The sequence below is a fragment of the Haliotis rubra genome, unplaced genomic scaffold (genome assembly GCF_003918875.1).
Source record: "Haliotis rubra isolate DU_JTF1 unplaced genomic scaffold, ASM391887v1 Scf11, whole genome shotgun sequence".
In the NCBI taxonomy this organism is placed as follows: domain Eukaryota; kingdom Metazoa; phylum Mollusca; class Gastropoda; order Lepetellida; family Haliotidae; genus Haliotis; species Haliotis rubra.
Window position 1 is genome coordinate 2,072,758 of NW_025765003.1, and position 144,179 is coordinate 2,216,936.

Consider the following 144,179-nt stretch of genomic DNA (forward strand, 5'->3'; position numbering starts at 1 on the left):
ATTTTAGCAGCTTCCAGTTATATCATAGCTTCATGCAGGTGTCAGATGTTTACCAAATGGGACACTGATAATAAAAGTGATATGGTGCTGACAAACCTCAAAATATAATTGATGGGAACAGGATTTGAACCAACGGAAAGAGTTCCTTCCATTCCCCCAACCCTAAACCTAACTCTAAACCTAACCCTAAACCTAAGTTATGGACTTTTAGTCATTTTTGTGAGTTCTCTAGTAATTGTTGTGTTAAGTTTTGTTAATAATTTTAGCATATAGTAATTAATTTATAAATATTATTCGGGATGGGGGAACGGGAGGAACTCTTACCGAACCAACAATCATAGATTTCAGGTGTGACCAAGGAAGCACAGCAAATTGCGGCACCTTAATGGTCTTGAACACCAGTGTTGACTGTTCCTCAATGTATTTGGAATATAAACATGGGATCTCTTTTGACAGCTCAGTTGGAAGTATTGGAATACTTATTTGAGGAAATATGGTAACTTTGTAAGAGTGTGCTGGGGGCCTGCTCTAACCCATGAGTACATTGCTGTGGCCGGATGTTGTTTTGCTGTATCAATGCTACAAAATGAAGTGAGAATATCTGTTAAATATCTCATGCTACTTCTATCTGGCACAACTTCTCAGGAAAAAATTAAAAGGAAGTAATTACTTTGACTTGATACCACGTAAATGTACATGTGTGAAACATTGCAAGTTGTTTCGAAAATATGACCATATTTACGCATGGAAAGTGGGACAAAATGTTCATGTACACATTATAAAATAACAGTCTTAACGACTAACAGTATGGTACATGCCTACACCGTCTCTTAAAAAATATTGCACCATCTTGAGAAATAATGAAATTTACCTACTCACTTGAGACAATATATTTTCAAATCGTTCAAGCGAAACGTGGAACAGAAGTTTTGTACATGGAAATGAGCATTGTTAAGTGCAAATGTGTTAAGCATGAGCGTAAACATGTTTTCTTTCCTGTGTGAATTGGCCTAAGGTCAGGGGCATTGCATTGCAGTCCAGACAGACGACCCAAACTGGCTTCGACCCGAACGTGCCGGTACCTTCTCACTTCCATACACGTTGAGAACAATGTCATGGAGACGTGTAATCAGATGTCTAACAGATCATTCGTGTTGACGGTGTACGAATTGCATTGTTTACCTGATCTGATAACTCCATCTTGTTGAAAACATTTGCTCAATCATCCTATCAACTCATGCTTCGTCGCCATATTGGGGTCCTGTCACGCATGCGTCGGGGAGATAACTCTATCTGACTGTTCGTTCAACAAGCGCCATTAAAATATGTATTCAAAACAATCATGACGGAATGAAACCGTACTGAGGTGCGATTCATTTTCAAAAGAAACGTCTGATCATATGCATAATATTCTTATCAGCTTTGTTAGCCGAAATAAGACAACATTTGGGTAGCTCTTGATATTTATGTGGCGATAAAGTGAAATACCAATGAAATAGGCTGCCAGTGTAAAAACTATTTACCAATATTTATGTATCGTATATGTATTTTCCTCAGTTAAGGCTTTGGTCTCACCCAAAAATGCTTTGCTGTCACCAGAAGCAATATGAACACTAGATTTAATCAATACAGTTACTACATTAAATACCTAAATAATATTTTAGTTGTTACAGCTTTTTAGGTTTCTTGTCTAGGTCTATTTGGAGAAAAACATACTGTGTTTTGAGAGTGAAAAAAGAGGCTGAATTTGAAAGAGGTTTCAGTCGAATATGTAAACCCCTATTAACCAGGCAGAATCAAACATTCTTCAATGTCACGGTAGCGTTAAGATAGCATGGTCGAACAAAATTTGTTTTGACATATCACTTAATCTCCTTGATCTCTGTACATCCCAATCTTTAACTCCATCTCACTGGCCTCGTACGCACTATATATTTTGCTTGTAAATAATAAAGAAGTTGTAAATCCATACCATACGTTGTTACCATCCAACTTCTAAATGCCCACCAAGCATCTGATATAGCGTCAGTCCGAAAAGTCGGTATTTCTATCTCCGGCCACCATATGCGGTACTTTAATTTGGTCAAGGGCGTAGCCCGGCTTACACATGATTGTTGCTAAAAAGGCAGGACAAACCCTCAATACTATCTAAATATGAAGCTTTGCAACCTATCGGGCTTACACGAAAGAAACGGCTTGCTACGCGCCTGTTGGTCCTTGTTTACTCTGCCCGGTCCTCAAGGAACTAGGACTGGCTCTCTGGGAGTGTCTGTGTAGGGTATCCATTTCCAACTGCCGCATATCACAGTGGGGTAGCATTAGCAACCCGGCCTTAGTTCGGACTAGTGCCCCCAGCGCACATACATTGTAACTGCAATAATCTTGAACGCGAGTTTAAACCATATACGTCACCAGTATAAATGATCCGAAAGTAGCTATATTCAATTTAGCGAATATTATAATATCGATAACCTTGACACAATCTATTCCAAGTGATACTTCCGTGTATGAAAATAACAAACGATCCTACAGATAGAGGGTAGGACAAAATCCTACCCAGACAAAATCCATGTCTGCACACTGCGGACAAAATCCCAACAGTGTGAAAAATGACATACATATTGATCATAAGCACTATTAACATAACCTCATAGACCCACGACATTCTAATGCATTTTTCTTGAACATTCCCACCTAATACTACTCTTATTTGTAACCTTCTTAGTGTACAAAAATCCATCTAATGCTTTTTAACTCCTCTCTTATTGCTCTTCAGTACTTGCATTTTGGAACACTGATAAAAACTGTCATCAGACACATTTATACAATGTATCAATGCAGACAGTGGCCTCTGTTACGAAAACATGCTAATCGACTTATCTCACTGGCCTCTGTCATGAAAACATGCTAATTAAAACTGGTTTTAAAACTGGAAGGGTAGCAATAGCATATAAAAACCGGGATTTTGTCTTATATTGGTCATTTTGATGTGGGATTTTGTCCAAAGAAATTTTGTCCTATGGGATGTTATCTGGGTGGGATTTTGTCCGTCCCACTACAGGTAAAAACATACGGGTCACGAATGTAAATGTCATATATCTCCAGTGATTCATTATTGCAGGTTGCGCTGGGCACTGGCTATGGTTACTATGGTAACTATGGTTACATATTGAGGGTTGAGGTACATGTTGGGATAACCCTGACGTGTGTGTGTGTGTGTGTGTGTGTGTGTGTGTGTGTGTGTGTAATGAAGTTCCTCTACTTCCACCGCCCTAATTTCTCTGTATATAAAAAAGTAGGTACTTCATTTTTAATTTACGATTGAAAACATTGGGAAATATATCAATGTCAATCCATGTTATGAGAGTGCATCACATTTTGCACTTCCTTATGATCAAAGTTGTTTGTACAGTAATCGCTCCTGAAAAATAATTGGTATTTGACGTTAAATTTGCATGTGTGCGATTTTCAATAAAAAAACCCGGCTAGAAACAAACAATTGTGTGATGCAAGATGATTGTCAAAATGATGGTCTACAGTGATTTATCGACCTACTTGAAAACTGTCAAAATCAAGAATGTGCACGTGTATGGGGATACTATGTCGAGCACGTGCAGCCCATGCGTTGTGTGTAGGGGTGGTCATAAAGAGAAATGGTGTTGCGTTGATGAGATGTCTGTTTTACGCCGCTATACTATTCCTAATTGGCGGGGAACGTCAGGTTTTGAAGAGTTTATTTTAGACATTACTGTTGCCTTCGCGTCCATTGCAGGTGAGCTACAGAACCTGATTGTTTGGTCGAGACAATGAAGACAGAGTGTAGGTATTCAAAATGTTTTATATTCCAAATAAACACAATCAGTACATGTAAAGTAGAATGCACATTTGTAATGGATTCTATAAACATTGCCAGCACAACTTGTATTCAGTCTATTTTATTGTAGGTGAGAGTCAAGCGAATATATCCGGAAGACTTGGCTCATCCTTGATGTTCTCGAACGACACAGTGGAAAAGTCAGTTGGAAGTATGGCTTCGTGACTCACGGTAGACATCTGACTCGTTTCTGACATGAAGCTGATGGTAGAACAGTCGGACGGAGGGGCTGGCGGAGCGAGGGTGGGGAGCCGGAGAACTCCGGGATACTGGATGCCCTCACTCGTCTTCGGGGTCATAGGTGACACGGATTCATACTTTATGGGAAAGCAGGTGGAATCCGGTAGACTATTTGAACAAATTGTTGTCGTCTGTTGGCTGGGGAAGCTAAACGAGTCCGGCACAGTTGTCAAGTCGGCGAGGTAGTGCATGAACGGATCTGCGCTGTCGGGAGCTATATCAGGAGATGGGCTGTCCGTGACCCGAAGAGAGTGCTGTTCAGCTGTTAAAGACGTTGAAACTAACTCGTCGATCAGAGTTGCGTAGCTGAACAAATGTTGCGGGGAAGCTGATTCGCTAGTTCTCTGGTCTTCAAATGGCGTTCCGTATCGAGGTGAAGGACACAGGTTCCAAAGATTTTCCGCCGCTGCTGTAACGTCTGGGGACGTCGTGGTGTGGTAAAGGAGGGATGCAAATGGCGGGTATTTGCTCAGCGGGACATGAACTCCATCTGGTGTTTGTTCTCTCAGGTATCGGGTGTACTGAGCTTCTGTATAGGACAGACTGGGCGACGGTGTGTGTAGCGCAGCATCGGGATCTCGCGCTGAAGTCTCGTCTCGTGAATCTACACAATCATTGTCGTCTGTCGTCGGCTTTTTGGAACGTATCCGGAATACTTTCTTCGGAGGGGTGCGGGGAGGAGGAAGATGGATATCAGGGATGTTTAGCTGCTTTGTGAGGGTAGGTGCCCATAGGTCTTCCATTCCGTGAGGCACACGAGATCTCTTAAAAGCGTCAGCTGGCACGAGAGACAGGTCAACTGTCCAAAAACAACCATTGGAACTCTTCTTCTTGGTCTGTGTTCGACTGGACTTGTTGAAGCAGGGATTGTGGGAGAGATTGTGTCGGACCGAGTCCTTCCATCCCTTGTATTGACCTTGAAAGAAGGGGAACAAGGCCTCAAGGGCGTCCTGGATCCCAACTAGTGTCAGTCGCTTTTCCGATGTGGATTGGATGGCTGCAACCATCATGCCGAGGTATGTGTATGGGGGCTTGCCGTGGCGCTGGTATTTCACGTGGCGACGTTTTAAGGCAGGCATGGCGGAATCCGGGCGCTTCGACGACAGAACGTCGCCATCCGTTACATCTTCACGACATCGCTTCATTGACTGGCAGGGTCGATCACTGTCCATCCTGTGAATAACAAATGTCAGTTAATCAGTGTTTATTAATTCAAACTGTTAATTTCTACGATGTCAGCATCACTTTACATATCCTTTCTCCATATATATGTTGATCCATTCAACACGTTTCACATTTTCAATTTGAGAATATGCTCAGCCTCAGTTACGGCATCCCCACCGCCCTAAATCGCGCTAAAAAATCCACTGCCCTTATAGCATGTCGACATTTTACCCCCAGAACTGCCTACATTTGTGTTTTTGTTTCAAATCCATTGTAAATTCTTTCGAGATATCATTCACAATACCATATTACATTTCCAATCACCCAAAAGCTAAAGGAGTCGGTTTTGTGATTTTTAAACATTTTATTAAAAATTGAATTAAATTTTAAAAAATTCATCCGTTTCAGAGGTATGCATTGTGTTGTAGGTATATATGAAAAGGAATGCCAGGATTTGTATCTACCTCCATGGATGTTAGATACTGGCATCAATGACAAAGTTGGACAAATATAAAATAAAAATGATTTCGTACTTACATTGTATCTTTTTCTTGCTGTGATATCTAATAAGTTGACTCTATGACCTCCAGGAATACAATGACTGGCTCGTTGACTGATGTTGGCAGTAGTTCCACGTTGACCGTTATAAGCGACGTAGGTGTGAAATTGTGAATGGGCAAGTCTATTATCTTGCAAAAGTGGGTGGGGTGGGTGATAACATCGTCTGTTGAATTATTTTCTATTTTGAACTGTGCGTTTCACATTAAATCACATAGTTACTATAGCAGGTTTATATGTTTAAAAATGGTAGACGTGAAACTACTAAATGTGAACTTGCGATGCATTGTATCACAACAATAAACACATATTTTCCTATTCGACCCCCTTTTTCGAAGATGGACTCACCACGGTCACAGGCGCTTGCAGACAGAGCTCGGGTAAGCCAATTGTCTTCCGTCTAGACGGTGGGCATTAGGTAGTACGTGGTCGATGTAAGCGACAGACAATATGCGATGATTTAGAAAATAATAGCCCAATCATTTTAATCAAGCACTAAACTCAATCACGAATGTAATGGGAGATCAGCTTTGTGCTTGCGAACTTATGATTTTTTAAATATAAACTAAAACTTGGGTCTCCAAAACTTAAATCAAATGTATATTTTACATATTCGATAAGGACAAACTGTATGGATGAACAACTTCTACAAGAATCTGTATCAAAACATCGCATGATGCGACGTTTCGATACAAGAATCTGTATCGAAAAACATCGCATCATCATAAATGTGTATCATCGGAATAAAGAAGTTGTTCACCCATAAACATTGTCCTTATCTGATTCACCAACTTCTAAACATGACACTCTAAGAAATCTTACATATTTCCAGCCCGTATTGGGAACATACATTTTTTTAAAATATACATGCACGTCCTTGAAACATTATTGTTTTTTTCTAATTAATACAATATTCTTTTGAAATTTTCCAAAGTAAGAAAAAGAGATATTCTATGGCAATCCATGTATAATGTGTAGCATTGCCACTGTCAGTGAGTCGAGTGATATTCTGTAAAAAAAATAATCTAAATCGAAGGCGTATTGATGATGATTAAATATTCTCTTCAAATTAGTACTATATATAGCTTGAATGATGTATCATATCATGATGTTAATCATAGTGATCACACTTGCGTGCACCAAATATAGGAAAAAATATAGTGTTTGTAGGAAAAAATAGAACAACTTTTTTGTACTGTGCTCAAGTATGTCAGGTAACCTTTTGTCCAGAATTATATTATTACCAATCCAGTCCGGGAGCAATTCACGGAAATTATGTATGGTTATAAATGTATGTTTAACCGACCCCTTTTTCGAAGATGGACTTTCCTGTTTGAAAACAACAGCAACAACAACAACTTCAGCTATTTCAGACAAGTTCCTCGCACACATCGCCAATATACACTACGTGTAGGAGAGGCAGTCGTTTCGACTCGGCTGGGGCAAGTGATTGCCTTGACTGACGTAACACGCCGACAGTGAGGCGTTAACGTTGCGACAGGCGAGAACGAGCACCTGCAGCAGGAAGGGGGCAATACCCTAACGGTAAACACAACACAGGTTACTGGCGGTATACCTCCCGCCTTTGATGTGTGGGTAGCGCAGGAAGAAGGGCGGGGAGAGGAGCCGGGCAGTTTGACTGACTCTATATGCAGTTAAATATTTGAAAAATGCTAATGAGAAGAAACAACCAAACATACATATTTACTATGTAATAAAAACTACAAATTTACCTTAATCGCTGAGAATAATGAAAATATTAATGTAATATACACTTGGACAAAAATATGTAATCAAGCATCACAAACTACCTATTTCCACATAAAACAGCCATCGTATTTTTAATTTCAGAGTGATACTCAAATGACATGCATGCTCAGGTAAACAGAAATCGAAATCATATTTTTGAGTGCATGTTTTCACATCAAATATTACCCAATTCTTATTATCAGATATCTTAGAATCTTATATATCAAAATCATAGTTTATGTGCACATTGAGAAACATTTTCACATGTGTAAACATTACTTTATACTGTGAATCCTACCATGAGAAATCAAGCTACCACGCTACCAAGCTACAAATTTGCAGACTTTTAATGTAACAGACATTTAATAGACAGTCCGTGTTGCTCTTGTGGATATCAGATTGAAAACGCTCTACACTATTTTCTTACTTGGTTTAAACATATTTTTATTCATGAAAGAATCTGGTTTGGTAAACAAGCAAAGCTTTGCTTTTGTGAATACCTCACCAGTACAAATATAACAAACAGAACACACAAGAACTAGACAAAAAGATAGAATGAAGAAATAGTAAAATCGTAACATCGTATGTGCATTGAGAATTATAATTAACAACGCGCTTGCAGTTGCGTTTCATTACGTTTTGTTAAAATGATTGTTTTATTTATTATTTGGTTTAGACTGTTTTATCGAAACGTTTAGTCTTGCAAATGAATTGGTGGAGAGACTATAATATTCTTATTTTCTTTGCTGGTAGTTGGCGGTGTTCCGTATAACACAGTTTGGAGGCTGTGGCCATTTGCATAAAACTATGCATTATGAATCCAGGACAAAATCCACCCGGACAAAATCCACCCAAAAATTGCAACCTAGGACAAAATCCACCCGGACAAAATCCACCCCTAATAAATTCCACCCAAAGAAAAAAACCCTAATGACATGTTTAGTCACAGAAATGAATTTTATTCATATCAGTCATTCATAATCGATAACAAACACAACCAAAATACATATGTAAGCACATTTTTGCATAAATAAATATGACAATAGCACATTTTCACATTTAAGATTTATGAATTATTCATGCATATATAAATATGACAATAGCATATATTTCACACATAATGAAACATCATATTTCTTGTTATTATTCCTTATGAATCATTCATGCATCACATCTAGGAACAACAGCCAATTAGGAAAACGTAAATGCTATCAAAACAATGCTTTCAATGCTTGAGAAAACATCTTGATCAAAGATCAGGACACACTAAAACTTTTAACTACAGCAATTTGAGAAGGGTGGGGATTTTGTCCATTTTTCTGTTAAGAAGAGGTGGATTTTGTCCTGGGTGGAAATTTTGGGGTGGATTTTGTCCGGGTGGATTTTGTCCAGTTACCATGTCGATTACATATAATGGCAGTAAATAATTTGCATGCAAAGAGATAATGAATAACATTTTCATTGTGGTATCCACAAGCGCATTCAGCATTAGTTGATATATATCTGTTGACTTTATCCGCATTTAGATCACTGCAGCCGAGCTTGAGACGACTACCATAATTCAGGTCAAGATAAAAATTGGATTCATAATTTATTAACAGAGTTTTAAATTCATTGTATCAAATTTTATTAACTGGTAGCAATGGTTTTAAATATGTTTTTGTATCAGCACGAAAGCGTTTCGTCAAACCCGGTTTCCCCACATGGGTACAATGTGAAGCGGTCCCCGCCGCATGTTGGTATTTAAAAGCGGCGTAAAACTCAGTCAGTCAGTCAGTCATATGTTATTTTCTTACTTGCGGTAACTATACTCAGATAAGACTTAATATGTAATTTTACCCTTCTGGTTATAACCTGGTTCCATTTAGAGCGGAATTAAAGGACTTACTCACTGTGAAAACCCGAAAATAGTTGAATCCGTCCACGATTTTGTCATCAAAACACAAGCTTTAAGTTTTCACAGTGAATGATTATTTTAAATCAATAAAAATGTTCTCATGATTGATTTATATTTCTTTTAATAGCTTGTTAGACACACAAAACCGTAACTCTCTATTTATGTTCACTTAGAGAATAGGTGTATGTTGATGTAATATGCGGAGCATATATTATTCATATAACAGTCAATATCGATGACGATAAAGCTTGTTCACCAATCCCAATTCATTTTAATGAATAAAAATTCGTTTACACCACACAGATTTGGTGTGAGTGGCTTTTGATTTATATAAACGTAGTTTCTGTATTATGAGTGCAAACAAGGAAAAGTAATATTGGTGAGAATTCTATTATGTCCATTTCAAAGACGACAGGCTGGGAAACGTAAAACCATCCTGAAATATATCAAATAATTATAATTTTCACAGACACCACTGACTTCAAAATACTGAATTTATGTATTTCATTTGTGCAATTGTATATTATGTTTAGCACTATCTATATGTGTACTAACAAGCTGTTTCAACACATGCATTACATGAGCAAGTTTGGCTTTTTGACTGATGTAGATTACTTTGAAATAGAAATATGTTGAGACCAAATAGTAAACAAAAGAAAACGTTTGGAATTAATATTCAAACACAACATATATTTTCGATAAAAAATGAGATTCAACCATCAATACCGTTTAATAGTTTCACTTTTAGACTTTTAAAATATAAAATTGCATATGAGCTAGCTGATAAAAGTATGAGGTAAACATAATTTTTATAAATGTTTTCCTTTTTAAATTTGAAAACGGGTTTTTATTCTCAGTGCAACGTCTTTTTTCGACAATCAGGGAGGATTTGAAAGTGGGTTTGAATTGTATTAAATGGGCCATAGTGAGAAGCTTCCTGTGAACACGCCAGAAACACGACATCGCCGATTGTTGTATAAACATAATCAGGGCGTAAGGAGGACCAGGTTCCGTCTCCAGTCACGTGATCTACCCCTCTCATGTCAACCCCCCTCGACTCTCACCTTTCCTTGATTGGGTCATTCTATTTCCTAATTACTGCTATGAAGATTAGTCCATTTATAGAAAAGATGAGGGGTGCAGGGATATAGAAATATGAATTTATAACTTTGGTTTGATCATTAGAAATGTGTAAGTAAGCTAACATCCGTATAGAAATATATCCTACGTGGGTTATTTGTTTTTAAAACAGTTTTCCTTTGTTTTACTGAGTATAATACTATCGGACACCCTGCGATGTACCCCCTGTAATTATAATAGACGCGTCCACCCGTTGTCTCACCTAAATATAATATATACGGTGTTAACTTTTGCGGCATCAATCACGTTTTTACGTTGCAAGTGTGAGGACTACCCTATCTCGCAAGCTCCAAGGTAGGTTATAAAATGCAAAACTTGCTTATAACGTTATTTCAACTGTGTGCTTTGTGTTCCCCGTCGATTCCTGCATCTCCATCCTTTGATGTCTACTTTTCCCAACTTCTGGATCTAATTTGGTATACAGTTCTGTTTTACACTATTAATGTTCGCATTTCTAAGACCCGTGAAGATCCAGGTTAGAATTGATCTTCAGTAATCCATGCTTGTCATAAGAGGCGACTAACGGGATGGATGACCAGGCTCGCTGACTTGGCTGACACATGTCATGCCAATTGCGTAGATCGATGCTCATACTGTTGATCACTAGATCACTAGTCCACAGACTTGATTATTTACAGACCGCCGCCATATAGCTGGAATATTGCAATATGCGGCGTAAAATCAAACTCACTCATTTGTATATTTAAACAACGATACCTGTAACGTTTAGTGCCATACATTTCATAGCATGCTTTTATTGTCGCTCCAATCATTTATCCCAGCCAGTATCCGACTTTTAAATATTAATTTATTTTTAAATTGTTGAACTACTGTCTTACATTATTAGACGATGTTTTCCATATCATTTTAGTACAGTGTATACTCTCCTATATCCCAGTAATCGGGTATATCACAGTACGATGATAACTGTTAGACCATGATTCGCTGACTTGGTTGACACATCTCATCGTATCCCCAAAATGGGTAAATCTATGCACAATCACTGGATTGTGTGACTAGATCTCTGGGTCGCCGCCATATAGCTAGGGTAGCTGGGTCATATAGCTCGAACAACAACCACTGGAAAACAACACACTCTTTTAACGAACAACAGAATAATGTGAATGTTTAGTTTTAGTGACTTTATGATAAGCATACCAACATGAATTCATGCTACTTACCACTTATCAGATTTTGTTTTTAAAACAGTTTTCCTTTGTTTTACTGAGTATAATACCATCGGACACCTGCGGTGTACCCCCTGTAATTATAATAGACGCGTTCAAATCTTTGAAGCATGGATGAAGCGGAATGTATTTAAGGTCTCCAATTTATGTTTACAGTGTTCGTCAAGATGGATGGAAAGGATGCAGCAGAGCTTCTTGAATCAGCTGACAGACACCCAGGTTAGTTGCGAAACGTACTATTGTCACATAGTTTTGTGAGACTACTAGTCTATAATGTAGAACACCCGAGAAAAGTATATTCATAAATGAGCAGTTTCGGCTTCCCCAGATTCGGCGCTGTCCTTTCTCAATTAATAAATATATAAATAAATATAGTAAGGTTCAAATATGGATAAAGTGCTTAGCGGTCCATCAAAATTATTTCAGATAGTGCCTATGTCCGACCTAACCATCATATCATGTCACAGGGCGACACGGTAGCCTATTGGGTAAAGCGCATGTATGAAGTCCATTTCTGGCGTCTATATGTGATAATGCTGTAATATTGCTACAAACTCACTCACTCTTACGTCACGACTAACAACTCATACAGTATCACGAACACAATTCCAATTATTTTGCACCAAGTATATATATTTTTATTTTCATCTCTAGCAATCCTACCCAAGTTCTATCAACCACAAGTACTCAAGCGCCCCTTGGAGGAAGCTGAGGATGACCAGAAAGTGAAGCGACCCCGTGGAACAGTACGACGTCACCCAAAGTACAGACGTCATGGCAAGCCTCCATACACCTACGTCGGCATGATGGTGGTGGCTATCCACACCTCCAGCACCAAGAGACTAACCCTGGTCGGCATCCGCGACAGCCTTGCCGCCATGTTTCCATTCTTCCAAGGCGAATATCTGGGATGGCGTGACTCGGTCAGACACAATCTGTCCAGTAGCAAGTGCTTCACCCGCATACACAGGGGCGTCAGCAAAAACATTAAAGGATGCTTTTGGGAAGTTGACCTTACCCTTGTTCCTCCAACAGCATTCCTGAGAGCGACTATCAAGGACCCCGTGTTAAGGGAACAGTGGGCCCCAACTCTGACTGAGCAGCTTGGCATCCCGGACATCAATCTGGCTGTAGTACAGACGAACATAAAGTCAGAGAAGTCTGAGAACATTCAGCAGGTGACGCCAGAGGTTGACAAGGAACATCTGACTCAGAAAACTTCTTTCAGCATCGACAACATCTTGGGCAAAAACACCAAGCCGGATTTAATCTGTGAGCCGCCAGACAAGAAGTTCGACCATCCTTACAGTTTCCTTGGCCACCAGACCAGCATCACCTACATGCAGGGCAAGTTCGCCCAGCCGGCGTCAACCTACTCCCCATATGCAGCCATGTTGTACCAGGCTGTCAACTCCGAGCAGGGTTCTGATGCGGATTCCTATCTTCGTCCAGAACCCCGGTATTCCGAGAGTCATCCGTTCTCCACAATGACGTCTGCTTCTGATCTTCGGAAGTATCCGGGTCGGGAAGACCAGGTCGAAGGTCAAGTGTTTTCAAGATATCCTGGAAATAGACGTTACACTGTGGCAGCAGAAGAGTCCGCCACGTATTTAGACCACAGACAGATGTCTGAGCATGATTTGAATCAATTTCAGATGGAAGCTCTACATCACCAAGCATCTTCATCCATGAATTACAAACAGCCACCTCCATCCACGAGTTACCTTCCATCTTCATCGACGAGTTACCTTCCATCTTCATCCACGAGTTACCTTCCATCTTCATCCACGAGTTACCTCCCATCTCCATCCACGAGTTACCTCTCATCTCAACAGAGTAGCTACCCATCTTCATTGCAAGGTCACAGCAAGCCGACCTCGTCCATGAGCTACACCTTGCCTCCACCAGCAAGCTACCAACAGGCATTTCTATCCACGGACTACAACCAGGCACCACCTTCTCTCTGTGACGATTCAAATCGTGCCACAAGTTACGAGACGAAACCTCCTTCCATGAGCTACAACCCGCGTTCAACAAGCGATCACCAGACGTCTTCATCTGCGAGACACTATGACGAATCTTCATCCATGACTTACCACCAATGGAACACCGAATACCCAGTCCCGTCATCCCCAGCACAGAGCAACAGAAACTCCATAAGCATCCCCCCACCCAGGTCCTCCGCTCTCCCTCCCGTACCTACCTTTACCTGGGCGACCTACCTCAGCAGCACCAACAGCAACTGCACATCATCGCCTCAATCGCTGAAGACGGCGTTTGATGATCTCGCCATGTTTTCTGACGCCAGCAGTGAGGTCTCCGTCCGCCCGAACATTCCTATGTACGCCTTCATCGACGACTCCCAGAGTTTGCCAGACTCCGTCGTCCCCGAATCTGTCACCAGCGAACAGGGGAATCCAGCGTTCAGTCCATGCAACCCCGACGTCAGCAACAACTTTGAACACCTTTTCTCTGCACGAAATCTATATACCCAGTAAACGGCTGTGCTAATGTTTCTGTTTTGTGCTACTCTCAGTTACAGTGCTGCCCCCGAGATCTTGAATCCATGTGTTATGCACTGAGCGATCTTGTAGGAGACTTGTATACAATGTATATGAATATATAAACACATGTAATAAAGTGCATCGTAGTAAAAGTATGATCATGAGATGTCTCTTTGTTATTTCGACATACTCCGTGTATAATGGCTAGAACGTAGTTCGACCCTCTAAACGCATCATACCAAAGTACTTGTGTAGATGTTGTTACCTTGTCCCAGACCCAGTAGGGGCGGTGGGGTGTAGCCGAGTGGTTAAAGCGTTCGCTCATCACACCGAAGACCCGGGTTCGATTCCCCACATGGGTACAATGTGATGACATTTCTGGCATTCCCGCCGTTATGTTCTCGTATATTGCTAAAAGCGGCGTAAAACCAAACCCACTCACTCACTCACCCAAACCCATTATATAACAAATCCTAGTCAAGGGTCTAGATTACTAAACTAAGCATTGTATTGGGTTCTATAGATTTTTCAAAATTTGTGGCAATATATGTTTTGCTAAAATTTCTTGGACTGGCGTTTGCTAAACTATACTGTATCTCAAACGGCGGTATGTCCTCTTCTCACTCTAAAACACGTCCCGATAAGTAAAGCCAGACACAAACACGTGCACACGTTCACACGCACATCGCTATTTAGATTCAATATCTGACCATATCACATGTTATATTTGGGATTACACTTTCTTAGTGAAGTACAGATTCTTGTACTTTAGTTGGGCTGAGTCCCATCCGGGGTTCGAACCCACGCCCTCAGTCAGACACCTAATCACCAGCACACAATCTTGACCCTCCTCGTTATTGCTTTGCATTAGTCACCTAAACCGCACCATACATACCCCCAAAGCGGTTGGATAGCCTAGTGATTAAAGCACTCGCTCGTCACGGCGAAGACCCGGGTCCGAATCCCATCCTGAGTGCAATGTGTGAAGCCCATTTCGGGTGTTCCCCGCCGTGACATTGCTGGAACATTGCAAAACGCGGCGTAAAACCATACTCACTCACTTCTCTAGCGTAGGTTACACGCATGTAACCAACACAGGCATCGTCTCCGGGTTAGGACCGTTCATAAATGTTGGCTAGGGGGGTGATGATTTTTATGGAGAAGCATGTACAATGTGAATGACACCCCACCTCCTTCCCACATAAAATGTATGCACAAAGTAATTGAGCCCCTGCATGCCATGTACAAAATCAATGACACCCCCTCTTGTACATGTGTGAACACACCCACTCCCCACCCCAACCCCCACCAATCATCTTCACTCCCCAGACTTAGTGGAATATAAACTGATGCTGAATTAGTACACGTCATTACACTGAATGGGGCGGTGGGGTAGTCTAGTGGTTAAAGCGTTGGCTCGTCACGCCGAAGACCCGGGTTCGAATCCCCACATGGGTACAATGTGTGAAACCCATTTCCTGTGTTCCCCGCCGTGATGTTGCTGGAATATTGCTAAAAGCGGCGTAAAACCAAACTCAGTCAGTCAGTCAGTCATTGCACTGAACAGCCAGACCAACATTCGAGGGAAGTGGAAACATTTAGCGATCCAATCCAACCTACGAATATAAATAAAACAGAAACAAAAAGAGAAAACAACAACAACAATAAATATAATTATTACAACCTGGGGCCTACATGGTTAAAATCCAAAGAAAGTTGACACGCGCTGTAATACTGATATATTGAATAGCAACAGAATACCGTTCTAGGGTGACCTTTGCGAGGTCAAGGCTATCCAAGAAACATGTACGACAACACAGTGCAACGCGCAACGTAGGCTGATTTCCATAATCACAAACATAAACGTTCAATGATTGCGACCATTGTATGATCTGTTTGATGTGTAAACAGAAAGGTAAGATACTATGATACTTGATATGATATGATATATGATATGTTGCCATCCATAAAGTATCCTTTCTTTCTTCTTTGTCATGGGTTTATGAATACCCATTAAACGGCGATAACACCCGGTGTTCACCCAGAGATGAACGATCATGAGAGGGCTACAAGTCATAGTTGTATCCTTACTGTCAATAGGACTGCGTGTAGGGGAACTGTTCGACATAATGCTATTGTTTTCGAAAATCTGTTTTGGTGACAGAAACCTATTTAGGGACCGTTCATAATTTATGCCTAGGAGGGATGATGATGATTTTAAGGAGGGTCACCCATTTTGTTCTGGGGAGCTAGTGTGTGTGTGTGTGTGTGTGTGTGTGTGTGTGTGTGTGTGTGTGTGTGTGTGTGTGTGTGTGTGTGTGTGTGTGTGTGTGTGTGTGTGTGTCAGCAATTGTGTACACACGTACTAGGGGGGTCAGCAATTTTGTACGTAAAAATATGTTTAAAATTATGTTAGAAATTATGGGAATTTGATGCTTGCAAGAAATTTTGTACATGTTTAGGAATTCACATTGTGCATGCTTCTCCATAAAGAAATCATCACACACACACACACACACACACACACACACACACACACACACACACACACACACACACACACACACACACACACACACACACACACACACACACACACACACACACACACACACACACACACACACACACACACACACACTTAGCCATAAATTATGAACAGTCCCTTATACAAGTCAAAGTTGTATCCTTACTGTCAATAGGGCTGCGTGTAGGGGAACTGTTTGACATAATGCTATTGTTTTCAAAAATTTGTTTCCTGTACGGATATGTTGTGGAAAGAGACATTGTGAAAACTTTTTGATAGGTTCGCATTTGCAGCGTACTTAAAATATCTCGTCCGTTGCCATTTACGAATGAAGGGTACGTCATCAGTAATATAATCATCATTGTTCAAACTTGTTGGGAACAATATCTATTTCAATAGAATTTAACATCATGTTTCACAGTTAATATGATTGACAGGTACACATAGCGAGGACCCTTGTGTCCACATGATAGACACGTCATTTTGAAAAAAATATATACTGTATATTTAGAAAACAATGCAACAAAGAAAAAGCACAGCCAATGTAAGTGGTATTCCCATCGGAGACAACTCGTCACAAGACCCGGGTTCGATTTTCCACATGGGTACAATTTGTGACGCCCATTTCTGGAATCCCTCAATGTGATATTGCTGGAATATTGCTAAAAATGACGTAAAACGATGCATGATAACAACTGAAGCGTTCATAAAATGTTTTCTCTGTACAGGTCTAGTGATATAATTGCGTTTTACGGGGTAGCCTTGTTGTTAAAGCGTTCACTCGTCACACCGAAAGTGTTGGTTTGACTTCGCTACGTAGAGATGTAAGGAATTATAAGAAATCGAAACATGCACTTCAGCGAGTTTTTTTAAAGACATTCTGTTATTCTTTATTCTGTTACAAGAAGTCGTACCAATTCGCTAAATTAATCTCGAACAATCGGATAATCCGTCCAACTTTGAAGTTAAAATCGAATGATTGCGTTAATAATTTTACCTCGGATTTCCAAGTTTCCGCACATGAAAGAGCTACCCTGCACAGTTTGAACAGTCACAGAGATTACTGCAGCATTGCTGGCGTACTGTTTCAGAACGAAGGAACCCTTGGAAGATTCGTGTCGTCAGCAGCCATTGCTTGTCCTACGAGACGACTAATGCGATCAGGTCCCGGTTGTTCAATACTCGGTTATCTTAACCGCCGGTTAACTCCTAACAGCCGGTTAAATCCTTAACCGGCTGTTAGGTAACCGAACGTTAAATATGCGTTGTTCAAAACATGGTTAGTCATGCCGTTAGCTAACGTCGCCTTCAAAGTTTAATAGTGTGGTTAACGTCACTGGTTAGCTTTCATATATCCCACAATTCCGTTTTCTGTTTACTTCCGGATTACCAAAAATGGAATCGCGAAATGTCGCCTGCACCCCAAGGAAAGAGAGAAGTCGAAATTTCTCTGCTGACGATGAGAATGTAATCCAGTCAATGGTTGAGACCAACTCTATAGTTTATCATAGGCATGCGAATGTCGTAGCGCTACGGACGCTTGTATTGGAACATAAGGTTCCAGACGTTTGCATATATATTTCAAAGACATATGATCCCAGCTCTGTGTGGGACTTACTTCAATTCCGACAACAGAAAAGACATTTTAATGAGAAACTATAGCACAGCTATACATAAAATAATATGAATCCATGAAAATACATGTAATATTAATAGTAGAAGCATGTTTTCAGTGGATAGAATATTTACAAATATTACACACAGGAGTTATGCTTAGACGGCTACAGTCTTAATGAATCTTTGAATTCCCACAAGAGCTATCGCTCACTTTTCACTCCTTAAATTGTCATGACTGTATGGCCAAGTCATTAAGATGCTATCAATATCATTTAATAATTATTTGCCAAGTCTGTCAAAAATTGTAATGTCTGAACACACATTGCCAAATCTCTTTAACCATCAAACAATATAGATGTTGTGACAATAATACCATTAGCTTTTTATCTGAAATATGCATTCAATGCCAATAGAAACTTAATATGTTACTAGCACCACGTGAAAGTAATCAAACTGTAATTGTACTATAGGCCCCAGGGCCAACACTGCTGAATAAAATCGATCTATTATTCGACCTTACTGTTGACAGGAATCTCATGAATAAAACTGTGCAATATCGTCATTATCTGAACGCCTTCACAGACGCATATTCCGGATATATGTTCGACGAGATATATATAATTTATAACGATTGTTACATTTTTTTGTGGGTAGTTGCAGTTGTAGACTTTCTGTTAGGTGCTCCTTGTTGAACACTCAAGCCAGGTCCCCGTGAAGATCCGGGTTAGAACTGATCTTCAGTAACCCATGCTTGTGGTAAGATGCCACTAACGGGATGGGGTGGTCAGGCTCGCTGACTTGGTTGACACATGTCATCGTATCCTAATTGCGTTGATCGATGCTCATGCTGTTGATCACTTCATTATCTGGTCCAGACCCGATTATTTACAGACCGCCGCCACATGGCTGGAATATGGCTGAGTGCGGCGTTAAACAACAACCAAACCAAACGCAGGGTTTCGTTTCGGATGAGATGATGGTAACTACATTCCGACTTTTGTATTGCGTCGTAGAGATGGAGCCTGACCTCGAAGCTGAGACATGTGTAACATGTTGAATAACAATTAACGACGAAGACTTAACTTTGATGACCTTTCACTGTGCTTGGCGTTGATCACAATGACATGAAACTAAAGTAAACCCGTGTTGTGCGTTCATCGTTTCAATTACACCTACTGGAGAGTCATGTTTCGCTCAAATTTTACGATACGATTCTTAAGAAATAACAGATGTCATTTCAACGAAATGCTTTAGTGTCTGTTCATGACATACTCAATTTCTGTGCATGGCACAAATGGAAGTCATTTTGAATGGAACGCGCAACACGAACAATACCTTATTTATTAAGTCTTTATAAAGAGCTGCTTAGAGTTTGTGATTAAAGACATATCTTATTAGTTTTAAAAATTACACAAGTTACTCTAAAAATGTACTCTGATAAATGCGCTCCAAGGACTGACTAACTGACTGAGTTTGGTTTTACGCCGCTTTTAGCAATATTCCAGCAATATCACGGCGGGTGACACCAGAAATGGGCTTCACTCATTGTACCCATGTGGGGATTCGAACCCGGGTCTTCGGCGTGACGAGGCAAAGCTTTAACTACTAGGCTACCCCATCGCCCCGCACTCCAAGGAAGTAAATACTCATGATCATTTTTATTATGTTACAAAATCCCAGTGTCCGGTGTCATTTGACACTTTAAAAATGTCGGCGCCAGACTGCTCATTAAGGCCTGATTTTAAAGATGTGTTTCAGGGGGAACCTTTATTTTCTTACTCATTTATCCCTCATTTTGAATGCTTTTGAATCCCCCTGATTGGTTCAATTGTGAGAAATGGGTTGCTACAAGACGATCTAGTCTGTCATACAGACACTGAAACAACTATATCCAAGAAAGCGTTTTTTTCTGTAAAATATGTATTTTTCAGAGACTACATGTTAGTCTGCCGACAACCCAGTGACTGACATCATGAGCATCGTGCACAGTTGCGTAGATAGATGCTGATGATGTAAACCATGTGTTGTGTGATATGATTATTTACAAGTCATACTAATTTACATGTAGCTCGAACAGAGGAGGGGACGGTGGGGTAGCCTAGTGGTTAAAGCGTTCGCTCGTCACGCCGAAGACCCGGGTTCGATTCCCCACATGGGTATAATATGTGAAGCCCGTTTCTGGTGTCCCCAGCCGTCATATTGCTGAAATATTGCTAAAAGCGGCGTAAAACAAATAAATTCACAAACATACACCTGTACCTGACACTGAAGCACGAGGGTACAGACACTTAAACAACATGTATCACTGAAGCAAGAGGGTACAGACACTAAAACAACATGTATCACTGAATCACGTGGGTACAGACATTACAACAACATGTATCACTGAAGCACGTGGGTACAGACACTAAAACAACATGTATCACTGAAGCACGAGGGTACAGACACTAAAACAACATGTATCACTGAAGCACGAGGGTACAGACACTACAACAATATGTATCACTGAAGCACGAGGGTACAGACACTACAACAATATGTATCACTGAAGCACGAGGGTACAGACACTACAACACATGTATCATGTATCACTGTATCACTGAAGCACGAGGGTACAGACACTAAAACAGCATGTATCACTGAAGCACGAGGGTACAGACACTAAAACAGCATGTATCACTGAAGCACGTGGGTACAGACACTACAACAACATGTATCACTGAAGCACGAGGGTACAGACACTACAACAACATGTATCACTGAAGCACGAGGGTACAGACACTACAACAGCATGTATCACTGAAGCACGTGGGTACAGACACTAAAACAGCATGTATCACTGAAGCACGAGGGTACAGACACTACAACAACATGTACCACTGAAGCACGAGGGTACAGACACTAAAACAGCATGTACCACTGAAGCACGAGGGTACAGACACTAAAACAATATGTATCACTGAAGCACGAGGGTACAGACACTACAACAACATGTATCACTGAAGCACGAGGGTACAGACACTAAAACAGCATGTATCACTGAAGCACGAGGGTACAGACACTAAAACAGCATGTATCACTGAATCACGTGGGTACAGACACTACAACAACATGTATCCACTGAAGCACGAGGGTACAAACACTAAAACAGCATGTATCACTGAAGCACGAGGGTACAAACACTAAAACAGCATGTATCACTGAATCACGTGGATAAAGACACTACAACAACATGTACCACTGAAGCACGAGGGTACAGACACTAAAACAACATGTATCACTGAAGCACGTGGGTACAGACACTAAAACAGCATGTACCACTGAAGCACGAGGGTACAGACACTACAACTACATGTATCACTGAAGCACGAGGATACAGACACTAAAACAGCATGTACCACTGAATCACGAGGGTACAGACACTAAAACAGCATGTATCACTGAAGCACGAGGTTACAGAAACTAAAACAGCATGTATCACTGAAGCACATGGGTACAGACACTAATACAAGATGGTAGGGAGCTAGTAATATGGTAGGGAGCTAGTAATATGGTAGGGAGCTAGTAACATGGTAGAAAGCTAGTAATATGGTTGGGAGCTAGCAACATGGCAGAAAGCTAGTAATATGGTAGGGAGCTAGTAATATGGTAGGGAGCTAGTAACATATTAGAAAGCTAGTAATATGGTAGGGAGCTAGCAACATGGCAGAAAGCTAGTAATATGGTAGAAAGCTAGTAATATGGTAGAGAGCTAGCAACATGGCAGAAAGGTAATAACTTAGTTCAATGGTAGCATCGCAGTGGAAAGGTGGAAGGGTGAACGCCACTTGCCGTCAATAGTGAGTGAGCAAGAAGATTCACCCATACATTGAGTAGAACCATAGCTGCTATTATGGTGGTGGTGATGATGATGATGATGATGATGGCCTTGATCGATTTTCAAGAGGAGTGATTACAGCCGGAAGATAGGAAAGATAGGACAACCTGAAGGGAGCGTTAGTGTTGCATGCTGAATTTTTGTATGAATTTCTCCTTCGTCAAGATGTATATATTCACGCACTTTCCCTGGTGTCGGATCCTTGATGCCACGTTGAAGCTCTAAATGAAGCAAGTCTAGATATGGCGGCGGTCTGTAAATAAATGAGTCTGGACCAGACATTCCAGTGATCAACAGCACGAGCATCCATCTACTCAGAGACCTGGTACAGGTGAAACGCGTTAGTACAGGTGAAACGTACCACCCAGAGTGTGTAAGGGAGCCGTTCATAATTGATGGCTATGGGGGATGATTTTTATGGAGAAGCATGTACAAAGCAATGGGGAACAAAACACACACACACACACACACACACACACACACACACACACACACACACACACACACACACACACACACACACACACACACACACACACACACACACACACACACACACACACACACACACACACACACACACACACACACACCATGTCATGTACAAAATCAATGACCCCTTTCCCATAATTTTTAGTGCACACTTCATTTTTATCCGTTTTCTTGAGTCATTTTACAAACTTTCAGGACAACCCCCAACCCCCACCCCCACCCCCCACCCACGATCCGCACATGCTGTGTTATTAAGTATATTCTCTTAAAGCGTATCTATGATCAGAAGATGATCGCTTCAAGCCGCCGCCTTGTTGGCTGGAATATTGCAAAGCTGCGCAGCGTTAAGGAAACCAACAAACATTGCTTCAAAAATATAAAGCGACGATTTGGACGAACGAATAGCTGTCCTGTACTGGCCTATTCAATGGAGGCATATTGACATACGTGGGTTTGCATACTGAAATGGTGGTTAATAAGGCCAGGCGATGCCTAGACACTAATAATGGGCATAGTGTGTGTAATATGTCTTGACCTTAGTGCTTTTATGGGGTAGTAAGCTGACACACTGAGAACTCCTTATGGACGCTGACAGTTGACCGTTGATGTACCGAGTGAGTGAGGTTTTACGCCGCTTTTAGCAATATTCCAGCAAGATCACAGCAAGGGACACCAGAAATGGGCTTCGCACATTGTACCCATGTGGGCATCGAACCCGGGTCTTCAGCGTGACGAGCGAACGCTTTAACCACTTGGCTACCCCACTGCCCCTTTATGTACCAAACCCCTTACATACGGTGTATCATAGGTGAAACCAACAAACATAGTTTTGTTTACACAGTCATATCTACATACGATATATTGTTTCAGAAAAGCAATATTATGGATGTCATGCTTGCTCCTTCAAGATCACCACGTGGGTACAGTGTGTGAAGCCCATTTCTGGTGTTCCCCGCAGTGATACTGCTGGAATATTGCTAAAAGCGGCGTAAAACTAAACTCACTCACTCCTTCACAACCTGATTGAAGAGCGAGCATACACTCAGAAACGTCGTGTTATTCACAATAAAGAAGTTGACATCCATAAATCTTGCTTTTCTTATACATTCCACTTCTAAATGCCCTTCAAAGATTTAATACTGGTACATTTTGTGGTGGCAGTAATCATTTCACTTTCTTTCTACCCGTGAAGATCCAGGTTAGAATTGACATCAGTAACCCATGCTTGTAAGAGGCGATTAACGGGAGGGGGTCTTGCTGAGTGCGGCGTCATACAACAATCAAACCAAACCTCACTTTCTTTACACAACTCAGCTCCAACAACAAAACCCAAATACTTAAGTCGACTGACTGACTGACTGAGTTTGGTTTTGCGCCGCTTTTAGCAATATTCCAGCAACATCACGGCGGGGGACACCAGAAATGGGCTTCATACATTGTACCCATGTGGGGATTCGAACCCGGGTCTTCGGCGTGACGATCCAACGCATTAACCACTAGGTTACCCCACCGCCCCCTTTAAGTCGAACTTTAATGTGTCAAACGTACCGTTGTCTCCAAGCAATAACTTGGTGCCTGCATATTCCATACTTAACCACCATTTTGCGGCTACGTCGAACGTCGGAAATCTCGAAATATTTAGGTAGGTCACTCCGGCTTCGACATAACGATGTTTGACTGTAATGATACTCGACTTTGATACGCGAGAGTCCCTTTAAGTCTTAAACAAACCTCACCTCCCTTTCCACTCTGCGTTTAGTCCGTTAACAATGCCAGGCTGTCCAGCCTTCTCAATGGCTTGTGTAGCGGGTGTTAGCGCCAATCGGTGAGATCGTTAGACACTCGTAAGGCCGGCACAAGACGCTCGTTTACCTGTATTCCAAGGGAGGGTTTTACCTGATGAGTTACCTGTCGGGATTACCTGTCAGTTAAATCCAGGTAAGTTTCCTTTGCAAACAGTAGTTTATTGATAATGATTGTATATTATAATATTTGATTAAAAACAGCTTAAGAGAACAGAACTGCAGTTGTACTTGAAAGATACATTTACCTAACCAAGTGCAAACCACCATGTACTGGTTAGAAACATGTAATATTTTTAACTTTGAGTTTGATTACAAAGTATTAGTGATATATGCACTGAAAACAAAATTAATGTTATCGATGAATTACATTAAATACCACCAGTGTCTAACCTAAGATGAAAGCGGAATAGAAGTTAATTAATATTCACAATAAAACTATTCAGTACTTACGAATGAATATGTATTCAAAGGGGTTTCGTATTAAAACAGAATACTACGCATCGTATAAAACCGGAAAAAACATCGACAATCCATATATTTTGCAATAAACGCTAAAAACCTTCTTTTGTAGTAAAATCTGATTGATCCCAACAAGGTAATATATCATACATACAGGTCGGGCTTATTACTTTTGTCAGAATATTCTTGCAATTGTTTGAATCAAATCTGACTTAAACCTTAAAAGCAGTCTCTTTAAACAGTCTATTGTCCGGCGAAAGAGACAGTGTACCTAAACCCTATACCTTCCGACAGAATACAAGCCACATCAATTTCTAGGATCTCGTTTCACAGAGCTTCGGAGCCTTTGTTTCGGAAGTTGACACGTTAATGATCGGATTTCGAAAAGTAAAGTTTTTAGAGCGTGGCAAGCCTGAATATATTGTCTAAACTGACGTACAAAAGAAAGTATACACCTGGTACCCTCCCCGCCCCAAACACAACGCAAATATTTTGAAAAGTGTTTCGATCGAGTCCTATATTACAAATCACAAGGCTCGAGAAGATCGAGAAGATCCGGGTTGCACGATCTTCATGTTTAATGAACGATTGGAAAAATTGGGCTATATATCGGAGTCAATCAATGTTGATATGATAATAATTAACGTCTTGAGACTGCACTACTTTATGACCATAGTGGTTGTAAAGTAATCGCTCTTGACAGATGATTGGCGAATGTACGTCGTGGAATTTGCATGTGTACGATTTTCATTTTCAAACAAGCAAACAAACAAACAAACAAAAACAACAACAACAACAACAACAACAACAACAACAACAACAACCCGGGTTGAAACAAACACTAACAACTGTGTGATGCAAGATGATTGTCATGGTTCACAGTGATTTATCGACCTTCTTGAAAACCGCCAAAATTAAGAAAGACACCCCATGCACGTGTATTGGGCTACTGCGGTGTGCACGTGCATCCCATGCGCTGTGTTTAGGGGTTGTGACAAAGAGAAATGGTGGTGCGTTTATAAGATGTCTTTGAAAAGTTTGTTAACGCTTATACTTCCTATCCAAATTAAAATTTTATGTTCCCCTACTTTTTTTAAATAGTATAATTGGTCTTGAGCAACTTATGCTTGTAAGTTGTGACTGTGGCCAGGACTTGGATGACACATGTCATCGTATGGCAATTACGTAGATCGAAGTTCATATTGTTAATCACTGAATTGTCTGGCCCAGACTCGATTTTTTACAGACCGCCGCTGGGTCGGTGGGGTAGCCTGGTGGTTAAAGCGTCCGCTCGTCACGCTTAAGACCGGGTTCGATTCCCCACATGGGTACAATGTGCGAAGCCCATTTCTGGTGTCCCCCGCCAAGATATTGGGGGAATATTGCTAAAAGCGGCGTAAAACCATACATACTCACTCACTACTCAGCCATAAGAATTATGTATGTGTCTTAAACAATTATATATATAAAGTGGGTTACACACTGTAACATTTTTTATCGGATCGATGATCATGCTGTTGATCTCTGGATTGCCTGGTCCAGACTGGAATAGAAGCGAGTGCAGCCTTAAACAACAAACTAACCAACATCTTTTATCGAAATTCTTTCATCTGAAATAACCACTGGGCTACCCCACCGCCCCATGGCTGAATAATGCTCACATACAAGCAATACATGCATATGAAACTCATCTTCAACAAAAGATCTTCCCCTTAATATACAATATTTACAGTCATTCAGTGTATGGGACATTTGTGTATCTTCCAAAACCGACTGGAAGTTTAAACCTACTACATCTGAAAAGGTCATGGGTAGTCTTAGGTTACAGGGATAGGGAGTGTAAAATTCATTTCAACAGTTAACAGTGATTTAAAATAAACTGATAAACTGTTGATAGAACTACACCCTGATTGTTGTAGGTTGTCAAGTGATCTTCACATCTTGTGCTAACCGCACATATTCAAATCAAAATATTCTAAATATGAATGAGTCTAAACAGGATATTTTTAGTATCAGGAGGCCATGTGGTACGGCATTTGCGAGGCAGTTTGCGTTCATCCAAATACAGTAGCCTGCACCAATACCTTATAGGGCTTGTGGTGTGCACAAGTTGGAGAGGGGTTCTGCCACATTCTCCCCAAACCATAGCATTGTTTGCTGTTTTGAAAACCCGTTTACACATTTTATGCTGTATGTCTTCAATATTTTTACAATATGAGGTCCCCTATACTTCTGCAGCATTACACACTATAGGAACAATCATAACATTAAATATCATAATTAATCTTGACATGGTTTATTTTCAACTTTCTTTTGACATCTGTACAATGCCATAACAGCCTTTTTACTCTGTGCATCAAGAGTAGTTAGTGCTTTAGTCCAAACAAGTTTACAATATTGATTTAAAAAAAAAAAAAATCACAATAGTGGACTGGTACAGAGCAAATTACCCAAAATTCAAAAGCAAAATCACTGATGGTGTGTTGAATTATGTATGCATGCACTGCTGTAAAGTATAATAAAGTAAAGAAAAGAGTCCATAGCAGCATTTAACCAAACCAGTTAACTCATATCTGACTGAAAAATTGCTGACATCAGATGATTTGTATCAGATCTATTCTAATAACACCAGGGTTATCATGCTCAAAATAATCAATGTACAGCAAATGTATACTCTGATACTGGCTTAAGGCCATAAAAACTACAGTTCTCATGACAGGTTTCATTGGTAAAAATCACCCTTAATTCAATAGTTCATAAATAGTGGAATGTTTATCTGTCTAAAACGTTCTTTTTCACATATATGTTATACCAATGCTTTATCATACTGATCATACCATGTATTTTTATACATTCAGTTTAGTAATATAAAGTAACTAATTCATTGTTTTGAGCTGTATATGTGTGTGTATTTTTGTATATAGATCATTTGATTCACCATGTTTATTATAATCATAAACATTTCTGAATGATATTGGTATGTTTGTTAACTGTTTCATGTTGTTTTGTAGAGGCTAAATATCAGAATGACAAACCCTGTCATTAACATCATCCATCCTAAACACTTTACCTTGTAATTTCGCAAGGCGATCGAAAAATATATCGACCTAACCAACCCTGAAACGATGGAAGACACGGGACATAATCGGCGATATTTTCGTCATCACATTTGCTAAAATAAAGATGCTAACTATATTCAATCAATGTGGTCGTTCAGATCCATGTTTTATATGTACGATTTCGTGGCAATAGCGAGCTGACACGAAATATCAAAGCACATGTCGGTGATGAAAATAGGGTGTGTGTCATTGTTTACATATCGCCAATGTAACGACGATTTTCATGTCTCGAAACTGCTTAAATAACGTGTTTGTACACTGAAAGTAACGATGGCCGTTGTTCTGGTGACGTATATTTTCCCATAGTATCGATGAAAATGCTATGAAAAAATTCTAAGCACCCGTTCTCGGATTTTCCTATAGTAAATGTATGGCGCGTCTCCCTGCAGTGAAGGCCGCCATTCGGCAGTGGTTGCCTGGATCAGTGTCGGAGCGTAGCGCAGGCGCAACGGACCCAGGGAACCAGGCTGGTGTTTCATAGGGCCTGTAAGTCTCGCGAGGCGCTACTTCCGGTACTCAGCTGGTTCCCGACTCCCTTTGCGCGCGCCAACTGGCGATATGCGAGACGGGGCCCAGCTTACTTCCGGTACCAGATTTCCGGTGACAAAAGCATATTCAAGAACCAGTTCTGGTTCCAAATTGCGCGACCGCCAAATATGGCGGACCAAGTGTATAACAAAAATCCTTGGCTGTCACGGCTGTTAACAGTCGTAGTAATTGGCTAATCTGGGGATGGCTAGATTTGTGGTTCTTGCAAAGGTTATAGCTTCCTTATAGGACTGGGACGGGTAGCCCGGATACACGGGACGGGTGGGTAATGAGTTGACCCGGGTACCCGTCTCAATACCCGGACCCGTTATGATCATATGACTAATAGATTAAACAATGTAATGTGTTCTTTTATGATTAGAAGGTTGTCTTGTCTTTGAAGATTTAGACATAATTACAGTCACTTCTTTTGAATATAATATATGGCTAAGATATTGAAAAACTCGAAATTTTAGCCTCCGAGCTGAAGAATATATTGCCATTTCTGACAAATGTGAGGTCATGAATTAATATAACGGGTATCCGGGTAGGGTAGGGTAATAGAGGGTTGGGTACCGCGGGTAGAAAATTTTGACCCATCCCAGCTCTACTTCCTTACTGCCAACTGCCAACCATGCACATTAAATGAAACCCCCAGAACAAGACGGGTTGGTTTCTACGGTAGTCTAAGTTAACGCTCATCACGTACCGCACCTGCATTCGTTTCACTGTTCCAACTACTGCGCTTCACCCCGTGTAATACAAACCAATAATAGCAATTTGAAACTATAATCGTTTGTTAAACAACTTTCATCCTAAGTTGAATAAAATTCTGAGATTTAAATGTTCAACTGGCAAGGTAAAGTTATGAAGATTCGCAATCTTAATTTCACTTTATTTGATTTACTTTTTTGTTTAAAGTGAAATTCTTCGGTACGTTTTCACTGCAAACAGACTAAATATTACTACTCCCTTCCCGTGTATTGGTCTATTTGTACCGACAGCAGCATTACAACAAGCGGGAGGTTCGCATGTGTGGATTATTCAATGCATGATTCATGCATTCAGTGAATAACAGAAGATATGTGGAAATATTTAGGTTCGTAACCAGATAAAAGCTACATACACAAATAGGTGCCTAACCGCATTGGTCAATCTGTTTTGTTTTACAGTAAACAAATACATGGGCTAGCATAAGCTTTCCTTCATTCCTCTCTCTCTCTCTCATCATTTTATTTTATTAATAGATTCATAGGTGTTATGTAAGATATTTAGGGTGTGTTTATCATTGAAAATAATGTTTACCTTCCTCTCAGTCGCTGCCACAAGTTTGAAGTCCGGGGAACGCGAGAAATTGTAATAACAAGTCTTTATTAAGTCTTTTTATATTGCTAAAGGCAGCTAAATTGCTAAAGGCAGGGTGAAACTAAACTTACTCGCTGTTTATTCGGAGCTTCTGTAGCTTGCTATGACTTTTCTAAGGCCATTCAAACGGGTAGATTGTTCCATGCAAAACCCCCTTGTCCTTTGTACCATGTTTCCTCGTGATTGTTGTTTTGGGTATACTGTTGGCTTATGATCCAATAAGTTTGTTGCGTGTCCCACCGGTAGGGCTGGGTCACCCCAACCTCGCCGAACATGAAAAGCAGTCTGTCTGTTCGTCGTTTGTGGAAAGTGCTATAAACATTAGAAATAAATGAATGGAGACTATTGTGGCGAGGCTGTTCATTAGTTCAGCCTCATGAACCACAAGAAACACGACACAGACATCGGATTGCATTAAAACAGTTAGGATTGATGTTTACGAATTACATAATCTCGCATACATAAATAATTACCGAACTGCTGAGGCACAGGCCAAGGCTCTTATAAGGGTTTAAAATAAGATAGTCATTATGTAAGTATTATGTTTGCACGAAACACCCAAGCGTCTTTGAAGTCTTCATCAGACAGACAGATAGACAGACAGAAATAATATATTAAAGTGTCACAAGTTAAGAATACAATATAAAATCATGATTATAGCATAAGTAAAAATCTTAACAATCAGCCATGTTTTGACTTAGGAGACACTATCATAAAATTACAGAAATAATGGACGTCTAAACTACATGGTTCTAATTACAGTACAAATACATTTAATATTGAAATCAGTGGCCAGCGCTTGGTAGCGGCAGGTCATACTCTCACAGCTCTCCTGCAGATTGTTGTTTTTCTCTGGTTATGTCAACTTGGTCTGACAGAAAATTGATACATATGTCTTCTTCACAGTATACCATTTGAGTTCTGATTTAGAGTCTTGCAGCTCTAAAAATAATGACTTTATGGACATTTTTGTGCATTTTGAGTCTACGATTTCTCTCTTCAACAAAGTGTGATTCAATCAAACCTGAAGCTGTACCCACCCTGGCTGCAGCCAGACCTTTTGACAACACAATGGGGTACAATCATACTCCAAGCTGTAGCCACCCTGGCTGCAGCCAGACCTTTTGACAACACAATGGGGTACAATCATACTCCAAGCTGTAGCCACCCTGGCTGCAGCCAGACCTTTTGACAACACAATGGGGTACAATCATACCCCAAGCTGTAGCCACCCTGGCTGCAGCCAGACCTTTTGACAACATAATGGGGTACAATCATACTCCAAGCTGTACCCACCCTGGCTGCAGCCAGACCTTTTGACAACACAATGGGGTACAATCATACCCCAAGCTGTAGCCACCCTGGCTGCAGTGAGACCTTTTGACAACACAATGGGGTACAATCATACCCGCTGTAGCCACCCTGGCTGCAGCCAGACCTTTGACAACACAATGGGGTACAATCATACCCAAAGTTGTAGCCACCCTGGCTGCAGCCAGACCTTTTGACAACACAATGGGGTACAATCATACTCCAAGCTGTAGCCACCCTGGCTGCAGCCAGACCTTTTGACAACACAATGGGGTACAATCATACCCCAGGCTGTAGCCACCCTGGCTGCAGCCAGACCTTTTGACAACATAATGGGGTACAATCATACTCCAAGCTGTACCCACCCTGGCTGCAGCCAGACCTTTTGACAACACAATGGGGTACAATCATACCCCAAGCTAATCATCATCTTTTGATGGTCGGCGATTTTAACATCCATGTGAATGATACTGGAGGTTTGGTATCTGAAAACTTCACGGATATTCTGCTCGCTGCAGGACAGCTATCTTCACCCACACATAAGAGTGGCCATACACTTGATCTCGTCATCACCAAGGCAGATGACGTCATAGTTTCGTCAGTAGACGTCGTTGATCATGGCCTCTCTCTCTTTAGCGTGTTTACCTCCCTTCCTCTCAGTCGCTGCCACAAGTTTGAAGTCCGGGGAACGCGAGAAATTGTAATAACAAGTCTTTATTAAGTCTTTTTATATTGCTAAAGGCAGCTAAATTGCTAAAGGCAGGGTGAAACTAAACTTACTCGCTGTTTATTCGGAGCTTCTGTAGCTTGCTATGACTTTTCTAAGGCCATTCAAACGGGTAGATTGTTCCATGCAAAACCCCCTTGTCCTTTGTACCATGTTTCCTCGTGATTGTTGTTTTGGGTATACTGTTGGCTTATGATCCAATAAGTTTGTTGCGTGTCCCACCGGTAGGGCTGGGTCACCCCAACCTCGCCGAACATGAAAAGCAGTCTGTCTGTTCGTCGTTTGTGGAAAGTGCTATAAACATTAGAAATAAATGAATGGAGACTATTGTGGCGAGGCTGTTCATTAGTTCAGCCTCATGAACCACAAGAAACACGACACAGACATCGGATTGCATTAAAACAGTTAGGACTGATGTTTACGAATTACATAATCTCGCATACATAAATAATTACCGAACTGCTGAGGCACAGGCCAAGGCTCTTATAAGGGTTTAAAATAAGATAGTCATTATGTAAGTATTATGTTTGCACGAAACACCCAAGCGTCTTTGAAGTCTTCATCAGACAGACAGATAGACAGACAGAAATAATATATTAAAGTGTCACAAGTTAAGAATACAATATAAAATCATGATTATAGCATAAGTAAAAATCTTAACAATCAGCCATGTTTTGACTTAGGAGACACTATCATAAAATTACAGAAATAATGGACGTCTAAACTACATGGTTCTAATTACAGTACAAATACATTTAATATTGAAATCAGTGGCCAGCGCTTGGTAGCGGCAGGTCATACTCTCACAGCTCTCCTGCAGATTGTTGTTTTTCTCTGGTTATGTCAACTTGGTCTGACAGAAAATTGGATACATATGTCTTCTTCACAGTATACCATTTGAGTTCTGATTTAGAGTCTTGCAGCTCTAAAAATAATGACTTTATGGACATTTTTGTGCATTTTGAGTCTACGATTTCTCTCTTCAACAAAGTGTGATTCAATCAAACCTGAAGCTGTACCCACCCTGGCTGCAGCCAGACCTTTTGACAACACAATGGGGTACAATCATACTCCAAGCTGTAGCCACCCTGGCTGCAGCCAGACCTTTTGACAACACAATGGGGTACAATCATACTCCAAGCTGTAGCCACCCTGGCTGCAGCCAGACCTTTTGACAACACAATGGGGTACAATCATACCCCGTTGCTAGCCACCCTGGCTGCAGCCAGACTTTGACAACATAATGGGGTACAATCATACCCTGGTACCCGCCCTGCCAGACCTTTTGACAACACAATGGGGTACAATCATACCCCAAGCTGTAGCCACCCTGGCTGCAGTGAGACCTTTGACAACACAATGGGGTACAATCATACTCCAAGCTGTAGCCACCCTGGCTTCAGCCAGACCTTTGACAACACAATGGGGTACAATCATACCCAAGCTGCTGTAGCCACCTGGCTGCAGCCAGACCTTTGACAACACAATGAGGGTACAATCATACCCAAGCTGTAGCCACCCTGGCTGCAGCCAGACCTTTTGACAACACAATGGGGTACAATCATACCCCAGGCTGTAGCCACCCTGGCTGCAGCCAGACCTTTTGACAACATAATGGGGTACAATCATACTCCAAGCTGTACCCACCCTGGCTGCAGCCAGACCTTTTGACAACACAATGGGGTACAATCATACCCCAAGCTGTAGCCACCCTGGCTGCAGTGAGACCTTTTGACAACACAATGGGGTACAATCATACTCCAAGCTGTAGCCACCCTGGCTGCAGCCAGACCTTTTGACAACACAATGGGGTACAATCATACTCCAAGCTGTACCCACCCTGGCTGCAGCCAGACCTTTTGACAACACAATGGGGTACAATCATACTCCAAGCTGTAGCCACCCTGGCTGCAGCCAGACCGTTTGACAACACAATGGGGTACAATCATACCCCAAGTTGTAGCCACCCTGGCTGCAGCCAGACCTTTTGACAACATAATGGGGTACAATCATACTCCAAGCTGTACCCACCCTGGCTGCAGCCAGACCTTTTGACAACACAATGGGGTACAATCATACTCCAAGCTGTACCCACCCTGGCTGCAGCCAGACCTTTTGACAACACAATGGGGTACAATCATACCCCAAGCTACAGCAAGAAAGAGCTTCTCCTCATCGGGCAATCAATCAGCACATTCAGCTGGTGTGATAATCTTCCACTGATTGACTTTCATGTAACCATCAAGAAACAGAGAAAGAGATCCAAGAAGCGTGGTTGCAGAGCAGGGAGAAAGATACCAAGGTCAATCAATGTTATTACATCATCTTGTTTTCCTAAGCCAAAAACTGTACCAACAGTGAGTTGTATCAACTATAGCAACCTCAAACAAGTCCCCATAGCAACGAGTGCAACAAGAGAAAGTTCAAAGTTCCAATTATGCATGCTCGCTCGGTACGCAACAAATCCAGTGAACTTAATGAATACATGGTGGAGCATGATACTGACATTTGTGTAATAACAGAATCGTGGTTGAAGAAAGGCGATGTTACCATAATCAGAGATATGTTGCCTGATTGATACTCTTATGTTCTACAGAACAGGGAATACAGAAAAGGTTGTGGCATCATCGTTTTATACAAGACCCCTATCAGCGTCAAACCAACAAAAACAGACGCTAATAACTATGAATCTCTGGAGTTTTTGGATCTGCGTGTTAAAATAGGAAACACCCATATCAGGCTTGTACCAGTCTATAGGCCCCCTTCTTCACAGACACACAGAGTTTCTCAGTCAACAACATTGTCAGACCTGGCTGAATTAATTGAGGTTGTCTCCTCAACTAATCATCATCTTTTGATGGTCGGCGATTTTAACATCCATGTGAATGATACTGGAGGTTTGGTATCTGAAAACTTCACGGATATTCTGCTCGCTGCAGGACAGCTATCTTCACCCACACATAAGAGTGGCCATACACTTGATCTCGTCATCACCAAGGCAGATGACGTCATAGTTTCGTCAGTAGACGTCGTTGATCATGGCCTCTCTCACTTTAGCGTGTTTACCTCCCTTAATCTGCAGAAGTCTGGACCATTACGGATATGTGTTTCATACCGAAAGACACGTGACATTGATGTCGACAGATTTGTCAGTGATGTCAGTGAGTGTTTCTTGAGCAGACCAGTTTTAGATTCCACGTCAACATGTGCACACATTGTGTATAACAAGGTTACAGCATACAACGATGTATTGTCTGAAGTTCTTGATCTTCATGCTCCAAAGAAAAGTGCAAGAATTGTCATACGACCAAAATCGGTTTGGATTACTAACGATATTCTCAAAGCAAAACATGAACGGCGTCGGGCAGAAAAGACGAAGTACCAAACTGGAAGTTCACCAAATATTCCAGCATGCTCGTAATACAGTTAGAGCCCACATCAGAATCAACAAACAACTCTCAGGCCTAACACTTTGATGACTGCCGACCGAAGTGAGTCAGAATCCAAACTTCAGGCTAACACTTTGGTTGAGTTCTTTACCAACAAACTTGACAAGATAGTGTCGGACATTACCAGGCAACAGTCACATCAGGACCCTTTGATGTACGACAGTAAATTTCATGTTTTAGGACTTTATCATTTCTACCAAATCTGTGGATCAGATTACATTAAGCTTGTTCAGGAGGCCCCATGCAAATCGTGCTAACTTGATCCAGTGCCAACGTGGTTATTCCGTCAGTGCTTGCCGGTAGTGACGACAGCAGCATGTTCTGTGATCAACAGCTCTCTTGACTCTGGTATAGTACCTCACTTTTTCAAGCAGGCGCTCTTGATGCCTTTACTCAATAAACCTTCTCTGGATCCTCTGGAACTCAACAACTACAGACCCGTATCCAACCTTCCATTTCTTTCTAAAATAATGGAGAAAGTGGTCTTGAGGCAACTTAATAAACATGTATCCAAACATGGTATCCAGGAACCTTTTCAATCTGCCTACAGAAAATCCCATTCGACAGAAACTGCTTTATTGAGGGTGTACAACGACGTCCTCCTATCTTTGGACAAACAGGAAGTTGTTTTGCTTGTGCTGCTGGATCTGTCTGCGGCTTTTGACTCTGTGGACCATTGCATTTTGCTATCCCGCCTCAAGCACACCTTTGGCGTAGAAGGCACAGTTCTGGCGTGGTTGGAATCTTACCTTGACAAGAGATCTATGAGCATACAGATTGACGGAACCTGTTCTGATCCTACGGACCTGAAGCGTGGAGTTCCACAAGGATCTGTGCTGGGTCCTGTCCTCTTTCGATGTACATGCAGCCTCTAGGAAGCATACTTCGTCAGCATTCACTCAACCTCCACAGCTATGCAGATCATCAGCTGTTGGCTTATGATCCAATAAGTTTGTTGCGTGTCCTACCAGTAGGGCTTGGTCACCCCGACCTCGCTGAACATAAAAAGCGGTCTGTCTGTTCGTCGTTTTTGTTGAAGAACAAATAAACTTCGTTTTGTACTCTTTTATTTATTACACATGAAATATTTGTGGTTAGTCTTATGCGGAACACCAAATTCCTTCTTTAAAAACTTGTGGTTAATTAATACCGAGCGTTTAAAAGTTGCCAAAAAGTCGCCTGCTTCCCTCTCGCCCGCCAACGAAACCACAGACAGGTTACGTAACTCTGTCGTGTCGCCAGATCACTGCAGTGACGTCATATGAGGAAGGATTTTCAGTTAGTTGTATATAAAGTGTGTAGCACGCTCATCATTTTGATGATTTCTTGACATCAACGACGACATGCCGAATCGTGTCGTCAATTGCTCCTAGGGGTTGGGCGATGGTGTCACCATGCACAGATTTCCACAGGACCCTGCAGTTCGTGCTAAATGGGTTATGTTTGTGAGTGCGAAGCGAGCGTTGTGGAAGCCTGAAACGATATCTTACTTGTGTTCAGATCGCTTCACGGAAGTTAAAGAATCAAACCTACTTACTAGTTGTAGTAAAATATGTATATGATTGATGACCATAAAGATTTTCCATGACACAACTTGTAACATAACGATTTCTTCCTCGGAAGCGAGGTTGTGGTTGAAGTAACAATGATACTGTAAGTAGTATTATATCAGGGATACTCTACATATACCTTATATAGTATCCCTGGTCGGATATTCGTGACAGGGCGCCGCCATTTTTGAAATCGTAAAGTCACGGGCTAAAGTCTGTTAGAATTAATGAGATTATGGTTTGTTTTCATCAAGTTAGAAAATCAAAACTACTTTCTACTCGTAGTTAAATATGTATTTGAATCATAACCCAAAGCATTTTGCATGACACAACTTGTAACATAACGATTTCCTCCACGGAAGCGAGGTGGGGGTCGAAATGACAATACTGCGTGATAAATTTCTTGCTACATTCACGTGGTTGTCCACTCACCAGTATGTAGATACTAGTCAATGTACGTCTTTATATTTGGTCTTAAATTGATAATAAGTTTATTATCATACTTGTATGCATTTTGAAACTAAATAAAAAGCAGACGATCTGCTGATACTTATAGTGAACTTATAACAGGACTGTAATATCTAGACATTTTATAGTTTGCCAATGTGAATCATAATTCGCACACAAGTCCTAGTGTATGTTGTCTGTCTCATTACACTTCACGGCGAAAACAATGATTCTGTTGAATGCTACGACAAATAAATAAAAACAAAGTGCACATATTAAATAACATTAAAGTTATAGGAACAATATCAGGCTATTACCTTGTTCAAGGAATGTATCCATCAATATCCACAAAAAAGAGTGATATGCCATTCATCTGCAGCTGTTCCAAGTGATGTATCTCTTAACAGTCTAATATACGAAAAAGTGATAAATCTTTTCAGGTATTTCACTTTGGTGTATAGTCCCATTGGTCACCCAAGATAGTACACCTGGCAACTACTAGTAATTGCATGATGTCCGCCATTCTTTAAAAAAGAGTAATTTAGTTAGCCAATAATGAGCAATCAATCAATGTATTGGCGGATAATCCTTTGAAAGAAGGACGTTGTTTTACGCAGACACGACAGAGTGTATTCAGTATAGATGAGTAAATCTGCATACATAAACACTAACTTTTGACAAATCCGCTGTGTAAGAAAAAAGTAATTAATCAATCAGTGTGTTATCGGTTAATCCTTTGATCGATGTTTATAATGTTGAGTATATATAATCCAGACACAAGAAATGGCAAATGGGAACCTTTGTCGGGTAATCTAAGTGGTGTTACCACTAATTAAACCAGTTATAAATTCATTAACTGTCCATCAAGTGAATGATGACAAATAACATTTGTAGGTTTATACCACCTAACACCGGTTACAACAAGGGAGTATTAAGGGAGTAAATTTTCAGATTCTTCTAGCAATGGCAAAGTAGGGTTGTTTAGTTTAAGGATTCGAATAAATCAAATGTCAGTTTTTAATATCATACGTAATAGACGTAATACTTTTACATGACATGATTAAATTTCGAGGTAAAACAATACAGAAATGGGATCAATTTGGATCAGTCATTATACCATCGGGGCATTAGAAAACCTGAAAAGCCCACACTGCTTTGATACTTTATTACAATCAGACAAGAACTACTGGGGATATTTTCAAATAACTGCATCTGATGGGCATCCACCCTTCTTAATGTCGAACTGTTTAGGTTGAAGAAATTAACCGTAACCGTGATGAGCGAAGCTGATCATCGTTTTCGCTATCACTAGTGTTTGGCTCGAACAAATAAGGCCTAGCGACACCAAACGATTTTGACAGAATCGTCTATGAAAACAAGTTGTAACTCGGAAACTAGACAAAGCAGAGACAAAATTAAATGACAGTAGATTGTGAGAACATATAGCTTTCATTATTCACAACAGTTGTCACGATTTCAGGTTTATACAAACCTGTAAACAAGATAATTTACCCCCTGAAATGTACATGAATTCTGCATCGGCACTCATATCTATTCCTCATATGACGTCATAGAGAGGCGCCGCTCTGATTGGTTGAAATTTCATTCGCAGGTGCACTGTTGTCGATTTAAGTTAATTAAAGATGGACATGTGTAGTTTTCATGACGGGGTTTCATTTATGTCGATGCCAATTAGTGATTCATGTATTTGTACCCCCCTAGAGTATATGTGCCAAACATTAGATATAAATGGGTTTACACTTTGAATGGAGACTATTGTGGCGAGCCTGTCCATTACAGTTCAGCCTCATGAAACCACAAGAAACACGACGCAGACATCGGATTGCATTAAAACTCTTACGTTTGATGTTTACGAATTACATAAACTCGCATACATAAATAATTACCGAACTGCTGAGGCACAGGCCAAGGCTCTTATAAGGGTTTAAAATAAGATAGTCATTATGTAAGTATTAGGTTTGCAAGAAACACCCAAGCGTCTTTGAAGTCTTCATCAGACAGACAGATAGACAGACAGAAATAGTATATTAAAGTGTCACAAGTTAAGAATACAATATAAAATCATGATTATAGCATAAGTAAAAATCTTAACAATCAGCCATGTTTTGACTTAGGAGACACTATCATAAAATTACAGAAATAATGGACGTCTAAACTACATGGTTCTAATTACAGTACAAATACATGTAATATTTTTTTGGTTATTTTCAGTTAACAATTTGATAAAGAAATCTGTAGGCCCCTGTGCATGGTACAGGTAAAGTGAGTGAATGTGAGTTTTACGCCGCACTCAGCAATATTCCAGCTATATGGCGGCGGTCTGTAAATAATCGAGTCTGGACCAGACAATCCACTGATCAACAGCATGAGCATCGATCTGCGCAATTGGGTGTGGGGGTGTGGGTCTGGTGTGCCGGCCTGTTTCTATATCTAGGGGGAGGCTTCCATATCTTAATCTTGCAGTGTACTTTCTTAGCTGTCTGGACATAATCGTTTGAACATATAATTCAGGCACCAAATCGTTTTTAATCAAACGGTAGTGACGAAGTTTATTTCCATTTTGCGGGTTTCTTGTATCGTTCCACAGTTGGAACCAGCTAGATTCGTCCATTTCCTTCAGTTCTTTAACTAGCGTAGATCTAACCTGTTTGACTGTGCCTTGTGAAAACATGACATCATGTATGTTGAGAGATTTACATATCTATAAAACAGTGTTAAAAAGGACTTTTTTCTTCGTTTACTGTAGTTTAAAACGTCATGAAGAAGTCTGTCATGATCGATTCTGTTGAGCTTTATGAAGCAACGAAGGCATTCCAGTCTCTGTTTGGTTAAACATGAGTACCAGCCCATGTCACTTCTCGCTGCACAGTTAGACGTTGAACGTTGGACACCAAGGAAGAACTTACACGCTTTATTCTAGATAGTGTTGATTTCACTGTGGCCATACAGTCCCCATATTGGTGCTCCGTACAGTAAAATCGGTTGAACCATCGCTTCGTACAGTTTGGTAAATACGCTGAACGCCATGTCTCCACACTTGTAATACTTTGAGATAAGAAGAGATAAGGCGCGTACAGCACTCTTGGCGATTTCACGAATAGTGTATTTCATATTCAGATGTTCTTCAAACCATAAACCTAAGCACTTGTAAGCATTTGCATAGTCTAAATGTTTATTATCACACGAGAACGTTGATCTCTGCCTCGATGTATTCCTGAAGTGAACAACTTTAGTCTTCTTTTGCTTGATATCAAGGCGCCATTTCGCACACCTGTCTGATACTACGTTCAACATACGTTGTAACTTGTCCTCTGTCGGGGCTAGAAGTACCACGTCATCCGTGTTATAGAAACACTTGCATTGTTATGGAATCCTGGAAGGGACATTGTCGCGTTGTCGCATTGTCGCCCTCTCAAATACAAGCCAAAATAAACAAAACGCGACACGCGACATCGCGACAACGCGACATTTCGCCCATTTGTGGCATTGTCGCGATGTCGCGTTTTGAATAATATATTTTTTCATTCCTCCAAAGGGCGACACGCGACATAGCGACAATTTGCAAGGTCAAAATATGTCGCGTTGTCGCGCGTCGCCCTATGTAAGATGTGTAAAAAGAAGCCTAAAAATTTACTAAAACGCGACACGCATTTGATGAAATGTCGCGTTGTCGCATTGTCGCGTGTCGCGTTTTGTTAAAATATTAAGTATAGTATGTATTATAACGTATTTGACTAAAACGCGATCACGCGATATCGACAACGCGACATTTGATGAAATGTCGCGTTGTCGCATTGTCGCGTGTCGCGCTTTGTTAAAATATTGAGTATAGTATGTATTATAACATATGACTAAAACGCGACAATGCGACATATTATATGTCGCGTTGTCGCGTGTCGCGTTTTCGCCCTTTTCGATTACCGGTGCGCATGTGTAGAAAGTCAATTAGTCTACGCATGCGCAGACAATGTTATACTCTATTTCAGACTTCACTGGTCTTTTGTTACCTCAGAGACCATATCTATTATATGGTCTCTGGTTACCTCCAATGGTTTTTACAATGAAGTTGTGCTCGTAATGGCAATGGGGGCTGCTTTTCTTGAACTTAATGGAAATCTTCCATTGTTGCTTTATTATATTATATATTGTAATTGTGTTTAGCCAATCAAGTGTTTTTTAGCAGCAAGACAAATCATTAGCGCAACTATTCATTGTAATGACGGCACACGGTGGCCCTGTCATTCAAGGCGAGGCAATTTGCTATGCAGGGTTGTGTCTCTTAGTCACACTAGATAACTATGATCATAGGTTCTAATCCCAGCACCATACACATTCATCACTTTGAACATTTCACCCATATCAAGCTCACAGGTTGTGTAAAAACTCAAATATTGTTAAAATTCAGGCCACATCGGCATAAACATCAGGTGAAGTCCCCCAATGGGTCACTATGTTCGACAGTGTGGCTCCTGACAGAGTTTCTTGGTACAGTCCTGTCCGACGCTGATGAATTTGTCCGACATCTGCCTCTGTTCAACCAGCAGTGGATGGGTACCAGGTAGAATGAGATGGTAATATCACTTAATCATCCAGCACCTCAAAGACAGTTCATGTCGGCTTTGAACGTGATATTCTTCTTGGGAAAACGCCATACAAATGGACTGTTTTCATTATGATATTAGAAACGATGAAATCGTTTAGCAGAGTTGCGTACCCTTGGAGTGGCAGAAACCAACCCTCCCTCTCTCACTCCGCTCCGCTCCGATCCACTCCACTGCGCTCCGCTCCGCCCCACTCCGCTCTTCTCCACCACGCTCCTCTCCACTCCACTCCTCTCCTCTCTCTCTCTCCTCTCCTCTCCCTCCCTCCCTCCCTCTCCGCTCCTCTCCTCTCCTCTCCGCACCTCTCCTCTCCGCTCCGCTCCTCTCCTCTCCACTCCTCTCCTCTCCTCTCCGCTCCGCTCCTCTCCTCTCCGCTCCTCTCCTCTCCGCACCTCTCCTCTCCGCTCCGCTCCTTTCCACTCCTCCGCTCCTCCCCTCTACACTCCTCTCCTCTCCGCTCCACTGTCACTCCTCACTCACTCACTCACTCAAGGTTTAGGGAACTTGGTAAATTAGCAAGATATTTCATTACAATAATGTGTTTTGTCTGTTTTTCAATTCTATTTGAATCCTATATTATTTATAATAATAATAATATACCAAGCGATACACATGTACTTGTATCGTTTCAAACATACACCTACTCAATCATAATAATTTTCGGCAAAATGGCCAGTTTCAACACATCCATTCGATTAACCAAGAACTCTTAACCCACAGACTTCACGGCCACATTTATTATTACTCTGAGTTCGATCCCTGTGTATCTTATAGCCCTTTAAAAACATCTAAACATAATCATCCTTTTAATAGTTTTGAAATTCCGCGGTAACTAATAAAACGCGACACGCGACAATGCGACAACGCGACATTTTGATGAAATGTCGCGTTGTCGCGAGTCGCGTGTCGCGCTTTGTTAAAATATTGAGTACAGTATGTATTATAACGTATTTACTAAAACGCGACACGCGACAATGCGACAACACGACATTGATGAAATGTCGCATTGTCGCGTGTCGCGTTTTGTTAAAATATTGAGTACAGTATGTATTATAACGTATTTGACTAAAACGCGACACGCGACAATGCGACAACGCGACATTTTGATGAAATGTCGCGTTGTCGCATTGTCGCGTGTCGCGCTTTGTTAAAATATTGATTATAGTATGCATTATATAACCACAGGAGTTCGAATCACTGTTTGGACAATACAAATAAAAGTCTAGACTTTTGCAATCGTATATTGTTGTTTTTTATGTTATGATTAACCTATATTTCAAATTTGAACGGGATCGGTGAAGAAATTAATTTTTAAGAAAATTCTACCGCTACACTCATTACATACAATACTCAAAGGGTGACACTGGCGATGCTCAAAACCTTATCGAAAACCGGACAGCCCGACTATTTTAACGTGCGGTTCAATCAAAACTTACGTTTTTCACAAAACATTGTTTTGAGCTTGTATTCTTTTACCTTTCTGCTCATTGTATCCAATTTGTCTACCCGCTTTTGATTTTGAACACTGACCCTCGCATTAGCACTACCCTCTGCTTTGAACAAATGTCTGGCCTCTCTTCGGTAAACATCGACAGTTTCCGTAAATCAAAACTTACGTTTTTCACAAAACATTGTTTTGAGCTTGTATTCTTTTACCTTTCTGCTCATTGTATTCAATTTGTCTACCCGCTTTTGATTTTGAACACTGACCCTCGCATTAGCACTACCCTCTGCTTTGAACAAATGTCTGGCCTCTCTTCGGTAAACATCGACAGTTTCCGTAAATCTTTCCGTGTACGAAAACGTTATTTATGCAGGTTCGAGACACGAAAATCGTTACAATACCAAAGACCCCATTTTCAACACCGACATGTGCGTTGATATTTCCTGCCATCTCGCTATTGTGTCAAAATCGTACACATAAAACATGGTTCTGAACGACCACATTGATTGAATATAGTTAGCATCTTTATTTTAACATAGTTGATGACGTATAATTCGATGATTTGGTCCCATTTTCTCCTGTTGTATGCTGGAAATAAACTGAACACCCAGTAATAGTAACTAGAAATTTGTTGTTTACCACATTATGTAATCAATAATAAATAGATCTAATACATGTGTAACACATAACTGATTAATTCAACCATTTGTTTTTGACAATGTATGTGAAGAAGAATATATTTATTATTTTTACTCATTTTGCATATATCATTTCAAAATAACATCCATTTCTATTCTTCCATTTTGCATGAGGTTGATCATGGTGATGGAATAGACATAATGATCTTCAGTGACCATGGCATTACAACATCTGCGTGATGCCTGTCATTTTCTAGATATGTAAAATCACATGACTGTGATAAAACTAAAACTGAATGTACCCCATTACCCATCCCACTCCAGATACAGCTACAGTTGTTTTTATGTAATCGGAAACGGACACATCATGGAATATAAATAGAAGGAATCAGATAAACTGTTGATAGGACAACACTATGATAGTTGTAGGTTGTTAAATAATCATGGTTTTAAAAGGAGAATATATATCTTGACTTTTCCCACATCTTGTGTTAACCATACATATTCAAATCCAGGTCTAAACAGAATATCTTTAATATGAGTAGCCCATGTGGTACCGCCAGAGTCATCCATTAGGTAGCCTTGGCAGTCTGCATTCATCCAAATGCAGTAGCCTGCACCAATACTTAATAGCCCTTGTGGTGTTGACAAGTTGGAGAGGGTCTGTGCCACATTCTCGAGCTCCCCAAACCATACCATTGTTTTGAGAAACCATTTATACATTTTATACTGAACATCTTCAATAGTTCGATAAGAATGAGGTACCATATACCTCTGCACCATAACACACCATAGGAACAATCATAGCATGAAATATATACTGAGTCAAAAAAGAAACTTCACAAAACGTAATTTGAAAAATAATGAATAATGTTTCTCTGATGATACATCTATGTAACCGAAATGGGATCCCTATCTTTCGACTCTAGAAAAACGTTAGCAAAACCCACTCAAATCCATCCATTCGTCGTGCAAATGACGTTAGTGCCAAATCAGGTTTTGCACGTGCAGTCGATCACGTGATCTTCGCATCGAAGTTATCTTCATATGCACGTGTTTGCATTGGCCTCAAGAATTGAAAAAAAACACTTTTAAACCACAGCTCTAACGGTACTTGAAATGCCACGATTGTCAAATGTGCAACGTGAACGTGCCGTCGGCATGTTGCAAGCGGGAATTTCAGTTATTGACGTCGCATGAGCATTGGGATGCAGCCGTCGTACTGTGTATGACTTGCGAGGTCGTCTACAACAACCTGGCACCGCTTCTGATCGCCCAAGGTCGGGTCGTCCACGTGTGACGTCACGAGCAGAAGACCGTCAAATCGTCCTACGTCACCTACCACACTCCGGCACAGCGATGACTTAACATAACATCACTGCCACAGGCTAATTTACATATCACGTGATCGGACTTTTCTCTTGTTTGTAATCAAACGCGCATATTCATAATAAGAAGAGACTGGACTCACGAAAGCTTTTCGGCGCTATCTTCATAATGTTTTACATTGTTACATATATATCTTCCACAACTGCGACAGTAAGGTCTATGACAGTACATATTTAGATATCAAACTGGCTGCATCGTTTGCTCTCCATCAGCTTCGATGACAGCACGTGGAGCCGTACAACCTATGTAAACAAAGGATCGCTACGCAAATCGAAATAGTGTTACATGTTTTAGGATATTTTCTCAATGAAACTAAACAATTCTATCAAAGATGTTTACTTAGTTGTGTAGACTCGTCAAAAATAAATGAGTTGAGAAATATGTAAATTATATTGAATGGACGGTGCAAGATGTGACGAATCGTCACATTCTGCTGGCCTGTGGCAGAGATACTATGCTGGCTTGCCACATGGAACTCTGGGTAGGAGAGTGGTCACCTACGTGACAGATTTCTGCCGGCTACACGAACCAGGGCTGAGATGTTTAGAGTTCGACTGTCCTCACAGACCATTCGAAATCGGTTGCGGGCTGCCAATCTCCATTCTCGACGTCCATATCGTGGGCCAATATTGACGCCGTTTCATCAACGCCAACGTCTGCTGTGGGCCCAACGTCACCTCCGATGGACCCAGAGAGACTGGAATCGAGTCGTCTTTAGCGATGAATCCAGGTTAACCCTCAGATTCGCGGACGGCAGGCATAGAGTCTGGAGACGACGTCGTGAACGGTATACAGGAAGTCGACAGATTCGGGGGCGGAAGTTGCATGGTGTGGGGTGCTTTCTGTGGAAACAACCGTTCCCGACTTCTGGTCATCCGTGGAAACCTCACAGCTGCTGCTTACCGCGACCAGGTGCTCACCCCTGAACTCGTTCCTTTTAGGCGGCTCATGGCCCAGGTCTACAGTTCCAGCATGATAATGCTCGGCCGCATACCGCGATGTTGACACGAAATTTCCTTCAAAACGCTGGAATCAACGTCATGGACTGGCCATCGAGGTCCCCTGACCTTAATCCAATAGAGCACGTTTGGGATGCACTTGGGAGAAGGCTTGTGGTCTTAGGAACCAACCTCAGAATTTGCAGGAACTTGGCGCTGCCTTGCAAGAGCAATGGCGCAGAATCCCCAACCACGTGTTTCACAAGCATCAGGCAGTCGATGAGGAGACGGTGTTTGGCAGTGGTGAATGCGCGGAGCGGCCATACACGATATTGAACTGAGAAATTTCGCATTTTTATTTTTGTGACTTGACATTCTGTATACCCATGTTTTGGAACGGCGGTGTAGCCTAATGGAACTGATTATGGCACTGTCAGTGTATCGAGTACATCACACAGATCTCAGCAATGAAATAATAACAATTTAACCATCTTACCATCTTTTGTTCTTTTATAGTGGACCCGTGAAGATCCGGGGTAGAATAGGTCTTCAGCAACCCATGTGCTTGCCATAAAAAGGCGACTATCTTGTCGTAAGAGGCGACTAACGGGATCGGGTGGTCAGTTTTGCTGACTTGGTTGACACATGTCATCGGTTCCCAATTGCGCAGATCGATGCTCATGCTGTTGATCACTGGATTGTCTGGTCCAGACTCGATTATTTACAGACCGCCGCCATATAGCTGGAATATTGCTGAGTGCGGCGTAAAACTAAACTCACTCACTCACTCTTTTATAGTGCCCTGAAGAAAGAATGTGAAGTTTCTTTTTTGACTCAGTAGGCTCCTTGGCTTTAGTTCTATCTAGCCTATTGTGTCTGTCACATAACTGATGAAAGTAGTAATAGTTTTAGTTAATATGAATCATATCACTGCTAGTCGAATGCTCTTCGACTGGAAACACTGGAAGGTCTTTAAGTTTCGATAAATTCATCACCAAACCTTTTTTTCTTAGATTAGAAAATATCACTTGGGTATCATGAATCTCAAAACAGAAGAACCCTTTGTTCAAACATCTATCTTAATTACCTCTAACAATCATGAAGAAGATATGTACCAAACGGTGATACTTTTCACATGCACCGAAGAACAGAAACGTTTGAGATACATACGGCTAACTTTCATTGTGTTCTCTAGAGAGCCGATGAAGATAGCAACTAAAATGTGGAAAATATAATTTCACTTGTCCCTCTGTTGTCTTTGGAGATACATTACTGCAATCGTTAGTTATAATCCACACTAATAGCCCACATGTACAGGTACATTTTGGTCGATATCGGACGGTTAGTTTCCGAGTTACGGGTGTTTGAATTGTATTTGAGGGCTAGAAATCGCCCCAAACGCAGCCAGAACACGTTTTTGACACGGGAGCGAATCGTTGAAATGCAGCCGGTGTCGCGGGGGTCATGTTCCTTTTAAGAAGTTCTTAAGAAGAAATAGTTCCCTCTTTAAAAGTTGGTATCTCAGTTTTACGGTCAAAACAATTAGTGTTCTGGGTGCCGTTCCACTAACCGATCTTAGCCCTACGCCAATCGTAAAACCCTAAAATCCCAATCTTAGAGTGACGTTACGATCGGCTTACCGTTCCACTAACCAATCTTACCCAAGTCAATCGGAAAGTTAAGATCCAAAGTCTAAGTTGCTCATGACCAACTTAGGATCGCTAAAATCAATCGTAGAGAAACCAAAATGGTGGCTTTCATAGTCTATATGAAGAAGAAGAAGAGCGAGCATTTCACTGTGAGCGTCCCCTAAAATCCCCCATGAAATGAATTTGAATATTTCTGTGATGTAAACAAACACTGCACTGAAGCCTTACAAATGTCAGGCCAGTCTGACCACTGTCGTCATAGGAACACAACCGAGCGAGTCGGTGTAACACATTTGTAAACAATATTGCAACGTCATGGGACAGTTGTGAAGTGAACAATGTTCTGAAGCAAAAAGATACAAATATGTTTGATTTCACTGCGCATATTTGGTGGGGGATTCTAAAGGCAGGCCGCGTGTTATTAAAGACGTTATTATAGCCTCCTCACGGCTTGTTAATTCTGATTGACAAGGTTAAGGCACATATCAAAAGCTCTGACACAATTGACATTTTTAAAGTTCAGACTTAAAACCTGTTCTCAGTATATTACTTATAATCTCGGCTGTAAATACTCTCGTGTAAATTATCTGTACATAGCGCTTTGAGCATGCCCCAGGATGTGGAATAGGCGCACTATAAATATGCATTTATTATTATTATATTATGCCTGATACCCAGCGTTCACACGCACTTGCACCTGAAACCAAGGTGCTCACTACCCTAATATTTTAGATTATTTACAGACCGCCGCCATATAGCTGGACTATTGCTGAGTGCGGCGTAAATCTAAACTCACTCACTCACTCAGTTGGTTCGTAAACTACTTCCATCATTTGCTAGACTATGCAAAGGGAGATAACTCGTGCCTCGCATTCCTCTATCTCTCGCACGAAAGAGTCTCGATCTAAGCTTGGGATCGGATCGTAAGATCGGACCGGCTACGATCGGCCTAAGATCGGGTCGTGGAACGCGTGGAACTTTTAGCTAAGACGATTGTAAAATTGGCGTAACTTGCTAAGATTGATCTTAGATAAGATCGGTTAGTGGAACGGCACCCAGCTTAGGATAGCTAAAGTCGATCGTAGAGAAACCAAAATGGTGGCTTTCCTATTCTGTGTGCAAAATAAGAGCGAGCATTTCACCGTGAGCGTCCCCTAAAGTCCCCCATGAAATGAATTTGTATATTTCTGTGATGTAAACAAACACTGCACTGAAGCGTTACAAATGTCAGGCCAGTCTGACCACTGTCGTCATGGGAACACAACCGAGCGTGTCGGTATAACACATTTGTACAACAGTATTGCAACGTCATGGTTAAGAATAACGACAGCCGTGAAGTGAACAATGTTCTGAAGCAAAAAGATACAAATATGTTTGATTTCACTGCGCATATTTGGTAGGGGATTCTAAAGGCAGGCCGCGTGTTATTCAAGACCACTGACAGATTCTACATACGTTATAGCCTCGTCACGCCTTGTTTATTCTGATTGACAAGGTTAAGGCACATATTAAAAGCTCTGACACAATTGACATTTTTAAAGTCCACACTTAAAACCTGTTCTCTGTATATTACTTATAATCTCGGCTGTAAATATTCTCGTGTAAATTATCTGTACACAGCGCTTTGAGCATGCCCTAGGATGTGGAACAGGCGCACTATAAATATGCATTTATTATTATTATATTATGCTTGATACCCAGCTTCAGACGCACTTGCACCTGAAACCAAGGTGCTCACTACCCTAATATTTTGCTCTAGGTTTTTTCTCTTCGTTTACCCTTGGTTGGAAAAATACCCATGAAGGCCCGGGTTAGAATATTGAACTTCAATAACCCATGCTTGTCGTAAGAGGCCACCAACGGGATCGGGTGGTAAGGCTCGCTGACTTGGTTGACACATGTCTTCGGTTCCCATTTGCGCAGATCGATGCTCATGCTGTTGATCACTGGATTGTCTGGTCCAGACTCGATTATTTATAGCTAAGATACATAGCGCTCACTAACATGAACGCTCATGTTAGTGAACGTTATGCATCTTAGCTAGATTATTTACAGACCGCCGCCATATAGCTGGACTATTGCTGAGTGCGGCGTAAATCTAAACTCACTCACTCACTCAGTTGGTTCGTAAACTACTTTCTATCATTTGCTAGACTATGCAAAGGGAGATAACTCGTGCCTCGCATTCCTCTATCTCTCGCACGAAAGAGTCTCGATCTAAGCTTGGATCGGATCGTAAGATCGGGACCGGCTACAATCGGCCTAAGATCGGGTAGTGGAACGGGTGTAACTTTTAGCTGAGACGATTGTAAAATTGGCGTAACTTGCTAAGATTGATCTTAGGTAAGATCGGTTAGTGGAACGGCAACCTGGCACTTTTTGTGCAGAATTTGCACAATCGTACTGGACATCAGTTATACAAATATAACTGCCAAACGGTACATTTTAGCAACTTGACCCGTCCAAGCAAAATTGTAGGCATTTTGATTGCGCATCTGCTCAAGAACTTTGGCACGTATTAGATCAGTAGTTTTGCACATACTTGCTTTTGAAATTTAGTTTTTAAAATAATTTTGAATTATCTGCCCTTTGCTATTGGGCCTAGAGCATTGAGTGTTTAATGGGGAATATCTACACCTCGATGGGCATCTAGGTGACCTTTCTCAAGCGATTCTGACCACTGGTGCTCTTTGTAGGGCTGGTACAAAATACGGCGGAATAATAAATAATAATAATAATAAAAACATTAACGATTACAATAGGTCTCCTGCCTAGAGGCAAGGAGCCCTAAATATCTTAAATAAATCTGGACATGGTATATTTCCAACTTTCTTTTAATATCTGTACAATGTCATAATAGCCTTTTCAATCTCTACACCAAGAGTAGTTAGTGCTTTAGTCCAAATAAGGATAGGTGTTAACACAATACCCAGATTTCTATATACAAACAATACAATTTCAATTTAAAACAAATATCAATAGTGAACTGGCTAACAAATTCAGAGCACTGTCATTCTCCAAAATTCAATGTAAAATCACTGATTATGTGTTGAAATATGTTTGTATGCACAGCCCTAAAGTATAATAAATAAACGCAAAAAGACTCCATTGTAGCATTTAATCAAACTTGTTAACTGCTGAATAATTGCTGATATCAAATTATATGATTATTAACATGTATCAGTTCTATTCTAATATCACCAGTGTTATCATGCTCAAAATAATCAAGATATACTCTCCAAAAAAAGAAACGCATCGTGAAAATAGCAATTTCATGTAGCAATGAATGAAAACGTGATTCATTTTACAAAAGGTTTTGCTCTGTTTATGAGTTCTATGGTGTTTATGTTTTGAAACATCACAACAAAACGCACCATCCGTAAAATACCCGTATTTAACTGCATGATTTCGGCGTGTAGTGTCACAGAATACACAATTCACATGCAATGCACGTGAAAGTTGGGGATCAGATAGTCTCAATGATTGGTATAAAAGGTTGATCGTTGCCTGTCGATTATTCACTGTATTTGGAATATTGTTGACGAACGCAAAATGCCACGTCTAAGTGAAGCCATCCGTCATATCGCCATTGGTTTGCTTGAAGCTGGCGTCTCAACGTGCAGTTGCCCGACGCATAAATGATCACCAAAGCACCATTTCACGGCTCTGGGAGAGATAGCGCCGGCAGAATGCGGGTACATCCGGGTACATCACCTGCGTCATCAAACAGCTACGGCGACCAGTACCGCTCCACAAATACCCGGATTGAGGAGGCTTTCTGCACAGACTGTCAGGAACAGGTTGAGAGAGGCTGATTTACGTGCCAGAAGACCTAATTTTGGCCCTGTGCTTCGACAACAACATCGTCGACATCGAGTTCAATGGTGCACCAACGTTCAGGCCTGGAACCTACCGAATTGGCGTAGAATCTGGTTCAGTGATGAATCACGATTTCTATTGGAACGACGCGATGGAAGAATGCGGGTGTACAGACGTCGACGTGAACGTTTCGCCCACGCTTGCGTTCCCCAGGTGGACAGATTCGGCCGACAAGATCACCGGACTTAAACCCGATCGAACATCTGTGGGATGCCCAGGACAGACGGTCGCGACGCCGTAACCCTCAGCCCCAGACACTTCAGCAACTCGCACAGGCACTGCAGGCAGAGTGGGCTGCGATTGGGCAACACGAGATACTGAGACTTATTCGTTCGATGCCGAGGCGATGCCGTGCAGTTCTGGATGCCCACGGTGGTCACACGAGGTATTGACTTCAGCGCCACCACACGTCTCCATGTGACTCTCAAACTGACTTTCCTCGAGTTGGTGCCAAAGACGGATAAGTCTGCATTCCCAGTGTGCAATTTCGCTATATTTCATTCACTCATAAAGCCTACAAGATGTTTCAAAATAAACATAAAAATACAGTTTAAATTCATATATGCGTTTCTTTTTGGGCGAGTATACATGTACACCAAATGCATACACTGATACTGGCTTCAAGCCATAAAAACTACAGTACTCAGGACAAGTTTCAGTGGTAAAAAGCTCAAATAGCGGAATGTACATCTGTATTAAATGTTAATCTTCAAATATATGTACTTTTAAGGCAATGTATGTATTTTTATGGTAGTGTATTAGCATACTGATCATACTGTGTATTATTATATATTCAATTTAGTAAAATAGTGGGTCAAATTCATTGTATTCAGCAGTATAATTGTGTGTGTTTTCTGTACAGATCATTTGATTCCCCATGTTTATTTTAATCATAAACATTTCTGAATAATATTGGTAAAACCTTTTCATGTTGTCTTACAAACCGATTCAGACAACATTCTTCGAAAAAGTGTGTACATGGATGGATCTGTTTAATTTTATTACAAATTATATGTACCAAAGTAACTCAAGATAAGGAATATATTTTTCTGTATTATGTTACTGAGAGCCGATAATTTTACAAGCACACCCGCAGTTAAAAACAATGGTTTGAACTTTATCAATTATTTCCTCATAATACATAAGAAAAGAATTAGATAATAAATGGCTTTTTCAGTGTGGAAGCGTTAGGGCAGCAGACCCTGGGAACCAGGCTGAGCCGTTTTCTGTTTCCGAGTCATTAAAATATCCACGGAAACTGTCGATGTTTATCGAAGAGAGGCCAAACAGTGATTCGAACCCCTGTGGTTATAATACATACTATAGTCAATATTTTAACAAAGCGCGACACGCGACACAGTGACAACGCGACATTTCATCAAAATGTCGCGTTGTCGCATTGTCGCGTGTCGCGTTTTAGTCAAATACGTTATAATACATACTATACTCAATATTTTAACAAAGCGCGACACGCGACAATGCGACAACGCGACATTTCATCAAAATGTCGCGTTGTCGCATTGTCGCGTGTCGCGTTTTAGTCAAATACGTTATAATACATACTATACTCAATATTTTAACAAAAGCGACACGCGACAATGCGACAACGCAACATTTCATCAAATGTCACGTTGTCGCATTGTCGCGTGTCGCGTTTTATTAGTTACGGCGGATTTTATAAACTATCACAAGCATGATTACTTTTCGATGTTTGGATTGGATTGGATTGGAGTGGTGGAGGGAGGAGAGGAGGGAGGGAGTGAGGGAGTGGAGGGAGTGGAGTGCAGTGGAGTGGAATGAGTGCATGAGTGGAAGCGGAGTGGAGGAATGAGTGAGTGAGTGGAGCGGGGAGCGGAATGAGTGAGCGGAGTGGGAATGAGTGAGCGGAGTGAGGAGTGAGTGAGGTGAGTGGAGGGGAGGGGTGAGTGGAGTGGAGTGGAGTGGAGCGGAGGAGGGAGCGGAGTGAGAGAGTGAGAGAGTGAGTCAGTGAGTGGAGTGGAGTGGAGGAGTGAGAGGGAGTGAGTGGAATGAGTGAGTGAGAGGAGTGAGTGAGTGAGGGAGCAGTGGAGTTGAGTGAGTGAGTGGAGGTGGAGTGAGTGGAGGAGGGAGTGGAGTGAGGGAGTGGAGGAGTGAGCGGAGCGGAGTGAGTGAGTGAGAGAGTGAGTGAGTGGAGTGGGGAGTGGAGTGGAGTGGAGTGGAGTGGAGTGAGTGGAGCGGAGCGGATTGGTGAGTGAAGAGGGGAGTGGAATGAGTGAGCGGGAGTGGAGTGGAGCGGAGTGGAGCGGAGTGAGTGAGTGGAGTGGAGCGAAGTGGTGTGGAGTAGAGTAGAGATGAGTGGAGGGAGGGAGGGAGGGAGGGAGGAGGGAGCGAGCGAGCGAGGGTTGATTTCTGGCACTCCAAGGGTACGCAACTCTGCCAAGCGATTTGACCGCTTTTAAAATCATAATCATAACATTCCATTTGTATGGCGTTTTCCCAAGAAGAATATCACGTTCAAAGTCGACCAAAACTGTATTTGAGGTGCTGGATGATTAAATGATATTACCATCTCATTCTACCTGGTATCCATCCACTGCTGGCTGAACAAGTTCATCAGCGTCGGACAGGACTGTACCAAGAACTCTGAGGAGCCACACTGTGGAACATAGTGACCCATTCGTGGACATCACTTGATGTTTCTGCCTACGTGGCCTGAATTTTAACAATATTTTAGTTTTTCACAACCTGTGAGCTTGATATAGGTGAAATGTCCAAAGTAATGAGTGTGTATGGTACTGGGATTAGAACCTATGATCATAGTTTTCTGGTGTGACTAAGAGACACAACTCTGCACAGCAAATTGCCCCGCCTTGAATGACAGAGCCACCGTGTGCCGTGATTACGATGAATAGTAGCGCTAATAACATGTCTTGCTGCTAAAACACACTTGATTGGCCAAATACATTTACAATATATACAATAATTTTCAAAGCAACAATGAAAGATTTCCATTAAGTTCAAGAAAAGCAGCCCCCATTATCATTACGCGTACTACTTCATTGTAAAACCATTGGAGGTAACAAAAGACCACTGAAGTGTGAAATAGAGTATAACATTTCCTGCGCATGCGTAGACTCATTGACTTTCTACGCATGCGCACCGGTAATCGAAAGGGCGAAAACGCGACACGCGACAATGCGACATATATATGTCGCATTGTCGCGTGTCGCGTTTTAGTGAATTTTTAGGCTTCTTTTTACACATCTTAGATAGGGCGACGCGCGACAACGCGACATATTTTGACCTTTAAAATTGTCGCTATGTCGCGTGTCGCCCTTTGGAAGAATAGAAAAATATTATTCAAAACGCGACACGCGACATCGCGACAATGCGACAAATGGGCGAAATGTCGCGTTGTCGCGATGTCGCGTGTCGCGTTTTGGTTTATTTTGCCTCACTTTACTTGTTTTTGACAACGCGACAATGCGACATAGCGACAATGTCCTTAACTCCCTCTGGCACGTCGAAAAACGGGGGTCATTAGGTCATTCACACGCGCGGCACTTTTCACATTGTCATACAACGACTGGATTGTCCTGAAGATTTTACCGTTAATGCCCGCTTTGCTCAGTTTAAGCCATTAACATGACCTGTCTACGTTATCGAAAGCTTTCTGAAAGTCTGTGAAGGATGTACACGTCTGTTGTTTTGCATCTAATCTGGCCTTGAGGAGTGAGTGTAAAAGTAAAGAGGTGATCCAAACAACTTCTTTTCTTCCGAAATCCGTTTTGTTCCTCTACAATATAGTTTTCTGTTTCAAGCCATGTTGATAATCTTTGGTTTAAAATGTCACAATACAATTTGCACGGTACAGATAAAATAATAATAATAATAATAATAATAATAATAATAATAATAATATTAACATGAAGTGTCGACTTTGCAATGAATTTACAGAGACTGTCCAGTACCATGTCAGTGGATGCCCGTCTTGGCACAAACATCATATCTTAAAAGACATAATGGCATGGCTCGTTGCTTCTACTATCGTCTCCGCCATGCCTGTGGCTTTGACTCCGAGGTCCATCCATGGTACGACCCTGAACATGTCCAGGGCGTCATGGAAAATGATGCTTTCAAACTTCTGTGGAATAGGCCAATATACAGCCTCAGAAGAATTCCAGCTAACAAACCTGATCTTGTCCTTTTTGATAACGCCAATGAATTTATTTATATCATTGAATTTTCTGTCCCTTTTGACACCAATGTGATTGGCAAGATTAAGGAAAAGCATGATAAATATGCGGACCTCGCCTTTGAAATGTCTCGCTTGCATCCCAAGTACACTGTCGTCAGGCTCCCCATTGTTCTCGGTGCCCTTGGTTTGGTACCTCCTGATCTCTTGGCGCAAATCAGGAGAGTGCCTGGGTTCTCCACCGGGAGTACAGCCCTTCTGACACTCTGGGTAATGCAGAAGGCTGCAGTGTTGGGGAGCCTTCATATTCTCCGGAAAGTTCTTGGTGGGTTCGACTAGGCAGCGTTTCCTGGGAGAAGTCCCATTCGCTGTCTGGGCTGCGTGTAGAGGGGGCAAGGGCCCTGAGCTGATGATGAGCCTTACCAGCCTGACTGTGCCAGGATCACCCGAACCCTCTCTGCTGCATACAATTTTTAATCTGTAAAACATAATAATAATAATAATAATAATATAGTTTATTATGGTTTCATGTGTACGGGTACATAAATTACATATACATTCATTTTTAATACACCGGGCCATTACTGGCCGAAAAGACACCTGAACGTAAAATTACAAACATTTAAAAAAAACACCCACATTCAAGACCGACAAACTCTGACACCCAACCCAACCACACTTCCATACCCTCACATCTTCATTATCTACACCCCCCTCCCCCCGAGTACAATCCCAGACCCACACACATCCCGACTGATAAACTTTACCACTCCACGCCTCACACCACATCCACCCACTCACCAACTTCCTCATGCACGCTCACACACACACACACACACACATGCACGCTCTGATATACTCTGCAGACCGTCCCCTCACGCACCAGCTGTCAGTGAATCCCTCTCTTCACCGATTTTCAACTACATTTTTCCAACAACGCTGTCTGAACCAATTATACTTCCCAAATCAATTAAACTCCTACATCCATTCATACACATATTTAATCCAGGCAATCCCACTCACTCAGCGTGCATCCAGTCATTCTTTCTTTACACCTACACAGCAGTTCCGTACACAAGCTTCACACACTTCAGTCTGTCATAATCTCATCATCCTCTCACTATCACATGTACTTTCCATTACATACTATCACAAATAATTGTCAAACATTAACTGTACATACAAGTCATATCATCAGAACAGATGATCACACAGGCTAAGACAGACTATCTCTCATCCATTACACTTGTAGAGGGTTACCAATGATATACAACATGTTGCAACCAAACAAATTAAAGAGTAAGGTTATTTTACAGTTTCATAGGATACAATAAAAACAGCATACTTCAAGTTGAGATAATGGTGGTTTAAAATATACACACACGTCTACTACTGTACAGAGAATATGAAGAATGAAAATATTTTTATTTTTTTCACTCATTACTCACGTATTAAATGTGAATATTAGCAGAACATAACCCCAGATTCAAAGACAGGTGAACAGTTAGTATTTTGTCAAGTCACCATGGGCAGCAATGCAGGCTTCAATGCGGCGGGGTATACTACTGATCAAAGAAGTTAGAAAGTCGTGGTCCATGCTGTCCCAATATCGGACCACCTCTTCTTTCATTTCAGCAATATTTGTCAGATTTTTCTTATTGACACTTTAATTCATAAGTCCCCAAACATTTTCTATTGGATTTAGGTCAGGGCTATAGCTTGGCCAATAACCAGGCCTGTGAATGCTTTGAACGATGTTTTGGGTCGTTGTCCTGCTGGAAAATCCAAAAATTTCCATAGAACACGTGAGCAGATGGAAGTAAATGTCCCTCGAGAATATCTGTGTACCGCTCACTGTTCATATTCCCTTCAAATACACAGAGGGGCGTTACCCCTAACACGGATATGCCACCCAACACGTTAATTTCGGACTGTACTTTGGGCGCTGATACAAAGGTTTTTCAGTTTGTTTGGTCCAGAATTTCAGTGTATTAGGAAACAGCCACACAGAACTTTCATCTGAGAAAATCACATTGTCCTAGTTAAAATGTCTATGCTGTAAGCACCAGTTCAACCTTCGCTCCTTTTGTTCAGGTTTCATGATCGGTGATGGAATTCCTCGACTTTTCTGCCAACCCATTGCATGCAGCTCAGTTCTAATTGTCTCCTTACAGACAACCACAGTTCCTCTATCAATCATATCCAGCCTTAAGTTTTGTAAACTCCTTCGTTTGTTTTTAGAAACAAGAATACCAAGCCGCCTCCTGTCACCGATAGTCAATTTTCTGGGCCTACCTGCGCCTCCCTGGTGCTCAATGCCATATCCATTTGCAATAGTTTTTAAAACACGATAAACAGTGGACAAAGGGATGCCTGTTCTACTCGAAATCACTTCAGGTGATCTGATGTCCTTGTTATAATACTCTAAAATCAACTTCCTCATCTCTAAATCATCCATACTGAGGATCACTGAAAATGTCGTCTTCTAGCAAGTAAACAAAGGGGGATAACTCTTCACAAACTAATGAAAAAGGATTAACGGAGTTGTCTCTCTTGAATGAAACCAATCACGTGATAGCTGGTCAAGGTTGTTTATACTAGAAATCCAATTAAACATATTCCTCAAATTCTCAATAATTTCTGGTCATACTATAAAAGACTTATTCCTCTGTATGATGACGCGATACGGGCGTTAGTGTCGCTTTCGTAATAGGCTGTATAACACTGGATTTCCATTTACCCGGAACAATGCCTTTCTCGAAACACACATTATAGAGTTTGTATAAAATATCGACACATTGTTAATTGTTTAGCAGTTCGTCCGGGATATTGTCAATTCCTGCTGTTTTCTTTAACTTGGCTCTCTGTAGGGCTTTCAATACTTCATGTTTAGTGATAGGCTCATTTAGTGTCGTATCTTCATGTGTAAGCGTGTTAGTTAAGTTTACCCTGTCCAACTAGGACTTGACCCGTTATTTTCACTGTATATATACATTCAAAGTCAGATTTCCACTTGTTCAACACTGTCGGCGTATCAGAGCGTAAGGTTCCGTCCTCAGTAATCACCTCCACTGGCACAAATGGTTTTCTTCCACTTCCTATACCTATTTTTCCGATTTCAATGCAGAAAAATTCCGATCGCTTGACTCAAGTGTATCAAGAAGATTCTGTTGCTTTGAGAGCTGATACTTCCTCTTGTATTTTCTGTTCAAACAGTCAAATCTCTTCCGGTGTTAGACCCGTGAAGATCCGGGCTAGAATAGGTCTTCAGCAACCCATGGGCTTTCCATAAAAGGCGACCATGCTTGTCGTAAGAGGCGACTAACGGGATCAGGTGGTCAGTTTCGCTGACTTGGTTGACACATGTCATCGGTTCCCAATTGCGCAGATCGATGCTCATGCTGTTGATTAGTGGATTGTCTGGTCCAGACTCGATTATTTACAGACCGCCGCCATATAGCTGGGATATTGCTGAGTGCGGCGTAAAACTAAACTCACACACTCACTCACTCTTCCGGTGTTCACTGTATACTTGTTTAAGACGACGTTTAATGCTGGGCCTAACCGTACAGTTCATCCAATCATGTTCACTCGATGAAACTTTATTCCAGTTTTGTTGAAGATCCTCGCACCAATATGGTTTACGGAAACTTTTCTTTCTTTTCTTAAAGTGTTGAGTATACGAAGTTAGCTTCAAGTAACAAAGATTCAGACTGTTCGTACGCACCATTGACATTGTCGTTGTCGTGTAGGGGATCTTCAATCCTGGCTATGGCTTCACGTCTACGTAAATACGTTAACGTATTCTCATCAGCAAGGAAATCAACAGGCACAGTACAAGCCCTTGTAGGTCCCGTTACGTCTAAGTCCATGCTTTGCCTTGAACACTTGCTTCATGTCACCCACGTTGTTGAGCGTGGCAATCACCACGCCATTCTTCCCTCCATATCCAAGCTTTCTGACTGCATGTTTAGCCCGGACACCGCGTAGTTTGAGGCCGTCACACAACAACTCATAAAATTTACTTTATGTATCGCAGGGGCGTAGGAACGGTTTCCGTGTGTGTGTGTGTGTGTGTGTGTGTGTGTGTGTGTGTGTGTGTGTGTGTGAATTTGAAAATCAAAATGAAATTGTAGTATATATGGTTTCGTCTTGGAAAAAGTGTGTGTGTGTGTGTGTGTGTGGGGGCTACTCCCCCAAGCCCCCCTGTTCCTACGCCCCTGTATCGTCACAGTGTTTTCGGTATCTTCGCTATGGGATTTAGGCAGATTTTTAATCACTATTGTAGCTTTCACTGTGTCCGTTTTCACTGCCTGGCTTTAGCTCTCCTTTAGATTATCACATTCTGTATTCAAAGAGTCTATTTGTGCATCTAACTTAGTCCATTTATCCTCGAATTCACTGCGCAGTTTTGACATTTCTTCTTTCACGACATTAGACGCTATCTCCTTGAATCTCTCCGCTATCTTAAACTCTAACGACGTTTCGAGATAGTTGATTCGTTTAGACAGTCTTAGTTCATATCTCGCAAGTTGAAACTGCATCAAACATTTTGTTCATAGTTACAGTCATTGTTTGCAGCATGAATCTCACCGATATTGTGTGATGGTGTATTACTTGGCGTTGTTGTAGAGTCCTCGATCGGCCGGCTGACCATGGCGGGCGCCATGACAGTGTCAACGTAGCAAGTTGGCTCTTCAAAACCTTCTTTTGACTTTTTGTTGATACATTGATCACAGCTTTCTTCGTTCTTTCTTTTTAGTGTGTCCAAAGAGTTCATATTAATGACCTTCGTATTAAAACAAATCAGTTAAAAACTTAAAATCGGTAAAAATTGTCACAACTGCGGAGAGCAGATTTCAAACGTCCTCACCAGTTGACGCATGCGCGCATGGCTTCAGAAGGGATGCTCACAAAGGTTTCAGAAGGGATGCTGAAAACATCTGAATGTTTACTACTGAGAGACAGATTGCAGTTTTGACTTTGCCATTGCATTTATGACAAGGCCACACCCATAAATCATGCTTCAACTATTATGACATCTGTTATATTTGCGATTATACTTTCTTTGTAAAGTACAGATTCTAGTACTTTTGTTGGATTGAGTCTCACCCGGGATTCGAACCCACATCCTTAGGTGCCGGACTCTGCGGGTGTGGGTTCGAATCCCGGATTGGAATCAATCCAACAAAAGTACTAGAATCTGTACTTTACAAAGAAAGTGTAATCCCAAAAATAACATATGTTACATTTGACTACTTTCTAAATGGCATTGTGTATTTTGAACTATTATGGCGAATGACTTTTTGATATTGCATGATTTGCAAACGCTTCTTAACTACATTAGTAATTTAAATGTGAGTGTTGATAAATTAAGGCGAAATGAGCCTATTATCGGAACGACACGCATTGACAATATAACATAGGTGTACATGTATATCATGGCAAAACGCTGACTGAAAATTGCATTCGTTTGGTAAGCTGATATTGGGCATTGATTGTTTGCTGGGACACGACTGGGAACCGCTAACTTGCTGTGGCATTGTGGCATTGTACAGTCATTGTTCTGTACTGTCTACCGCTAGCTAACCTAAAACAACGAATGCTTTGATACTGATAGCATCGTCGCTAGTCGTGCTACTGTTTAGTGACAGTTAGCCAACAATCTTTTCTCATTCCTTTTCCAAACATGTCTGTAACGAAACATGCGCTTACTCGAAGACGAGAGCATGAAGAAGAACAACGTTACCTACAGGCAGTTTGTGAAAATAAATGAAAGCTGCGGTCGTTTCATGGTTTCCAACTGCAAAACACGCGTCAAACGACTCAGTGCTGCAAACACCATGGCCGATAGTACCTTGGTACTCCAATGAAAGAATGCCGTGATAACGTATAACAATCTCACACCAGTGTACCACCAGGAGGCTTTCAAATGGTTGCTCCAGGTTACATGAGCATTAATGTCAACGGTTTCAGCGTCTGTGAAAATATTCTAATGCTCAAAAGAAAGTATACAGTGTGTTTGACCAAACTTGAAAGGAAAAGAAAAGAAAAACATATATAAATGAACATCTGTTTTATTGCAATAGAGTATTCAATTCTACAGCAAGTTTTATTTTATACAAAGTCCAAAGTGCCGTTTGATTGACACTGAAAGACATGTGATATCAAATAGTCTGAACTTTTCCACAAATCAACAAGGTGTTTTGTTTTGCAAAATGTCATCAAATGTTGAGTCAATAGAGAGAGAGCACCATTGGCTTCAATACACGCCAAAACACGTCGACGCATTGATGACATAAGACGACGAAAGACGTTAGGCGTGATCCGTTGCCATTCCTGTGGGAGACATGGTTCCAGTTGTTGAGCGGTGACAGGTGGCGCTGGTAGTCTTGTGAATTGTCGATCCAGTTAGTCCCATAAGTGTTCTATCGGATTCATGTCGGGAGAACATACTGGCCACGACAAAACAACGATGTTAGCGTTATGCAGAAAAAAGTTTGGCAGTCTTGCTGTATGAGGCCTAGAGTTATCGTGTTGACAATGCCACGTGGTTGTCGCTGGATAAATGGCAACACAACTGCTCGCAAAACTTCATCCCAGTATCTTCGAGCACACAGGTTGCCATGAATAATCACAAGTCTCGTTTTGAGATCGTCGCTGATCCCTTCCCACAACATCACGATACCGCCTCCAAACGGTTGGACTTGCACTTCGGCTCTGAACGTTCACCTACTCGTCTGTAAACACGAGCCCGACCGTCATTACTGTACAGGCAAACCTGCTCTCGTCGGCGAACATCATACGTCGCCAGTCACGCATCTGCCAACGTCGAACTCTCCTGACCCATGCCAAATGACGACGTCGGTTTTGAAGAATTTGATGCACTCCGCGGCAGGGTCGACGTGCTCGAATACCATGTTCTCTCGCCGGTACACTGTATGTCGACTGATATGGTGTCCTAGTGCCGTTGAAGTTGCAATTACAAAACAATTTCTTAGAGGAATTGTCCGGATGTGGCAATCATCACCGGACGTTGTTACACATGTACGACATATTTGCCTGTTTGTGTTAGTCGGTATTCGGGTACAGTGACGGCGTGGTTAGGTCCTTGTTAGGCCATTCCGACAGCTCTCTCTCTCTTTCGATTTGTCTCAAACGTGGGATATGTTTTGTGTTCATTTTACTACTGTGTTGCTCACGTGTCGCGTAAGCTGTTTTATCCCGCTACTATGCACGTGCACTTCGTGTTACATCAGAAAAAGTCGATTAAGAGTCGACGTATGGGCGATTCGTTAACTTGATTCGCCGTTTGATCCCGGAAAGGTTGGGTCTGTACACGTGTGACATGGGTCAGTATGGTTTTTATCACTCATTTATATTTTTGTGAATTTTCATGTAAAATTGTCCGGTGTATGGTTTCTTTTGCACTAATTGTGCACTAGTTCAACTAGAGAAGAAACACGATCCCTTCCTTCTTCCTCTAAAATTCGTCCAACTCAAAGACCGGATCTCTTCCTCCTTCCTCTATCATTTTTCCAACCCAGTAACCTGATCCCTTCCTTCTTCCTCTATCATTCGTTCAACCCAAAGACCCGATCCATTCCTTCTTCCTCTATCATTCGTCCCACCCAGAGACCTGATTCATTCCTTCTCCCTCTATCATTCGTTCAACCCAAAGACCTGATCTCTTCCTTCTTCCTCTATCATTCGTTCAACCTAGTGACCCGATGCTTCCTTCTTCCTCTATAATTCGTCCAACCCAGTGACCTGATCCCTTCCTTCTTCCTCTATCATTCGTTTGTAACGCTATTCCCCTTGCGAGTATTTGGGACTATCGAATTATTTACTTACTACTTTACATAATATTTGCCTTGATACTTGATCTGCCCGCGCCATACCCATGCCAATACACTGTCGACTTTGCCAAAGTAAGTCGAACATCGATGTGTCGCAGTAGAGGGATCTATGTAAATACTTATCTCAAGTTCGACACAACCGGAAAATGCTGCGTAAAGAAGGGATACCCTGGTACCAAGCTTTTATTTCGAGACAACCGTGTTCCACACATCCAAATTCGAGAAAACGGTGTTTTCCTGTATTGAGCTCCTAAGAACTGCAACAGTTGCTTCAGGTTTTGTCCAATTTTCAGGCCAGGTAGCGATGGTGGAATTACTGCTTGTGTCGAACACTAAGGATATGTGTTATAAACTCACATTTCTTCCGATTTAACGACTGGCTTAGGTTCTGGGACCCGTTTCACCAAGCTATCGTAGCGCTACGACGGCCGTACCTCCTATCCTAGCTCTCTTAGCGCTAAGATAGTCGAAAGTTAATGTTAGGGTATGGCACTTACGACTATCTTAGCGCTAAGAGAGCTTCGAAAATCTAGGCCCTGTAACATAGACTTACGACAGTCGTAGCGCTGCGATAGCTTTGTGAAACGGGGCCTTGGTATGTACAGGGTGTAAGTATAAAAAAATATATTCCCCGAAAATTAGATACATGCAAACTAGCAAATTCTCTGCTGAAACAGGACGGGAGAGACTACTATCTGACTGAGTGTTTTATACACACACTATAGCATTACAGAGCACACAAACACTCATGTCTACCAGAATATAAGTCGGCAGTTAGCATGCCCGGCGTCCACTTGGGACATGCTCACATTGGTCATACAGCGATAATCTCATAACAAGAAATGCAAAATAATAAACAAGGTAACGTATCATCCGGAAGTGTATGAAATTTCAGAATACTTGAGCGACATTGTACCTCGTTCTTCAATATTGACATAAGGGCTTTAAATCTAAGAGACACTGCTATATTATTCTTAAAGTACACACGAAGAGCTGGGTTTGAAGTGGCCTTCAGTAACCGGGGCTTGTTTGAGGAGATTGACGGTGATCAGGTTGGACTTGGTTGATATGTATCATCATATCCCAGGAGTTCGATGCTCATGATGTCAATCACTGGGCTTTTAGATCCATATTCGATTATTTACAGAGGGTCGCCAAACAGCTGGGATATTGGCGATATTGGCTAGTGCGGCGCTTAACAACATACAAAGATCGTACCTTCTTTGGAAGTGTGATACTTTGTGGATATTTCTGTCAAACTGAGCGTCAGAATCTAACACATCCTTGAACACGTATTGCTTTTGTATGCACATTTCCTTTATCATACAATTTTTCTGTGAAATGAATTTAGGATACATAAACGAAAGATAAATAGTATAAACTTGCATATGTGCTGTCCAGTGAAACAGACATGTATTTGGTTACCCACAATTACATGGCTTGAATACCGGCATTAAACTCTGCTCACTATCTCATTTGAAAATAGGTAGGTAGGTAAAAACCAGCATACTAATCCCCACAAGACGCACAAAAAGGTGATATCAAAAGGGCAAAAACGATCTGGTTGTTGTGTTCGTGACAATCCTGCCAGTAACATATCGGATTATCATTAGTTTGAAAAAAACCCACACAATGCCCGATTGTTTTCAACTCAATTTAATTGTTTCCCGTGGTCGCTGCGCTGAAGAATCGAGTTGCACAACATGATCTCCAAACATTTCCCTGGTGCTTTGAGTAACCGGCTCTAGTCCACCTCACCTCGCATGAAGTGCAGACCTGTATCATCTGCTACCTGAGCTTGGTGACTGTCACAACGCTGTACAGTGTAACTGTCACTCATGTTACATACGTTGTGCTTATCCTTACGTCTCTACCTGATCTTGGTGACTGTCACAACGCTGTACAGTGTTACCAGCTCATACGTTATGCGTTATCCTTACGTCTCTACCTGAGCTTGGTGACTGTCACAACGCTGTACAGTGTAACCAGCTCATACGTTATGCGTTATCCTTACGTCTCTACCTGAGCTTGGTGACTGTCACAACGCTGTACAGTGTAACCAGCTCATACGTTATGTGTTATCCTTACGTCTCTACCTGATCTTGGTGACTGTCACAACGCTGTACAGTGTTACCAGCTCATACGTTGTGCGTTATCCTTACGTTTCTAGCTCAATAGTAGTTTGAACAGGATTCCAGTATTCAAAGTCACTGAGATTGAACGATGAACGACAGCGGGGACGATCTTAACGCGCATTTAAATTGCTAATATTACATATTTGCCAAGGCTATATGGTCTCTTTACAGAGGCACGGGGCTTTGTGATGTGAATTAAACTTTCCAGTAGTCAGCTTTTCCTGTCGTGATGTATTCCTGCAGCCTTTTGAGGTACAATCATACATGCGTCTTTTACCGAGATCTCAAAGAGTGCCATACGACTTTGGTAAACATGTGGTAGCACAATTCAAAACTTGACTAAGTGACAAGAATGATGTCTGATGCAATTCCCGACTTCCACTTGTACCATGTGGTCTATTTTGTAAGGTACAAAGTTGTTTTGCCTTTGCATGTGTTTGTGATGGGTAATACCGGCGAAATGGATACGCTCACCTTTTCGGGAACACTTTGTGTTATCACCACTTCTAATGATTCATAGGGCCTGTAAGTCTTGCGCTACTTCCGGTACTAAGCTGTTTCCCGTCTCCCTTTGCGATATGCGAGACCGGGCCCAGTTTACTTCCGGTACCAGATTTCCGCTGACAAGAACTATTCAAGAACTAGTTCTGGTTCCAAATATGACTTTACTAGATCTGACCAAGAGTACAACCATGCTTGGCTGTCACAGCTAATGACAGTCGCAATAGTTGGCTAATTTGGGGATAGTTAGATCCAAAATTTGTTATTTCTGCAAGTATTATCTGTTCCTTACGGTCAACTGACAACCATGAGACCATTCGAAAAGGTATGAAACGTTGTTTGACACCGGAAGTGCCGTGACCTACTATTAATCGGGATCGTAGAGCCAACTACGCTTTATCTCAGAGCTTTCCTATTGAATGGGTTCTGTCGTGTGTGTAATGCTCAGCATTTGATCCTTTTGTTCGCACCTCAAACAACCTTAAATGTCGTTTAACACGGGTAGCACTGGAATACTCAATGAACCAAATTGAAACCAATAAAATAGGCCATATCTCTTCGTATACCACTGAATAGTGCAGAGAGGCGCAACAAGTATGCTAGCATAAACAGTCTTGTACTACTTTCAGCATGATTTGTTTGAGTGGCATTCTAAAAGTTGCTGGTATAGAGATGACACAACTTTATGGATGATCAACTTCTTTATTTTAACAATAGCGACGTTTCGGTATAGGTTCTTATATCGTTTTCAAGCATATGTATGTATGTATGTATGTGTGTGTGTGTGTGTGTGTGTGTGTGTGTGTGTGTGTGTGTGTGTGTGTGTGTGTGTGTGTGTGTGTGTGTGTGTGTGTGTGTGTGTGTGTGTGTGTGTGTATGTTGTAAAAGTTTGTTAGGAATTCGCCAGTTTCATCATTTATTGAACTCATGAAAATACTATTTTCAATGTTACGAATTGGTTTACATTACACCAGTTCATGTGTTAACAGTACCTTTAAACAGTATGGATTATTTTGCAAAATCTAGTTTAGAACAGTTGACTGAAGTAGGTGGCTACATTTACACTAGTGAGTCTAAACTTTTGATGGGTAGTATATATCGTACAATTATTGGCGATATCATCACATATCGACTAATTTGACACATTAGATTGCAGATATAAAATAGATGAGTGATATCAAGTTAATCAGTGAGATTGTATTGTATTGTATGAAAGCGATTCTAGTTGGAGTAAAAGGCAATATTGGAATGAAAATGATATGAATGGATACCTGAAAACCAGATCAAAACACATCAAAGAAGGGGTTTGGGAGAAGCTCCTTGCTGAAATCCTACAGGGGGCGGTTGGGTAGCCTAGTGGTTAAAGCGTTCGCTCGTGACGCCAAAGACCCGGAATCGATTCCCCACATGGGTGTAATGTGTGAAGCCCATTTGCTGGAATATTGCTAAAAGCGGCGTAAAACTAAACTCACTCACTGACTGAAATGCCACGACAGCATCCCCCACCCTTTTTACGTTCATTTTCCCCTAAATGCTGTGTAACTATATGAACATGACAGCAGGCTGTTTACACATTGTCTATCTGAAGAAGGAGATTTATGTTCGTTCTGTATATCATTACGAACGCTGACGGAGATTTCACGGGGAATTAACCTGTGGAAGATATATTCCTTTATTGTCCTACTTTCGAGCTTGTTTAAAAACGATGTGCACTGGTATATATAACTTGCAATTTCAAAACTTCTTTACATTATTGATTTATTGTGAAATTATCGAAGCTCATCTACTTCTTATGACAAAATAAATGTAAAAATCTTGCCAGTCTGTTAAACTTACGGGCAAAAGAAAGACGATATAAACTTCGATATAATATATGAATGAGTGTTACGTTTGCTGTGTTGCGGCGATTGCATTCAGCCCGGCAAGGTTCTGATGTCTTGGTTAAATCCAATTTACAAGAGGGGCGGTAGGATAGCCTAGTGGTTAAGGCGTTCGCTCGTCACGCCGAAGACCCGGGTTCGATTCCCCACATGGGTACAATGTGTGAAGCTCATTTCTGGTGTCCCCCGCCGTGATATTGCTGGAATATTGCTTAAGCGGCGTTAACCTATTTCCCTCACTCACTCCAAGTGTATACCAAGTCAGTTTGTGTCTGTCTTCGTGTATATGATGAACTATTTTGGTTTGGGTCCACATATTTGTTTAGGATGACCAGATAATTGAAATCGACCTGGGAATATCCGGCTTGGAACTGGTCTCCAGGAATGACGTTATCTCGGAGCGACTGATAGGATCGGGTGGTGAGGGTCCTTCACCTGGTGGATGAATGTCCTCGTGTTATAATTGTGTAGATTGATGCTCATGATGTCAATCACTGGATCATCTGGAAGAGGTGAGGTGAGGTGAAATTGGGTTTAACGTCGTGCTTGAGAATATTTCGCTCATATGACGACGTGCATGCGTGTGTATGCGTATGTGCGGCTGCTTGTACTAGCCCAGACTGAAGCTGGTTTTATAGTGCTAGCCCACTGAGATACCATGCCGCAGTGAAGCATGAATACCCTACTCAGACACATTATACTGACTCCGAGCCGACCAGTCCTTGTTGTACCCATTAATGCCGAGCGCCAGGCAGGGACCAACAAGTACCATATTTTAACGTCTTTTGGTATGACGCGGTCGGGGATCAAACCAGCAACCTTCCACTCTCCGGGCGGATGCTCTAACCACTACACCACGGAGGCAGTTCAATTACAGAACAGATATCTGTTATTAGCATATTTGATGCTAATTTTGTATTCGTTTGGTTAACACTTATCACATAGTGATTTTGACGCGGTCGGGGATCGATGATCATCTGGGAGTTATTTTACTCCCAGACCGACGTGATACAGCTGGAATATTGTTGAATACGGCGTTAAACAACACACAAAGAAGCAAACAAATATATTCCCAAAGACGCAAATACAGAAACAACAACGAAAAATCAACAACAACAACAACATTCAATAAAAAAACAACTTCATCATGTGTCCTCCCTCCTTTAAAACTTAAAATGTACATTTTAAATTTTTTAGTTTCTTATCAATGTCGACACTAGTGGCCCAACACCCCAGATAAGGCAGGATTAAGATATTCAATTCACTACTCCTTTTGACCACATGTATTGATCGCTTTAGCTCCCTGTCTCTGGTGTAAATAACACCCGAAAGCTTGCCACAACACATCTGAAAATAGTTCTATAAATCAGTACAATATTTTTGCACATCAAAAGCAAACGCAACGCTTACACGAGTGTTCTCACAGGCAGAAAAATAGGCCACCTGCAGCAGCCAGACAACGTAACGTCCGTTACTATTGAGGTCTATGTAAATCTCGTGGATAGTTGACCTGTCGGGGGATCGTATAAAGATAATCACGTAAAAATTAGTGTAGAAACTGTTGACATGATAATCAAGGTATCTGGTCTTATGTCCCGGCAGCCATAAATCTTGAGAATCTTTCAGACGTTTTTCTCTTCATTGAATTGAATATTGTGAATTGAATTTGGGGCAAACCTGAAAGGTCGAAGTTTGATGCAGGGCAATGTATGTGGAAAGGGGAATAAGGAGTAGATATTGGACAACAGTAGGACAGAGTTGGAGAGTTTGGATTGGGACCGTTTTAACACTAGCGACTCAACGTGTCAGCTAGATGTGTGAAGAGTGAGTGAGTGAATTTAGTTTTACGCTGCTTTTAGCAATATTCAAGCAATATCATGGGGTGGGTGGGTTTGGTGGAAGAGGGAAACACCAGAAATAGACTTCACACATTGTACCCATGTTGGGAATCGAACCCGGGTCTTCGGCGTGACGAGCGAACGCTTTAACCACTAGGCTACCCCACCGCTCTGTGTTAAGAAACATATGGAATGATGCAAGCCTGAAACGTTACAAGGTTGAAATCTTGGATAGATATTTACAAGTTTACAAAAAAAGATGCAAAATATAATTGTTGCTATCCATAAAGGTTTATGTCCATAAACATCTGTTGTACAGGCATTAGTAATGTATATTTTACAGTTGAAGAATCTATATAATTAGGATGATGTCGATTTCTGAGGACATTTAAGTTTGTTTGTTATTTTGTTGTATAACGCCGCAATCAGCAATATTTCAGCTATATGACGGGGGTCTGTAAATAACCGAGTCTGGACCAAAAAATCCAGTGATCAACAACATGAGCATCGATCTCGCAATTGGGATACGATAACGTGTGCACAGGACATTCAAAGTAGGGCAGTATAACATGAAATGTATGTTGTCATCTACTGTTGATCCATCAAGAAACAATAATAAGCGCAAATCGGCATTCGAAAATAATACAGATTGATTGTTGTTTAACGCCGCACTCAGCAATATTCCAGCTATATGACGGCGGTCTGTAAATAATCGTGTCTGGACCAGACACTCCAGTGATCAACAGCATGAGTATCGATCTACGCAACTGGGATACGAGGGCATGTATCAACCAAGTCAGCAAGCCTGACCACCCGGTCCCGTTAGTCGCCTCTTACGACAAACATGGGTTACTGAAGATCGATTCTAACCCGGATCTTCGTGGGTAATATAATCGAATAAAGGAATAAAACCCCAAGATCATTACCAAACAGGCGGAATGTGAGCCTAAACTGAGCAACATAGAGAAATGTTTCATTCCGACCGCTTTTTACAGATTGCTTCCTTTTGAGTATTATTGGTCACACAGTACCTCAGCAGCCAATCAAAAGGTGGCCTCACATGGGGATGTTCGTTGGGAGCTAGGTTTCCGGAAGTGCTCCAACATTTGCGGATCTCAATACGCACGCTCCTTGTGTTTTGATGTTAACACAGTCAATGTCATGTCGCACGGTGTTCGTTGTGTTGTTTTCCACGATGCTATGACCGTCTCTCCTCCCCTGGTGTACCTAACGTTGTTCAAAATACCGTATATGTGGCATGTTAGGTAGTGGGAAGGATTCGGATCTGACAGTTGAAATTGTCTTGACCGTACACCTTCCTGATCAAATGATTATATGATTTTTAAAGCGGACAGTTTCTTATCACTGCCACCCCTAAACTCCCACACACACACACACACACACTATCCCAAAGAGAAACGCATAGGTGTTTTGTATTTTAAAAATCTATAAACTGCCTATTTTTAAATAGTATACAAAAATGTCAAATGCATGCATGGACAAAGTTAATAACGTGTCTTCCATTAACATGCAAAGTGAGCAGGTATATTTCTCACTGAACTCCCGATAAAACTTGAACGCTCGATTTAAAGGGACCATTCATAATTTATGGCTGGGGTGGTGGGGTGGGGGAGTGGTGTGTGTGATGATGATTTTAAGGGGTCACCCATTTTGTTCTGGGGAGCTAGGGAAGGGGTGTCATCAATTTTGTACACATGTGCTGGGGAGGGGGGGTTGGATCAATTTGTACGTAAAATTATTTTAAATTTATGCTTAGAAATTATGGGAAAGGAAGGGTAGGTCATTGATTTTGTACATGAAGGTCTCTTAAACCTCAAAAGTTTTGAAATGTAAACTCCAAGGTCTAGAATTCGAATCTGCAGGAATATTGCCCGACATGAAGGATACATTCACTTGTGGTAAGTTGAATTCACAACACAGGACCTCACAACACGTGCCTCAAAGCGAGCGTTGTTAAAGGGGTTCTATAGTCCTGGCAAATTTGCAAGCCCTGCAGTTTGTATGTGAGTTACGGTCGACCCAGCGTCTTTGTTAAACTGGTTACACGTCAATCAGATCCAGCTTAACTCCGTAATGAGACATGCACATATTTTGAATAGTTTGCCACATCTGTACAGAGGTAATGTTAGTTATTACTGTAATGTTGAATGCGTTATGAAATGGAGCGCAACATTCGTATAATTTTCATTGGATATTTCGTCTTTTACGCGATATTGAATCTGTTTTGAGGATGATCTCTGCCGTTGACGTTTCACGTTACTGCAAGACGTGTTTACATGACCTTCATAAACTGTGTTGTCAAAGAGTGAACTTTCTGAAATGTTTATTTCACCCTTTAATACTTCACTAGCTGGTTCTGCATTGTGTATTGTGGCCAGATATAGTACCTCGGGGACAGAGGGATACTACCTCGGGGGCATTGACACAGCACCCTGGGGACACAGACATAGCACCCCGGGGACAGAACCATACGGGGATACAGACATAGCACCCTGGGAACAGAGACATAGCACCGCAGGGGCAGAGACATAGTACCCTGGGAACAGAGACGTAGCACCCTGGGAACAGAGACATAGCACCCTGGGAACAGAGACATAGCACCCTGGGAACAGAGACATAGCACCCTGGGAACAGAGACATAGCACCCTGGGAACAGAGACATAGCACCCTGGGGACAGAACCATACAGGGATACAGACATAGCACCCTGGGAACAGAGACGTAGCACCCTGGGAACAGAGACATAGCACCCTGGGAACAGAGACATAGCACCCTGGGGACAGAACCATACGGGGATACAGACATAGCACCCTGGGAACAGAGACGTAGCACCCTGGGAACAGAGACATAGCACCCTGGGAACAGAGACATAGCACCCTGGGAACAGAGACATAGCACCCTGGGAACAGAGACATAGCACCCTCGGGACACAGAGACATAGCACCCTGGGAACAGAGACATAGCACCCTGGGAACAGAGACATAGCACCCTGGGAACAGAGACATAGCACCCTGGGAACAGAGACATAGCACCCTGGGAACAGAGACATAGAACCCTGGGAACAGAGACATAGCACCCTGGGAACAGAGACATAGCACCCTGGGAACAGAGACATAGCACCCTGGGAACAGAGACATAGCACCCTGGGAACAGAGACATAGAACCCTGGGAACAGAGACATAGAACCCTGGGAACAGAGACATAGCACCCTGGGGACACAGAGACATAGCACCCATGGAACAGAGACATAGCACCCTGGGAACAGAGACATAGTACCCTGGGAACAGAGACGTAGTACCCTGGGAACAGAGACATAGCACCTCAGGGACAGAGACATAGCACTGCCGTGACAGAGACATAGCACCCCGGGGAACAGAGACATAGCACCCCGGGGACAGAGACATAGCACCCCAGGGACAGAGACATAGTACCCTGTGGACACAGACATAGCACCCTGGTGTCAGAGACATAGCACTGCCGTGACACAGACATATCACCACGGGGACAGAGACATAGCACCCTGGTGACTCAGTGTGCGAAATAGCCACTGGCCCGCAAGCCCGTGGCTAGTAAAAATCCCGACTTGCTGGTGAATTTTCAAGTGGTCATTTTGTAAATATATCATTCTCTCCGACGTGTTAAGTTATAACACAATTTTAAATCATGCAAGATTATCGCCTAATAAAAATGTTCATCATCCATCATATTAGCAGCTTAAGGATGAAAACCCGTGTCCTCATTCAAATTTCGGACTATTGAATTATTGTTTGGGCTAGTAACTTTCAGGCATAGCTAGCCTGACAGGCTAGCAAAATTTGGAAACTATTTCGCACACTGTGGGGACAGAGACATAGCACCCGGGGGACAGAGGCATAGCACCCGGGGGACAGAGACATAGCACCCGAGGGACAGAGACATAGCACCCCGAGGACAGAGACATAGCACCCTAGAGAGACATAGCACCCCGGGGACAGAGACATAGCACCCCGGGGACAGATACACAGCACCCCGGGGGCAGACATAGCATCCTGGGGAGAGACACATAGCACCCCGGGGACAGAGACATAGCCGAGACATATCACTCCAGGGAGCACAGAGTACCCTTTTAGCACTGAACACACCAGGCGAGATATGTGTTTGCCCTGCTTCAAAACGCAGACCAGTATATGTTTCTAATGGCCAACCTGGGCCCTGTATTGTACTCCAGTGATGTCAGTTTTTGTCATTGAAGTATCCCATTACAGAAGCGAGGGAATGTACAAACAACGCTCAGTCCCTTTCAGGGCATAAACTCGCAGTTTGTCCTCTGTGTTGGGGAAACGTGTAACCTAAGGAGGTCGATGTGGGTCAAAGTTGAGGGTTAGGTCAGTCAAAACTGATAGTCACACGTCTGTTTTTCATGAAAATAATATTGTTATTTAATATGAGACAGGATTCATGTTTTTCTTTTTCTCAAAAGTACACAACTTCGTTACATATGTGATACTGCACATTTTTATAGACTATGTATGAGTGAGCGAATATTGTTAGACGCCTCGGTCAGGATTACACGACCCTATCACGGGTACCTGGGATTCAAATGGCTGTAGTACTAACTGACTAACTGACTGAATTTGGTTTTACGCCGCTTTTAGCAATATTCCAGCAACATCACGGCGGGGGACACCAGAAATGGGCTTCACAAATTGTACCCATGTTGGGGATTCGAACCGGGTCTTCAGCGTGACGAGCCAACGCTTTAACCACTGGGCTACCCACCGCCCCGGCTGTAGTACTATACTCAGCATAACACGACATAGCATAGATGGTCTTCAAACGGTATAATTCCGTCTGCTTGGCACGCCAGATACCTAAGATGTGGGTTCGAATCCCAGTTCGTCTCTATATTTCCAGGTTGGTCTGTGCCAACAGGAATAATGTTCAAAGCAACACTGTCCTCAATCACTAATGATTGCATTATAATATGTTATTTCGGCAAACCCCCTCCCACCAAAAAAAACAAACAAACAAAACCATAAAAAACCCAAACGTGGTTAATATATAAACGTAAACGCTGGAACAAACATCTGTCTCAAAATTATCCGCCGAAACAGACGTAATTGAAAATATAAAGGAAAGAATTATATGAAATATGAATGGGTCTCTGAACATCAGTGATAACTCCAGCTCAACTGAGTGCATGCATTTAGGCAACTTGTACTTTCCGAACATCAGTGATAACTCCAGCTCAACTGAGTGCATGCATTTAGGCAAACTTTACTTTCAAGTGGATTTGTTATATCAACAAAAAATGGTAATATTCTTCTAAAATTTCTAAATCACGTTTAGAACAGGACATACAAGAACATTATAAAATGTCCAAATATTTTTTAATTTACAGTCTTTAGTTGCAGGCAAATTGTTCAGTGGTAAAGCTATATCCCCAGACTCAGAGTTGCTTTGTTATGAAATTAAGGTTGCATTCCTTGATATGGGAACTGTTCTGTATTGCTTCTCTCCAGCTTTAGCAGTTAAATACATATCTGTGCGACATGAAATTATTACCCAACCCTACGTCAAAAGTATATACCTGAAAAGTATTATGCAAATCCTAAAACACATACATTCCATCTACCAATGTGTTCTTGAAGCACTAGAGTAATAGTTGTAATTGTAATACAATTATATTCGTTAGGAAATACTTTAAGTTTTAAACAATGTTTACCATATCACGTTTCTGTTTAAGCCACTTGTCCCCGGGTCTCAATACAAACGAAATGATATGAATGAAAATACAAGGAACATGTATGGTATTTCCACACTTTTTAAACGCAAAGACCCACAGAAGTGACAGATTCTTTTACACGACATTTCACGCATATCTTACATATTACAAGACACATTTCAGAGCCTATCACCCATTCGTCTGGACCGAGCTCCGTCTAGTCGACCCCATCAGCACATCCGCAAACAGCGGCATCTCTAATGTCCAGCGCGCATGTTTGCACTTGCATGTTTGGCCGCCATGTTGGAATTTAGCCCATCGTGTGACCCGGATGGTCCAGATTAAATGGATTAACACAATTTTGAATGGCCGAGACGGCTTAGTGTTAATGTTTCCAACTTAAACTGGATATGACTGTTTGCTATCAAGATATACCGTTGGACAAAAGAAAGTATACACCACTGTATGATGGTGGCTAAATATAAACATGTTATTAAATGGTGATGTATTAAATGCATTGTGTTGTGGACCTTATTTTAGTTGTTATTCAGCGACTGCTTTCTGCCTGGTAATGTTTTGATAATGTTTGTACTGTTTTAGTCAGGTATAATGTTTCAGCTGCATGCTTTTCTTAATCTTGTAGTCCTGTTATATCGACGTATTTGCCTGGGCTTATCTGGATTTATACTCCGCGTGCTATTTCATTTAGTTTTAGGATTATTGCAGTCAACTGCAATACTTGTAAGGGTGTGCGTCTAAGATATAACCAACATGTTGCTACAATGTAACCTTTAAGTTGAGCACTAGCCTTGCTCCAAGGCTGTACTGAAGGCTGAGCCCGTGGATATGTAGTAATTCTATCCTTCGAAGAGGCAAGTCCCGATAAGCGGAATATAAGGAGCCCAGTCTGTTTTTTAATATTTTTTTATAGAAATTATCATTTAAACTATTAATTTTTGCCTTAGAGACTTGTGCAAGTCTAGTTGATCACCAAATACGTATCTTATGGAAGTAAGCACGAATTATATTAAAACATATAATTTGTTATCAAATGCTCATGATACTGTAGGGCGGTGGGATAGCCTAATGGTTAAAGCATTGGCTCGTCACGCCGAAGACCCGGGTTCGAATCCCCACATGGGCACAATGTGTGAAGCCCATTTCTGGTGTCCCCCACCGTGATGTTGCTGGAATATTGCTAAAAGCGGCGTAAAACCAAACTCAGTCAGTCAGTCATGATACTGTCTGAATTTGCAATAAACACTGCTTTTAGAAAACATTTCCTCATGAAATTGGAAAGGCTTTGTCACTTTTATTTTATTGTCCTCATTTTGAAAGAAACCTCACATTTTCGCTGATACATTGGTAGAACTCTATGTCCCTCCATTGCTGGTTCAAATCATATGACGCAAAGAAACCACAATGTGACTGTTACATTCATTTAAATAAATTAAGCAGCAAGGACACTTTAAGAAACCGCTAATAAAAGCGGAGCAAAGTAAGTTTCTGTATGTCAATATGAACGTGTCACTTCGAAAACAAAAACTATTTTTTTCCTCTAAAACATCACTGATCAAATTTAACAAAAACTAACCTTTTCTATGTAAACATGTTAAATGGAGCTTAAGGGTCGCTATATGTACATAGTTATTGTATGTATAGGGTACAGCCACAACAAAGTAAAAAATAACATTTTGGAATATGAGATGTCAGATAAACCACGTGTTAAGGACGTTAAAAGTAACATGTAAAACCATTTTGCTCAATTCTACGAAACTCAATTCATTCAGTGCAAGTGTTGCATGCACACTACAAGTGCTGCATATATATTACAAGTGCTGCAGGTATATTACAAGTGCTGCATATATATTACAAGTGTTGCATAATACATTACAAGTGTTGCATAAGCGTACATTACAAGTGTTGCACATATACAAGTGTGTATATACAGCTAGTGCTATATATACAAGTGCTGCATGTAAGTGCTGCATATATATTACAAGTGCTGCATATATATTACAAGTGCTGCATATATACAAGTGCTGCATATATATTACAAGTGCTGCATATTATACAAGTGCTGCATATATATTACATTACATATGTTGCAAGTGCGTACATTGCATATATACAAAGTGCTGCATATATATTACAAGTGCTGCATATATATTACAAGTGCTGCATGCATATATATATATTACAAGTGCTGCATATATATTACAAGTGCTGCATATATATTACAAGTGTGCATATATATTACAAGTGCTGCATATATATTACAAGTGCTGCATATATATTACAAGTGCTGCATATATATTACAAGTGTTGCATATATATTACAAGTGCTGCATATATATTACAAGTGCTGCATATATATTACAAGTGTTGCATATATATTACAAGTGCTGCATATATATTACAAGTGTTGCATGTACATTGTAAGTGTTGCCTGTACATTGTAAGTATTGCGTGTACATTTCAAGTGCTGCATATATATTACAAGTGACGCACGTACATTACAAGTATTGTTTGTACATTATAAGTGCTGTATATATATTACCCGTGTTGCATGTACATTATAAGAGTTGTATGTACATTTCAAGTGCTGTTCATATATAACAAGTACTACACGTACATTGCACGAGTTGCATGTTCTGCGGCTTGCATAGAGGTACAATTATACAGCAGACACCTGAACTGACCTGCATACTAGCTGAAGGAAATATCCCAACAAATGCTTTGAATGAACGAGCTGTTTTGATACCCAAACCTTCACCTCATGTCATTTCACAACGGAGCAAGCCCTAACGCAAACATGCCCTACTGAGGCACAATAAGGACCCAAATCCGCTTGTGTGACATAGAGATGATATCCATTTCGAAGCGTGTCCCTTTAATGAGGGCAGGCATTCCGTGTCCCACTAGTTTATATGACCCCTGCTGGATAATTTTAGGCTTTCAGGGTTGCAGAAACAACACGTTGCACTCGGTTGTTTAGAGGGCGCGGTGATGCAGTTGGAGTGTTGGTGCATGTGGCTTAAAACAACATCCATTCGCCCAGTATAAACGATCGTTTCATATTTGGGAGAGATGGGGTAGGCTAGTGGTTAAAACGTTCACTCGTCACGCCGAAGAGCCGGGTTCGATTCTCCAGATGGGTATAATGTGTGAAGCCTATTTCTAGTGTCCCCCGCCGTGATATTGCTGGAATATTGGTAAAAGCGGCGTAAAACCCAACTCACTCACTCACTCGTATCATATTTTATCGTAACTCACGATTACACGGAAATGTAAGTTGTTCAATGGAACGAATACGTTGATCAAACTCTACTCGACAGTTGGCTCTATTGACAGTGGCGAGTGTTGTGAAGAGGTACGGGCATATGAAAATGAATACATATGCTCAGTGCAGACAGGTCACAATAGCGGTTAATCATGGTCATGGCTTTCAAACATAATGCACGTACGAAATACACTTGCACGTGCATTACGTGAGTTAGGCAGCTGTGTGGCGTGAATTTTTTTAATGAACGGATTTGGGGGTTACTCATCCAATGAATAACGATATGCATAACGAACAATCCGACCAATGTACGGACGAAAACTCGACCAAGGCAGAGGTTCTTCAACGGTTTCATCATTAACGCGTCGTCCATGACAACATCACGCAGTTTGGGTTGATTGAAGCTGTGTCAAGCCATTGGGTGGCATGTGGATGTTATGTACATGCTTTCACTTTGTTTTGTTTGTGGTTTGTGGCCACACTCAGCTATAATCCAGCTTTATGACGGCGGTCCCAAATCGATCTAGTTTGAACCAGAACATCATGTGATTGACACCACGGGCATCGATCTACGCAACTGATTTACGATGACATAACGAGGTCAGCGTCCTGACCAGCTATTCCCGTTAGTATAAGTAAGCAAAGGTCACGGAAGACTAATTCTCGCCTGAATCTTAAAGGCGCATTCTCTTTGAGTGATTTTGGTTTTGTGCCAAATTTCAGTTATATCAGAACCAGTCATCTTGCTGTGGGAGGAAAAGTTCGCAGTGAAGTGGATCTTAGACATTTTACGCTTTGTTGAAAACCATGACCACCGAATGGTACTGAAAAACCTAAATGGAGGGCGGATTCGGGATTCGAACCTACGATAATCGGTTTCTGGAACATCCAGGGTACACAACTCTGCTCGGTGAATCCGTCGTTCTGTGTTACAGTGTTGATTATTCGCTCCATAGTTGATACAGTCAACACCGAAAGGCCTCTACAATCATGAAGACGTTCACACCGCTTTGTTATGAACATTTCAGAAAATACAGAGAAACCGTTTTTTCAGGTCGAAGCCGTATGCTAGTCGAAAAGTGAGTGAGTGAGGTTTTAGCCATATTCCAGCACTGCGGAGTCCCGAAATATGGGCTTCACACACTGTACCCATGTGGGGAATCGAACCCGGGTATTCGGCGTGACGACGAACGCTTTAACCACTCGGCTACCCCATTGCTCCATTGTGGCCAAAAAGGCAACCAGCACGGTTTATACTTGGACAGAATTGCACGTTTTTCTACACAAATCAATGAATTTAGAGCTAACGGGCGTTTGCGATTGTGTTTGTGCATATTTCTTTCAGCTTTCATTAACTTACCTGACTTTACTTTTCTGTTGCAGGTACAGAACAAACGTCCTAATGTGATGTGAGTACAACTTGGGAATAATTTCAACAGAGAATAATGACCATCAGCTTCCTGTGAAATATCTGCATTCACTTTAGCGAACATCTGCCATATTTGTGATATCACAATGCGTCACGCATGCGTACTCCTGCTAGTTATGTCCCTGTACCTAGCACGTGAGTGCGTTCATGGCGGGAAATACAAATGGATGAGGTATGACAGTTTCGACGAACTGGACGCCCAATTCATCTCCGTGAACGGCCAGAACTGCAAGTCCAAGTCCAAAGACGACTTGTACTTCAGAGAAGATGCTGTATCCCAGCTGCCGAAATACAACCAGCTTCTAACCCAGGCGTGGTACGTCAACAGAACCGCCCTGATCCACCTCCACAACATGGCGCTCAACCGTGCCTTCTTCTTCAGCTACATCCTGCAGAAGATGAACGACACGACCAACTTCAGAATCATGCCAAACTGGTTATACATGTACATGTCTGTGGCGGCAGACGTCAACGCCAACCCGTACGGTCTCAACGGCAGCGCCATCTACTTCGACACCAACTGCTCCTACCCAAACTGGTACACGACCGTCAACTTCAACAGCACCCTGCCGAGGTTCGCGCCCAAAGCATGGAGATGGGATGACTACAATGATCAGGATAATTATCTCCGAGAAGCTACCCGACGGGTGGTCATGATTAACGACATCGGCGCTGGCCGAGGGTCGGATTATTCCAATTCCGGTTTCAAGATGAATCCTTGGTATGAGAAATGGCTACCTGACATTGCTGGAGACATGGACTCTCTAACAAAGTACACCTACAATGTCGGAATCAGGTTAGTGATGTTGTTTTGCCATTTATCATTTTGATACCAATAATTGATTTTTTTTATAAAAAGATGAGTGAAAGATTTCACGATAATCGATTATATATATACTACCCATCAAAAGTTTAGACTCACTTAAAGCACTCACTATATGTATGTATGTATTTATGTATGTATGTATGTATGTATGTATGTATGTATGTATGTATGTATGTATGTATGTATGTATGTATGTATGTATGTATGTATGTATGTATGTATGTATGTATGTATGTATGTATGTATGTATGCATGTACATTTGGCTACATTTACACTAGTGAGTCTAAACTTTTGATGGGTAGTATATATCGTAAAATTATTGGCGATATCATCACATATCGAATAATTTGACAAACAAGATTGCAGATATAAAATAGATGAGTGATATCAAGTTAATCAGTGGGTTAATCAGTAACAATTGTCCTCGAGTGTGTTTGTAAAAAATGATTAGGCAACGGAATAAAATATATTTAGGTTCAGCCATTTAATAAGAAAAGCAAGATTTATGGATGTCAACTTCTTTATTGTGAACAATGCGACGTTTCGGAACGTATGCTTGCTCCTTCATCCGAAACGTCGTGTTATTCACAATAAAGAAGTTGACTTCCATAAATCTTGCTTTTCTTATAGGCATTCCTCTTCTAAATGCCCTTCAAAGATTTCATACATTTAATGACAAAAATATATATGTGATTTTGCAGCTGTGAAAGTTCTCAGCTGTTAAAAATCTAAAACCCGAGTCAGTAACCGTCCCAGTGCTCGTATGTTTCACTGAAGTGGTAAATACCTCGGACGTGTGACAGTTCGGGCTATCCTCCCGCATGATGTAACCCAAACGCTGAAACAATAAAGGGGCGGTGGGGTAGCCTAGTGGTTAAAGCGTTCGGTCGTTACGCTGAAGACCCGGGTTCGATTTCCCACATTGGTACTATGTGTGAAGCCCATTTCTTGTGTCCCCTGCCGTGATATTGCTGGAATATTGCAAAAAGCAGCCTAAAAACTAAATTCACTCTCTACAATATCCACGAAGATCCGTTTTTGTAAAATGCGATTAGCGGGATCGTGTGATCAGCCTCGCAGAATTGGTTGATGCATGACGTTACATTGCGTTCATCGTAATGCGAATCACTGGATTGTCTGATTCAAACCTGATTATCTACAGACCGTCACCAAAAAGCTGGAATACAGCTGGGTACCGCGTTATACAACAAAACAAACAAATAATCCCATCTCACGCTCTAACTGCTTCCCCCAATCAGGTACTCCAACGGGACGGGCAGCTTCACCCACAAGGAGTTCCTAGCCAGCAACTTCTTCGGCCCGTCCTCCCCCAGTCAGAACGAGAAGGATGACCGGATGTTGCCGGTCGTCTGGACCAGGCCCTACTATGACTGTGGGCGATCCAACAAGTGGATTGTCAGTGCAACCTCTCCCGTGGTAGACTACATGCCCAGATACTCCAACTGGACACATCTCAGGCGGCAGAGGTGAGCTGGTGTGATGGACGAGTGATATGAGGTCATGATTTACGGATTATATATTCATAATGATATTGACAGATTTTGGTCCAAATCAAATTCTGTTCATTACTGATTCGGGCGGTGGGGTAGCCTTGTGGTTAAAATGATCGCTCCTCCCTCGCGAAGACCCGGGTTCAATTCATAAAATATAGTATGACCAGAAATTATTGAGAATTTTAGGAATATGTTTAATTGGATTTCTAGTATAAACAACCTTGACCAGCTATCAGGTGCTTGGTTTCATTCAAGAGAGACAACTCCGTTAATCCTTTTTCATTAGTTTGTGAAGAGTTATCCCCCTTTGCTTACTTGCTAGAAGACGACATTTTCAGTGATCCTCAGTATGGATGATTTAGAGAAGAGGAAGTATTATAACAAGGACATCAGATCAGCTAAAGTGATTTCAAGTAGAACAGGAATCCCTTTGTCAACTGTTTATCGTGTTTTGAAAAATATTGCAAATGGATATGGCATTGAGCACCAGGGAGGCGCAGGTAGGCCCAGAAAATTGACTGTCGGTGACAGGAGGCGGCTTGGTATTCTTGTTCCTAAAAACAGACGAAGGAGTTTAGAAAAGTTAAGGCTGGATATGATTGATAGAGGAACTGTGGTTGTCTGTAAGGAGACAATTAGAACTGAGCTGCATGCAATGGGTTGGCAGAAACGTCGAGAAATTCCATCACCGATCATGAAACCTGAACAAAAGGAGCGAAGTCTGAACTGGTGCTTACAGCATAGACATTTTAACTAGGACAATGTGATTTTCTCAGATGAAAGTTGTGTGTGGCTGTTTCCTAATACACTGAAATTCTGGACCAAACAAACTGAAAAACCTTTGTATCAGCGCCCAAAGTACAGTCCGAAATTTAACGTGTGGGGTGGCATATCTGTGTTAGGGGCAACGCCCCTCTGTGTATTTGAAGGGAATATGAACAGTGAGCGGTACACAGATATTCTCGGGGACATTTACTTCCATCTGCTCACGTGTTCTATGGAAAGTTTTGATTTTCCAGCAGGACAACGACCCAAAACATCGTTCAAAGCATTCACAGGCCTGGTTTCGGACCCAAAATATGACATTTTTAGATTGGCCAAGCTATAGCCCTGACCTAAATCCAATAGAAAATGTTTGGGGACTTATGAAGGAAAGTGCCAATAAGAAAAATCTGACAAATATTGCTGAAATGAAAGATCAGTAGTATGCCCCGCCGCATTGAACACTGCATTGCTGCCCATTGTGACTTGACAAAATACTAACTGTTCACCTGTCTTTGAATCTGGAGTTATGATCTGCTAATATTCACATTTAATACGTGAGTAATGAGTGAAAAAAAATAATACAATCTTAAATTCTCAATAATTTCTGGTTGTACTATAGGTAGAATTTGTGAAGCGCATTTCTGGTGTCCCTCCGGGACTTTGCTGGAATACTGTTAAAAGCTGCGTAATCTGGTGTGTGGGCAGTCGTCTAGGGGACTGTTATAATTTATGGCTGGGGGTTGTGGGTGCGGGTGGGGTGATGATGATTTTAATGGGGGTCACCCATTTTGTTCTGGGGAGGTGGGAGCAGAGGGTTTTTCTTTTCACGTACTTGGTACATAAATTCAAGGGGCGGGGGTCATTCGATCAGATCGATGCTCATGCTGTTGATCACTTCATTGTCTGTCCAGGCTCCATTATTTACAAACCACCGCACGCCATATAGCTGGAATATTGCTGAGTGCGGCGTAAAACTACAACTCACAGACCGCCGCACGCCATATAACTGGAATGTTGCTGAGTGCGGCGTAAAACTACACTCACTCACAAAATTATTAGAGCAGCTCAGGGCAAACAAGGAACGTTGAACTCCGTACCGAAGTGTCCCGCGCTTCACGGACTACATGTTTTGGTTGCAGGTTTGTTGGCGTGATCTCCATGGACATCGACTTCAACCAGATAGACTACAACGCATGTCCGGTCAGTATAGGCAATCCAGGTCCAAGCTTTCTGTCCGGAGTGTCGCGCTGCAAGACCAAGACTACAGGTGTAAGTGACCATGTATCACCTTCGGATGAATCAGGTGTGTGTGTGTGTGTGTGTGTGTGTGAGTGTGAGTGAGTGAGTGAGTGAGTTTGGTTTTACGCCGCTTTTAGCAATATTCCAGCAATATCACGGCTGGGAACACCGGAAAAATGGGCTTCACACATTGTACCCATGTGAGGAATCGAACCCGGGTCTTCAGCGTGACGAGCGAACGCTTTAACCACTAGGCTACCCAACCGCCCCGGATGAATCAGGAAAGTCAGGGGCTAGACTAACGCTTAGTCTCTATCATAATTATTTATATTCAGAGACTAAGGATTAGTCCGAGTTTTCATCATTGCTCCAAGTGGCGACCTCCCATTGCTCCTTCCGGTGCTCTCACTCACTCACTCACTCACTCACTCACTCACTGGCAACTTGTGGGGCAACAAACAAACAATCAGAAACGAAACGAAACCAGAAACAAAACAAACTATCATGAAAGCAAAACGAAAGAAGGGAAAATACTCCACACCAGACAAAACAAAACAAAAACAAACGGCGAACTACAGGTAAGGGAATCATCTTGGGATCTTATCATCCGTGTTCATTGTATTATTACCTCAGTCGTTTCGTCGTACTTCTACTAAAACAGACGGTTATTAATTATTTCTAATAACTACACTTACATTTTTATGAACATTGTTGTTTGTAAGTCAATGTGAGCCGTCAAGGTCCGGGTTAGAATTGGTCTTCAGTAACCCATGCTTGTCGTAAGAGGCGACTAACGGGATCGGGTAGTCAGGCTCGCTGACCTGGTTGACATATGTCATCGGTTCATCACAGATCGATGCTTATGCTGTTGATCACTGGATTGCCTGGTCCAGACTCGATTATTTACAGACCGCCGCCATATAGCTGGAATATTGCTGAGTGCGGCGTAAAACTAAACTCACTCACTCAATGTAAGTCAATGTCAGTATTATCCTACCCACAGTGCAAGCACAAACCTGGCTTCAAGTTCAGGCGTGGTGGGTACGTGTGCGTGTGTCGTCCAGGCTACAGCTACCCCAAGTGGATAGACCCCCTTTCCAGGGCGGCGACATCGAACAAGCGACCGAAGAGGAATACAACAATGGCTTCCAATGCACGTCCACTGACTGTAAGTGAACATTTATTGTTTTATGACTCAGGAAATACTATTCGGTAAATAATGGCATTTGGTCCAGTGATCGGTTGATACCAAGGTAAGGTGAGGTGAAATGTAGAATAATTGAGGGTTCGAGAATGGTTTCCACAATATTTTTGTAACACCGAGGAGGGGCACCACAGGAAAGACCACACATATTCTTTGTTGTTTAACACCGCACTCAGCAATATCCCAGCTTTATGACGACGGTCTGTAAATAATGGAGCCTGGACCAGACAATCCAGTGATCAACAGCATGAGCATCGATCTACATCATTGGGATACGATGCCATGCGTCAACCAAGTCAGCGAGCCTGACCACCCGATCCCGTTAGTCGCCTCTTACGACAAGCATGGGCTGCTGAAGACATACGGGTTATGAAGTCAAGGTCTTGGGTGCCAGGGGGAGGTGGGGTAGTGTAGTGCTTGCTTGTGGCTCAGAAGGACCAATTTCTCACAATCCCGCAAAGTGTGAGGCACATGTCTGCGTACGTCATCTTTTTATTTGCTGGAATATTGCCAAAAGTGGTCTAAAACCAGACTCATTCACATTTCACATTTCACATTTGAGTTTAAATCACGAGGCTATTCCGCCATGTTTCTATTCCGCCATGTTTCTATTCCGTCATGTTTCTACTCCCATGCTGTTTCAAGATTCCTGGTGCTCGTTATTCACCTATGCGTTGTTTTCCTTCCAGTCCGACAGGTACTTCCGGTTGTTGATACGCTAGAGGGCGTGACCATCGAAGGAGGGTCCAACACCCTGACCAGTGGCGGCGTGGACCTTGGCACCAGCGGTTTGACTTCACGGTTCAAGTAAATGACCAAAAACTTCTTACATAAACTTAAGTACAAAAGAAACGCTACAAACAAAAAAATTATAAAATATGAATTACTAAAAAAAAATTTTAGTTTCCAGGTACAGGAACTATATCACCCGAACACATCTTAGGTGTTTACAAACAAAAATTGGAACAGAATCCTTGCTTTGTACACTTCCAAACAAAAACATGAAATGCACGTTTTAAGTCATTAAAATACAATTTTCGTTCGACTGGGTATAAATTCGATGCAGAAGGCAAGCACAGCATCATTGTCTCAAAACGACACCAGAAGAATGCCGAGATTGACAGCGCAGCAGCGAGAAAGAGCATTGGGAATGTTGGAGATGGGCGCCACTCACGACCACGTCGCTCAAACCCTCGGCTGTCACCGCGTAACAGTGTCCAGACTCGTCCAACGATATCGACAGACTGGCCAGACTACTGATAGACCCAGAACTGGCCGACCCAGGGTTACAACACCACGCGAGGACCGGTACCTGCGCACATTGCACTTGCGCAACCGTTTCCTGACGGTGACGTCATCGGCGGCGTTGGCGTTAGGTCGTCGTGTCAGTCGACACACAGTGACCAGGCGGCTTAGAGCTTTGGCATCAGGGCTTACAGACCGTTCCGGGGACAGCGGCTGACCCAGGCACATCGACAGAGACGACTGGAGTGGGTACGGCGAGTACGACGATGGCAGCGACGTCAATGGCAGCGAGTGCTCTTTAGCGACGAGAGCAGATTTCTCTTGTACCGAAACGATGGCAGGGCACGGGTTTATCGTCGTACTGGAGAACGACAGGCCGCCTGTTGCGTTCAGGAGGTCGTTCCCTATGGAATGGGAAGTGTGATGGTGTGGGGAGGCATTTGTGGAGAACAAAAGACGCCACTGGTCATCGTCACTGGCAACCTGACGGCCAGACGGTATATCGATGACATTCTTCGCCCCACAGTACTGCCATTTCTGCGCAATCGCCAACAGGGCATCCTGCTTCAGCATGACAATGCAAGACCCCATGTGGCAAGAATTACACAGAACTTCCTTCAAGCAAACAACGTTAATGTTCTTCCGTGGCCAGCATGCTCCCCTGACATGTCACCAATCGAGCACTTGTGGGACGCTCTTGATCGTCGTGTTCGGCGCCGTCAACATCCCCAACAAACCGTCAAGAACTCGCTGACACCCTCCAAGAAGAATGGCGGAACATTCCACCTGCTGACGTCAGACGACTGACGTCATCAATGCGTAGAAGGGTCTATGCATGTCTTGAGGCGCGAGGAGGCCATACTCGCTACTAGAGTTCACCATAGTCATTGCTATAGACTTTTCTTTAGCAGAAGTTTATGTGTAAAAAAATGAAAATGAAATTGCTGAAGTGTCGTTAAAAGAATCCTCTGTAACATTGGTACCATATCGTTATTTATAATTGTTGACAATCATCAAATAACTTTTTATGTCAGTCGTCTCAATAAACTTTATTGCATGTTTCTAGTGTTTGTGGTTTCTTCACAGGGTAATTTTGAAAAGTTGGTAGCGTTTCTTTTGTACTTGAGTTTATGTGGCCAATAGGGCATAGTAGGTGATTATGGTTTTACGCCGCTTTTAGAAATATTCCTGCAAAATCCCAGAATCGGCTTCACGCATTGTACCTATGTGGGGAATCGAACCCAGGGTAGCCTAGTGGTTAAGGCGTATGCTCGTTACGCCGAAACCCGGGTTAGATTCCCCACAAGGGTACAACGTGTGAAGCCCATTTCTGGTGTCCCCCGCCGTGATATTGCTGGAATATTGCTAAAAGCGGCGTTAAACTCACTCACTATTCATATCCAGTTTACAGCACTGTTTCAAATACTTGTCTTGTTCAGTATACAACCCTTAATGACAAATACATGTATCCACTTATTTTCGGTTCAGATCACGCCGTCTACGATCAATCAATGAATCTTACGAGGAGGAAGTGTTTGTGAAGTCTGAACAAGAAGAGACCAACAGCAACAGCAACAGCAACATAGACTACGGCTATTATAACATCCCGAACATCTACCCTCAACCCGAGCACCTGACTATCAGGAAGCTGACCCCAAAGCAAGTCCTCAAGATCCGAAAAGGACTTCAAAACGGTCGTCAGAAGTACATCAGTAAACACACAATGAGGGAACTCAGGGAATATTGGCATGACACATTCAATGTAACAAAAAAGAGAAGAAAAAGATCCACAGCATTTGACCCCAAAGCTTTCGACAGGATGATGAGCATCTTTCGACACAAGGAAAGCGTAACAGGTGAAAACTGTCACACAAAAGAATCATCCTTGCTGACAATGGCGGGAGATGTCGGGTATGGCGTTGACCAGCAGTTTGAGATGGAGGCAAGGACTGCGTTAAGACTAGCTCATTTCATCAGCAATTACCTCCAAAACACTGATCCTAATGAAAACTTTGGCAATCTACAAGGTGGTGGACGACTCCATATTGAACACCTCTTCGGCGAGGTCATCGCCAACGTCATGGGCAATTTCAAAATCCGTTCCAGCGGGGTGTTCTTTGACAGGAACCAGTTTGTGAATCAGGACGAGACAGTTAGAGAGTTCTTCGGACCTTTAGCTTATAAGAAAGCAGGGAGCTTCTATTCTGTGGACACAGCGGGTCTGAAGAAACAATACGTGGATGAAGACTGGTTCCGGAAGGAGAAATCCAGATGGGGGACCAACACCAATGGGTTGAAGACCTACAAGATGCGATCCTTTATCAGGTCCGATCCTGCAGGAACCAGTACAGTTAGACATGAGTACTTCCCGCTGCGCTACAAGGCCCCGGCCTATACTGACGGGACATGGAGGAGGCCCACGTTCAAGTGTGATGGCAGGGTGGACGAATGGGTCATGACGTATGTGGTTCCGTTCTTTGGACTTGACCAGCTAAAGAGGAAGCTGAAGTTTAAGTGAGTGTTGGGTGTGTTTTATTTGTCTGACGTGCAGGCTGTAGGCCCATTTACAAGGTATTTTCATTATAAACAAGGGTTGCAGTGAGTGAGTGGTGAGCTTTCTTATCAACAACCGGGTGAGAATGGATCTTCAGTAACCCATGCTTGTAAGAGGCGACTGACGGGATCGGGTGGTTAGGCTCACTGACTTGGTTGACACATGTCATCCCAATTTCGTAGATCGATGCTCATGCTGTTGATCACTGGATTGCGCTGAACAACCAAACCAACCAACCAATTTGTTTAACAAGAAAAGCATGTGAACGACCAAAACAAGTTTACATAATTGGTTCATGTTTGGCGTTGACATAAAGTACAGGTTTGCTTTGATGGACAATTAATAACTGGTAGGTGGCATGACGCGTTGTCTCAACCCTGAGTATTATTACATACCAAAAGAACATGAGTAAATGGTAAATGAGTGGTAATATTAGTTTAAATAAGAAACCCCCTCACTGGTGTATGAGAGAGTCTGTCGGATGGCTGGGCACGGTTTGATCTCGTTGATCGCTTCCCACCAAAGGAAGTTAAGCGTTAATAATTGGTGTTACTCTGGAAGGGGTGCGACATTGAGGGGGCTGTACGTTGGGCATCCGCTGTGGTATGCGTGGTCTGCGTGGTGGTATGGTATCTGTGTGGTGGTATGGTATCTGCGTGGTGGTATGGTATCTGTGTGGTGGTATGGTATCTGCGTGGTGGTATGGTGTCTGTGTGGTGGTATGGTATCTGCGTGGTGGTATGGTATCTGCGTGGTGGTATGGTATCTGCGTGGTGGTATGGTATCTGCGTGGTGGTATGGTATCTGCGTGGTGGTATGGTATCTGCGTGGTGGTGGTGGCATGGTATCTGCGTGGTGGTATGGTATCTGCGTGGTGGTATGGTATCTGCGTGGTGGTATGGTATCTGCGTGTGGTATGGTATCTGTGTGGTGGTATGGTATCTGCGTGGTGGTATGGTATCTGCGTGGTGGTATGGTGGTATGGTATCTGCGTGGTGGTATGGTATCTGCGTGGTGGTATGGTATCTGCGTTGGTATATGGTGGTATGGTATCTGTGTGGTGGTATGGTATCTGCGTGGTGGTATGGTATCTGCGTGGTGGTATGGTATCTGCGTGGTGGTATGGTATCTGCGTTGTGGTATGGTATCTGTGTGGTGGTATGGTATCTGCGTGGTGGTATGGTATCTGCGTTGTGGTATGGTATCTGCGTGGTGGTATGGTATCTGCGTGGTGGTATGGTATCTGCGGTGCATCTCCGCGTGGTGGTATGGCGCGTGGTCTGTGGGTGGTATGCGTGGCATCTGCGTGGTGGTATGGTGTCTGTGTGGTGGTATGGTATCTGCGTGGTGGTATGGTATCTGCGTGGTGGTATGGTATCTGCGTGGTGGTATGGTATCTGTGTGGTGGTATGGTATCTGCGTGGTGGTATGGTATCTGCGTGGTGGTATGGTGTCTGTGTGGTGGTATGGTATCTGCGTGGTGGTATGGCATCCGTGGTGGTATGGCATCTGCGTGGTGGTATGGTATCCGTGGTGGTATGGTATCTGCGTTGTGGTGGTCTGCGTGGTGGTATGGTATCTGCGTGGTGGCATGGTATCTGCGTGGTGGTATGCGCATGGTATCTGCGTGGTGGTATGGTATCTGTGTGGTGGTATGGTATGGTATCTGTGTGGTGGTGGTATGGTATCTGCGTGGTGGTATGGCATCTGTGGCATGGTATGGTATGGCTGCGTGGTGGTATGGTATCTGTGTGGTGGTATGGTATCTGCGTGGTGGTATGGTATCTGCGTGGTGGTATGGTGTCTGTGTGGGTATGGTATGGTATCTGCGTGGTGGTATGGTCTGCGTGGTGGTGGCATCTGTGGTGGTATCTGCGTGTGTGGTATGGTGGTATCGTGTGGTGGTATGGTATCTGCGTGGTGGTATGGTATCTGGTGTGGTGGTATGGTATCTGCGTGGTGGTATGGTATCTGCGTGGTGGTATGGTATCCGCGTGGTGGCATGGTATGGCATCTGCGTGGTGGTATGGTATCTGCTTGGGTATGGTGTCTGCGTGGTGGTATGGTATCTGCGTGGTGGTATGGTATCTGCGTGGTGGTATGGTGTCTGCGTGGTGGTATGGCATCCGCGTTGTGGTATGGTGTCTACGTGGTGGTATGGCATCCGTGGTGGTATGGTATCTGCGTGGTGGTATGGTATCTGCGTGGTGGTATGGTATCTGCGTGGTGGTATGGTATCTGCGTGGTGGTATGGTATCTGCGTGGTGGTATGGTATCTGCGTTGTGGTATGGTGGCTACGTGGTGGTATGGCATCCGCTGTGGTATGGTATCTGCGTGGTGGTATGGTATCTACGTGGTGGTATGGTATCTACGCGGACTAGCATTATCAAAGCTATACTAGGAAGGATTATTACACGTAGACATATGGAATTCAGATTATGGCAAAATTGGAAAAAAGTCGATAAATAAGGACGATTACGAAACATGTTTTGCTTCAGGTCAACACTTCGATGCGAGAGAGTTTGCGCTAGCAGAGTTTGTTGGATGATGAAGTCAACGAATTCCGGATATTCCAGAATGTTTAGTGAATGGGTAATTGAATAGTTGAGTGAGCGGTTGAGTAGTTTAGTGAGTTGTTGATTGAGTGAGTAGTTGGGTGAGTGAGTAGTTGGTCGAATGAATGAGTTAGTGAGTGGGTAATTGAATAGTTGAGTGAGCGGTTGAGTAGTTTAGTGAGTTGTTGATTGATTGAGTGGTTGGGTGAGTGAGTGAGTGGTCGAATGAATGAGTTAGTGAGTGGGTGGATGGTTGATTCATTGATTGAAAGAATGAATGATGAATGAGTGAATGAATGAATCTTCCAACGCTTTGAATTCGTTGACGATGCGAGAGAATCGGAATTCGTTGACGTCATCATCCAACACATTCTAACCCACGATCCCAGCTTTCGGGCACATCCAAGGCACGCAGCTCTGGACACCGAATTCGACGACTGGGTCACTTGAACCCGCTCAGAGTTCGATGTGATTTATTAGCGTGCTTGTAGAAAATAACTTACACTTAGTAAATCAACAGTGCCGGTGACATGATGTTAGCACAATGTGTCGAGGAGTGCCAGCCACGTCTAGACAATGTTTGCTCTCTCATGAGTTACCAGTAAATAGACAGCAGGTGTGCAGTGAAAACGCAGGAACAACCTTTTTTAGAATAAGTACTACACCAAGTGATCCCATACCTCACTACCGGCAACACTAGTGCCTTCTCACCTTCTGATCGGTGAAGGTCGTTGCCTCGTTTTCATTTCCTTTGGTGATTTAGCGATAGAAGACGCGCAAAAGGACCAAATGGCAGCTGTGAACCTAGTTTGTGGCAGATCTTCCCGACTGAACATGAGCTACGCTCACTGATTATGAACTATTATATTCAGGGCTGTATTCAGGGGTCGGTGAAAGGGGTGAGGGGGATTTTTTTTAGGGGAGGCGTTTCCACCTATTTTGATGGAGGTGGGGTCATGAATTTTGTACACATGTACAAGGGTGGTCAACACTTTTGTACTTAAAAATCTTTAAAACTGTATGCTTAAAAAATATTGGTGTGGGTGTGAGTGGGTTTTGGCATTGATTTTGTTCATAACATACGGTGATGGGGGTGGGGGTGGGGTGGGGGTGGGGTGTCACTTATTTTGTACATAAAATTAAGGGTCGTCATATCGTCGTTGTCTTCTACAAACACTATTGTCTACATGCTCCTCATTCCAGGGGTGTTGTAACCGTGGATGTTCCTCTCGGCCTCCTGGAAATCAACCAGTGCCCACAGAACTTCTATGTCGCTAACGCCTTCAAGAATACCGCTAGGTGTGACCAACGGTCAACCAAGGTAAGGACAGGTTACACTTCCTGAATTGTCCAAGCTTGGTACTTCAAGTTCTTGCAACTACTACTACTACTCTACTACTACTACTACTACTACTACTACTACTACTACTACCACCATACTACTACTACCACTCACTACTACCACCACTCACCACTACACCACTCATTACCACCACCAGTACTACCACTCTACTTACCACCACTACTACTCACTTACCACTACTCACCACTACTACCACTACCACTACCACCACCACTACTACTACTACTACTCTACTCATTACTTACTCCACTACTCACTACCACTCACTACTCACTCACCACCACTACTACTACTACTCACTACCACTACTTACTACTACTACTACCACTACTATTACCACTATTCACCACCACTACTACCACACTACTACTCACTACCACCACCACTACCATTACCACTACTACTTACCACCACTACTCACTACCACCACTACTACCACCACTCACTACACTCACCACCACCACTACCACTACTACTCCACTACTCTACCACTACCACTACCACTATTACTACTACTACTACTACTACTACCACTACTACTCACTACTACCACCACTAATTCACTAACTACTCACTACACACCTACTACCACCACCACCACTACTACTACTACTACCTACCACTACCACTACTCACTACTACCATTATTTACTACTCACTACTACACCACTACTACACCACTATTCAACTCACTACCATTACTACTACCACTACTTCACTACCACTACACCACCACTACCACTACTCACTACCACTACACTACACTCACTCTACTACTACTACCACTACTACTACTACTACTACTACCATTACTACCACTACTACTACTACCCACTCACTACCTACACTCACCACCACTACTACCACTACTACTACTACTACTTACTATTACTACCATTTACCTCCACTTCTACTACCACTACTACTACTACCACTATACTACTCACTACTCTACTACCACTATTACCACACACTACTTAATTACACTATTACTTACTAACTTGCTACTACTACCACCACTACTCACCACTTACTACCACTCCACTTCACCTACTACCACCACCACTACCACCACTACTCACTACACTCACTCACTCACTCACCACTTCACACCACTACTGCACCACCACTACACCACTCACCACTCACCACTACACTACTACTACCACTACTACCACCACTACCACTCACCACTACCACCACCACCTCCACCACTACCACACTTACCACTACTACTACTACTCACTCTACTCACCACCACTCTACTACTCACTCATTACCACTCCCACTACCACTACTCCACTACCACTACCACACTTCTACCACCTACCACTACCACTACTACCTCTACCACTACCACTCACCACCACTACCACTACACTACACCACTACTACCACTCACCACCACTACACCACTACACTCACCACCACTACCACTACTACACACCACTCACCTACCACTACACTACACCACCACTCTACCACCACTACCACTCACCACTCACCACCACCCTACTACCACTCACTACTCACTACCACCACTCACCACTACTACCACCACACTCACTCACCACTACTACCACTATTACTACCACTCTACCACTACCACTACTACCACACTCTACTACCCACTACTACTACTACCACTCACCACTCACCTACTACCACTTACCACCACTACCACTACTACCACACCACCACCACTACCACCACCACTCACCACCACCACTACCACTACTACACACCACCACTACCACCACTACACACTCACTACTACTCCTCACTACTACCACTACTCACACCACTCACCACCACTACTACTACACTACCACCACTCACTACTTACCACCACCACTACCACCACCACCACCACCACCACTCACCACTACACCACCACCACCACTCACTTACCACTCACCACCACCACCACCACTACCACCACTACCACTCACTACTCACCACCACTACCACCACTACCACCACCACCACCACTACCACTACTACCACCACTCTACACTCCACTACCACCACCACCCACCACCCACCACTACTCCACCACCACCACCACTACCACCACTACCACTCCCACTACCACCACCACCACCACCACCACTACCACTCACTCACCACCACTACCACACCACCACACCATTACTACCACTCACTACCACCACTCCCACCACCACCACCACTTACCACTACCACTCCCACCATTACTACCACACCACTACCACTACTCACCACTCTACTCCACCATTACTACCACCACCACTACTACCACCACCATTACACCACTACTACCACCCTACCACACCACCACTACTACCACTACTCTACTCCCCACTATTACCACCACTACTACTACTTTTACTCTACTATTATTACCACCACTACTACTACTACTCTACTATTACTACTACTACCACTACTACTACTTATCTACTATTACTACTACTATTATTACTACCACTACTACTACTACTCTACTATTACTACCACTACTACCACTACCACTACTACCATTACTATTACTACCACCACTACTACTACTACTACTACTACTACTCTACTATTACTACCACTACTACTACTACTACTACTACTACCACTACTACTCTACTACCACTACTACTCTACTATTACTACCACCACTACTACTACTACTACTGACGAATGTCACGTGTGGACTGACTCCACAACTTGCACTACATCTGTAACTACTGCCGTCACTACTACTACTGCTACTACTACTGACGAGTGAACTGCCGGCTTATTAGTAAGGTAGCTGTGGTTTGAATGACATTGTGTATTCACAACTTGTCTGAATTGTCTCCCCTAGTGCGGCCGCCTGGCGGGCTTCAAGTTCCTACGTGGCTCCTACCGTTGCACGTGCAGGGAGGGGTATGAGTACGGCCACATGGATGGCAAGTTCTGGATAGAGGGGTCACTTCTCGAACTGGAGTGGGAAAAGAAGATCAGAGGTATTTTCAGCAGGTGAGACTTTGTATATCTGAGCACTTTATGTACGACAGGCATTATATGTATGACAGACACTTTATGTATGACCAGCACTTTAACACATACTTTTCAGATGTCCAGCACTTTATGTATGACAAGCACTTTATGTATAGCACGTACGTTTATAACTCAAGCACTCTATGTATGACCAGCACTTTAACACGTACTTTTCATATGTCCAGCACTTTATGTATGACAAGCACTTTATGTATAGCACGTACGTTTATATCTCAAGCACTTTATGTATGACCAGCACTTTAACACGTACTTTTCATATGTCCAGCACTTTATGTATGACAAGCACTTTATGTATAGCACGTACGTTTATAACTCAAGCACTTTATGTATGACCAGCACTTAACACGTACTTTTCATATGTCCAGCACTTTATGTACGACAAGCACTTTATGTATAGCACGTACGTTTATAACTCAAGCACTTTATGTATGACCAGCACTTTAACACGTACTTTTCATATGTCCAGCACTTTATGTATGACAAGCACTTTATGTATAGCACGTACGTTTATAACTCAAGCACTTTATGTATGACCAGCAGTTACTGTATGACACGCACTTTACTGACAAGGTCTTGTACTTTCATAAGGGAATACAGTAGCATTATGGGGACTTATTGTAGGATCTCTGACGCGTTCGAAACCTCACTGGATGACTCTAAAAGCCATTCTGAATATAGCAAGAACAGTTAATATTAAGGAATATTGGTACGGGTAATTACCCGTCTTCAAATGATATAAGCAGGTTAACAATATAGGGTCATTAGCATATGTATGATGCAGGATTGTGGATTGTATGGTTATGCTGGTCGATTTATTTGATTGTAATCGTATTCACATTACCAGGGTCAATGCTCATGTTTTCAATCACTCGATTATTTACAGAACGCCGTTAAGCTGAAATACTGACGAGTGCGGCTTTAAACAAACAAAATGTAAAAGTGAAATGCACCTCGAAGTTGAAGCGGCCTATAAATCATTCCCGACTTTAGTGGTATATTAGAGCTTGAACGGTATTGTGGATTGTTTGTGTCGACATAGTAGATTAAGATAATGTTATAGGCGAAGCTGACTGACAGATGGTAGTGATGTTTGATGTTATCTGCTTGTTATCGCAAATGTTTTATTTACAGATTTGACGCTTTGAAATGTCGGATATCTTCATCACCAGCGTCTTCGTTCAGCGGCATTCTTCTTGGGCTCACTGCAGTTATCTCCCTTGTTTGGACAAGAACCGACCTATGCCTTTTCTAGACGCTTGGCGCCTATCAACAGGAATGAGGAAGAATTGAACACTTTCAATATAAAGATTAATCGTTTTCCCAAACGTAAAACAGTTCTGAAATGGCATCCTCAAAGGATACATATTCAGAACGATTTAATAAGGTGTTAATTGCGCCGTATCAGCGAAAACCACAGTACAAGCTAGACCTCCCTTGAAGGGCCAAAGTGTTGAGATAATAAACAGGCTAGGTCATAAACTGTGCCTAAATGGCAGTCAAAGACGAATAGGCTATCGGAATTCATAACGTTTTATTGTATATATTGTTGCGAATTGTGAATTGTACTTGATGGTGTGCAGCACGTGCTGTATGTGCTCAATGTTGTATTTAGCGTCTCCTTGTATTGTTTTGTTAAACGGAAAGATAAAATGTTGCACTTGTTTAAGGGTGAAAGAACCAGATATCCATCACACATCAAAAGAATTACTCACAAACTTTTGCAATTTTGCCATTATGATCAAAACACCAGTTTGATTATGTTTTCAACATTGTGCCATTTCAACGAGCGACCATGATATTTTATGTTACATGCAATGGCACTAACTCTTCCTATTTATATATCTAACATTCAATGACACCTCTCTGACACATGTGACTTGGTATCCAGCTTCACACGTAAGGCTGAAACATGACAAAAATGGTTACATGAGAAAAGCTGGATTGTCTGGTCCAGATCGCTGCCATGTACGGTGTTTGCCCTTAACCCTGAAAAGCAGCAGGCCCTAAGGACCCAGAACCTTAAAAAGTTGTGGGTATCACAATGACACATAATTAATGTTCGTTGTCCTGTGTGTGACTTAGCACACTACTAGAATGCTAGTTGTGAGAATCATCTAGTAGGGCATCTTGTTCGTTGTTTATGGTGGGCATTACCGTATTCACGAACATAAATGATACTCGTGCATGCATTTGTTATTATTTAGCTTCAGTATACTGATGTTACACACGGTTTCCGTTACCAGTTGTTTCCGTTACCAGTTGTGTTTCCGTTACCAGTTGTGTTTCCGTTACCAGTTGTGTTTCCGTTACCAGTTGTGTTTCCGTTACCAGTTGTTTCCGTTACCAGTTGTGTTTCCGTTACCAGTTGTGTTTCCGTTACCAGTTGTGTTTCCGTTACCAGTTGTGTTTCCGTTACCAGTTGTGTTTCCGTTACCAGTTGTGTTTCCGTTACCTGTTTCCGTTACCAGTTGTGTTTCCGTTACCAGTTGTGTTTCCGTTACCAGTTGTGTTTCCGTTACCAGTTGTGTTTCCGTTACCAGTTGTGTTTCCGTTACCAGTTGTGTTTCCGTTACCAGTTGTGTTTCCGTTACCAGTTGTGTTTCCGTTACCAGTTGTGTTTCCGTTTCCGTTACCAGTTGTGTTTCCGTTACCAGTTGTGTTTCCGTTACCAGTTGTGTTTCCGTTACCAGTTGTGTTTCCGTTACCAGTTGTGTTTCCGTTACCAGTTGTGTTTCCGTTACCAGTTGTGTTCCGTTGTTGTGTTTCTTTGTTAGAGCTCCTGTATAGTTAAAATCATAGTATTCATTAACATCTGGCTTCTCATTTACAACAGATAATGCGCCATCATATTCAGAATAGCTTCGTCGGGATCGGGTTGTCAGGCTCGCTGACTTGGTTGACCACATGTCGTCGGTTCCCAATTGTGCAGATCGATGCTCCTGCTGTTGATCATTGGATTGTCTGGTCCAGACTCGATTATTTACAGACCGCCGCCATATAGCTGGAATATTGCTGACTGCGGCGTAAAACTAAACTCACTCACTCAGAATAGCTTTGTAATGCTTTCAAGTGCTTTATACCCATAGTATACACGTGTTAAATAACTAAAAGCACAGTATACATCCCAGCAGGCGCTTCCAGCCAAGACTGAACAAAATGCTAATTATATTGTTATATCATTTTTAATATTATTACACCATGATTTGAACTGATAGATGATGCCACGGTAAGCAGGCTGACAAATAGTTAAAATCTTTTGAAAGGTGGCAATATGTTCATGTAAAATGGGTCGATAGGAATAATTTGGACTGATAAAATAATAGCGGGAATGTTTGTAAGAATGGTTCGTCAGAGTCGGGGAAATATTTTGCAACAGTGGAATAAAGATATTTCTGAAACAGTGTGACTTTGAGTCTTTATTATTCTATCTTTAGACATAAGACGTATAAAACTGGATGCAGGGAGAGATACAGCCTGGATGATGCTCCACAACGATATTGCATCACAGGCGTGTTTTGACGTCACCGGTTACCATGACAATCACATTCAAATGTCATCTCTACACCCGGTTAACTATACTATTTACAACGAATTATGTGGCTTGTTTGTTGTTTAAAGCCGCATACAGCAATATTCGCGCGAAGCCCATTTCTGGTGTCCCCTGCCGTGATATTGATGGAATATTGCTAAAAGCGGCGTAAAACTAAAGTCACTCACTCACTCCAACAATATTCCAGGTTTATGGCGGCGACCTGTAAATTAACGAATCTGAACTAGACAATCCAGTGATCAACAACATGATCATCGATCTATGCAACTGGGACAGAATGACATGTATCAACCAAGTTAGCGAGCGAGTGAGTGAGTTGGGTTTTACGCCGCTTTTAGTAACATTCCAGCAATATCACGGCGGGGGAACACCAGAAATGGGCTTCACGCATTGTACCCATGTGGGGAAAAAGAAACCCGGGCCTTCGGCGTGACGAGCGAACGCTTTAACCACTAGGCTACCTCACCGTCCCCGTTAGCGAGCGAAGGTTTAAAACGGAGAGTGAAGCCTCGAAGGTTGTAATTTATTCTGACCGGCGTTGATGTATATTTTTTTTGAAGACACCATACATTATATATTATTTACAGGACTCAGCAGCGAAATATTGCTCATAACAGGCATTATAAAACAGCAACCGTGTTCTCACTCAGTATTTTAGATTGTGGGGAGATGGCAAAAAAGATTCGATTAAATAGAAAAAAGAAGAATAAAAATAAAACAAAAGAAGATAAAAGAAGAGGAGAAATGTTGCGATGGGGTAGTCTAGTAGTTAAAGCGTTGGCTCGTCACGCCGAAGACCCGGGTTCGAATCCCCACATGGGTACAATGTGTGAAGCCCATTTCTGGTGTCCCCCGCCGTGATATTGCTGTAATATTGATAAAGTGACGTACAACCCAACTCATTCACTCAGATCTGAGAGACAGCCTCCGTGGTGTAGTGGTTAGAGCGTCCACCCGGAGAGCGGAAGGTCGCGGGTTCGATCCCCGGCCGCGTCATACCAAAAGACGTTAAAATATGGTACTTGTTGGTCCCTGCCTGGCGCTCGGCATTAATGGGTACAATAAGGACTGGTCGGCTCGGAGTCAGTATAGTGTGTCTGAGTGGGGTATTCATGTTTCACTGCGTCATGGTGTCTCAGTGGGCCAGCACTATAAAACCAGCTTCAGTCTGGGCTAGTACAAGCAGCCGTACATACACATACACACGCATGCACGTCGTCATATAAGTGAAATATTCTCAAGCACGAAGTTTAACCCAATTTCACCTCACCTCACTCAGATCTGAGGAGTGTATCCTTAAGCCTCAATCTGGACCTTCACCACCTGCGCAAACCCTCCTTCCGTTCACCGTACAAAAGTTGTCTGGTGATGCGGTTGTGGTTCATTCTGATGATTTGGCCAGTCAAGCGTAGCTGAGCTTTCACCAACGTTGACTTGATGCGTGTTGACCCGGCTCCGTCCATTGTTATTTTCATTTTGAGGTGAGGTGAGGTGAGGTGAGGTGAGGTGAGGTGAGGTGAGGTGAGGTGAAATTGGGTTTAACGTCGTGCTTGAGAATATTTCGCTCATATGACGACGTGCATGCGTGTGTATATGTATGTGCGGCTGCTTGTACTAGCCCAGACTTAAGTTGGTTTTATAGTGCTAGCCCACTGAGATACCATGCCACAGTGAAGCATGAATACCCCACTCAGACACATTATACTGACTCCGAGCCGACCAGTCATTTTGAAGCTTTATGCAAACGGACGGTGGGGTAGCCTGACGCCGTCGCGCTGAAGCCCCGGGTTCGATTCCCCCTACATGGATACAATGTGTTAAGCTAATTTCTGGTGATCCCGTGACATTGCATGAATATTGCATACAACGACGTAAAGCAATACTCACTCACTTTCTGCAGATTAGATTTCAGTGAATCTATTTTCATAGAAATGCTTTGTACATTGATAATCATTATGTTTGGTTAAAGGGTATGTTTACAGGTGATATAAATGTTTTTCGTATCAATGCAATGATATTCGTCTCAGCTCATCTATATTATCATCACATACCAGGGGTACCCGTGAAGATCCGGGTTAGAGTTGGTCTTCAGTAACCATGCTTGTCGTAAGAGGCGACTAACGGGATCGGGTGGTCAGGCTCGCTGACTTGGTTGACACATGTCATCGTATCCAAATTGTGTGAATCGATGCTCATGCTGTTAATCACTGGATTGTCTGGTCCGGACTCGATTATTTACAGACCGCCGCCATATAGCTGGAATATTGCTGAGTGCGGCGTTAAACAACAAACAATTACCATCGTAAATAATGTTTACTCATACCAAACATACAAACATAAACATGTGAAAACTTTGAGCAAAAGGCACATGACAATTATTTCTTTTTGTGGCTCAAAAGGGGGAAAATGCCAATAATTTTTTCTCTGTCAATATGATGTAGTTTCAGCGGAGATAGGTAAACATTTATGTGAAATTGGGATGAGCATGATGATTGTTCATGACATTACTGAGTGAGTTTTGTTTTACGCCGCTTTTAGCAATATTCCAGCAACATCACGGCGGGGGAAACCAGAAATAGGCTTAACACATTGTACCCATGTGGGGATTCGAACCCGGGTCTTCGGCGTGACGAGCCAACGCTTTAACCACTAGGCTACCCCACCGCCCTCATGACATTAGCATATGACTGAAACTATGTTGTCATCGTCGTGAATTCAACAATGCGCTGATTTCCCCTTGATCCAAGTCTCTTGAGTGATAGCGCTTCGTGGTCTTGTCAGTTTGGTTTGTCTTGAATTGGGTGTATGTATATCGCCTTTGGTCATGCGCCAATCTTGACTGCTTTATATGAGATGGGGAATGTTAGTGCTTGGTTAACGCTTGAGCTCGACACGCCCATGACCCAGGTTCTAAACTTTCAAAGGTTCTGTGGAAAGGGGCGGTGGGGTAGCCTAGTGGTTAAAGCGTTCGCTCGTCACGTCAAAGGCCCGGGTTCGATTACCCACGTGGGTACAATGTGTGAAGCCCATTTCTGGTGTCTCCCTCCGTGATATTGCTGGAATATTGCTAAAAGCGGCGTAAAATTAAACTCACTCACTCACTCACTCCGTGGAAAACTTCCTTGCCTAACGAAAGTCAAACGAAAGTTTGAATAAATCTCATTCACTCACTAACTAAATGTATTACTCAGTCGGTGGCGGTGGGGTAGCCTTGTGGTTAAAGCGTTGGCTCGTCACCGAAGACCCGGGTTCGAATCCCCATATGGGCACAATGTGTGAAGCCCATTTCTGGTGTCCCCGCCGTGATGTTGCTGGAATATTGCTAAAAGAGGCGTAAAACCATACTCAGTCAGTCAGTATTACTCACTCGGGAACATCGTACTAATTATATTTTAAATGCTATGGGCTGCTGTATAGCGTATGGTCATATCGATTGCAGTTATTGCCCCTGTCTGTTGACCACCTTGTATCCATAGCTACCTTAGGTGTATGTAAATAGCAGCAGGTCAAGAAGTAGCGTTTATGATAGATGGGAATATAGGTGTTACAACAGAGGGATTTTAAGGGCGGCATTAGGTCACCTGAATTTGCCCTTCGTTCATATTTGGCATGTTACCCAGAATCTACTCTCCTCATATACGGCCTACGGTAACACACCTCGTGTAAATGAATGTATGTGCTCGACATCTGAACGTACAGAGGGGGTGTATTAAATTCTTACCTGGTCAGTGTTAGTTGTCATACTTTCAGGTATCAAGTGACATGTAGGTCACATTGTACAACAGTCATGACGAGACAGCGATGGGTCGAAATTTGTCATACAAATGGCCTAGATTTCGATCAGGATGTGATTCCAACTTTAGGGTCGTATACTAGTATTGCTTTAAATAGTGGTACGAATTCTCTGTAACGATAGCTATGTAACTATGTAAACCCTAGACACCTTACAAGCATTCCAATCATATATCTTTTATAATCGTATATCCTTTTTATACTTTTTATAGTAAAACTAGAAATAAACTGGCAATGTCAGCATAAAAACATAATAAAAAAAATAAATAAAAATAACCCCCAAAAAAAAATACAAAATACAAAAATTAAATAAAAATAAATAAATAAACAAAATGTACACTGAAAGGCATTCTATAAGAATGTAATCTTAGTAGTAGAGTAGAACATTTGTAATTGTTTTCTTTCTTTAAAATGGGGTTAGTGACCATATATGATGATATTAAACTGTATCAAGCGGCGTTCTCTCCGCCTAGCTCTCTCACTTGAAAAGATAAAATTCGATATGTATAATGCCCACGATGATAATTCATCCGAGGACCCGGTTCGATTCCACTTCATGGTCGTACTACGCGAAGTCCCTCTGATGTCCCCAACTGTGACAATGACAGTGAGTTATATAAGTTTAAACAGATGAGTCACTTCGTCGTTTTCAAGCTTTATTTCCATTCCGTACCCAATTTTACACCCAAACTAAATATTAAACATCTTATTTTCAGAAATATCATTTTTACACAGTCCTGGTTTACAACCAATCTTGAGTAATACAAATCACCGTTCGATTACAGAAATGTCTGTATAAATATTACTTCTTGGTTAGTACATACAAAAAGCATCAGCATCAGTACCAGGGCCCCGTTCCTCAAAGCGATCGTAGCGCTAAGATGATCGTAACTCTCATACTTTAACATAGACTTACGACAGTCGTAGCGCTACGATCGCTTTGAGGAAGAGGGCCCAGTTAAGACAAGACATGTATAACAGAAAGCGTTATATGTTAATAAACTACTAACGTGTACAGCTGTTAAGGACATGAAAGTCTTATGTTAATCATATGCCCGAAGTTTGGTAGTTTTGATTTCGAAATAGTTTTTCTTTGAAAACCAGAGGTTAATTTAATCTGAACTAACCCGAATACAACCTGTCTTCAGTGTACGAAACCCGCCGCCATGTAGCTGTAATATTGTTGTTTGTGGCGTTAAACAATCACAAACAAAGAAAACAAACAAACAAACAAACAGTGTAACAACAACAAAGGTTACAGTGTACATCATGTTATCAGCTTATACGTCATGAGTACAACGTACCATGGGCGACATCTCTAGGGACCATGCCATCGGGCTCAGGGAACATAAACTGACTTGACTGAGTTTGGTTTTACGCCGCTTTTAGCAATATTCCAGCAACATCACGGCGGGGGACACCAGAAATGGGCTTCACACAATGTACCCATGTGGGGATTCGAACCCGGGTCTTCGGCGTGACGAGCCAACGCTTTAACCACTAGGCTACCCCACATTGGTACATTGTTTGGTGGCAGTAATCATTTCACTTTCTTTCTACCCGTGAAGATCCAGGTTAGAATTGACGTCAGTAACCCATGCTTGTAAGAGGCGATTAACGGAAGGGGGTATTGCTGAGTGCGGCGTTATACAACAATCAAACCAAACCTCACTTTCTTTACACAACTCAGCTCCAACAACAAAACCCAAATACTTTAAGTTGACTGACTAACTGACTGAGTTTGGTTTTACGCCGCTTTAAGCAATATTCCAGCAACATCACGGCGGGGGACACCAGAAATGGGCTTCACACAATGTACCCATGAGTGGATTCGAACCCGGGTCTTCGGCGTGACGAGCCAACGCTTTAACCACTAGGCTACCCCACCGCCCCAGGGAACATAAACAAACATCGAGGGTACATCAGCCCATGTCCCCCTCGAGACCAGCGAACAACTTGTATTAATTATCATATTAGATAATCAAGCGCATGGACATTTGAAACAAATTTTTAAACATGTCATAAAGCAGAGATTTTAATGAAACCAGGATACTTAAATATCGTTAAAATACAACTTTGATATACTTTCCGATATTGTTAAATATACAATATCAAAACAATAACAACAACAACAACAACAACAACAACAAACTCAGTGCTTAACGGCATATGAGTTTCAGCTTGACGATGTTATGATGCAATTTAAAACTGTGCAATACATGGTAAATAGATTATATTATGATATCGTTCCTAAACAGAACAATTGCACGAACAGACATGACTTTATGCTACATAAATAAGAGATTGAAAATGTAGAATAAACTAAAACATTACATACAGCTATAACCACAAACCTTGATACTATCATTATGTCAAAAACATGTTTCTTGAGCATCTCAGTAAACGTTCTAAGCAAAACATTATAACACCTGGTATATAGGTACCCAACATTATAACACCGACACACCGACACCGACACACACCCACACGACACCCACACCCACCCACCCACCACCCACACACACACACACACACACACACACACACACACACACACACACACACACACACACACAGAGTCAAATACTTCTTCCGTATTTATTCATTCGTTCATTCTCTCGAGTCCAAACTAAAGAATGTCATTTCTCCAAGGTTAGCAAATAGGTACTAGTTTTAATTCAAAAGTTTAATCCCTTCCTCTTCATTGGAATAGATACTGCTCCTTTTTATTTCGAAACCAAAATCTATCTAGTCCATAATTGTCCATTTGCTTGGCATGTTCTTTTGTGGTTTCATCAAATATTTAATGACAGAAGGTACTGCCGGGTTAGAATTGTCATTTCATAGAGCAGGGATTTAATGTATCCGAAAATATAGGAAAGCGTTAAATTAAACTACCTCTGACTTTTGCAACCGTTTAAATACAACTTTTGAGGTACATGTTTATATTCTGGATAGCCTTTCACTATATCATCGTGTATACACTGTCAATACAAAAACTAAAAAAACAGTTCGGCGCTTAACGACTGATTTTGAAAGCATGTGAGTTTCAGTTTGACGATGTTGAATTTAGCATTAAATGGTAAATGAATTATCAGAATAACAAGATCGTTCTTAACAGAAAAACTACATGAACAGACATGTATTTGTGATACACAGATAAAAGATTGAAAATGTACAGTCAGCTCAAATGTACAGCTACAAGAAGGAACCTGGATGCTATCAATATTTCAAGAGCAAAACGTCTCATTAATATTTCGATCCACCATTAAAACCACAGACCGATACTCAGCTGCTGTACTCAAATTGCATAGCAAAGTGTCAGGATCCAGATAATGCTGGTTTGTTTTGACACACAAAGGTTATTGAAAATAGTGTACATTTTAGATTTAAAAGTATATAGTTTACATCATATGTCAAATATATGATAAGGCTGAACAATGAACATATACGCAACTGGATTAATATCACTAATGTCTCTTGCACTTTTTGTAATTACATAATATATAAGTAGTGTTACTGTGAGCCAGTGTCAGCAGATAAATGCTAGTACATATAATTGTCAGCCATGTGATACTAAACTTGCGTGTTTATTGTTGACTGTATTATTCTTTATTCTCATTGTATTTTGATTATGGTAGTCATTTTCGCACCTGCTCGTTTATCTGGCCAAATCATGCGTGCGGAATGACTACCATAATCAAAATACAATGAGAATAAAGAATTATACAGTCAACAATAAACACGCAAGTAACGTAAAGTAATTGTCTTACCAAGAATACATTCTCCTTAGCATCACATGTATAATTCTTTATTCTCATTGTATTTTGATTATGGTAGTCATTTTCACGACGTGCTTTCGTTTATCTGGCCAAATCATGCGTGCGGAATGACTACCATAATCAAAATACAATGAGAATAAAGAATTATACAGTCAACAATAAACACGCAAGTAACGTAAAGTAATTGTCTTACCAAGAATACATTCTCCTTAGCATCACATGGCTGACAATTATATATACTAGCATTTATCTGCTGACACTGGCTCACAGTAACACTGATATTGTCATTCACTGTAGTCGACCTTTTAGATTTAAAAGTATATAGTTTACATCATATGTCAAATATATGATAAGGCTGAACAATGAACATATACACAACTGGATTTATATCACTAATGTCTCTTGCACTTTTTGTAATTACATTATATATAAGTAAATGTTTTCTAAAGCTAAGGGAAATCAAATGTACAAAATATTTCAATGTCAATAATGACAGAAAGTGAGTCATTCTCTACACTGAATCAATGTTCAGTCCACAGTTATGTGTGACTTGTTACCTAATCTGTTAAAATCCTTTAACCAAAAATGTCATAGGATTTGGCCAGATAAACGAGCACGTGCGAAAATGACTACCATAATCAAAATACAATGAGAATAAAGAATTATACAGTCAACAATAAACACGCAAGTAACTTAAAGTAATTGTCTTACCAAGAATACATTCTCCTTAGCATCACATGGCTGACAATTATATACACTAGCATTTATCTGCTGACACTGGCTCACAGTAACACTGTAGTCGACCTCCGAATCATCGGACATCCATTCTGTGACCGATCGGTGAATGAACACGCGCGCGCACGCGCACGCGCGCACGCACACGTGTGTGTGTCATCATTGTCTTGTAATAGAAAAAGGGTTTTAATTGTCAACTAAATCACCTGAAATTGCATAATGATGAATCACTAGCATTGTCCACAGCAGACACTAAACCGATGTACCCTCATCAACCGGTGTATTCTGAGTAGGAGCCAGTGAACGAGCCCGTATTATCTTGCTCAGAAGGCTCTTGATCTCAGCCTTGTATTCTCTGATCATCTGAGGGCTCATGAAGTCTTTCTTCTGAAGAAGATGTCTCTGAAGGGCATCAACATCTTTTGCTTCTTGGGACACTCTAAGGTGGGAGCTTGACAGAGCCTGCTGAACCTCGTACAGATCGACTGACATTGAGAACTGACTCTCAACAGCACTGACGGTGTTAATGTTACTGCGTTGGTTAGTGAGGAAGCCCTCGAGAATCCTGATCGTATCCATTGGTAAAGGGGACCTGGAGATTGACGCTTTAAGGCTGGTGAGTTTGCTTGTTGCTGAAGATGCGGTCTCAAGCTCCTTCTTCACATCTTGTATTTCTGAGAAGGCTTTCTTGGTGATATTGGCATATCTGGTACTTCCCTTCACTGTCTTCTGACATTTTGGGCAGACTGGCAAAGTTGCATAAATGGATGCCGCAGCTTTCATCCAGGTGTCCATGTACAGCTTGGTGAATACATGATCACAAGATTTGAATCGGATAAAGGTTTCTGACTCCTCGGACGAGGTTGTGGAAGTTGGAAGTTTCCTCTTAAAACATTCTCTGCATAGGCACATTTCTCCACAAAGCCCAATACACTTATGTCCACACGGCAAGGTCTTGTCACATGGTATCTCGCATGGTTCATTGTTACATTCAGCAAAACATAGCTTCGTGCAAGGAGAATGTTTGCATCCACCAGGACAGATCTCCATGCACCGGAGACAGGCTTGACCGCAGGGTTTGCTGCATACGCTATGAGAACAAGCCGTAGTACAAACTTCACTGCAGGGAGTACAAGCGGCTCCACAAGGTTGCCGACAATTATGTGAACATGGGAGCTTTTTCCCACACTTTTCGTTGCAAGACTTGTGAATCCGTCCAAAGAAGCATGCTCCACATGTTCCCTTACACCTGTGTCCACAGTCAAGTGGAGTCTGACAAGGACGGTCACATTGAGTTGCAAGGTTGGCTTCATGACACTTTGTCTTGAGGATGTGTTCACACGGCCAGACTTTCTCTACCATCTCTGTACAGAGAACTCTATGTCCTCCTTTCCGACAGTTTCCACACTGTCCCTTACATTGGTGACCACATGACAGTTTGGCTTTACACGGTTCGGTGCAGGTCCAGGAATGCGGATCTTTGGAACAGGGAACCATGTCCTCATGACCGCACATTGGAATTGTCTTTTTTACAGGAATAAAGCAATTGTCACATTTCTCAAAACACTTCTTTGGACAATCATGGCTGCATTGGGGAAATCCTTTGGTACAAGGTTTCCTGCATCTGAAACCTTTGTGTTCCCGGTCAACGTTATGACAAATTCGTTCACAGACATGGCCACATGGTAGTCTGATATCACATGGTCTAGTACATCCTCCTTCTGGTGCTTTTTCAAAGTCGCTAGCTTCAGATGCATCTATTGTTACCTTTGGGTGATTCTGGCATTTCAACCGAAGTGAAGGACCAAAGAATTTCTTTTCCTTCAATGTCTCTGTAATCAGATTCCACAGAGAACATTTTTTTGCGAGTAGATGAAAATCACCTACAGCATAGAGTCCTTCTTTCGCTCGTGACAAGGCCACACACACTCGGTTCTCAATCCCAAGAAATCCTACTGACCCTTCCATATTACTGCGGACAAGGGACAGCAAGATGATTTTACACTCTTCACCTTGGTAGTTGTCAACGGATGTAACCCGAACACCCTTAAACATATCTGTCATTTCAGACATGCGTTTTTTAATGAGCAGGATTTGACCTGTGTAAGCTGCTAGGATTGTGACCTCAGATGGTTTGTACCCTTGAAGAAGAAAGTATCGAGCAAGAGCAACAATGAATGATGCTTCATGCTGATTGGTTTTGCTCATGTTTTCATGTTGATGCTCTTCATGATGTTCATGGTGAACAAAGAAGACATTCTTTTCAACTCCTAGGACATCTGGAAATGTTGTAACAGATTGATGATCTTGGAGATCTGGATAGATGTGTTTGATGAGGACGGAAATGTCAGGTCTCATCCTATGCTGGTGTCCGAGCGTGACATGATGCATGTCATTCTTTACTAGTCTCTCAAAAAGGGATATGTCCAAATTGTAATTTTTTGCTAGTTCATAGACGGTTGGATTTGGTCTGAGCTGTTGATGATCTCCAATAAGGATGAGATGCTGACACTTTGGATTGAGTGTTGTGATGATGTGAGACTCAAGCACTTCAGCAGCTTCTTCAACAATGATGATTCTCGGAGCAACGGCTTGCAACAGAGCTGCATGTTTGGCGGCTCCCGTTGTTGTCATTCCAATCACCTTTGCTTCAGCTAGAATATCTCTATCCTCTTCTTGCAGAACTTCTTTCAAACGAGCAGCTGTTTGTCGATATACCTGTTCTTTTCCTTGGATGGATTTCTTTAGATGATTCTGGTATTTCAGCAACCAGTATATGTACAGAGAGGGTCGTTGGTCAAGGGGCACATCCCAAACATTGTTTATATGGGCAACTTGTTTCTCGTCCATGGAGTCTTTACATTTTAGTACATTTTCTAGCTGCTTTTTAAGTTTCTTCTTCTGCTGAGGCTGAAGCTCCCACTCCCCATCCTTCCCCTTCTTTTTCCCGTCTTTCATTTCCAAACTCTGCATACTCAACGCAATCGATTCCATAGCCTTCTTAATGAGAAGCGCTGATTTTGCCTGTTTGTCTTCAAATAAGTTGTCTTGGTCATCAACCAGCCTCTGATTTGTTATGATATCCGCCTCTTCATCTGCATTAAGCCCATCATCGTCATATTCCTCATCTTCAGTTTCAAGTTCCAGTTGTTTTACTGCTGAGGGGAGGCCCTCTTCCAGCAGGTGAGGGGACGCTCCAAGCCACGCCCGAATGGCACATCCATCTTTAAAACGAGAATACTTCCCCATTGTGACAGCTCTGAAGATGTCCTTTGGTACAAATGGACGGAGAGGAGCATCCATGAGAACCTGTTTTTGGGATGACTCAAGTTGTAGCCTGAGTCCGTGTAGGTCTGTCTTTTCATTTTTATCCCTCTCCTCCTTCTCCCCTTCATCCTCCTCCTCCTCCTCCTCCTCTTCATCCCCATATTCACTGTCATCATAACTTTCTTCATTGAGTTCATCTATTTTCTTATTGATATGGGATCGGAACTGTGCTATCCACCCGTGATACAGGTTCACCCGTTTCACCAGTCCTAAAGACATGACCTCATCGTCCTCCATGGGTTTGTGCTTCTTCTCTTTGGTGTTGTGACGAGAACAGACCTTCATTATAAGGTGTACCCAATGTTCTATCAAAGCCCCTTTTGCCTGATTCCCTTCCGTCTGACTCGTCAGATCATCCAGTCCTAACCAGGTTTGAACAGCAGCAACGTCAGCGTCTCTTGCACGTCTCTGAGTTAATGATTTGTAATGGTTGTCATGCATAAACGGCATCAGAACCTTCTCATGGAGAATCCCGACTGAACTTGCTTCAATCCTTCCGCTAACCTCCTCTATATCCCGCCTTAAAGCCGTCATGGCATTCCTGCAACCGTAAGTGTTATTTATGACACTTCTTCTGACACTTTTCTCCTTTCGTTTTTCCATTCTCAGCTCTTTCAAGTTGAATCTCTTCAATTCTTCACTACTACTTCTCCCCCCAACTCGAACAATATCCTTTTCAAGAAAACCTGCAATCCCTTCCAGAAATTGGTCAAGGGCATGGTTTGTGTAGCAAACTACCAATACCGCATTACTTGTTGGATCTCTTGACCAAGCAGCTCTGTTTGCAAAAAGGACCTCGGCAATTTTTAGCCCCACGTATGTTTTTCCAGTTCCAGGAGGGCCTTGAATAATAGCTACTTCTTTCGTCAGTGCTGTCTTCACAGCTTCCAGTTGTGTATGGTCTAAATTAAAAGATGATAGAGGCGGCCATCTTAAAAAGTTCAAGACAGGCACAGACGTTAGGTCCGGCGATTCATCACCAAGCGCTGTCAACGTGTAGCTTGTTATGCCTTCTCCTAAAAAATATTTTGGAGGACCAACTAGTGTTTTGCATTCAACAATATACTTCTGGAAAGGCATCTTGTCTGTGATCTGTTGTAATCGGCAAAGTACATGCTTATATGCCTCAAAGTAGGCAGTTGTTTCTGCCATGATGAAGGAATCATTTGCTGATGCATTTAGGACAACATCTTGACCACTTTCAAATCTAACTTGAATGATACCCTTTTCAAGATCCTGAACATTTCTGTTTGTCACAGTAGCAAAGATGATCGTTTCAAAATCATCTTGAGACAAACAGACTAACGATCCATAGATCAGTCGCTTAGAGGATTGCCATCTGATTTTGCTGGTATTGGAGGTATCAAACTTGATTCTGGTTTCAACGTCTTCATTACAGACTGATCCAATAATGCGGACATCATTATACAGACGCAGATCTGACGTTTTCTTTGGTGATTCTCCTTTCTTCTTTGAATTCTTGTAGTCTTGTATACCCTTTCTCAGAGGCTGGATGTAGTCTTCTCTCAGCAGCCGAAACTGTACATCCAAGTACGTGTTAAGATCTGGATACCTTCCCTTCTCCTTGTTCCTCCGAAGGAAAACTTCTTGATTCAGTTGAAGATCCTCTGGGTTGGGATACATCTCCAAATTTCTGAAATCATCGGGAGGAGTGTCATCATCAGCGTTCATCATTGGCCTTCTTTTTCTGCCTCGTGACTGTTTCACACTTTCTTCTTCCTTTTCAACCAGAGCAGCTCTCTGGCACATTTCAAACAATTCCATTCTGTTCCGCTCGAGGTCTGTATGGCTATCCGTCAGCTGGTGCACATCAAACACGGTCTTCATGACCAGCAAGCTCCCAACACATTTTTCTGCTGACGAAGGAAGCCTGTGATAGATGGTGTCAAAGATAAATAGTAATCGTTTGACATTGTCAACAAAGTTACTTGAATAGGGAGGCTGTAGTGCGCTTGTTAAAAACTGCATTATATGCGTTTCAATAAATGTGGAAGAGCAAAGCTGTGTTAAGATCAGCAGAACACTTTCTCTGTGTGTAGATTTACATGCCTTTTCTAAAATATGTAGCAACAGATTCATCCAGTCAGGTTTTATTTTATCAAACTTTAACAACAGTTCGAAACCACTTCTTGGACTAGTCAATTCCAGTGTTACATCTTCACAACTGTCCCTCGATGCTAGGTCACTCAATCTCCTGTAGCCCATTGGTCTCTCAACATATTCCTTTCTGGGTCCACGCCCTCTGCCTTCTTGCGATCCATCTGCAGGTGATGCAGAAGCGCCGATCACCTCAGTACTCTGGCAGCGTCTCGTGCCGCGTTGCCCTCTTCCACCCCTGCTATTTCTACCGCGAGGTCTGACACGACTATCACGACCATTGCCAGTACTCTGATCGTCATTGTTCCCTTCTGACTGACCTCTACCACGGCCTCTGTTTCGTCCCCTCCCTTCTCTCCCTCTACCTCGACCTCGGCCTCTGTGCTCAGGTGTTTCTTCACCAAGGTGTGACAGATCGGATAAACTGTTTCGCCTGTCCCCATAGGTTTGTTCCAGACCTGTTCCAGGAAGTCTTACTATCGGGACAGGGAAAGTTTCTTCAGCCATGTCGGAGCTGGAAATAGAGATACCACTGTAGCTCACCTGTATATATACTCAACAGTTAATAAACATGATCAAAGACACCAAATTTACGAAAGTTGTTGTCACTGTAGACATAAAAAGCAATAAATTAACACATTTTTGTTTCTTGCACTCAGCAATATTCCAGCAATATGGCGGAGAATTCTAATCCAGTTGGATTGACAAATGTGTGAGTCAGATTATTGTATTTGTCGCTGCTTTGAAACACGTAATACAATTCTGATATTTGTTTTAGACTAATGATTTCAGAGTATCAGTCATATCAAGAATAATTTTTACTGTGGGGGAAACGGCCTGAGATGATATGATTTGTATGCAGAAACTAAAGGTGACGTTCGGGCGTTCGGGTAGCCTAGTGGTTAAAGCATTCCTAGTGGTTAAAGCATTCGATCGTCATCAAAGGCCCGGGTTCGATTCCCCACATGGGTACAATGTGTGAAGCCCATTTCTGGTGTCCCCCGACGAGATATTGCTGGAATATTGCTAAAAGCGGCTTAAAACTAACCTCTCTCTCTCACTCACTCACTATGAAAATTACAAACCCAAGGCCACCGATCCCATCCTAAAGTAATTAAACGGTCTGCCTTGGAGTTCAGGAGGTACACAGACGTTTTAAATAGTGCATATAAGGGACATACAGGCACAGTATGCGATCCATAAACACAAAGGATTATGTACACAACGAAGAACAATCCATTTTGTAAACGGACGAAGATGGAAGCATGGGTACCAAATACAAAATAATCATAGGAAAAGACAGGCACATATACACATCAAGCGACTCCATGGACAATGGCATGCAGGTATAGGGGTACAGATGCACAGAAGAAACAAAGGCCAAAGAATCTGCTAGGCACCGATGTGGAGATTAACCTTTAGCCTGTTGAATTAGTTTGGGCAGAATGCGCTGTAAACATGGTGGTGATTTTTTGCACATTATTACTAGATAGCAAAATGAACATTATTATCCAAAATATCTTGATATTTTCAAGCATGCAGAGGTTAAGGCAAACATTAAATGATGTAACTTTTCTTGAATTTACCTGAATTACTTGATTGACAGTGGAATGAGTTTCATATTAGGAACCTGTATAAATCGTTAAATTAGCGCAAACCGATGTCAATATTCATATCTCTGATATAATATCTGAATTAAAATTCGTATATTTGTATCGGTAAATATATGCGCAATGTCAGATTAAAAACCCATTTCTGCAAAATAATATTCGAAAACGTTCGTTGTAAATAAATGGTATTTTCGATGTCATCCTATCCTATCGATGCTTGTTACGTGCGAAAATACGACAAACCAATCAGAACGCGCGTAAATGAGTGTGGTGGTTTGATAAAAATAATCCCGAGTACTTAAATCGTTTATGGCATTATGTCATTGTTTAAAAATCCTGAAAAATATATATCGTCATATTGAAAGTACAAAGGACGTAGCTAAAAGGATTTTGCTGCCTATTATGAAGTTTTTAGTAAGAATCATGCCGGTGAGAGATTCAAATACACGCACATGTGTTTGTTGACAAAACGGCTCTCATGGGTCCAACTGAGTGTATTTCCGACGATCTTGCGGGCTTATTATGGAGATTGTACGTGCGCTTCGACCAATTTTCGGAAATGTAATTATAATCGCTACGAGTTTCAAAACAATAATATCGTATTTGTATGTAACTGATCAACCTTAAATTTCATAGCTCTGGGGACATTTTAGTCTGACTGCTTTTTGGTCATTCAGATTTTTTTCAGCGAATTCATTTAAAATTCTACCTGGGGTGTAACAGCAAGGTTTCACGAATGTTCAGTTTGAGAAATATTTTAAAGTCATATTTGAGTATCTGCTTTGGGATTTAATGTAGCTGAAAAAATATTATTTTAATTGCATATTCAATACAACAATTCCGATTTGTGATGACTAAACCCTATTATGAAAATTAACATAATTGGAAATATAAGGTTAACAGCTGGTAATAATTACATTAGAATATGTCTTTAACAAATATGTTTTTCTCCTTCTTTTAGTTGTATCAAAGAGGTTTAATTCTTTAAAATAAATAAGTAGACAAACCCCCCAAAACAACAACCTAGCAATACAATGTACATGTGCTTCGGTGATAATTAAGAAACATTTGAATCAAAAAGGGATAGAGTTATAGTTCTTGTTTCAAGTTGTTCTGATGTTCATGCGCCAATATGAAATCCTTCCAGAGGGGCACGAGTCGCTATTCGGCTTGTCCCGGAATAACACGAGTTGGTCACGAATGGAATGTCTTCTGGTAAGTGCAAATGTCACCGGACGTGATGTCACAGATAGGAATTGTTTACTAAAAATCTTTCGCTATTGAATATTAACCGTAAATTTGGAGATTTTTCCTGTTTCAACCCAAAAGGTAGCACAAATGAATATTTAAAATAACTAATCATAGCTCATAGGTAAACAAACATTGTGTTTTTGACTATATAATTGGCACATCACAGAAGCTGTTTGACCTAGTATGCTCCCATGACCAGGAAACAGTAGTAGATCAACAATCCAAGTTTCTCAGTATCTTTTATTTGAACATTTGTTGATATTAAGACCATCACTTGGTTCTACACTGAATATGTAGATAGTTAGAAACGACAAAATCCTTGTCACTTCATAAGAAATGTTTGCTAAAAGCAGAGTCGATGGTACAATTGTGACTATATCATGAGCAGATATTTGTTTCAGGCTGGACCAGACTATCCAATGATTGTCACCATGTGCAGGTGTTTATGAATCACTATTGAATAGTGATGACACTTCGTCGCCTGAATCCAGAGTGTACTAAGTCACAAAAAACTATTTTCGAGAAATTCCATCTTGAAGTTTAGGACAACACTATCTTCTAAACTTTTTAATCGAATTCTTTCAAATTTTGCACATGCATGTGACATGTTAAACAGTATCAGAAAATATCAAATTATATGCTCAAACTATTGAAATAAATAAGAAACTCACGAAAAATGATTGGAGATAGAACACTTGACCTAAGACAATCGTGAATTTTCTCAAAACCAAAGTGTTCTAAGTGTCAAAAAACACAGCTAAAACTCAGCTTTATTATTATTATATCGATATTTGATTGTTATTTCTTTTTTCCCAGGTTGTATTGTCGTTTAAACCTGTTTTACTTTCATAAGGACTATATTTAATTAAATAAAGCAGAAATAAGAACAGAGTTAAAATGTTCCATTTCCATGATGACAATCACTTCAAAATTGGTAAATCTCAATGTCACGTGATCAAATTGTGCTTGCTCATTGGTCAATTGACAACTTAGAACACTCGAAAATTAACAACATGTGATTTTTCATGGAGATAGAACAAAGTGTGTGTTTGAAAAACCACTTTCAAAGCTAGATAGCACTGTAAAAAGTTGCTAGAGTAATAGATTATGCTCTAAAACCTACCCCGAGCATACTAACTCTAATTTTGTCAAAAGTGGACTTAGAACACTCTGGTTTTCAGGCGACGACTTGTCCCCATTCCTCAAAGCGATCGTAAGCGCTAAGATGATCGTAACTCCCATACTTTAAACAAGGACTTACAACTATCGTAGCGCTACGATAGCTTTGAGGAACGGGGCCCAGGAGTTCGCGAAAAGCTGTCCGTATCCTGCCCCAACGGTGGCACCCGTCATATAAACATAAGAAATATATAATTGAGATGTATGTTGACGATAGTATTGGTCACTTTGTCTCACGCAATAACGTTTACAGACGTCGGCCAGTACCTGCCTCGACAACAGGTGCGCGAAATGGGCGAGACAAATCATTTGTTTCCAAATAACATTCATGCCTTTATGATTGTGATACAATATTAACAGCTGCATGAAGCATATATCATATTATATAATATCAAAACATAGTATCGATATTAGATTCACATGGAATTTGGGATGATTTGATAAATTCTGCTTTCACATCACTTGTGTGGCAAATCAAATATCTCATTTCTTAAGAGTTTGAATTATAAATAAATTTATGAAATAATTTAAAATCCTTGTTGAATATTGATGACAGGTGAATATTGGTGATCATGTCATAATAATTGTTATCAATAATATTATTAGTCTTTTTCTCTCCCAAATAGTCATGGGTAAAGACTCTAAAATCTACCAATGCATTAGCAAAGTGTAAATAATCCATCTTCAATTTCTGCCTTTCATTTGAATATCAGTGATGTGGAAGATTATGTTGTTCACATACTTATTTAATACAAATATAACATAAAAGTAATGGATAGATGTTTCATATCATCTTTGTATATTTTCTTCCCATACAATAACTTGTCACAATATATATAAAATACAGATATGATAAGCTATATTTCTCTCAACAGTGGGTCTTTGTCTTGAATTATTTTCAGTCACAAATACCTGAGATTAGTTATGCTGTTGAGATAACAATACACACACGCAACGCACGCACGCACGCACGCACACATACACACACATATATTAATTACATTTTAGGAAATGTTATCATTTGATAAAAGCCAACAGGGCACATGTCTATTTTTCTGTTAAGTAATTAGAAATTATCTACCTGTGTATCTGTCCTTGGCTTTCAAAGCAATGGCATTATGTGTTATTAGTCTACAGAATTGTCCAAGATTGTTGCTGTTTGCCGTAGTGTCTGACAGTGGTATGCCCCTATTACCTATAGTATGTAAAATTGCCTCTGCCATCATAAGACCCCTGAAGGTCCGGGTTAGAATGAACCTTCAGTAACCCATGCTTGTCGCAAGAGGCGACTAACGGGATCGGGTGGTCAGGCTCGTCGACTTGGTTGACACATGTCATCGATTCCCAATTACGCAGATCGATGTTCATGCTGTTGATCACTGGATTATCTGGTCCAGACTCGATTATTTACAGACCGCGCCATATAGCTGGAATATTGCTGAGTGCGGCGAAAAATTAAACTCACTCACTCTGCCATCATAAAACATGAAATGTCAAAAACAGTCTTCTATGAATTAAAAAAACCCCAACCTTTGAGCACACTTTATCAATGGGCTGTAGATGTTTGATATTATCGGTTCCATTATCGTTCCTATTCATCCAATCGGTGATGTAACATTGAGATTGTTTTTGTTTAAGAATAACGTAATCGAAAGTGGCTAATTTAAAAAAAATGGGAACTTCAGTGTTTTATCTTCACCAAAGAACAAAAATATTGTAATATTATAAACAAAGATTTCATTATGAAGAAAATATTTGACAGAGTACTACTCGACGTGAAGTGCCTGAAGTCAACAATGGCCGTTGTTTGTGACTGTGGTTCGATAAATTTGACCAACACATTTAAAATTCACGGGCATTTGGTTTATATATAAGGTACAAAAAACATATAAAATGTATACATTTAGAAAGCCGAGCATTCCATGCATTCCATACATAATTCAAATGCCAGGTACATTCTATTTGGTAAATAGTTATTGCAAGTTTATTTGGGGATGTCATTATGCTACTCTCCTGTCGAATGGGTTCGACAGCAGCATTGAGAGGGGCATACACAAGTGAACAGTAGGCATACAGACCTTGCACCTTGTGTAAAGAGTTTTCTAAACTGTCTTGATTAAAATGCACACCATATTGAACGAAGAGGCGACCTTGACCTTGACATGGTATCTGCAATATAACAAGGAATACGATACCTCACAGTTATGCACGTGACACTAGTGGCGTCACGACAGAGATACTATTGACTATTCTCATGGCCGTCAATGTTGCAACTGAATGTAGGCCTACAGTACACTTCCTGTTTTCACGAGGTTGAGTGCAAGATTCGACTGCAAGATACATAGGCATAGCCATCTTGTTGATCATTTGTGAACTGGTCATGTGACACAAATTGATGTCATTGATGCTTCGTCTACAACTACAACCACAACATCTACTTCTACTCGCCGAGGAAAGAAATTCCCAGTTCCTGCCATATGCGTCACGTACAAGTGAGCAGACGATAACAGCAACTGACCAGAGAAACAATCCTACCTGAAACCAATACTGGGGGGTTGTTCACTAGGGCTGACTACACTGCGCCGAATAACTTACACTCGCAGTACGTTTAGCAATCAAGCAAGGTTGTACCATCAGGCGACACAAAAGATATGGTGATAATAAATGCCTGACGAAGCTTGCGTAATATCGAGACTGTTACCCTACTATACTGCGCTGGATGAAATAACAAACCATTGTCAAGCTCTTAGTCAATGTGGGTATCGACATTTCATGAAAATTTAAAAGAATCTACAAAGTAGGCAATGTATTCACGCGTATCTATGACAAATCTAAGGCCGTATACATATCTCATTGTGTGTGAACGCCGCGTGGCGCATATGCACGCAATGATTTTCTAAGAAATCACTGGATTACTTGGAAATAAAGACTTCAACCTCAATATCTCCTTTCTAAGAAGGCAATCTGTTAAAATGAAAGCAATGCCCTCCAACCCCCAGTGCATGCTATATAAATGCCATCACGTACATCTACCAACGAGATTGTATGAATGTTAATGATAAATAATAATTATCTACCTGTTATTTTCCTTTCCTCTGTTCCGGACTGCACAACAACAGTCCCTTTGCAAGAACCGTACACACGAACCGGGCCAGGTCGGGGAAAAATATTACTAGTATATTATTCCATAATTGACTGCTATATCTTTATATTATTGATGTAACATACACACATGGCAAGAATGAACAATCGCAAACAACAAACGTGCTGCATAATAACGTTGTAGGGACGAAATCACTTAAAATTCAGGAAGGCGAGAGGCCTGTGGGCGGGCCGAGCAGGGTTATGTGTAAAAGAGGAATCGTTAAACGAAACAGAATTTGAAACTCATGAATACTTCAGTCCATCTTCATTCACCTTTCCGTTTGCCTGGAAAGGTTTTACATCTATATCCAAGCACATACCATTTTAGAAGGTCACTGTTCATCGTATTAAGTCCTACAGTTTCAACGTTAGCTCTGTCCAAATTGTTCGGAACGACAGCGAACGGTTTAAGCATCTCCTACGTAAAAGATACTTCATCATACTTGTTTACAGATGCAGAATGGTATTATATCTACATACACATCACTTTATAGTGTCTAAATCTGAAGTATCTAAAGCGAACAAGTTGATCGAATGGAGACCTTTTATCACATACTCTTTTTGTCAGTGTTCGGTCCGACTTGGCTCGGCCTGTCAAATGCAACTTAAACGTCACGAGGTTTCATGAAAGTATTTACACTGAGAGATTATTTATATCTACCTAAATAACACATTTTAACGTCAACATACTCCGCATGTAAACATAACTGGTCCGTTAAAGTGAAGCCTTTCCACCTCTACATCCCCAACATAGCCTCGATCAAAAGTGTTTAGTCCATGTTCGATCCGACTTGTCCCCGGCTGTCAGAGAAATTTAAACGTCACCGATGCATCTTTAATTGTGTTTAAATCCCTAGAATATCATATCTACCAAAATACCACGTCATAGAATCTCAAATCTCAAAACTAACACGTTGATCAAAGTGAATCCCTCTTGTCTATATTATCCACATTGTCTCTATATCACAGTTGTTCGGTCTGTCTTGACCCGGGCTGTCAAACACAGCATAAATGTTACAGGTGTGGTCTAAATTATGTTTAAATCCATAGAATAGTACTAAATCTCTCTAAATACATTCTTCAGTTTAAGCAACGTGTTTGTTTTGATCACTTTCATCTGTGACACATTTGTATTGAGGGAGATATAATGATGTTGTATGTAAACACATTTGAAGATAGATCTTCAAGATTTATGATGATTTTCAAAACCTGGACCAAAATTGTATGCAGTAATGGGACTTCGGTTTAGCAGAGTGGTTCGTTTAAAATACCATTCCCATTTAATTGTGGTGTTCGTCTAAATATAATACTGGTCTATCGATGTTAATGCATAAGATGTAACATCAGGACGGGTTGGGATGTTTTATACAGCCCGGGATAAGTCGGAAGCGACCCGTGAACATCCGGTCTAGAATTGGTCTTCAGTAACCCATGCTTGTCGTAAGAGGCGACTAACGGGATTGGGCGGTCAGACACGCTGACTTGGTTGACACATGTCATCGTATCCCAATTGTGTAGATCAATGCTCATGCTGTTGATCACTGGATTGTCTGGTTCAGTCTCGATCATTTACTTACCGCCGCCAATTTGCTGGAATATTGCTGAGTGCGGCGTAAAACTAAACTCACTCCAAAATTAACCAATTTGGACTCCCTGCTGAACCTGATTCTGCTGAAACAGCAGAGAATGTCTATTTTATTTGGAAGAGAATATTAACGAATGACATTGGAATTTACATGGCCTGTTTTAATACAGGTTAGTTGGCTTGTTGGTTTGCCCACAAACTGTTCTCACATAGATATAACAAAGAAAGCATCAAGCAGCAAAGCACTGACTCTTGTGCGGTACAGATCTAGAGGCATAGCTTAGTAAACGTTTTATACATTTTCATTCACACTTCGGCAAAACGAAGCGTTTGTGAACGCTGGATGCCCAATTGCGCACGTTTCGTTTTAATATGCTGCAATCTGTTTTTTAATTACTCGCTGTCCGGCTTTTAGGCAGTCCCAGTCCTCGTCAATACGGGATTACGTCACATATTGTCAGTGTTACTTTCGGTTTGAAACTCCTCACAGGGACTGATCAATACGGGACTCGGTGTTATGTGTAGGGATGCAACCATGGAGTACATGATGATGTGGAAAGGGCGAGGTGATTTACGTAGTTACCTCAGATCGTGCACCTGTCATACTGAATAGTTATTGATAAATGTATCTGTGTACGGGACAATCAGAAAGATTGAAAACACCCGCCAGGCATGATAGTGGTACTTTATGTATGGATTGTGTTTCTATGTATGGAATATTGTCTGATTTAACAACCAGTTAGTTAACAACAAGGATAAAGGGATATATTTTAAAATGAACTTAAGGTTAGGGTATGGTATGGTATAACTGATCTTCATGTTAGAAATAAGAATAGGAGAGAGAGAGAGAGAGAGAGAGAGAGAGAGAGAGAGAGAGAGAGAGAGAGAGAGAGAGAGAGAGAGAGAGAAGAGAGAGAGAGAGAGAGAGAGAGAGAGAGAGAGAGAGAGAGAGAGTAACATCCACCAGACATGATAGTGGTACTTTATGTATGGATTGTGTTTCTATTTATGGATTATTGTCTGATTTAACAACTAGTTAGTTTAGTTAACAAAAAGGATAAAGGGATATATTTTAAAATATGTTTGGAATAACCACGAGTTCATGTATGAGAGAGAGAGAGAGAGAGAGAGAGAGAGAGAGAGAGAGAGAGAGAGAGAGAGAGAGAGAGAGAGAGAGAGAGAGAGAGAGAGAGAGAGAGAAAGAGACTCTTGGATGTCTGGGCTGACTTTTGGATGTCTGGGCTGTCCACATTGTCTACTTTGATGAGTGAGAATTGTTTTACGTCGCTTTTAGCAATATTCCAGCAATATCATGATTCGGGACTCCGGAAAGGCCCTTCACGCATTAATTGTATCGAATCTAACCCGTGTCTTCGGCTTGGCGAGTGAACATTTAAACACTTAACTAGGCATCCCCGCCGCCCCTTTGATGAAGATAACAGGGTCAGATACATCTTTTTAGGGCATTTTACAGCATTCTCATACATTTTTCAAACACATCCCAGGACATGTCACAACCAGGACAAGTTAACATCACGCAAGGTTTTTCCAGACACGTAATTTCCTAGAAAAGCTAATTTGAGAAATGACGTATCATACCTGTGGTAGTATAAATGTGCCTTGCTTCACAGAAATATCTCATTCAGTGGTGTCTGTGGAGCAAGTGCCGCATATGAACGAGATGATATATTCGATGGACTCAACGGATTGATCAGCCCAGAATTTCCCGATGTTGTAAGTATGACGTTGATCTTTCATGCAGTACTGACTGACTGACTGAGTTTGGTTTTACCCCGCTTTTAGCAATATTCCAGCAACATCACGGCGGGGGACACCAGAAGTGGGCTTCACACATTTTACCCGGGTCTTCGCCGTGACGAGCCAATGCTTTAACCACAAGGCTACCCCACCGCCCCTTTCATGCAGTAAAATATTTCATTTACAAACATATCATGAAGGTTGCTATGTAACACTAAGATTTTCTCCATACGTGATCAATACATTTCTGTTAACAATGCCATTATACGCGGATGGTATTTAGCAGTTCCGGAAGAAAGCTTGTTTCGTTCCTCACATGGAAAAAGTAATACCCCAGTAAGGACATATCAAGGTTAAATGTCAAAAGAAATCCGCTCATTACCGAATATTCCACAGGGTACATGCACATAAACAGGCCCAGATCCTACTCGAGAAATTCCACCGTCGATGCATTATTTACAGCCCGTGGGACAGCTTTTCCTTGAACAGGGGACAATGGAAGCTGAAATTTTCCATACACACGTTAATGGCTAATAGCATGATATGTATTATGATCAGATTTGACGCTGTCCCTCTGCTTGAACGGTCAGGTCAAATTTGCTTCATGTGTTCTATGTGGAACTACACTTTTATATTTTGTGAGCTCTGTAAAACGGTTATTGATTGTTAAACCAAAGAAACCAGGCTTGAATGAAAAGACCATGAAAACGCCTTCTCTGCTGTCAAACACAGCCACAACAGAAATGTTATTGACGTCATATCAAGCATTGATACCATATCGTTTGATTAAATTTTGCGCCAAACGCTGCATTCAACAATATTTTAGCTGTGTGACGTCGGTCTGTATGTATGCTGGTCTTAAAGAAAGCGTTAACAAAGTATGTTCAAAAGCGTCTGTCACACAGCCTAAAAATACATGCGATGTTGGCAGCCATCTAATCCCTCCAATACATCTAGACTGACATTAAAAGAGGCCTTTTAAAACCCTGAATGACTTTGTCTGTTGAAACAGGCGTCAATGAAGAAATTAAAAAAAATGAATGGACTGGTCTGTTAGGACTAGGTGTCAGTGACGAAATTAAAAAACCCCCAACTAAATGGCTTGGTCTGTTGAAACAGGCGTCAATGACGAAATCCCAAAACAACATGAATGGACTGTTGAAGCAGGTGAAACGTTTCATTTCTAAAGTTTGAAGTAATAAACTGTCCAGATATTCCAAATGATATGTGCACACATGGGGATGTGCTTAGTTTGGTTTCATGTCACTGACCCTTGGCATATATGACATAAAACACTTGCCAGGGTAATGGACGTGTATGGACAATGATGTAAATAAATGTATTTCAATAAAATATTACCAACATACCCAAACTGGGCATACACATACATGTAATACAATGTTTTGGAATGCATGGAAATTAGTGCAAATCAATAAATACAAATACTATTCGTGCAGTGTTATCCCATTCGGCGACCACAGTATTTAAACTGATTAGGAAACATTAACTATTGCATGTTGGTCATTTTGCCTTGTTGAAACACAGAAAAACTGTAGCGCGAATAAGGTTGCGCAACAGAGAGGAAAATGACCAGTCTTCCTATAAGCGAGTGAAGCGAGCAAAGGTTGGAAACCTCGCTTCGGTTCGAAAAATATTGTTAATGTCCAAATATAATATCGCCACCATCAAAGGTAGACCCCCATTTCCTCACAGGGTTGTTCTCTCCGATTTCCAACCTCATATTTAATCATCACTCGCGTAAAATATACTTCATTTAACATTTTAAGCGCCACACTTGGCATATCATATCGTTCTTTGCCTCCATTACCCCTGTCAACTTCCGGTTCTGTCGGGTTCAACGGAGTGAAACCACCTCGAGTGGATAAGTATAATGAGGCATATTTGGTACACCAGTGGGCAGGTGCATATTAACAATTCGTTCATAAATGCCTCCCTTCAGAATGGACCCACGAAGATCCGGGTTTGAATTGGTTTTAGCAGCCCACGCTTGTAAGAGGCGAGTAACGGGACTGGGTGGTAATGCTCTCTGACTTGGCTGATACATGTCATCATATACCAAATAGAGATCGATGCTTATGATGTTGATCACTGGATTGTCTGGTTCAGGCTGAATTTTTACAGACCGCCGTCAATTCATTTTCTTAAAATTTACAAAAAGCACCACTCTAGTCTTTGGTTACTACATGTAGCAGGCTGGGATGGAGCGTCTTTCTTAAAAAGTTTTTAATCGGTGCTCCGGAAAGGAAATCCACCGTCCGTTTTGAGATCCGAATCGTTTCCATGGAAAAAAATAAAAAAAGATAAATGCCCCAAATCCTAAAATAGCTAAAGACACAATTTGATCCATTTGATATATCTAAGTTTTGTTAGAAGATATAAAGCGGTTTTTCAACTCGTTTTATTGTATTTCTGTCATGAAAACATTTATATTTATGTAAATAAATGGGAATCATTACCATAGCTATAAACAGTTCTATAAAAAGACGTTTTTCGTTGTCACTACATATGGCAACGTGATGTGATAGCGCAGTTCCATAATGTATCAATATTGAAATAGTACATACACAAAATAACTATGAACTCTATCAAATGTTTTTGTTTTTGCTATTAACAGATCCCAAGGAAGACGCCATACCCGCAGGGATGAATATCAAGGGCATGGAAGAAGAAGAAGAGGAGGACAAAGAAGACAGATGGGATTTGAACGATTAAGAGATCTCATAGATGAAGACAATTTAGAAAATATAACCCTGGAACTGGCAAGTGATAAGAGTGGCTTTGAATCAATGTTACATAGTCATTCTATGACATTTGATGAAATCAGGCTTGTACTTGCTGTGGTTGACAAAACATGCAGTACAGATCACAAGGAAGGACTGAAAAAGGTCCTGAAGACACTATGCACATCAGGTTTTCTGGATACACATCTTGTGAACTTTTTTGAACGGCTTAACCACTATGACGAGATTGCAGACTACACTAATCATGTGTTTGTTATATGTGAGGAAATACTGAAGAAAAGCCCAAGGTATGCAGGGAAATGCGTTGATGCTTTGCAACGTATTGGATGTGCTTTCAGTGATTGCGATATTATCCATGATAACCCAGAACTCGAAGCACATAGAGCGGAGCTGGAGAGGACATGCATTCAGCATGTAGTATTTGGTCAAGGCAGAAGTGACGAAGAGGAACCACCAGACAATTACAGGAACCTTGAGATGTTTCCCAGTTCGCAGGACCTGTTGTCAGATGAGCAGCCATTCCTGAGACAGAACAAAGACAAGGGAGCCTACTCTAACTTAGACACCTACCTTGATGTTCAGTTCCGGTTATTAAGGGAGGATTACATCCAGCCATTGAGGAAAGGCATACTGGAGTACAAACAAAGCAGATTTGACAAAGCTCCGAACAAAGTTGCAGATACATGGTTGTATCATGATGTTCAAATAATGCGCTCAGTTTGTTCTGATGACATTGACACTAGGTTGACTTTTGATGTTTCTCGTGTTGGAAGAATTCGATGGCAGTCAAGTAAACGGTTGATCTATGGTTCACTAGTGTGTCTCTCAAGGGACAACTTTGAGACCATGCTCTTTGCAACTGTTACAAATAGAACTGTCCGCGATTTATTAAAGGGGAACATACAGGTAAGGTTTGAGCAAGATTTTGACATTGTTCTCAACATATCGCCAACTGACACATTTGTTATGGCTGAAACTCCAGCTTATTTTGAAGCTTATAGGCACGTCCTTTCAAGGCTCCAACAGATTGAAGATTCACTTCCATTCCAACGCTATCTTGTTCATTGTGAAACAAACATCCAGCAGCCAGGATATTTAAATCGTGATGTGCGATACGATATGAGTGCTCTTGGAAAATACACGGACAATCTTACATCAGTACCAGTACTAAACACAAGCAAATGGCCACCACAAAGGTCTTATGATCTGAATGAGGTTCAGCTACAGGCAGCAAAGACAGCTCTCGCTAAGGAACTAGCCATTATTCAGGGACCACCAGGCACAGGCAAGACATATGTAGGGTTGAAGATCATGCAAGTTCTCTTGAAAAACAAGGACCATTTAGGGTCCAACAGTGGGATCCTCGTTGTGTGTTACACCAATCATGCCTTGGACCAGTTCCTTGAAGGAATACACAAGTTCCATCCACATGGTATCATTCGAGTTGGAGGGCGAAGCAGTAGCACAATTCTTGAACCTTACAACCTGAAAGAGCTTCGCATGGACAGAAGAAGAAAGAAAAGAATGAGGCAAATTGTTCATGATAATTTTTTGGAATGTAAAGACAAAATGGCAGCTATCAAAAACACAGTTGAAGAAGTTGGTTGTAGAATCGAGGCAAGCATGCTCGGTGTTCTTCATGAGGATACATTGAGGCCACACATGGAAAGTCATCACTGGAGGAGCCTGTTAAACAGGTTCAGAGTGGGCAAACAATCGGCAATTTTATCATGGCTTGAGTTTAAACACCTGCCAGTGAGTACTGGTGTTCAAACAACATTCCAGCGACTCATAGATGAGTGGACAAGAGCAATTCTTGATTTTGTCAGATGTAAAGAATCAGCCATGGAGGATCCGTCTTATGCTGGTGATATTTTGTCGATGCCATTTGTTGACAGAGCTCATGTGTACAAAATATGGCTCGATAAATTCAGACAAAATGTCACTCGGGAAAAGGGAAAAATTGAGAAAGAGTGTCAAGCTGAAACAGTTATCAAAGGTAAAGGTAAAGACTTCATACTTCGAAAGTTGACTGCTCAGCTCAGACAAGCAGCGATGGCTATACTACCAGATGCCTGCTTACAACAGTTTGTTCCAAGACGGGCGTACGACCTTATCAAGGACACATACTCTGAATATCATGATGAATACTCAATAAAATTTGGCTTGGAGCTACACCTCATGTAGATGTAGCTGAAGTTGACCTATATGATGCCATTCAGGAACTGAATGAAATCAGTTCAGGGCTCTCAAATGCAGATGAAGCAGCAGCTATCATTACTGGACACAGATATATTGATGATGAGGTGGATATTTTCACAAACCGATCAAGCAGACAATCAGCCCAGATGTCGAAAGCCATAAATAACCTGGCTCTTAGTTTTCAGTCGCTTCTATCCACTACAGTACATGAAGGAAAACAGAGCGCCAATGAACAGGTTCAAGCTCAACACAAACGAAATCAGAAGAAACGACTGGAGAGGATTTTAATGGAAGCACAGCCCATCAATACACAAATACTGCATTGCAGAGACGTGTGGGATTTGGATATGACTGATCGGGAATCTTTGTACAAGACATGGGTAACAGCGTATCAGCACCACTGGAAAGTATCTATTAAAGATAAAGAACAGGAATACAGGCAGTTATCCCAGAGACGAAAGGAAGTATTAAGGGAAGAGGATAAAGACATTCTCTCTCAAGCAGACATCATTGGAATGACAACTACAGGAGCTGCAAAACATGCAAGTCTTCTTGAAGCTGTAGCACCTCGTATTGTCATAGTAGAGGAGGCGGCTGAAGTTTTGGAGTCCCACATAATCACAACCCTCAACCCTGAGTGCCAACAACTCATTCTAATAGGAGACCACCAACAGCTGAGACCAAACCCTACAGTCTACGAACTGGCCAGGAAATACAATCTTGACATATCGCTGTTTGAACGACTGGTAAAGAATGGGCTACATCATGTGACTTTAGAATTGCAACATAGGATGAGACCAGAGATATCTGTTCTAATGAAACACATTTACCCGAAATTAAAAGATCACATCTCAGTTACAGAATGTAACTCTATCCGTGGTGTTGACAAGAACGTGTTCTTCCTATCCCACCAACATAGGGAACACCATCTAAATGAAACTATGAGCAAGTCAAATGAACATGAAGCATCTTTTATTGTAGCCTTGTGTCGGTACTTTCTGCTCCAGGGCTACGAAGCATCAGACATCACAATACTTGCTGCTTATACTGGACAGATCTCACTAATCAAAAGACACATGGGAAAGGAGATTGACCTGTTCCAAGATGTCCGTTTGACTTCTGTTGACAATTTTCAAGGAGAAGAATGCAAGATTGTCCTTTTGTCATTTGTCCGCAGCAATGAGGAAGGGTCTGTTGGCTTCTTGAGTATTGACAATAGGATTTGTGTTGCGCTCTCACGAGCAAGGGAAGGGATGTTTGCTGTTGGGAATTTCCATCTATTTGCAGAGAAAAGCCCATTGTGGGCTAGTATTGTAGGGACTCTACAATCAACAAACTCTATTGGTCCACACATGCTATTAAGGTGTACGAACCATCCAGAAATGACAATTTCAGTCTCAAGTGCAAGGGACTTTGAGAAAGCTCCCAGTGGTGGATGTACAAAGAGCTGCGGTGTCAGACTAAAGTGTGGTCACACGTGTGACAAACTTTGTCATGTAAATGACATAGAACATACAGAGCATCCATGTACCAAATTATGCATGGTGCGTCTGTCCTGCGGGCACAGATGCGCTGGTATTTGTGGAGAATGTGCCGAAAATTCACTGCATGCTGGGATAAAGGTGACTAAATGGATACAGTTTGGCCACAATGAATCAAGACCTTGCATTTTGCCGAAGTGCGTCGGACGCTGTGCACGGCCTCTTCCCTGTGGCCATCCATGCAAAGGGATTTGTGGAGACTGCACACGAAATGGCTGCATGGAAAAGTGTGATGAGATAGTCAATGTAACACTGACATGTGGACACGTTTATCAGATGCAGTGTCTAGTCTCAAAGAAAAGCTACAAATGCTCTCGCAAATGTGAGCAGCAACTCGCTTGTGGACACAAATGCATGCAGACCTGCAGCCAGTGCAGAATGGTTGGTCATGTTAAGAAGTGTGTTGTCGCAACGAAACATACATTTCCATGTGGACATGCTATTAAGACTGAATGTCACAGTTCAGGTTTACAAAAGAGATGTCTACAGCCTTGTACAAAGCTACGTCCCTGTGGCCATCCATGCAAAGGGACTTGTGGAGACTGCACGCGAAATGGCTGCATGGAAAAGTGTGATGAGATAGTCAATGTAACACTGAAATGTGGACACGTTTATCCGATGCAGTGTCTAGTCTCAAAGAAAAGCTACAAATGCTCTCGCAAATGTGAGCAGCAACTCGCTTGTGGACACAAATGCATGCAGACCTGCAGCCAGTGCAGAATGGTTGGTCATGTTAAGAAGTGTGTTGTCGCAACGAAACATACACTTCCATGTGGACATGCTATTGAGACTGAATGCCACAGTTCAGCTTCACAGAAGAGATGTCTACAGCCTTGTACAAAGCTACGTCCCTGTGGCCATCCATGCAGAGGGATTTGTGGAGACTGCATACAAAATGGCTGCATGGAAAAGTGTGACGAGATAGTCAATGTAACACTGAAATGTGGACACGTTTATCAGATGCAGTGTCTAGTCTCAAAGAAAAGCTACAAATGCTCTCGCAAATGTGAGCAGCAACTCGCTTGTGGACACAAATGCATGCAGACCTGCAGCCAGTGCAGAATGGTTGGTCATGTTAAGAAGTGTGTTGTCGCAACGAAACATACACTTCCATGTGGACATGCTATTGAGACTGAATGTCACAGTTCAGCTTTACAAAATAGATGTCTACAGCCTTGTACAAAGCTACGTCCCTGTGGCCATCCATGCAAAGGGATTTGTGGAGACTGCACACGAAATGGCTGCATGGAAAAGTGTGACGAGATAGTCAATGTAACACTGAAATGTGGACACGTTTATCAGATGCAGTGTCAAGTTTCAAAGAAAAGCTACAAATGCTCTCGTAAATGTGAGCAGCAACTCGCTTGTGGACACAAATGCATGCAGACCTGCAGCCAGTGCAGAATGGTTGGTCATGTTAAGAAGTGTGTTGTCGCAACGAAACATACATTTCCATGTGGACATGCTATTGAGACTGAATGTCACAGTTCAGCTTTACAAAAGAGATGTCTACAGCCTTGTACAAAGGTACGTCCCTGTGGCCATCCATGCAAAGGGATTTGTGGAGACTGCACACGAAATGGCTGCATGGAAAAGTGTGACGAGATAGTCTATGTAACACTGAAATGTGGACACGTTTATCCGATGCAGTGTCTAGTCTCAAAGAAAAGCTACAAGTGCTCTCGTAAATGTAAGCAGCAACTCGCTTGTGGACACAAATGCATGCAGACCTGCAGCCAGTGCAGAATGGTTGGTCATGTTAAGAAGTGTGTTGTCGCAACGAAACATACATTTCCATGTGGACATGCTATTGAGACTGAATGTCACAGTTCAGCTTTACAAAAGAGATGTCTACAGCCTTGTACAAAGCTACGTCCCTGTGGCCATCCATGCAAAGGGACTTGTGGAGACTGCACACGAAATGGCTGCATGGAAAAGTGTGACGAGATAGTCAATGTAACACTGAAATGTGGACACGTTTATCAGATGCAGTGTCTAGTCTCAAAGAAAAGCTACAAATGCTCTCGTAAATGTGAGCAGCAACTCGCTTGTGGACACAAATGCATGCAGACCTGCAGCCAGTGCAGAATGGTTGGTCATGTTAAGAAGTGTGTTGTCGCAACGAAACATACATTTCCATGTGGACATGCTATTGAGACTGAATGTCACAGTTCAGCTTTACAAAAGAGATGTCTACAGCCTTGTACAAAGCTACGTCCCTGTGGTCATCCATGCAAAGGGATTTGTGGAGACTGCACACGAAATGGCTGCATGGAAAAGTGTGACGAGATAGTCTATGTAACACTGAAATGTGGACACGTTTATCAGATGCAGTGTCTAGTCTCAAAGAAAAGCTACAAATGCTCTCGTAAATGTGAGCAGCAACTCGCTTGTGGACACAAATGCATGCAGACCTGCAGCCAGTGCAGAATGGTTGGTCATGTTAAGAAGTGTGTTGTCGCAACGAAACATACATTTCCATGTGGACATGCTATTGAGACTGAATGTCACAGTTCAGCTTTACAAAAGAGATGTCTACAGCCTTGTACAAAGCTACGTCCCTGTGACCATCCATGCAAAGGGATTTGTGGAGACTGCACACGAAATGGCTGCATGGAAAAGTGTGATGAGGTAGTCAATGTAACACTGAAATGTGGACACGTTTATCCGATGCAGTGTCTAGTCTCAAAGAAAAGCTACACATGCTTTGGCAAATGTGAGCAGCAACTCGCTTGTGGACACAAATGCATGCAGACCTGCAGCCTGTGCAGTATATTTGGTCATGTTCAGAAATGTCGTCATAAATGTGAGCAATAACTGGATTGAGGACACAAGTAATTTAAAACTGTAGCTAATGTAATTTGTTCTGGTATGTTACGTGTGCTGTTACGAGAAACAAGAGACTTAAAAAACTATGAATCGACCTTAAAAGGAGATAACACGACGCTAATCGAAATGGCTAGCTCAGCAAGATAACATGAGACCAAACCGGACAATCGACCAGTCACGATCTGAGCTAGGATTGGTCTTATCACCTTGGCGGAATGGTCCAAGAATGTCATTGTGTATGAATTACGTAGATAGATGATGCTGTCAATCAGTGGATTGTCTGGTCCAGACTGGATTATTTGTAGATCTCCGCTCTAATATTGTGTCGGCAAACACCAAACAGAACCCGACAATCACTATTATGGTGTGATAGGAGACTAACAGTTTGCAATAATGACAGCAGAATGTCATTATATATACCTGTAAACAGCATTTACGAAACAGGATGTCCTACCATTGCTTAATTCTTATAGGAGTATTATGTATTACCTCAGGCTAAGGATAAGATGAAACAAAACTTCGATTGCCATTTAAAAGATTATTTAACATGAATGCATAAGAGTTCGTATGGCTGAAAACATGGCCTGATGAATTGACAAAAAAATGTCAATGAAATATCACGTCATCCATGCAAAGGGATTTGTGGAGACTGCACACGAAATGGCTGCATGGAAAAGTGTGATAAGATAGTCAATGTTACACTGAAATGTGGACACGCTTCTCTGATGCAGTGTCAAGTCTCAAAGAAAAGCTACAAATGCTCTCGTAAATGTGAGCAGCAACTCGCTTGTGGACACAAATGCACGCAAACTTGCAGCCAGTGCAGAATGTTTGGTCATGTTAAGAAGTGTATTGTCGCAACGAAACATACATTTCCATGTGGACATGCTATTGAGACTGAATGTCACAGTTCAGCTTTACAGAAGAGATGCCTACAGCCTTGTACAAAGGTACGTCCCTGTGGTCATCCATGCAAAGGGATTTGTGGAGACTGCACACGAAATGGCTGCATGGAAAAGTGTGATAAGATAGTCAATGTTACACTGAAATGTGGACACGCTTCTCTGATGCAGTGTCAAGTCTCAAAGAAAAGCTACAAATGCTCTCGCAAATGTGAGCAGCAACTCGCTTGTGGACACAAATGCACGCAAACTTGCAGCCAGTGCAGAATGTTTGGTCATGTTAAGAAGTGTGTTGTCGCAACGAAACATACATTTCCATGTGGACATGCTATTGAGACTGAATGTCACAGTTCAGCTTTACAGAAGAGATGCCTACAGCCTTGTACAAAGGTACGACCCTGTGGTCATCCATGCAAAGGGATTTGTGGAGACTGCACACGAAATGGCTGCATGGAAAAGTGTGATAAGATAGTCAATGTTACACTGAAATGTGGACACGCTTCTCTGATGCAGTGTCAAGTCTCAAAGAAAAGCTACAAATGCTCTCGTAAATGTGAGCAGCAACTCGCTTGTGGACACAAATGCACGCAAACTTGCAGCCAGTGCAGAATGTTTGGTCATGTTAAGAAGTGTGTTGTCGCAACGAAACATACATTTCCATGTGGACATGCTATTGAGACTGAATGTCACAGTTCAGCTTTACAAAGAGATGCCTACAGCCTTGTACAAAGGTACGTCCCTGTGGTCATCCATGCAAAGGGATTTGTGGAGACTGCACACGAAATGGCTGCATGGAAAAGTGTGACGAGATAGTCTATGTAACACTGAAATGTGGACACGTTTATCAGATGCAGTGTCTAGTCTCAAAGAAAAGCTACAAGTGCTCTCGTAAATGTGAGCAGCAACTCGCTTGTGGACACAAATGCATGCAGACCTGCAGCCAGTGCAGAATGGTTGGTCAGTCCCTGTGGCCATCCATGCAAAGGGATTTGTGGAGACTGCGCACGAAATGGCTGCATGGAAAAGTGTGATGAGATAGTCAATGTAACACTGAAATGTGGACACGTTTCTCCGATGCAGTGTCAAGTTTCAAAGAAAAGCTACTCATGCTTTGGCAAATGTGAGGAGCAACTCGCTTGTGGACACAAATGCATGCAGACCTGCAGCCTGTGCAGTATATTTGGTCATGTTCAGAAATGTCGTCATAAATGTGAGCAATAACTGGATTGAGGACACAAGTAATTTAAAAACTGTAGCTAATGTAATTTGTTCTGGTATGTTACGTGTGCTGTTACGAGAAACAAGAGACTTAAAAAACTATGAATCGACCTTAAAAGGAGATAACACGACGCTAATCGAAATGGCTAGCTCAGCAAGATAACATGAGACCAAACCGGACAATCGACCAGTCACGATCTGAGCTAGGATTGGTCTTATCACCTTGGTGGAATGGTCCAAGAATGTCATTGTGTATGAATTACGTAGATAGATGATGATGCTGTCAATCAGTGGATTGTCTGGTCCAGACTGGATTATTTGTAGATCTCCGCTCTAATATTGTGTCGGCAAACACCAAACAGAACCCGACAATCACTATTATGGTGTGATAGGAGACTAACAGTTTGCAATAATGACAGCAGAATGTCATTATATATACCTGTAAACAGCATTTACGAAACAGGATGTCCTACCATTGCTTAATTCTTATAGGAGTATTATGTATTACCTCAGGCTAAAGATAAGATGAAACAAAACTTCGATTGCCATTTAAAAGATTATTTAACATGAATGCATAAGAGTTCGTATGGCTGAAAACATGGCCTGATGAAGGTACAAAAAAATGTCAATGAAATATCACGTCGAAGAGTGATGAAACTGTTTTCTATGAAAGGTTCCATGTCATCATCACAAAATGGGCCAACAAAGTCAAGTTGTGCTGCCTTTTTAATACATGTTTAACATTCATTTCATCGCTATTTTGACGTGAAATTTGACAATCGAGACTGGTTATTATCTGGCATTTACCTTTGATATTGATTTTTTTAGATGACGTCAACTTCATCTGAAATGCGCCATCGGTTACTTAAGTTATTTAGTTCCATATTATAAATATGAATAGTAGTAACCGATGTGTATGAATAGTAGAAGCTTTGCATATTTAGTTTATGCATGACCCGGGACAAACTGCTTTGTTCATTTGTATTTATTTTTAAATGTGAATCTAACTTGTTAGTACAGATATATTTGAGGTGAATATGAATAGAAAGCCGTTGTTAAATATGTCTCATCGTTAAGTATATATGAATTGTAGCAACTGATGCATATGAATAGTAGTAGTTGGTGAATATGAACAGTAGTGATTGGAATATATGAATAGCAGCATCAGCTCAATATGAATAGTAGTAGTTGGTGAATATGAATAGCAACAGTTGTTAAAGATGAATAGTAGCAGTTGATGAATATGAATAGATGTGGTTGGTGAATATGAATAGCAGCAGTTGTTAAATATGAATAGTAGCAGTTGTTGATGTAGCTATGCATGTTTTGTACATACATCCCCGTGAGAAACTGCGTTTTTCATTGTATGGGGAATCTGTTATAGATAAACGTACAGTGAATAACAGTCGATAAATATGAATATAGCACTTGGCAAACATGAATAGTAACACAGAGTAAAAATTGATAGGAGCAATGCATATTTTGTGCATCTGTCCCCGTGACAAAGTGCTTTCTCATCTTATATACACTACAAACAAAATATATGTTAACACCCTAAAATTTGATAGTCGTATATAAACTGAAACGTGGTGAGGTCATTTATACTCTAAGGTAAATGCAACAGCCTAGTGCATGTGGAAGACAGACTTCCCATGCAGAATGTCAACTTCAACAGTAGAGTTGAATAATTTATTACATTCCACGGGGCAGATGGTGCGATAAAAGATGAACTTTATGATTTAGAAATTTAATCAATACAAAGGAGGTAAATGGCAATGGTGTCACGTTCATTGTCTGTCAGATTGATATAATGTCTGTGTCTGTGTCTCTGTGTCTATGTCTGTTAAATACCCTTTAACTTACCACATGGTGTTTCAAAACGTATCGAATAAGCATAAGGGGGTGATACGTTTCAAAAGAACGAGGACCACAGCACCGTCATTTCTGACCAATTGCTTTCTAAGTACATTTTTTAACACCCTAAAACCATAAAGTTGCGACTCGGATGTAAGTGAGTACGGCCGAAGCAAGACTATATTACAATCAGGAAAGTAGTCCGCCACAATCTGACCTTAGGTCATCACCATGGAGAACTAATGACGTATCCGATCTGCGTAGGTTTGATACCAGTTAGTCATTATTCTTTAGCAGATGCAGACTCACAGATATATGTGGATGACACAGAGTTATCCGCCTTTAAAACGATTAAACTATAGTCAGGATGTGAATTAATGGTTGTGCTTTGTACAGTTGTTCTAAATACTTGTTAAATTCTGGAATTATACATATTGGTATATTTGAACTTGAAAACGTTAGATTGTTGTGAAAATGCATCCCATACCTCCCCTCCCTCCAACCTAACAATTGTTATATGTATTTCTAGGGAGAGGTGTTAAAATAGCCTCTGTCGGTTCACTAATCCCATTCTTTTGGGAAATAGCATAGTTTAAATCATACAATGCACCTTAGAAATTGGTAAATAAGACTTAGCGACACAGGTGATTAACAGTAGCCGGCAGATATAGCGCCCTTGTCTTACTACAATATCACTGTTCGTTTTATGAACTAACATGGCTCAGAAGAAGTTAGTACACTTTGAATGTGTCTGTGATAAGAGGAATTGTTCCAGTGGTATCGATGCTGACCAGACAGTGATTTTATTATTTGTTCGTGTTTTAACCATTGAAAAAGCTGTGTTGAGGTTTGATTTCAATGGATTCAGTGATTTGTATATTGATATTTCGTTCATATCTATCTATATATTTCTTAATCACATGGCTAGATCCGTAGTTGGTTTTGTTAATCCCTTTCATGTATACCCTTATGTTGTTTCTGTTAATCCCGATTAGATGTATATAAGTCTGTTCTGTGCTGTAGTACTTTACTCTTTTTTACTTTAGTAGTTAATATGTATAAAGATATAAAATCGCTAGTACAAGTAAATAATACAACTTCCCATGCCTTACTGGCGTCCGACAAGGAAAGAACCTCTATCCTTTACTTTTCTCCCTATTCCTGAATGACATGGAATCTTATTTATATTCTAAGGGATGTGAGGGTGTTAACGTTGACATTAGGAATCTAGATAATTCCATTGATATTATGTTGATTCAATTCATTGTATTACTTTATGCTGATGACACTGCTATTTTTGATGTTACACCAGACGGCTTGCAAAAGTCCATAAATGCTTTTAATTATGATTTAGTTAAACGTTACTATTGTGAAAACTAAAGTTGTTATATTTGGAGGCGGTCCTGCTATATCATCAAAATTTGCCTTTTTCTACGGTAGAAATTGTTTAGAGATAGTTGATTCCTATATTATCTTGGAATTAACATGCATAGAAATAGACGATTTATATATGCAATAAAAACTGTATGCGAAAATGCACAAAAAGCAATGTATGTTCTACTCAGGAAGTCTCGAAATATCAACTTACCGCTAGACTGTTTATCATCAGCATTTGACACTTTGGTTGTTCCAATTTTAACATATGGCTCAGAAGTTTGGGGGTTTGAAAACCTACACTTAATTGAACAAGATCATCTAAAATTTCATAAGCACGCTGCCGGCCTACGAAACTCTACACCAAATGTTATGCTATATGGGGAACTAGGAAGAGAACCTTTATATATCAAGATATACAAGCGTATATATTACATTTCCAAATAGGTGTAACTAAGTTCTCTCAAGTAATGCTTCGGTTTGTTCAGTTAGATTTTGATAACTTCCTGTGGAAACAGGCCGATGGAGTGGAGTACCAAGAGCTGAAAGACTTTGTCCTTTCTGTAACTCACCTGCTATGGTAGACGAGTTCCATTATTTTTTCAAGTGCGAAACCTTCACCCAAGAGAGCTCTATATATATTTCCAAAAGATTCTGCCAATTCCCAAACTTATCTAAAATGGCAATCCTTCTTCAATCAAAAGAGACAAGCATCCTACGTAACCTTTCCAGATACCTTTAAATTAATATCATCAAAACTTAGGAGATAATCCCTACATTCCATAAAAAAACTCCATCCGTTATTTGTTTCCATGCCTGGTTTATTCGTATGACATGTTGTACATTTGTGTGTATATCTGATATGTTTGACTTATCCATGTAGATGTATTCATGTTCTATCTGAGGTATTACAAATGATTTATAATTTATATTCATGTATGTTCTGTCATCTTGATGTTTATTGTATATATATATATATATGCCATTATGTATCATGTACCACCGTGGGTGGTTTCGAGAAATAAATGATGATGTTTGTCGACAATAAGTGCCTGTACTGGAGTATCGCATCATAATATAATGAAGAAGTTATCATCCGAAAAATACCTTTCCTTATATTCAGTGGCTCCATGGGGATTTTTTCATCCACAGAGATGACGGGTGAATGAGCTTGGTTTTACGCTTTCAGCAACATTACTACAAAATCACGGCGGGGGAAACCAGAAATGGCCTTCACACATTGTACTCATGATGGGACTCGAACCTGAGTCTTCAGCGTGGCGAGCGAACGCTTTAACCACATATTGTGATACCTCATCGCCCCAAGAATAAAGTGTCGTATATAGAATTTCTTCTGGTTATTAAAACTGTAATGGAGTTTTAAGTCTCGCTGATATTTTTCAGATATCTTCTTAGTGTTTCATCGCTTTTTTTCACCTTTCAGAATGAATTTCATGGAATGCTGACCACTGAAATATTTGTGTCAACGACCCAATATATCATTTCCAGCAATATATGGCGGCGGTCTGGACAGGACAATCTAGTGATCAACAGCATGAACAGCGATCTACGCAACTGGGATACGATGACATGTGTCAACCAAGTCAGCGAGCCTGACCACCCGATCCCTTTAGTTTCCTCTTACGACAAGCATTGGTTGCTGGAGATCAATTCTAACCTGGATCGTCACGGGTAACATTGCAGTGTTCTCGGATCAGCCTCTGATTACACTTTAATTGATGTATGTGCTTATATCATCCAACATATTCTTAAAACATTGCCGCTTAAATACAGGTCATTTTTTATCCAGGGGCATCGGGTAGCATAGTGGTTAAAGCGTCTGGTCGACAATCTGAAGGCCGGGTTCGATTCCCCACATGGGTACAATGTGTGAAGCCCATTTCTGGTGTCCCCCGCCATGATATTGCTGGAATATTGCTAAAACCGGTGTAAAACTAAACTCACTCTCTTATTATTCATCAACACAGCCCCGTTCTCTAATGTTATCCTTTACGGACACAGTCGCCGATAACGCATGTTAAAGGGGAGCAACTCCAGCTGCCTTATTGACCAAGCTATCTACACGTCCTGGAGTTGAGTGGTGAAAGGGAGACGATTCGTGGAATCTAAACACGACAGCGAGAAACTTCTGTCTATCGGTGTTTGGTATTATCACTTGAGATTGAAGAGTGAGTGAGTTTAGTTTTACACCGCACTCAGCAATATTCCAGCTATATGTATATGGCGGCGGTCTGTAAATAATCAAGTCTGGACCAGACAATCCAGTGATCATCAGCAGGAGCATCGATCTGCGCAATTGGGAACCGATGACATGTGTCAACCAAGTCAGCGAGCCTGACCACCCGATCCCGTTAGTCGCCTCTTACGACAAGCATGGGTTACTGAAGGTTCATTCTAACCAGGATCCTCACGGGTTGAGATTGAAGATATAGCAAGAAAGAGTGAACATTGGGGCTCTTTGTCAGTCCACCGTTTGTGTACAGTTTGTGTGCAAAGTTTAATCTTATAGTTATCTAATTCATTAATCAAAGGTCCACGTATATTTCAAGAGTAATATTCTGTACACAATACCAATTCAGACTAAATGTCACTCGGGAAAAGGGAAAAATTGAGAAAGCGTATCAAGCTGAGGCTACCATCAATAGAGGTAAAAACTTCATACTTCGAAAGTTGACTGCTCAACTCAAGCAAGGAGCGATTGCTATACTACCAGATGCCTATTTACAACAGTTTGTTCCAAGACGGGCGTACAGTCTTATCAAGGACACATACTCGGAGTATCATGATGAGTACTCAATAAAAGTTTGGCTTGGAGCTACACCACATGTAGCTGTAGCTGAAGTTGACCTATATGATGCCATTCAAGAACTGGATGAAATCAATTCAGGACTCTCAAATGCAGATGAAGCAGCAGCTATCATTACCGGACAGAGATTTATTGATGATGAGGTGGATCTTTTCACAAACCAATCAAGTAGACTGTCAGTTCAGATGTCAAAAGCCTTAAACACTCTGGCTCTTAGTTTTCAGTCGCTTCTATCCACTACAGTACATGAAGGAAATCAGAGCGCTAATGAACAGGTTCAAGCTCAACACAAACGAAATCAGAAGAAACGACTGGAGAGGATTTTAATGGAAGCACAGCCCATCAATACACAAATACTGCATTGCAGAGACGTGTGGGATTTGGTTATGAATGATCGGGAATCTTTGTACAAGACTTGGGTAACAGCGTATCAGCACCACTGCAAAGTATCTATTAAAGATAAAGAACAGGAATACAGGCAGTTATCCCAGAGACGAAAGGAAGTATTAAGGGGATAAAGACATTCTCTCTCAAGCAGACATCATTGGAATGACAACTACAGGAGCTGCAAGACATGCAAGTCTTCTTGAAGCTGTAGCACCTCGTATTGTCATAGTAGAGGAGGCGGCTGAAGTTTTGGAGTCCCACATAATCACAACCCTCAACCCTGAGTGCCAACAACTCATTATAATAGGAGACCACCAACAGCTGAGACCAAACCCTACAGTCTACGAACTGGCCAGGAAATACAATCTTGACATATGGCTGTTTGAACGACTGGTAAAGAATGGGCTACATCATGTGACTTTAGAAGTGCAACATAGAATGAGACCAGAGATATCTGTTCTAATGAAACACATTTACCCGAAATTCAAAGATAACATCTCAGTTACAGAATGTAAATCTATCCGTGGTGTTGACAAGAACGTGTTCTTCCTATCCCACCAACATAGGGAACACCATCTAAATGAAACTATGAGCAAGTCAAATGAGCATGAAGCATCATTCATCGTAGCCTTGTGTCGGTACTTTCTGCTCCAGGGCTACGAAGCATCAGACATCACAATTCTTGCTGCTTATACTGGACAGATCTCACTAATCAAAAGACACATGGGAAAGGAGATTGACCTGTTCCAAGATGTCCGTTTGACTTCTGTTGACAATTTTCAAGGAGAAGAATGCAAGATTGTCCTTTTGTCATTTGTCCGCAGCAATGAGGAAGGGTCTGTTGGCTTCTTGAGTATTGACAATAGGATTTGTGTTGCGCTCTCATGAGCAAGGGAAGGGATGTTTGCTGTTGGGAATTTCCATCTATTTGCAGAGAAAAGCCCATTGTGGGCTAGTATTGTAGGGACTCTTCAATCAACAAACTCTATTGGTCCACACATGCTATTAAGGTGTACGAACCATCCGGAAATGACAATTTCAGTCTCAAGTGCAAGGGACTTTGACAAGGCTCCCAATGGTGGATGTACAAGGAGCTGCGGTGTCAGACTAAAGTGTGGTCACACGTGTGACAAACTTTGTCATGTAAATGACATAGAAGATACAGAGCATACATGTACCAA

General features: G+C 41.6%; 6 protein-coding genes across 6 annotated transcripts in view; 3 read left to right on the plus strand and 3 right to left on the minus strand.

The window, feature by feature from the left end:
- LOC124284372 (ubiquitin carboxyl-terminal hydrolase 10-like) overlaps window positions 1-1,264 on the minus strand; it is a 25,009-nt gene extending 23,745 nt beyond the window's left edge. The window contains exon 1 of the mRNA XM_046720463.1: window positions 1,183-1,264. The gene's annotated coding sequence lies outside the window, so the exon portion shown is untranslated. The remainder of the gene's footprint in view (window positions 1-1,182) is intronic.
- A 2,687-nt stretch (window positions 1,265-3,951) lies between these two features.
- LOC124285437 (forkhead activin signal transducer 3-like) lies at window positions 3,952-5,286 on the minus strand. The gene has a single exon (XM_046721665.1). It carries the CDS (start codon window positions 5,284-5,286, stop codon window positions 3,952-3,954), a length of 1,335 nt encoding a protein of 444 aa, XP_046577621.1.
- Window positions 5,287-24,643: 19,357 nt separating this feature from the next.
- On the plus strand, window positions 24,644-99,455 carry LOC124284404. The gene is given in 11 exon segments (XM_046720496.1): window positions 24,644-24,764; window positions 80,923-81,764; window positions 83,055-83,282; window positions 85,214-85,343; window positions 86,317-86,398; window positions 86,401-86,481; window positions 87,207-87,324; window positions 89,251-90,276; window positions 94,076-94,193; window positions 97,075-97,229; window positions 98,403-99,455. Coding segments are annotated over 10 exon segments (2,769 nt in total). The 5' UTR covers window positions 24,644-24,764; window positions 80,923-81,054; the 3' UTR covers window positions 98,524-99,455.
- Window positions 99,456-108,485: 9,030 nt separating this feature from the next.
- On the minus strand, window positions 108,486-121,191 carry LOC124284393 (NFX1-type zinc finger-containing protein 1-like). Its single transcript, XM_046720485.1, has 3 exons — window positions 121,151-121,191; window positions 109,200-115,089; window positions 108,486-108,697 (listed from the first exon to the last, which is right to left on the minus strand). The coding sequence occupies exon 2, from the start codon at window positions 115,080-115,082 to the stop codon at window positions 109,383-109,385; it is 5,700 nt and encodes a 1,899-aa protein (XP_046576441.1). The 5' UTR covers window positions 115,083-115,089; window positions 121,151-121,191; the 3' UTR covers window positions 108,486-108,697; window positions 109,200-109,382.
- Window positions 121,192-124,956: 3,765 nt separating this feature from the next.
- LOC124284416 (NFX1-type zinc finger-containing protein 1-like) lies at window positions 124,957-130,070 on the plus strand. Its single transcript, XM_046720504.1, has 2 exons — window positions 124,957-125,078; window positions 127,738-130,070. Exons 1-2 carry the CDS (start codon window positions 125,074-125,076, stop codon window positions 130,049-130,051), a joined length of 2,319 nt encoding a protein of 772 aa, XP_046576460.1. The 5' UTR covers window positions 124,957-125,073; the 3' UTR covers window positions 130,052-130,070.
- On the plus strand, window positions 130,058-137,303 carry LOC124284428 (NFX1-type zinc finger-containing protein 1-like). Its single transcript, XM_046720512.1, has 2 exons — window positions 130,058-132,136; window positions 136,324-137,303. Exons 1-2 carry the CDS (start codon window positions 130,213-130,215, stop codon window positions 136,557-136,559), a joined length of 2,160 nt encoding a protein of 719 aa, XP_046576468.1. The 5' UTR covers window positions 130,058-130,212; the 3' UTR covers window positions 136,560-137,303.
- Window positions 137,304-144,179: the final 6,876 nt, after the last annotated feature.

Coding starts and splice junctions, on each gene's coding strand:
- LOC124284428 (XM_046720512.1), top strand. CDS start 130,213: ATGTCGAAAGCCATAAATAACCTGGCTCTTAGTTTTCAGTCGCTTCTA. Junction 132,137..136,323: donor CTGTGGCCATCCATGCAAAG/GGACTTGTGGAG, acceptor ATCCATGCAAAG/GGATTTGTGGAGACTGCGCA.
- LOC124284393 (XM_046720485.1), bottom strand. CDS start 115,082: ATGGCTGAAGAAACTTTCCCTGTCCCGATAGTAAGACTTCCTGGAACA.
- LOC124285437 (XM_046721665.1), bottom strand. CDS start 5,286: ATGGACAGTGATCGACCCTGCCAGTCAATGAAGCGATGTCGTGAAGAT.